We start from the raw sequence: 144,179 nt of genomic DNA, 5'->3' as shown, positions 1-144,179 counted from the left end.
AGAAATGGGACACATGGGGTTAGACTGTGGTGGAGGGACTCGATTGTGACCCAAACACTGGAGAGTCGAACACCGTCTGTTACATCACAAAACCAGGGGGTGTTCAGCATCTAAAACGGAACCGTGAGCATAAAATATCAGAAAATGTTCTTCAAACAGCTCAGCACAGTCCCTGCTCCCAGAACCACAGCCGCCGTTTTCTCACTGCAATATTTACTTTTCAGCTTCTGGCAACAAATGACCACAAACCGATCAAAGGTGAAAGTGACGGTGAACCAGACAGAGCAGTAAGTAGCTGCATAAACCAGGACGGCGTGAATATTACATACGCGGACGTAGTACACCAGGAAATAAAACTGTTCCCGATAAACAATGGGAATGTGTCTCAGTATCAGGTCGAGGATAATGACCAGAAAATCCGCCGCTGCCATGACCCCCAGGTAACGTCTGACACATGGAGACAATCCACAATCTTTATAAAGCAGGACGTAGATGGTCACTACGTTAACTGTGAGGAAGGAAAACCAACCCATTATCCATCAGCCTGGAGGGAAAGGGACCCGTTTGATTGGGGACCCAGTGAGATTTTCAAATGTGTCCCTGTACTCAGGGATTTATTAAAATAATTGGATGTGGAATAACAAATGGGAAGGTCGGAATTACTAACAAAACTGACATAATCCACAAGAAACGCTCCCTCTCCAAACACACAGAGACACATCCATAACGACAGATGGTTTCTAGAACATTCCCACACACTCGATCACTCGAGAGCAGGCACAAATCTCTCCTTCCCAGTTCCTAATACGGAGGGTGGAAACGTTGCTATCCTAAAGGATTCTCTCCCAGTTTCCTGAAGACAAACGGAGATTGAAAATTTCAGCAAATTGTGGTCGATCCTGTGTTGTGAAGAAATGTAAACGCAGGGAAAACGCATTCGCCCCTTTAACAGCCTGAGGGCCCTTCGGAACAGTTCTCCTTCTTCCTGGAACGGGATCTCTTCCGTCGGGATCTTATCGTTTGTTCAATTCACTGAGGTCCGGCCGTTCACAAACAATGTCAGGGACATAACGTTCCGGGGAATGGCAGGTACACAATGTCAGGGACAGAACGTTCCGGGGACTGTCAGTTATAGAATGTCAGGGACAGAACGTTCCGGGGACTGTCAGTTATAGAATGTCAGGGACAGAACGTTCCGGGGAATGTCAGTTATAGAAAGTTGGGGACAGAGCGTTCCGCAGAATTACAGTTATAAAAGGTCGGGGACAGAACATTCCAGGGAATGGCAGTTATACAATGTTGGGGACAGAACGTTCCGGGGAATGTCAGTTATACAATGTCGGGACAGAACGTTCCGGGGAATGTCAGTTATAGAATGTCGGGGACAGAACATTCCAGGGAATGTCAGTTCTAGAATGTCGGGAACAGAACGTTACGGGGAGTGACAGTAAGAGAATGTCAGGGACAGAACGTTCCGGGGAATGGCAGTTATAGAATGTTGGGGACAGGACGTTCCGTGGAATGTCAGTTATAGAATGTCGGACAGAACATTCCATGGATTGACAGTTATAGAATGTCGGTGACAGAACGTTCTGGGGAATGGCAGTTATTGAATGTCGGGGACAGACCTTTGACGGGAGTGTCAGTTATAGAATGTTAGGGAAAGAACGTTCCGGGGAATGACAGTTTATAGAATGTCGGGGACAGAACGTCAGAACGTTCAGGGGAATGTCAGTTATACAATGTCAGTGACAGAACGTTCTAGGGATTGGAGGTTATAGAATGTTGGAGAAGGGCGTTCCGGGAAATGGCAGTTATAGAATGTTGTGGACCGAACGTTCCGGGGAATGCTAGTTATAGAATGACGGGGACAGAACATTGCGGACAATGTCAGTTTTAGAATGTCGGGGACAAAACATTCCAGGGAATGTCAGTTCTGGAATGTCGGGGACAGAACGTTCCCTGGAGAGTCAGTTATAGAATGTCGGGGACAGAACATTCCAGGGAATGGCAATTATAGAATGTTCGGGACAGAACGTTCCGGGGGATGTCTGTTATAGAATGTCGGGGACAGTACGTTCCGGGGAATGGCAGTTATAGAATGTCGGGGACAGACCTTTCAGGGGAGTCTGGATCAGTGGTGCTGGAAGAGCAGATCAATTCAGGCAGCATCCGAAGAGCAGCAAAATCGACGTTTCGGGCAAAAGCCCTTCATCAGGAATAAAGGCAGAGAGCCTGAAGCGTGGAGAGATAAGCTAGAGGAGGGAGGGGGTGGGGAGAAAGTAGCATAGAGTACAATAGGTGAGTGGGGGAGGAGATGAAGGTGATAGGTCAGGGAGGAGAGGGTGGAGTGGATCGGTAGAAAAGGAGCTAGGCAGGTCGGAGAAGTCCGGACAGGTCAAGGGGACAGTGCGGGCTGGAAGTTTGAAACTAGAATGAGGTGGGGGAAGGGGAAATGAGGAAGTTGTTGAAGTCCACATTGATGCCCTGGGGTTGAAATGTTCCGAGGCGGAAGATGAGGCGTTCTTCCTCCAGGCGTCTGGTGGTGAGGGAGCGGCGGTGAAGGAGGCCCAGGACCTCAATGTCCTCGGCAGAGTGGGAGGGGGAGTTGAAATGTTGGGCCACAGGACGGTTTGGTTCATTGGTGCGGGTGTCCAAGAGATGTTCCCTAAAGCGCTTGGCTAGGAGGCGCCCAGTCTCCCCAATGTAGAGGAGACCGCATTGGGAGCAACGGATTCAATAAATGATATTAGTGGATGCGCAGGTAAAACTTTGATGGATGTGGAAGGCTCCTTTAGGGCCTTGGATAGAGGTGAGGGAGGAGGTGTGGGCACAGGTTTTACAGTTTCTGCGGTGGCAGGGGAAAGTGCCAGGATGGGAGGGTGGGTCGTAGGGGGGCGTGGACCTGACCAGGTAGTCACGGAGGGAACGGTCTTTGCGGAAGGCGGAAAGGGGTGGGGAGGGAAATATATCCCTGGTGGTGGGGTCTTTTTGGAGGTGGTGGAAATGTCGGCGGATGATTTGGTTTATGCGGAGGTTTGTAGGGTGGAAGGTGAGCACCAGGGGCGTTCTGTCTTTGTTATGGTTTGAGGGGTGGGGTCTGAGGGTGGAGGATCGGGATGTGGACGAGGTGCGTTGGAGGGCATCTTTAACCACGTGGGAAGGGAAATTGCGGTCTTTCAAGAAGGAGGCCATCTGGTGTGTTCTATGGTGGAACTGGTCCTCCTGGGAGAAGATACGGCGGAGGCGGAGGAATTGGGAATACGGGATGGCATTTTTACGAGAGATAGGGTGGGAAGAGGTGTAATCCAGGAAGCTGTGGGAGTCGGTGGGTTTGTAAAAAATGTCAGTGTAAAGTCGGTCGTCACTAATGGAGATGGAGAGGTCCAGGAAGGGGAGGGAGGTGTCAGAGATGGTTCAGGTAAATTTAAGGTCAGGGTGGAATGTGTTGGTGAAGTTGATGAATTGCTCAACCTCCTCACGGGAGCACGACGTGGCGCCAATGCAGTCATCAATGTAGCGGAGGAAGAGTTGGGGAGTGGTGCCAGTGTAATTACGGAAGATCAATTGTTCTACGTAGCCAACAAAGAGACAGGCATAGCTGGGGCTCATACGTGTGCCCATGGCTACCGCTTTGGTCTGGAGGAAGTGGGAGGATTCAAAGGAGAAATTGTTAAGGGTGAGGACCAGTTCGGCCAAACGAATGAGAGTGTTGGTGGAAGGGTACTGTTGGGGACGTCTGGAGAGGAAAGAACGGAGGGCTTGGAGGCTCTGGTCATGGCGGATGGAGGTGTAGAGGGATTGGATATCCATGGTGAAGATGAGGCGTTGGGGACCGGGGAAACGTAAGTCTTGGAGGAGGTGGAGTGCGTGGGTGGTGTCTCGAACGTATGTGGGGAGTTCCTGGACAAGGGGGGATAGGACAGTGTCGAGGTAGGTAGAGATGATTTCAGTGGGGCAGGAGCATGCTGAGACAATGGGTCGGCCAGGGAGGTCAGGCTTGTGGATCTTGGGAAGGAGGTAGAACCGGGCAGTGCGGGGTTCCCGGACTATGAGGTTGGAAGCTGTGGATGGGGGATCTCCTGAGGTGATGAGATTCTGTATGGTCTGGGAGATGATGGTTTGGTGATGGGGGGTGGGGTCATGGTCGAGATGGCGGTAGGAAGAGGTGTCCTCGAGTTGGCGTTTGGCTTTAGCAGTGTAGAGGTCAGTGCGCCAGACTACCACTGCGCCCCCTTTATCCGCTGGCTTAATGGTGAGGTTGGGATTAGAGCAGAGGGATTGGTTGGCTGCGCGTTGTGAGGGTCAGAGGTTGGAGTGGGGGAGGGGGGTTGACAGGTTGAGGCGGTTAATGTCCCGGCGGCAGTTGGAAATGAAGAGGTCGAGGGCAGGTAACTGGCCAGCGGGTGGTGTCCAGGTGGATGCAGTGTGTTGGAGGTGGGCGAAGGGGTCCTCGGAAGGTGGGCGGGAGCCCTGATTGTGAAAGTAAACTCGGAGGCGGAGGCGACGGAAGAAGTGTTCGATGTCACGGCGTGTATTAAATTCATTGATGCGTGGACCGAGGGGGATGAATGTGAGTCCTTTGCTGAGGACTGATCGTTCGTCCTCAGTGAGTGGGAGGTCTGGAGGGATGGTGAAAACTCGGCAGGGCTGGGAGCTGGGATCTGGTGTGGGTGTGCAGCTGGGAGTGGGGTCGGAGCCAGTACCTAGAGTGGGTGTGATGGTGGGGGGAATGGGGGTGGAGGCATGAGCAGGGGTAGTGTTCCCCTCGGGGTTCTAGGGGGTGGGGATAGTGACAGTGGGATCTTGGGGGGCGTGTCAGCAGAATGCAGGTGAGTGACGCTGGTGGGGTTGGAGTGGTGGCAGACACGGAAGTAGGGGTGGCGGAAGTCACTGAGCGTGTGGCATCGGCCATGATGTGAGGGCCGGAAGTGGCTACATTCCACCCTGACCTTATATTCCGGGGAATGACAGTTATAGAATGTCAGTGACAGAACGTTCCCCGGAATGACAGTTATAGAATGTCGGGGACAGAACATTCCAGGGAATGGCAATAATAGAATGTTGGAAATAGAACGCTCTGGGGAACGGCAGTTAAAGAATATCAGGGACAGAACATTCCGGGGAATGGCAGTTATAGAATGTCGGGGGCAGAAACTTCAGGGGAGTGTCAGTTATAGAATGTTAGTAACAGAACGTTCCGGGGAATGACAGTTATAGAATGTCAGTGACAGAACGTTCCAGGGAATGGCAGTTATAGTATGTTGGGGCCAGGACGTTCCGGGGAATGGCAGTTATAGAAGGACGGGGACAGAACATTGCGGGGAATGTCAGTTATAAATTGTCGTGGACAGAACGTTCCAGGGAATGACAGTTATAGAATGTCGGGAAAAGAACGTTCAGGGGAGTGTCAGTTATAGAATGTTGGGGACAGAACATTCTGGGGAATGTCAGTTATAGAATGTCGGGGACAGAACGTTCCAGGGAATGTCAATTATAGACTGTCAGGGACAGAACGTTCCAGGGAATGGCAGTTATAGAATGCAAGGAACAGGACGTTCCCGGGAATGGCAGGTATAGAATGTCGGGGACAGAACGTTCCGGGGTGTGTCAGTTATAGAATGTCGGGTCAAAATGTTCCGGGGAATGGCAGTTATAGAATGTTGGGAACAGAACATTCCAGGGAGTGTCAGTTATAGAATGTGGGGGACAGAACATTCTGGGGAATGTCAGTTATAGAATGTCGGGGACAGAACGTTCCAGGGAATGTCAATTATAGACTGTCAGGGACAGAACGTACCGTGGAATGGCAGTTATAGAATGCAATGAACAGGACGTTCCCAGGAATGGCAGTTACAGAATGTCGGGGACAGAACGTTCCGGGGTGTGTCAGTTATAGAATGTCGAGGATAGAACGTTCTGGGGAATGGCAGTTATAGAATGTCGGGGACAAACTTTTCCGGGGAATGGCAGTTATAGAATGTTGGCGACAGAATGCTCCGGGGAACTCCTTGAAATGTCCATCACCTTTCCCCCCTACCCACCCTACCAACATGATGTACTGTGCCTGGACACACGGTAACATTAATTGGGTGAGGGATAGAGGGTACAATCACAGGGATGGGAACTAAAGGCATTGCCAGATCAACTGAAAGTGTGAGGTATACCACATTCTCAATCCACCTCTCAGACTCAGCCCAGACACCATAAACCCAGAGGAGATATCTGTTCACCGTGGAACACTGTGCAGACCAGGCCAGTGTCCTGCTCAGTACAACCCAGCAATCTGAACAAATTCATCCATTGCAGTGTTCAATACAAACAAGCAATCTATCCAGATTCATCCATTGCACTGGTCAATACAACCCAGCAATGTGTCCAGATTCATCCATTGGACTGGAGAGGGACAGGATTTACATACATTTGGGAAGGCAAGGGCTGATCGGAATAGACAACGTGGCTTTGCATGGGATATCATGTCTCATTAATTTGGTTAACTTTTTTGAAGAGGTGACAAAGAAGATTGATGAAGGCAGTTTGGTTGACATTGTCTATGTGGACTTCACCAAGGTGTTCATTTAAAGAACAAAGAACAAAGAAAATTTACAGCCCAGGAACAGGCCCGTCGCCCTCCAAGCCTGAGCCGATCCAAATGTACTGTCTTAATCTGTCGCCCAATTCCAAAGCATCTGTATCCCTCTGCTCCCCACCTACTCATGCATCTGTCCATACGCATCTTAAATGAATCTGCCATATCTGCCTCTACCACCTCTGCTAGCAACGCGTTCCAGACGCCCACCACCCTCTGTATGAAGTACTTAACGCGTGTAGCGCCCTTAAACATTCCACCTCTCACTTTGAAAGCATGACGTCTCGTTATTCAATCCTTCACCCTGAGAAAAAGCTTGTCTCTGTCCACCCTGTCTGTACCTTTCATGATTTTGCAAACCTCAATCAGGTACCCCATCAATCTCCTTTTTTCTAGTGAAAATAAACCTAACGTACTCAACCTCTCTTCATAGCTAGTATTTCATTCTGATTGGTAGACAGATTAGTAAGTTTCAGTCACATGGGACACAGGGGAAGCTAGTCACAATTGGCTTGAAGGAATGTAGATATTATTCAGACTGGAGGCTTGTGAGCAGCAGTGTGCTGCAAGACTCACTCCTGAGTTCACTGCATTTCATCATTTATGCAAAGGATTTAGATGTGAATATCGGGGCCATAGTTAGTAAGTTTACAGATGACATCAGAAAGGTGGTGTAGGAGATTATCTCAGAGTCCAACGAGACCACAACTCGATGGGACAAAGGGGTAAGGAGTGACAGATGAATTTTAATTTAGATAAATACGAGGTTTTTCATTTTGAAAAGGCAAATCAGGGCAGAGGTTATACACTTAATGGTAAGTTTCTGGGGTGTGTTGTGAAACAAAGGGACCCAGTGCTGCAGGTGCATTGTTCCTTGAAAGTGGAGTCGCAGGTAGACAATGTGGTGCAGAACACATTTGGCACATTTGCCTTAATCAGTCAGAGCATTGAGTATAGGAGTTGTGGTGGTATGTTGTATCTGTACAGGATGTTGGTGAGGCCACTTTAAGAATACTGCGTACAAGTCGGTTTTCTGCAGAAATGACTTACACGGATGTTCTAGGACTGGAGGTTTGAGCTTTAGGGAGAGGCTGATTAGGTTGAAGTGTTGCCCCCTGGAGTGTCAGAGGTTGAGGGGTGACATTATAGAGTTTATATAATCATCAGGGGCATGGATATTCTGAACTGCTACGCTCTGCTCCCCAGGATAGGGGAGTCCAGAACAGTAGAGCATATGTTGAAGGTGAGAGGGCGAATGATTTAGAAGGGGCCTGAAGATAAGTGTTTCACACAGAGAGTGGTGTGTGTACAGAAAGTGCTGTCAGAGGAAGTGCTGAAGGCGGTTACAATCGCACATTTAAAAACGTTTCTGAAAGAGGAGGGATATTGGCCAAATGCTGGCAAATGGGAGACTGGATCAGATTTGATATCTGATCGGAGTGAACAGATTGGACTAACGGGTCTGTTTCTGTTCTGCATGACTCTCTGATTCTACAAGAGGGATGATGAAAAATTCTGAACGGACCTTTCAAGTTGGAATTCTCTTCACTGGAAGTTTATCGTACCTCTATGTTCACATTGATTGAAAACTGCATTCGTTAAATATTTGACAGAGACGTGAGTCACGCATAATGGGACGCCGACAGGAAAGTGAGGCTGAGACCACAAGCTGATCAGCCACGATCTTAGTGCCTGGTGGAGAAGACTCAAAGCATCTAATGACTCACTCTTGCTCCTCAGTCCCATGTTTCTGTGTTCCATTCAGCCCCTCAAACCTGCTAGGCAGAAACAGTTGGATGTCACTTACTCCTATAACCTGGTGCACAGAAACCTTCGGCCCTTCAAGACTGTCAAAAGTGATTTGGGAAATGCAATTGGAAAATCCAGGCACGGGTATGAAAGATGCCCCTCATCTCTCTTCATAGAGCTTCCCCTCTCTGCAATTTGTGCTTCATTTGTTGGTCATGTTGTAGACCCAGCTTCACCGTGAATACAGCCCACATACCTCACCAAGCAATGGCTCACAAAGTTATCTTGTCGCCCTGACTGCAATATACAATAACAGAACATCCATGAAAATAACACCCACTAACTTTCCAATATCAGAATGTGAGAACATCAGAAGCAGGGGCAGGTCGTTCACTCCCCAGCATGCCTTGCCCTTAACTAACATCGTGACTGATCTTCTTCCATACCCAATTCTTCATAGCCCTCAACTCTCTGACAGATCAATATCCATCTACCCCCTCTTCGAATACTTTCAGTCATCGAGCTCCCCGAACACTCTTGAGAAGAGAAATCCTGACATTTAATCCCACCTGATTGAAGAAAGCCCTTGCTGCTCCTATATCATGGTCTATTGATATGAACAAAAGGGGTTGATACAAGGGTTAGGTAAAAATGACTGGCCCTGATATCAAGGCAGTGGTTGTCTTCTGTTGACATCAAGGAGCTTAACAAAACTGGACTTAATGGGAATCAGAGTAAACCCTCCGGTGTTTGGAGTCAAACATGGCACAAAGGAAGATGTTCATCATCTCAATCCAGGGTCACCTCTGTGGGATACCCTCAGGGTAGCTTCCTCTTCACAAACATGTTCAAATGCTTCATCAATGTTTACCCGCCCCCACCCTCCCCACCATAAGATCAGAAGTGGAGATAGTCACTGGAGATTCCACAATACTTAGAACATTTTGTCCCCCCTTCAGCTCCTGAACCAGCCTGTGTCCATGTGCTGCAAAACCCAGACTCCATTGAGGCGTGTGCTGTTAAAGTGTCAGTTACATTCATGTAACAGCACTGCCTGATTCTGCACATTGCCACAGTAAAATAAGAGTTCATTCAGCACCTCACGCTAGTTTCACAGGAATATGAGGAAGTCATTCAGCTCATTGACTCGATTGCAGAAGAACAGGGACAGTCCATTCAGTGCCTCCAGCCTATTACTCAGGAAGAGAAGGAGTCTGGTGTGATGGGCTACACCAGCGACCCTCGAAAATATTTGAAGGCAGGAGCCTCGATTCTAATGTTTTCTTATTTTAAAGGAAATGTAAAGTGTCTGTTCCAGATGCAATGTGACTGGTCAAACTACTCGGTGTGAAGAAAAACATCATTTACTTAAACGCGAAAGATAAAATGAAATCAAAGAAAGAGGAATTTAGAATAACGTAATTTTATTGGCCAAGTTAATAGAATAATAGATCTAGGAACTATTAATAATGAACTGTTCCAATATAGGAAAATCCCATCAACACAGCTCTTGGCAGAAAGGAATATTCAGACACTGATTGTCACAAACATTTCTCCAATCCAGGAGTTAAAAACAGCACCAAGAGAAAATTCAGGGAGAGTAGCAGCCAGGAGATAGTCACTGAATCTTCCAACTCTGTGGAGTCCCCAATACTTTCTGATGTTGTTGAGAAACCAAAACCCAAAGATCCTAATCTGTAAGAGCTGGCCAACACCCATTTAGGCTGCATTAAAATAAACCCAAGGCCTCCCTAGCTGTTTACTCAAGTGGTTTGAAGTAGCCAGCTTGTTAACGATCTTTCAATCTCTCTCTTAAAAGAAAGTAGGACATAATAACCTCTTAAAGCTGCAGCATCATCACACTTGTCAGTACATCGACCTGTTAAACAGGAACCAGGGGTAACCCAATCAGGCCCTTGGTCCTGTCCAGTCGGACAACGAAGAAGTCATTCAGCCCCTTGAGTCACTTACACAGCAACAAGATGAGGTCATTCAGCCCCTTGATTCACTTATACAGGACAAGAAGAGGCCATTCGTCCCGTTGAGCCACTTATACAGGAAGAGTAGGAGATTATTCAGTCAGTTGAGCCACTTACACAGGAACAATAGGAGGCCATTCCCACCTCAATGCCCTTACACAGGGACAGAATGAGGTAATTGATGCTGATCCTGATGAATGGCTTATGCCCGAAACGTCGATCCTTCTGCTGTGCTTTTCAGAAAACCACTGTCTACTCTGATCTGCAGCATGGGCAATCCTTACGGTCTCCTAATTGATGCTTCAACATGATGAACAAGTGGAGCAGAGGCTATACAGATAGACTGCACCACGTTGTTCCTCCTGGCTCCGTCGCTCATGATATACACGTGGGAATTTAACGTGGTTTTCTCACAGTGAGTAGGGAATCCATATGTCTTGTGTGAAGTCTCAAGAAGGCATCTTCCATCTCTGAGAAGACAGCCTGGTGTTCTCTATGTAGGGCGGAAGCTGGTAGGAATGGCTACCTGTTTCAGATGGAAGGTATTGTGGCTGCTGTTGGGGATTGTGAACAACATAACGTTCAGTACAGGTTCACACGCTGACTTCATATCAATGTGCTGAACTTGCAGCGTTGGTTGGTACCTGGGACTTCGATGTTGTGGCTATTACGGAGACATGGCTAGAACAGGGACAGGATTGGCTGTTGCAGGTTCCGGGATTTAAATGTTTTAGTAGGGTCAGAGGTGGGGGTAAAAGAGGGGGAGGTGTGGCATTGCTTGTCAAAGATAGTATTACAGCGGTGGAAAGGACAATGGATGAGGACTTGCCATCTGAGGTAGTTTGGGCTGAGGTTAGGAATAGGAAAGGTGAGGTCACCCTGTTAGGAGTCTTTTACAGGCCTCCTAATAGTCCTAGAATCATTGAAGAAAGGGTTGGGAAGGTGATTCAGGAGATGAGTGACAGTAATAGGGTGGTTGTTATGGGGGACTTTAACTTTCCTGATATTGATTGGGAAAGCTATAGCTCAAGTTCGTTAGATGGGTCAGTGTTTGTTCAATGTGTGCAGGAGAGTTTCCTGACACAATATGTAGACAGGCCAACAAGAGGTGAGGCCATACTGGATTTGGTTCTGGGTAACGAACCAGGCCAGGTGTTAGAATTAGAGGTAGGTGAGCACTTTGGGGATAGTGACCATAATTCGGTGATTTTTACACTCGTGATGGAGAGGGATAAGTGTGTACTACAGGGCAAGAATTATAGCTGGGGTAAGGGAAATTATGATGCGGTGAGGCATGACTTAGGATGTGTGGCTTGGAAAAGTAGACTCCAAGGCAAGAGTGTAAATGATATGTGGAACTTGTTCAAGGGGCAACTATTGAGTGTCCTTGATAATTATGTACCTGTCAGGCAGGAAGGAAAGGGTCGTGCGAGGGAGCCGTGGTTTAATAAGGAATTGGAATCCCTTGTTAAATGGAAGAGGGCGGCCTATCTCAAGATGAGACGTGAAGGTTCAATTGGGGCGATTGAGAGTTATAGGGTAGCCAGGAAGGACCTGAAGAGAGAGCTAAAAGCAGCAAGGAGGAGACATGAAAGGTCCTTAGTCGATAGGATTAGGGAAAACCCTAAGGCTTTCTATAGGTATGTTAGGAATAAAAGAATGACTAGGGTAGGAATAGGTCCAGTCAAGGATAGTAGGGGGAAGTTGCGTGTGGAGGCGGAAGAGATTGGGGAGACACTGAATGAATACTTTTCTTCAGTATTTACTCAGGAACAGGGCATTGTTGTCGATGAGAATACTGAGTCACAAATAAGTAGAATGGATGGCTTTGAGGTATGTAGAGAAGAGGTGTTGGAAATCCTGGAAAAGGTGAAAATAGATAAGTCCCCTGGGCCTGATGGCATTTATCCTAGGATTCTCTGGGAAGCAAGGGAGGAGATTGCAGAGCCATTGGCCTTGATTTTTATGTCCTCTTTGTCTACAGGAGTAGTCCCAGAAGACTGGAGGATAGCAAATGTGGTTCCCTTGTTCAAAAAGGGGAGTAGGGATAGCCCTAGTAACTATAGGCCAGTGAGTCTCACTTCTGTTGTGGGCAAAGTCTTAGAGAGAATTGTAAGGGATAGGATTTATGCACATCTGGATAGGAATAATGTGATCAAGGATAGTCAGCATGGTTTTGTGAAGGGCAAGTCGTGCCTCACAAACCTTATTGAATTCTTTGAAAAGGTGACGAAGGAGGTTGATGAGGGGAAAGCGGTAGATGTGGTATATATGGATTTTAGTAAGGCGTTTGATAAGGTTCCCCATGGTAGGCTACTGCAGAAAATACGGAGATATGGCATTGAAGGTGAGTTGGAGGTTTGGATTAGGAATTGGCTGGATGGAAGAAGACAGAGGGTAGTAGTTGATGGCAAAGTTTCTTCATGGAGTGCCGTCACTAGCGGTGTTCCGCAAGGATCTGTTTTGGGACCATTGCTGTTTGTCATTTTTATAAATGACCTGGAAGAGGGGTTAGAAGGTTGGGTGAGCAAGTTTGCGGATGATACGAAAGTCGGAGGAGTTGTTGACAGTGAGGAAGCATGTGGCAGGTTACAGCAGGATATAGAGAAGCTGCAGAGCTGGGCAGAAAGGTGGCAGATGGAATTCAATGTAGCTAAGTGCGAGGTGATTCACTTTGGGAAGAATAACAAAAAGATGGGGTACTGGGCTAATGGTCGGATACTTGGTAGTGTGGATGAGCAGAGGGATCTTGGTGTCCATGTACACAGATCTCTGAAAGTTGCCACCCAGGTAAATAGTGCGGTGAGGAAGGCATATGGCGTACTGGCTTTTATTGGTAGAGGAATTGAGTTCCGGAGTCCTGAGGTCATGATGCAGTTGTATAAGACTCTGGTACGGCCGCATCTGGAATATTGTGTGCAGTTTTGGTCGCCATACTATAGGAAGGATGTGGAGGCATTGGAACGGGTGCAGAGGAGGTTTACCAGGATGTTGCCTGGTATGGAAGGAAAATCGTATGAGGAAAGACTGAGGCACTTGGGGCTGTTTTCACTAGAGAAAAGAAGGTTTAGGGGTGACTTGATTGAAGTGTACAAGATGATTAGGGGGTTAGATAGGGTCGACAGTATGAACCTTTTCCCGCGTATTGAGTCGGGTATTACAAGGGGGCATAGCTTTAAATTAAGGGGGGGTAGATATAGGACTGATGTTAGGGGTAGGTTCTTCACTCAGCGAGTCGTTAGTTCATGGAATGCCCTGCCAGTAACAGTGGTGGACTCTCCCTCTTTATGGGCATTTAAGAGGGCATTGGATAGGTATATGGAGGATAGTGGGTTAGTGTAGTTTAGGTGGGCTTGGATCGGCGCAACATCGAGGTCCCAAGGGCCTGTACTGCGCTGTATTCTTCTATGTTCTATGTTCTATGTTCTATGTAATTAATTAAGACATATAAACTATTAGGAAAGTCACGTTAGACTGATGAAGGGCCTATCTAAGTTCAAATAATGATGATATTATTTATGTTGATCTTGTCTCATGCACGTCCTGTGTATGCCTTACTCTGTCCAAGCCGATTTCCACCCTATGATCTGCCAGTCCATCCTTAATATGACCTGCCTACACTGCTCATAAATAAAATGTTTCCCTGTACTGAGGTACACGTGGCAATAAATCAAACCAATCAATCCTGGGTAATGTATGGAATTTCTCACCCTATCAATGTCTCTTTTGGACTAAGAGATCTCTGCCACTCCTCGTGTGTCAGCATTGCCATTTCTTCGTCTCTCACTACTCAACAGATTAAATACTCAGCTTCTTCACTCTATCCTAATGTTACCATCATCCCTGTCTGTAGTAAGGAGATCGTTCCTTACAAAGGAGATCAAATCTGTAGAGAGTGCCTGAAATGCTCTCTCAGCAAGGCTCTACAACAGCCGGAAGATGGCTTTACTTATGTACTCGAATCATCTTACAATGAAGGACAACATACCATTGACTGCACCCATTACTTACACAGGGTTTGATTTGGAGCAGTCAGCATAGACTTGAGAGTAAGAGATCATGCTTCCCAAATTTCTTACATCGTCTCTATGGATTTCAGTAAGGCCTTTGATAAGTTTCCACATGGCAGGCTGCTCAGGAATGTTGCATTGTGTGGATACTGCTGGAACTTGCCAATTGGATACACAATTGGCTTGATGGTAGGATGCAGAGGGTTTAGTGGAAGGATGCTTGTCAGACTGGAGGCTTAGTCCATTGCTGTTTGTTATCTATGATTTGGTGGAGAATGTACAAGGCATGATTAGTAAGTTTGCAGATGAGACGAAAGTAAGTGGGAGCGAGATCAGTGAGGATGTTTATCAGAAATTGCAGCAGAACCTTAAGCAGGTGGGGAAATTGGCCGAGAAATGGCAAATGGAATTTAATATTGAAGCGTGAGGCCTTGCATTTTGGAAACTCAAATCAAGATAGGAGTATCATGGTGAATGGGAGGGTCTTAAGGGGTGCAGTGGGCAGAGACACCTTGGAGTTCAGGTGCATGGTTCTCTAAGAGTGGAGTCACAGGCAGACAGGGCAGTAAAGAAGGCTTTTGGCACACTGGTCTTCATCAGGCAGGACATTGAGTATAGAAGTTGGGAACTTATGATGCAGTTTCACAGGACTTTGTTAAGGCCGCACTTGGAGTATTGTGTTCAGTTTTGTCACCTTGTTATAGGGAGGATGTTGTTAAATTAGAAAGAGTGCAGAAGAAATTTTCAAAGACGTTGCCAGGACCCAATGGTCTGAGTAATAGAGAGAGGTTGGACAAGCAAGGTCATTTTGTTTAGCGTGTAGGAGATTGAGGGAGACCTTATAGAACTTTATAAAATCAGGAGAGGTATGGATGGTGTGAATGCTCTCAGACTTTTTCCAAACTGTAGAGAATCGAGGATTAGATGGGATCAGTTTAAGGTTAAAGGGGAAGGAATAAAAGGGAACCTGAGGGGCCACTTCTTTACACAAAGGCTGGCACGCGGATGAGCTGCCAGCAGATGTGGTTGAGGGGGGGTACATTAACAATATTACAAACGCATTTGAATAAATATGTGGATAGGAAAGGACTGGAAGGATATGGGCCAACTGCAGGGAAATGGGGTGAGCGTGGATGGACATTTACGAGGTGGAGTCGAACCCCTCTGTGAATTAAAAGCAAATACCCAGAAAAGCTCGCTTCACCTCATAATCTGTTAAAATATGAGTGACACAGATCTCCTACCGTCCACTATTAAACAAAAAATTAACAAGTTAGTTTCTTAACTTTAATAGTGAACACTAAACAATAACTATTCACAAATACAAGCCCCTGTTTTCTTAGCTGCTTACTATCTGATTCCACCTCTGTAAAAGTATGCTGTTCCAACAACCCACATATTAAACATTACAATCTCAAGACCATACAGTCTCTATCTTCCCCGCTGTGTTCACTCTTTCAGCTGCTGATCTCCCTGGGTCATGTGTTTAATTACAAATAGGTTTACATGAACATGTGTCTTTGATAGAGAGTGTTTGAGATGGCCAGTTAGCACTCCTGCTCTACTGCAGTTGCTCTGCTGTTGCATGGCAGTAGGTCTCCCTCCAGTGTTCAAAATACTGGGTTTATATACTCCCTATGATATAATAATTCTCATAATTTGATTGTTTTCCAGGTGTCCAAACAATAATATTCAAATTATGTTGGCTTCTGGTATCCTGAGCGTTATTTAACCTCTTTGGTTGCATTTAAATGGCTGTCAAAACAGCAACCAAAATTCAGGTATCCATTTCTCAGCTATTGGTGACATGTGGAACAGTGTGACCTTTACTGCCATCTGTGGCTTTAATTTCTATTCAAAAAATCCCGTTCTGTCTTAAAGTGCCCGTACTTCATAACATCTCCCCGCTTCAGAAAATAAAATGGACCAGCAGAATGAAAAGATGGCTACATTTCTTTTCCTCTAATTATTAATCAAAATTTTATGAAATATAAAAGTATTAATCTCAGTTACATAATTCATATTAATTCTGCACACCAATACAACATTGGAATAAGTCAAATCTTATCTACACTGCTTTCATTTAAATCCGCGAAAACACATCTGCTATCACATTGTAGGAGCCACAGCATGTACATTTTGTAAGTTTAAAGTCGGTAAGGTAAGACTCTAATGAAATCGTCTCATATTCTGGTCTTTAACTATTCCAAAAAATGCGAGAGATTTGTCGTTGTCCACAACCATCTCCGACAATTTGTTTGCCATATCCACATTAAAATATTGTCAGGCCAGTACGAAACTTAATCATTCTTGTTCAATAAAGGAGATTTGGTGTTTTCTTTTGGTGGATATTGAGTTTTTTTCGACAAGTAGCCAATTAACCATTCAATTCCATCATCCTCTTTCTGTATCAATACATCTCCGACCCCTTTATCCCGAGCATCACACACAATTTTCAAATGGTTTCAAAACATTTGGTGTAGCTAAAACTGGTGCGGTGATTAATCCTGCTTTAAAATTCTCAAATGCCTCTTGGCATTGTTCTGTGCATTACAATTCTGTGCTCTCCTTTAATAAATCCATCAGTGGTGCGAATACGTTGCCGAAGTTTGGAACAAACTTCCGATAATATCCACTCAGTTCCAATAATCGAAGCACCTCTTTCTTCGAGGATGGTCGTGGAAATTCCTCAAAGCCCTTCGTTTTTATGTTCCATGGGATCAACCTTCCATGTCCAATGTAATGTCCCAAGAACGTCACCTCTGCCTTCGCGAATTCTGTTTTCTTTAAGTTTATTACCAAGTTTGCTTCTTGTAATCATTCAGCATCCTCTGCAAACTGTAACATGTGAGCTTTCAATCACTTGCTAAAGATCACTACAACATACAGATAAGCTGCACAATTTGTTCATCTGGCCATAACTCTGTTCCTGAGTCTTAAATATGGCTGGTACATTATTCATTCACATGACATATTCGATAAAGTTTTTTGTCATCTCCAGTATCTTTACTAGATAGTTTAAATGACTCCATATTTTTTATTATTTTAAAGGGGCCACTAAACCTGGCTTTGAAGAGATTTCTTACCACTGGTGGCAATACTAATACGTCATCCCTACGGGAAATCTTCAAAGTTTCAAAGTTTTTATCTGCCACCTGCTTCAGTCTATGTTGTGCTCTTCAGATACTGTTTAGCAAACTCACCTACTCCATCTACTCTCTCCTTCACCTCACACACGTAATCAAAGTGTGAGATTTCCGACTTCGGTCCTGTCAATTTATATTTAATTAATTTCAAGTGACCTCTCAACTTCATGTACGAATATTAACTCAAAGGAAGTAAAGTGAGTAGATTTATTTGGGGCATCTCCGATGGCAAACACTATAATGGGACACCTTTATCCCAATTATTCAGGAGATCCTGACATGACGCTGTTAACAAGGTCTTCAGTGTCTGATGCTAACTTTCCAACGCTCCCTGGGATTCAGGAAGGGACGCACTTGATTTGAAGTGCTGTATATCTAAGCTATCTATGACTTCCTTAAACAGCTGCGCAGAAAAATGAGACCCTTGGTCTGACTGACTATCTCTGGGCAGTCCACAGCGAGTAAAGAAAGCTACCAACCCCTCCACCTCCCTTTTTGCCTTAACATTCCGTAATGGATTGCCTCTGGAAATCTGTTGACACATCCATTATGGTCAGCAAATATTGGTTTCCACTTTTATTTTAGAAAGGGGAGCTACACAATTAATCATAACCAACGTGAAATGTTCTTCGAATGCAGGAATTGGCAACAATGGTTTTATTACCATTTGGTATTTATGTCACGTACAACAATAATTAACCATGTCCTTGTGCATTCCAGGCCACTAGAAATGCTTCTGTATCTTAGCCTAAGTCTTCCATACACCGAGGTGACCGTCTGCAGTTAGTTTGTGTGCTACGCGTAACACTGTACGTTACTGCTAACACAATCTGGATCACGTCGGCCCATTTCCCTTCTGCAATAACCTATCGGGGTCTCCATTTTAATTTTGTGGTTCTATCTTTAAGTTAATAACGTTCAAATATATTCTGATTCCTTTTCTGTGTGTGTGCATGCATGTGTATGTGCGTGTGCATGTGTGTGTGTATATAACTGTAGTAAGTCCATTAGCCTTTCTGGACTAAACACCTCTGCCTGATCCTCTGCTTGTTCAGTTTTTTCCTGCACCGTTACATCAAACAGGGTGTCAGTTCACTGAGTATCAACTCATTTGTGTTTTCGTTCGTTTTTCCTTCCTGCTGTAACTTATGAAAGTGGGATCTTGTTACTATACAGTCTGGAAAAAATCCTGGGTAATTTTCTTTTAACTCACCAATTCCCTAGTCTTCCTTTGGCTTCTCCACCACAAGGGATGCCTCTCCCACTTCGCCTCCTGCTAAATCGTTCCCAAGAACAAACTGTAATCCCGGAACTGACACTCTGTTACTCACTGTCACTGTTACTTCCCCAATCTTGATTTGGCATTCCATCCTGATGTTACACAAGGGAATGCTTAATTTCTGTCCCCATTCCACAAATTATCACACTCTTGATTAACATGCCAGAAAGAGTGAAAAAACTTTCATCTCTTATTATTAGCGGCCGAGAGAAAGTGAGGGCTGCAGATGCTGGAGTTGAGAGTTGAAAAGTGTGAAGCTGGAAAAGCACAGCACATCGGCAGCATCCAAGGGGCAGGAGCGTTGACGTTTCAGGCATAAATCCTTCATCTGGTAAGTGGGGGGTAAGGGAGAGGGAAGGTGGTTGAGAAATAAATGGGAGGGTGGGGGTGGAGCTGGGTAGAAGGGGGCTTGGAAGGCGATAGGTAGACGCAGGTGGGGTGTGATGGTGATAGCTCGGAGAGGAGGGTGATAGGACACCTATCGGTGGTAGGACAGCTGGAACTCTCAAACTGTAAAGCATCAACGTTGACTTCACCAAATTCCAAACCTCCCCTCCACCAAACTCTCCCAGATCCAACCGTTCAACCTAGCACTGCCCCCTTGAACTGCCCGAACTGGCCATCTTCCTTTCCACCTATCGACTCCACCCTCCCCTCCAACATATCACTATCACTCCCACCTACATCTTCTTATTGCCTTCCCAGTGACCCTCCCTCGAGCCCAGCTATAACCTCGTATTTGTCTTTCAGCCCCCTTGTCCCCTCACCACGTTCCTGACGATGGGTTTCTGCCTGATATTCGATTGTCCTGCTGTTCGGATGCTGCCTGATCTGTTGTGCTTTTCCGGCGCCTCACTTCTCAACTATTAGAGACTGAGCAGATCCTGTATCTCACAAATTTATAACGTCTTGTCTTTTTCCCCCTGTTCTTTCTGAGTAAAATTTATCCACAGAGGCGAATTCCTTCAGAGATCAGGCCCTGCCTCCATACCCAGCCCTTGCCTAAGCTGCGCAATTTCCTGCAGCTCCTCGGCTCCACTTGGGGTCTCCTTTACCAGTTTCATAATGCCACTGGGCTTAGCCTCTCCTGCCGCATCTTTCCCCAAAGTGTCTTCCTTTAACGCCCAGCACGGTGCGACCCAGCTTACTACAGTGAAAACAACTTTTTTCCTGTGTTCTTCTTAAACCACCAGCACTGTAATATTATGTGTTCCACTCCATTATAGTGAGAGCACCTGAGGCTTTTCACCACCTTTCAACCCCCTTGGGCTTCTTTCTTCACCTGTGGTAAACTATTGTGAGCTACTGTTCGCTTTGCAATGTGTGATCTTCCCTTCTCCCAATTTCTATCCCTCACAGGATGAAATTCCTGCCAGAAGCTAAATTTCATTACTTGCCACAATGGATAGTTACCTGCCATTTCTGCCGCGCTTCTCACTTCTTGAACTTTCTATTCATTCACATGAATTCTTACTATCTCTGGAAGTGAGTCTTTTAACTTCTCCAGCAGATTAATCTCCCTTCAAGCCTCACAGGTCTTATCCATTTCTAAGGCCAGCACCCACATATCAAAATGACTGTGGTTAATTCTTTCAAACTCAATATAAGTCTGACCTGGTTCCATCTCTATTTTTCTGAACTTCTGTCTATATGCTTCTAGTACCAATTCATAACCAATCAAAGTAGCCAATTTGACATCTTGATAATCTCTTGATCCCTCATCTGACAGCGCTGCACATACCTCACCAGCTGTGCCCACCAGCTTAGCCTGAACTAGCATTACCCACAAGTTCACTGGACACGTCATCTGCCTAGCCATTTTTCAAATGAAATAAAAAAGGTTTTGAAATTTTTCTCACCGAAATATGGCAAGTTACTAACTTAGTTGAATATATCCCTACGTACTTCCTTCATCTCCATTCTGTTAATTCAACTTTCTTGTCTAATTCCCAATTTCTGAATTTCAAATCCCCTCTTGCTTTCTTTTTCCTCTCTTTCTCTTTCATCTCTCTGTTTCTGTCCCTTTATTTATCTTCTAACTGCAGTTGCCACATTTGCAATTTAAGTTTTTTTCTAACTCTACTGCAGTTGCCTATTTCTCTGATACACCAACTCCATTACAATTTCAGCTTCTCTTTTCTCTCTGGTTAAACCCAATTCCAACCTATTTGCTAATTCTAAAGAAAGTCCTCCTTCTGTCTTTCTAAACTTCCTTGGAAAATTTGGGAACCTCCTTAGTAATGTTAAAAGCCATTTCCCTCACTTTTCATTTAATCAACTACAAGTAACAAAAGTAGACGAATTTTCCCACTGGTTTTATTTGAAGATCAAAGTCACTAATTGCAATGAGTTGGAATTTGCTGGGACCTGTTGTATCTCAAATCTGTTCAAGTCTGTCCAAATGCCATAGAGCAAGGCCCAAAACTGTTATGACATCAATGTCGAACCCCTCTGTTAATTAAAACCACACACCCAGAAAAGCTCACCTCACATCATAATCTGTCGAAACGTGAGCGACAGAGAACTCCTAAATTCCACTAATAAACAAAAAATAACAATTTATATGTATGCAAGTTAGCTCGCTGAGCTTGAAGGTATGTTTTCAGAAGTTTCGTCACCATAACTATGTGAAATCATCAGTGGGAGTCCCTGCTGAAGTGCTGGTGGTATGTCTCGCCTCTCTATTTATCGGTCTTGGTTTCTTAAAGTGGGTGATGTCATTTCCGGTTATTTTAACAAGAGAATGCAGGCAGGACCTAAATTGATGCGTTTATTGACGGACACCTGGTTAGAATACCATTCCTCTAAGAAGTGTCTTGCGTGTTTTAGTATGTGTGTGTGTTTTGTCCCAGTCAAAGTGGTGTCCTTCTTTGTCTGTATGTATGGAACACAGTGATAGTGCGTCATGTCTTTTGGTGGCTAGTTGGTGTTCATGGATGCTTGTAACACGACAACAGGATAGTTTCAATTGTGGAAAAGTCATTTTGTATACACGGTTTAATCAATGTATGTGTCGCATTTTTCACATGTGCACAACACATTGTAAATGAACAACAGAGAAACAGTTAACGAAAAATTATGCATATGATGTGTAAAATTGATAAAACATAAAAACATGATTTGATCCTCTCAACGTTCCCTCCTTTTCTGGGATTCCGATCTCTAATCTCTCATTCTTACCAGGATGTGTGCTCCAAATTCTTGATTCTGGTGTCCCAACTTATTCCAGTTAATCCCCTTTCTGCCGGGACTTCAATATGTTGGCCTGCTGGATTCTTTCCAAAGCTAGTGTCTGTCATATTATTGGAGATAAATATTCTGGCATCAGAGTCGGCATTTGAACAGATGACTCTGTTGCACATGCACTGTACAAAGGACCACAGCACACAGGCATTGCCAAACATTGGGGGATGTTCATCTACTTCTTTCGATAATGTCGTTTTCTCATTTTCCACATGTCCATATCGATATCCTCTCTCTCGTTCTCCCTTTGTATCTAGTTTAAAAATCCACCAAATATTCTTTGTATCCCATCTCTCAAAACTCCTTCTTCCATTTTATATCTAACGCTCTCTTCAAGATATAATGTGGCTATAATTACGTAATGTAACTACAAAGACATGAGAGTTACTTGGAAGGGGAGCTGAGCAGGAAATACCATGAAGCAGCAATGGGAGGAGGTTCTCGGGATAATTCGGAAGATAATACCAGAAATGCAACCCCAAGAACTTGAAACATACTCATGGGAGGACAAGGCAGCCATGCGTGATAAGGCATCAAACCCAAAGTGAAAACATACAATGTGGTGAAGATGATTGGGAATTCAGAGAATTCATTGGCTCTGAAACTACATAAGGTTGGCATCACTGACACTACAGAACTCTTAATCAGGGTCAGGGAGAGAAAGAAAGGGAACACATTCACTTTAAAAACAGCAGATGGTATTTCTCAAGGAAAAAGATTCAGGTGAATTAAACATTTGAATTAAGATCAGTTAAATGCTTTTGCGGAATGTGTCAGATTGGAAGCAAGACACAGGGAGACAGATACTCAGCAGAATGAGAGTTTGAAAATGGAAGTATTTCCACATCAGAAACCAGGTTAGGTCACTGAGTGCAGGGCTGATGGGTGAATGGGTCTCAGTGAGAATTGAGGAACAGACAGCAGAATTGCATTGCAGATATTGCAGCTCGAAACTGCGTATTCATGTAGTGCGGTAGACCACAGCAGCAGGAGAAGCAGACCTGCATTCAACTCATTAAAGCTACCAGACATGACCAACAGATCTGATCGAAGCTCTGCAGTCCTGTCACATTCAGTCATAAATGATGATGGTCGATTAAACAAATGACTGGAGGAAAGGGATCCACAAATATACCCATCCTAAATAATGGGACAGACCTGCACATCAGTGTAAAAGAGAAGGATGTTCTATCTGCACCATCTTCTGCCAGAAGTGTTAAGTCGATTATACACCTCACCCTCATCATAATGCCCACAAAATCACAGATGCCAGTATTCAACCAATTTGATTCGCTGCACGTGACATGATGAATCAGCTGAACACAGTAGATACAACAAAGTCAATGGGCCCTGACACCAGTCCTGTAATAGGACTGAAGACTTGTGCTGCACAACAAGCCGTGTTTCTGGGGAAGCTGTTTCATTCCAGCTCCAACTCTGACATCTCCCTACCAGTATGGAAAATTACTCAGCGATATCCAGTCCCCTAAAACGGGAATAATTACAATCTGACCAATTGCCACCTCTTCAGTCCCACCACGACAGCCCAATTGGTGGGAGTTCTTTTTGACAGAGTTGTCAAGCAGCACACCAATAACCTGCTCAGTGTGGTTTTTGACAGGACCCCGTGTGGAAATGTCACTGGGTTACTAATCCAGACCAGGCTAATGCTCTGGCAGCGGGTGGAAGTTAAAGACAATTAATAAAATATCGAGATCTAAAATCTGGTGTCAGTAACAGTGACCTTGAAGCCAATATCGATTGTAAACAGAATGTTCTTCTCCAATGTACTTTTAGGAAGTGAATCTCCCATGATTTCCTGGGCTGGGCTAAAAGTGACTCCAAAGATTCTGACATGTGATAAACATTTCAATGGTCTCTGAAACGACCATTCAAGGGCACTCATTTGTATCAACCTACTCCGGGGTCTGAAAGGGTGAACCCGGATAGAACACCCGGCCTCAGCATCAGTATCGGAAAAGGGAATGGGAACACAGTCCTGTCGACCCTGCAGAGACCTCCTTCCTTACACCTGAGAGCTTGTGACTACATTTACAGAGCTTTCCCACAGACTGCACAGAAACATCGGGAAAAGGAGTAGGTCATACAACACATTGAGCCTCCCTGTTCGAGTTCATGGAAAAAATCTCCTCAATGCACTTACCCCACACCATATACATATCCGTTAATGTTACTAACCTTGGGAAGCTATAAAATAGGCGGTGCAGCAGTATGTTTGGTCCATCGAGTTTGCTAACCAATTCATTGCAATGATGGTTAGCCCTTCATTTCCACACCGTACTCCTGCTCTCCCACCATCCCTTTACTGACTCTAAATCCTTATTTATGATCAGTGTCTTGGTTTCGAGGTGCGAGCGAATTCCCCAGGTTTACCAGTCAGTGAGTGCAGACAATTATTCTCATCTCAATGCAGAATGACTGCCTGTACCTAATACTGTGGCCCCTTGTTTTAGATGCCCCAGCCAGGGGAATAATCATCCCTGCTTCCAATCTGTCTCACCCTGTCAGAGTTTTGTCTATTTCGCTGAGATCTCCACTCATTTTCCTCAACCCCATGGAATACTGGACCAGTCTCCCGAACTCTGGTCCCACAACAAGCCCGTCATCCCGGAGATCAGTCTGGTCATCCTTCACTGCTCTCCCTCAATGTCAGGTTTGTCCTTTATTAGGTAAGGAGACCAAAACTGCACACAATACTACACAATTTTCGAGATGATATCTCACCAATGGCCTGTACAGCTGCAGTAAGACACCCTCGCTCCTGGACTCACATCCCCCCGAAATTCATTTGAAGGTCAACACACCATATATCTTCCTCACTGCTTTCTGTTTCTGCAATATTGCTTTCAGTGACTGGTGTACAAGGAGATGCAGATCCTTTTCGGTATTACAGCTCCCCACTTGGTTGGTCTGTGTACACTGGTCAGTGTGCCAATGCCATGCTCAGTATTGACTTCTGGTTACAGAACTCCCTGCGCTGCATAAGCCTCAGAGGTTTATGCAGGAGGAAACATCAAAAAGGAGCATACGTCCCTTTGTAAATCAACATGTTTCAACCAATCCCTTTCAATTGGTAGGCTGCCAATTTATCGTTTCCACCAAAGAGCACACTATCATCTCTATCCACATTGTTTTCCATTTGTCACGTATTACACATTCACTCCACTTGTCATAGTCTTCTCGGTGCTTTTTTACACCCTCCTCACCCACTCACAATCCAACATCCGTTAGTGCTGTCAGCAGGCTGGGATATATTGTATCTGATTCGAGCAACCAAATGTTTAAAGGGCATTGTGAACAGCTGGGCCTCAAGCACCGATCCCTGCGACACCTCAGCAAACTTGCTTTGTTAATTTCTGTTTATGTATTTCGTGAATCTAGGAGTCACTCGCTGGGCCAGCATTTATTGCCTGTCCCTATTTGCCCTTGAGAAAGTGGTGGTGAGCTGCCTTGTTGAACGCTGCAGTCCACCAGCTGTGGTTGACCTCCAATGCCATTAGGGAGGGAATTCTAGGATTCTGACCCAGTGACTGTGAAGGAGTGGTGATATATTCCCAAGTCAGAATGGTGAATGGCTTGGAGGGAACCTGAAGATGACGGTATTCCCATACATCTGCAGCTCTTGTCCTTCTAGATAGACGTGGTCGACAGTTGGGAAGATGGTCTCTAAGGATCTTTGATGAATCATTTCATTGCAGCATTTAGATAGTAAAACACTGCTGCTGCTGCTGCTGCTGAGCATTGATGATGGAGCATTGTGGATGAAGGGAGAGTCAAACTGGCTGCTTTGTCCTGCATGATATAAAGCTTCTTGAGTGTTGTTGGTGCTGCACTCATCCAGGCAAATTGGGAGTCTTCCATCGCACTTCTGACTTTTGCATTATAGATGATGGACAGACGTTTGGAAGTCAGGATGTGAGTTACTCGCCGCAGTTTTCCTAGCTTCTGACCTGCTCTTGTAGTTACTGAGTTTATGTGGAGAAACCAGTGAGTTTCTGAGCAATGATTATCCACCAGGATTTTGATACTGGGGGATTCAGTGATAGTAACACCATTGAATGCCAAGGGGCAGGTTAGATTGTATTTTAGTGGTGATGGTCACGGTCTGGCATTCGTGTGGCCTGTATATTACTTGCCACTTGTCAGCCTGGATACTGTCCAGATCTTGTTGCATTTGAACATGGACTGCTTCAGTATCTGAGGAGCCACAAATGTTGCAGAACATTATACAATCATTGACGAAAATCCCCACTTCTGACCTTAAAATAGAGCTAAGGTAATTGATGAATCAGCCCTAAAAAAGTTTTCGGCCGAGGCCACTGCCCGAGGGACTCCTACAGACCTTTCCTGCAGCTGAGTTGACTGACCTTCATCAACCATGACCATCTTCCTACGTGTCAGGTATGAATCTAGCCAGCGGGATGTTTGCCCCCGATACACATTGATTCCAGTTTTGCAAAGGCCCCTTGATACCACACAGGGTCGAAGGCAGCCTCGTTTTAAAGGGCTGTCACTCTCGCCCCAACTCTGTAATTCAGCTCTTTTGTCCATGTTTGAACCACGGTAATGAGGTCAGGAGCTGTGTGACCCTGGTGGAGCCCAAACTGGACGTCATTGACCATGGTATTGCTGAACAAGCGCTGCTTAAAAGCACTGAAACCTTCCAACACTTTCCTGATGATCGAAAGTAGACTGATCGGGTAGTAATTGGCCGGACTAGATTTGTTCTGCTCATTTATATACAGGAGATACTTGGGGTAATTTTCCACATAATCGGGATAATGTTCTGCAACATTTGTGGCTCCTCAGATACTGAAGCAGTCCATGTTCAAATGCAACAAGATCTGGACAGTATCCAGGCTGACAAGTGGCAAGTAATATACAGGCCACACAAATACAGTTACATTGTAACTGTATTGAAACAGTTTGGCTAGCGGAGTGGCAAGTTATGGAGCACAGGTTTTCAGTACTATTGCCAGAACATTGTCAGATTATGGACCTTATGGAGTATCCAGTATTTCCAACCGTTTCTGGATATCGCGTGGACTGAATTGGTTGATGACTGGTATCTGAATCACTGCAGAACACTGGAGGAGGCTGAAATGGATCACCCACTCAGCACTTCTGACTGAAGATTGTTGCGAATGAATCAGCCTTATCTTATACACTGAAGTGCTGGGCTCTTCCATCACGGAGGAAGGGGTTATTTGTGGAATCTCTTCCTCCAGTGAATTGTTTAATTGTCCCCAACGTTTCTCGACTGGGTGATCTGGTCTGATCCTTTGCTTCTGGGATCACTTAGCTCTGTATATCACTTACCGTTTATGCTATTTGGCGCACAAGTAGTCCTGTTTGGTGGCTTCAACAGGCTGACACCTCATTTTCATGTTTGCCTGGTGCTGCTCTTGCCATCCTGCACATTCCACTGAACCAATGTTGATCCTCTGGATTGATGGTAATTGTTGCGAGGGCGATATACCAGGCCATGAGGTTGTGTGGCTGTACAATTCTGCTGCTATTGATGACCCACAACACCTTATGGACACCCTGATTTGAGCTGCTAGATCTGTTCGACGTCTGTCCTATTTAGCACCATGATAATACCACCCAAAATAGTGGACGTTATTCTCAATGTGCAGGTGTGACTTTGTTTCCACAATGACTATGCAGTGGTCACTCTTACCGATACTGTCATGGACAGATACTTCTGCAGCTGGCAGATTAGTAAGGCTGTGGTCAAGTATGTATTTTCCTCTTGTTGGTTCCTTCACCACCTGCCGCAGAACCAGTCTAGCAGTTATATCCTTTAGGACCCGGCCAGCTCGATCAGTAATGCTGTAGCTGAGATAATCTTGGAGGTGGACATTGAAATCCTCCACCCAGAGTACATCTTGCGTCCGTGCTACCCTCAGTGCTTCCTCCAAGCGTTGATCAACATGATTCATCAGTTGGGAGAGGCTGGTACATGGTAATCAGCAGGAGTTTTCCTTTCCCATGTGTAAACGAACGCTATTTGACTTCATGGGATACGGAGTCACTGTTGAGGACTCCCAGAGCAATTCCCTTCCAACTGTAACCCACTGTGCCGCCACGTCTGCTGTGTCTGTCCTGCTGGTGAGACAGGAGATATCCGCGGAAGGTGATGGGCTATCTGGGATATAGTCATGCTCACAGAATCATACCTTACAGACAATGTGTTGCTTCACGAGTCTGTTTATTTCAATTCACTGTTCCCTGCCAGCTGTCCCATTGTAGAAACATGTACATATATTAGCCCAAATCCACTAAGATTTACACCATAAGACCATAGGAGTGGAAGTAAGGCCATTCGTCCCATCGAGTCCACTCCGCCATTTAATCAATGTTGATGGCCATTTCAACTCCACTTACCTGCATTCTCCCCATAGCCCTTAATTCCTTGTGACATCAAGAATTTACCAATCGCTGCCTTGAAGACATTTAGCATCCAGGCCTCCACTGCACTCTGCAGTAATGAATTCCACAGGCCCACCTCTCTCTGGCTGAAGAAATGTCTCCGCATTTCTGTTCTGAATTGACCCCCTCTACTTGTACGGCTGTGCCCACGGGTCCCAGGCTCCAGGCCTAAAGAAAACAATTTCCTAGCGTCCACCCTTTCCAAGCCATGTATTATCTTGTAAGTTTCTATTAGATCTCCCCTTAATCTTCTAAACTCCAATGAATGCAATCGCAGGGTCCTCAGTCGTTCCTCGTATGTTAGACCTACCATTCCAGTGATCATCCGTGTGAATCTCCGCTGGACACGCTCCAGTGCCAGTATGTCCTTCCTGAGGTGTGGGGAACAAAACTGGACACAGTACTCCAGATGGGGCCTAACCAGAGCTTCATAAGGTCTCAGTAGCACATCACTGCTTTTATATTCCAACCCTCTTGAAATAAATGACGACATCGCATTCACTTTCTTAATCACGGACTCAACCTGCATGTTTACCTTTAGAGAATCCTCGACGAGCACTCCCAGATCCCTTTGTACTTTGGCTTTATGAATTTTCTCACCGTTTAGAAAGTAGTCCATGCTTATTTTCTTTTTTCCAAAATGCAAGACCTCGCATTTGCTCACATTGAATTTCATCAGCCATTTCCTGGACTACTGTCTCAAACTGTCTAGATTATTCTGCAGCCTCCCCACTTCCTCAGTACTTCCTGCCTGTCCACCTAACTTCGTATCATCGGCAAACTTCGCTAGAATGCCCCCAGTCCCTTCATCCAGATCATTAATATATAACGTGAACAGCTGCGGCCCCAACACTGAACCCTGCGGGTCTCCACTTGTCACCGGCTGCCATTCTGTAAAAGAACTTTTTATCCAAACTCTCTGCATTCTGTCAGACAGCCAATCCTCACCTCGAACACCATGTTCTCTCACCTTATTCAGCAGTCTTCCGTGTGGCACCATATCAAAGGCCTTTTGGAAGTCTAGATAGATCACATCCACTGGGTTTCCCTGGTCTAATCTATTTGTCACCTCTTCAAAGAATTCTAACAGGTTTCTCAGGCACGACCACCACTTAATAAATCAATGTAGACTTGTTCTAATCCGACCCTGCTCTTCCAAGAATTTAGAAACCTCATCCTTAACGATGAATTCTAGAATTTTACCAACAACCGAGGTTAGGCTAATTGGCATTTAATTTTCCATCTTTTGTCTTGATCCTTTCTTGAACAAGGGGTTTACAACAGCGATCTTCCAATCATCCGGGACTTTCCCTGACTCCAGCGACTTTTGAAAGATCTCAACCAATGCCTCTGCTATTTCCTCAGCCACCTCCCTCAGAACTCTTGGATGGAGCCCATCGGGGCCAGGAGATTTATCAATATTAAGATCTTTTAGCTTTTCTAGCACTTTCTCTTTTGTCATGGCAACCATACTCAACTCAGCCCCCTGTCTCCCTTAAATTGTTAGGATATTACTCATGTCTTCCACTGTGAAGACTGATGCAAAGTACTTATTAAGTTCTCCAGCTATTTCCTTATCTTCCATCACTAGCGTTCCAGAATCGGTTTGAAGTGGCCCAGTGTCTACTTTTGCCTGAAGTTTGTTTCTTATGTATTGAAAGGAACGTTTATTATCATTTCTAACATTACTGGCTAGCGTACCTTCATATTTGATCCTCTCCTTCCTTTTTTCTCTCTTTATTATCCTCCGTTTGTTTTTGTAGCCTTCCCAATCTTCTGATTTCCCAGTGCTCTTGGCCAATGTATAGGATCTCTTTTTCTTTGGTACATTTCCTGACTTCCTTAGGCAGTCATGGCTGTCTCATCCCTCCCCGGATTATCTTTCTTTTTTTGGGGCTGATCCTCTGTACTGTGTCCTCAAATATACCCACAAACTCCTGCCCTTTTTGGTTTACTGTCGTCCCTGCTAGACTCTGCTTCCAGTCGATTTTCGTCAGTTCCTTTCTCATGCCCTCATAATTACATTTATTTAACTGTGACACCATTACATCCGATTTTGCCTTCTCTCTTTCAAACTGCAGACTGAACTATACCATATTATGATCACTGCTTCCTCAGTGTTCCTTAACTTTAAGATCTTTTATAAAGTCTGGTTCATTACATAGCACTAGGTCCAGAATAGCCTGATCCCTTGTGGGCTCCATGACAAGCTTTCCAAAAAGCCAACCTGTAAGCATTCCACGAATTCCCTTTCTTTGGATCCACTGGCAACATTATTTACCCAGTCCACCTGCATATTGAAGCCCCCCATGATCACTGTGACCTTGCCTTTCTGACATGCCTTCTTTATTTCCCGGTACATGCTGCGCCTCTGGTCCTGACCACTGTTAGGAGGTTTGTACATAACTCCCATTATGGTTTTTTGCCTTTGTGGTTCCTGAATTCCACTCACACAGACTCCACATCATCTGACCCTATGTCATTCAGTGCCATAGATTTAATTTTGTTCTTAACTAACAAAGCAACCCCGCCCCCTCTGCCCACCTCCCTGTCTTTTCGATAAGTTTTAAATCCTTGAATGTTTAACAGCTAGTCCTGAACCCCCTGCAACCACGTCTCTGTGATGCCTACCACATCATAATCATTCACGATGATCAGTGCCGTTAGTTCATCTACTTTGTTACGAATGCTACGAGCATTCAAGTAAAGTGCCCTAATGCTAACTTTCTTATCGTTAGAGATATTGGAAGTCATACGATGTCCGAAGTTATCCTTTTTGCTGCATTCCTAGTCTGCCTCAAGCTTAAATCCACCTGCACACATGCTATCCTGCTGTTTAACTTTCCATTTAACTCCATACTCCCTGTCGCTTTCACTTTCCCTTCCCAAATCAGAAGTTTAAAGTCCTACTGACCACCCTATTATCCTCTTCGCCAGAACATTGGTACCAGATCGGTTCAAGCGGAGACCGTCCCAACGGTCCAGATCCCTCCGATTCTAAAACTGATGCCAATGCCCCATGAAATGGAATCCCTCTTTCCCACACAAATCCCTTAGCCACGTGTTTACTTCCCTAATTTTCTTATCCCTATGCCAATTGGCATGGGCTCGGGCAGTAATCCGGAGATTATGACACTTGGGGACCAGTGCTTCAAATTCCTTCCCAGTGCTTGATCATCCCCAAACAGGTCCTCCACTTTAGCTTTGCCTATGTTGTTAGTCCCAACATTGACCACAACAACTGGTTCCACCCCCTCCCGCTCCAACATCCTTTCAAGCCGGTCGGAGATGTCCCGCACCCGCAGATGACCCGCAGTTTGATTTTGCAAACTGGGCTTGGAGCTTTCCCAAAGTTTTTTTTCTAAAAATACACATGTTTTACATCCATTGCTTCTCTTTCATTTGTCTCCCAGCCTGTTTCTCAAACATAATTCCCATTTCATAAATCTATGTTCGTGTTGTCTATGACCATTACTTTCAGCCCCAATAATTTCTCCTAAACCATTTACTTACTATGTTCTATGTTCCATGTACTCTATCGTTTTCCCACACCAGACTTGGTTTTCCTTGTATTGTTAGAAAGTTCTTTGAAGACAGAACTGAAGTCGTTGCTTCATAGTTCTGCCACTTTCCCGTTCCCCATTCATCATTCTCTGGTTTCAAACTGTCAGGAAACTGCACTTGTTTTCTCAAGTTTCTCACATTGACATGATTTAACAAGTTATTATAGTTCATTCCTGTAACCCTTGTGAATATACCCTTTAGAAACTCCTCAATTCCTGCCTTAAACTGCTCAATAATTGACCTTCCACACCATTCTCTCACAGGAGCATAGACTCTTTGCCGACAGAAGTACAGCACGATCTATATTAGTCTCACTTTCCTACAGCAGGCCCATAGCCTGGAATATTATGACACTTCCAACTGCTTATCCAAGTACTTTTTGACGATTGTGAGGTTTCCAGTGATAATTCCCCTCTCAGGATTTAATCCCAGAACCCAACACCCCCCAGGTGAAAAAAATGTTTAAATCCTCTCTGAACCTCAAACTTTTCGCTTAAAATGTGTGCTCCTTTGTTCTTGACCCTCGACTAAAAGGAACAGTTACTATCTATCCACCCTGTCCGCAGCGCTCATCATCTTATCCTTCTGAATCATGGACCCCTCAGCTTTCTGTGCTCGAAATTAAACAACCCGAGCTTATCCAGCCTCTCTCTATAGCTGATATGCTCCAAGCCAGGGAACATCCTGGTGAATCAGCTCTCCACCCCTCCAGTACAATCACATCCTTCCTGGAATGTGACTCCCAGAACTACACACAGTACTCCATTTTGGCTGAACCAAAGCCCTGTATTGCTCTTCTAACCTACACCCTGATTAGGAATCGCTACACCCAAGTTCCAATTCTTAATTAGTCCATTAACCTGTCCAGCCACATTCAAGGATGTGTGGAGAAGCACACTCAGAGGTTCCCAGTGTACTGCCATTCATTGAGTCCTCCTCTGCCTGGTTTCTTCTCCCAAAGTGCATCACCACATATTTATCAGGGTAACATTATATCTACCGTTCATCTGCCCATCTGACCATTCCATCTGCATCTTCCTGCAACTTAAGGCCTTCCTCCTCACTGCTAATCACCCAGCCAATCCGGAAACCCGGACCAACCAACCCAACCACCCTGTAGCTCAACATTTCAATTCCCCCTCCCACTCCACAAGGATATGCAAGTCTTTGGACTCCTCCATCGTCAGACCACAACAAAACGACGGTTGGAGGAAGAACGCCTCATCTTCCGGCTAGGAACCCTCCAATCACAAGGGATGAACTCGGATTCCACCAGTTTCCTCATTTCCCCTCCCCCCACCCTGTCTCAGTCAAATCCATCAAATTCAGCACCGCCTTCCTAACCTGCAATCTTCTTCCCGACCTCTCCGCCCCCACCCCAGTCTGACCTATCACCCTCACCTTGACCTCTTTCCACCTATCACATTTCCGACGCCCCTCCCCCAAGTCCCTCCTCCCTACCTTATATCTTAGCCTGCTGGACAAACTTTCCTCATTCCTGAAGAAGGGCTTATGCCCGAAACGTCAATTATCCTGTTCCCTGGATGCTGCCTAACCTGCTGCGCTTTTCCAGCAACACATTTCCAGCCAATCTTTATGTCAAACATACACTTACTTATAACACCTCCCCCAATCTCCACCTAGCCCCCTCCACATTCACATCTATATATTTTTATGAATAACGCAAACAGTAAGGGACACAGCACTGATCCCTGTGGTACACCAGGGGACATTGGTCTCCAGTCACACAAACAGCCTTCTCTCACCACCCTCTGCCTCCTGCCACTAAGACAATTTTCGTTGTAACTTGTCAAGTTTTGCTTCACATTGTGAGATTTTGCTTTATCTTTCAGTTTCCCAGCTGGAAATTTGTCAAAGGGCTTCCTAAATAAAAAAAAAGATCTCCTCAAACTAATTCAATCACACGCATTGGATGTGACTTCCTTCTGATAATGTCATGATTATTATCCCTGATCAAACCTTGCGACTCTGATTGGAGTTCGATTTTCTCTTTCCCTATTTTCTCCAGTAGTTTCCTTAACAGGATCTAATACGCGCTCGTCTATAATTACCTGGTCTATCTCTCCCACCCTTACTGTGAAGTGGAATCGTATTAGCAGTGCTCCAGTTCTCTGACACCTCCCCATGGTCAGATTCTAATTAAAATATTCATTCAGGGTCTTTCCTCCCTTGACCCCAATAGCCGCCTGTGATACAACTCATTCAGACATGAAGATTGGTCCAAATTTATACAGAACAAAACCTCAAATCCCTGCTTGTATTTTACATCCATCTGTTCAAGAGCTTACCCGTCCATCTTCTTGAATTCTGTACCTGCCTCGTCCTTCTCCCAAATAAAATAGATGTGAAGGTCTCATGTAACAATCCATCAATGTTCCCCATATTGACACACAGATTGTCCCTTTGGTTTCTAAGGGAAACTAACTGTTTGCTGATTATTCTGTTCTATTTGTCCGTGTAGAATATCGTGGGATTCTTCCTGAACTCGCCGACTTGTACTTCTCCATGTTCCTCCGTTCTTCAGTCCCCTCTATGTTTCTAAGTTTCACTGCAATTACCTCTCATGTTTTGAAACTTGAGATCGCAGGCTGAGTTTCCACATCAGACAATCTTGCCATTTTAGGGATTAATCTTGATAATACCTTTTGAAGCTCCTCTGTACACAGTATATTCTTTCTTAGATTGGGAATCCGAACGATACACAATACTCTAAATTTAGTCTCATGAACACTCGATGCAACTGGTGCACGACATCCTCTATATTCCAATTACATTCACATGAATATAAACCTAATTTTTACTTTCCCATTTGCATATATTCTTCCCAATACCTCTCGCTTTAACTTTTCTTATGAGTTTACTGTATGAGTTCTTTGAAAAAAAAAGCTCATGAATATCCAACTATACGTTATACATTGGTTCTTCATTGCCTATGTTCACAAGAATGATCTTCCCCCAACCATTCCAAAATAATGATTGCCACTTCTGGTTTCCCTTTCATCGGTACATTCTCACTCTCCCCAGTTATGTTATTACCTTCTAAATATCGAGTAGCATGTTCTTTGTAATCGAGTGCAACAGATACCCGACTGCGGATGGCAAGATAACTGGTCTGTAGTTCACCATTCTCCAAATTCATCCTTCCTTAAACTGTTGGATAATATTTATAACCTTTGCCTTATCCACATTGGCTAAATGCCTTTCGGGAATGTGTCGGAAAATAAAGTGAAAATCCGCGATGCAATCAATATGTCTATTGCTGCTTCCTCTGAAATTCTTGTATGAAGTACATCTAGTCTGTCAGACTTATAAATACTCAATCCAGCTTTTTTTTCCAAAGTTAACCTCAACACTGATAAGAATGATCTTAGACTTTACTCACACAAGTCCCATGGTCACTTGGAATATCCGGAATAATGTCTGGCCATTCTTCCATGAAGATAGACTCAAAAAAACTGTTTCTTTTCTCTGCGATTTTTCTGTTCTCTGCAATAAATTATCCTGAACGCGCACCAACTGTTCCACATTTGACCTTGATTTTAGTTTTTTTTCATACATTGATAGACGCTTTTTAGCAGTCTCCATGTTTTTCTTTCGTTTGCAGGCTTTTTCTCTTTTTGATTTTCTTCTCAGTTTCTTGATCATCCTTCCCTGGGTCCTACAATTCTCTGAATCCACTGGGTTACTGCAACACTTGGCATTTTTCTAAGCTGCCTTCGTTCACTTAAAAGTTAGATGAAGGTGGGGTTGAAAGTGATAGTCAGAGAGCAGGGTGGGCCAGCTTGATAGGAAGGAAGGTGAACACATCGGAACGTTCAAAAGGGATGTGCTGTCTTGGAAGGTTGGAGTGGGATAAGGTGGGATTAGGGGAAATGGGGGGATCCACTGTGATCCCCTGTGGTTGGAGGGTTCCAAGGCAGAAGAGGAGGCTTTCTTCCACCAGGCTTCTGGTGGCTCGAGATTGGTGATGGAGCAGGCCCAGGACCCTCATGTCCTTGGCAGAGTGGGAAGGGGAGTTAAAGTGCTCAGCCACAAGGCGATGGAATTGTTCAGTGTGGCTGTCCCAGAGCTGTTCTCTGAAATGAATTACAAGTTGACCTCCTGCCTCGCCAATTTGGGAAGACCACATTGGAGTTAATGGATGCAGAATAAGAGGCGTTCTGTCTTGGCCCATAAGCTTCATTCCTGATGAAGGGCATATGCCTGAAACATCGATTTATCTGCTCTGAGTATGCTCCCTGACTGTGCTTTTCCAGCACCACACTCTTCGACTCTGACCTCCAGCATCTGTATTCCCCACTTTCTCCTCACACCTTCATGGTTTGCATGACTCAGATTTATAACGGTTACTTCAAATAAAACAAAAATTGTCATGTACTCAAACCGCACAAAAGAAAACCAATACATTGTGGTCACTGTTCCCAAAAGGTCATTTCCAGCAAACGTTTCAATTAGCTCTTCTGATCACTCAACACCAATTCCTGATATAACCTGATCTCGAGCTCAGTGCTCGACATAATGTTCATGTAAACCATCTCACACTTGGTCTTGAGATCCATTTTTCTCAGCATTAGCATTCAATTGTGTTAACACACATGAGATATAATTTAAACAGCATATTATTACTGCAGTACCCACAAATGTTTTTATATCATTTCCTGTTTTATAACATGTCCAGCATTTGTACTGCAGCTTTCACTTTGATATATAAGTCCCATCAATGTTTGCTTCTCCTTGCTGTTTTTGCCATCCACCTTACTAGATTCTGTGCAATCTGAGCGACGTGGGCTCTGGGGAGATGAATGGTCGAGATCATCTCAACACATCATTTATGATCTACTCAAACTTTAATTTCTCCAAATCTCCCGTTATGCTGATGGAGTAGAGAAGGACAATGATCTTCCAACAATGCTCTGTATTCCCCCAGAGAGCTGAGACAGCTCTATCCTAGGTGGGAACTTTACAGTAGGCTGGTAAAGTGTTGCTGTTGCTGTACAGGGTCTTAGTGAGATCACATCTGGAGTCGTGTGTACAGATTTAATCGCTTCAATGAAGAAAGGATGTTGTTATATTGGAAGCAGCTCAGAGATGGTTCCCTCAACTGATTCCTGCAATAAAGGTGCAAGCTTATAACGAAAGGATGATCAGGTTGACCAAGTAGCCATTGGAGTTTACAAAAATAAAGGATGATCTTATTTCAACACAGATGACAGAAGGAGTCAACAAGTGAAGCGAATTACACAGATATTGGAGGAATCCATTCCGTTCTCCAGCCTGTTACACAGGAACAACAGAAGGATATTCAGGCCTTCGACACTGTTACATCAAAACAGGACGAGGCTAGTCAGCCCCTGGAGCCTGATATACATTTACAGAAGGAGGCCAATCAGCCACACGAGACTATAACAGTAGGCTATGCTGCACCAGTTTCATGTTAAACAGCAACAGGATCAGTCCATTCAGCCTCCTCAAGTCTGTAACATCGGAACTGGAAGAGGTCACACGTGACTGGAGATGATGACACTGGGATAACCGGAGGCCATTCAGACTCACCGAGCCTATTGCAAGGGAATTCGATAAGGATAAAAACCATCTGAGACTTCTTTCATGAAAACGGAAGAGGTAATTTAGACACATGTCTGTTATATGGGAACAAGAGAAGACCAATCAATCCCTCGGTCCCATCTCCGGGATACATGAGGAGACCGTTCAGTATTTCCATCTGTTATGGAGAAGTATGAGAAGACCCACCAGCCTCTCAAAATGTTAGACAGCAACAGGAAGATTCCATAATCGCCCAGTCCTCGAAAGCATCAACAGGAGGAGGTCATTCTGGCCTTGGAGATGACAACATGGGAACACCAGAAAGACGTCAGCCCATCGAATTTGTAGGTCAGCGGGATGATGAGTCCATTCAGCCACACATGGCTCTTACACAGCAATTGGAGCAGATCTCTTAAAAACGTTTGCCCATTAAATAGGAATTCAAAGAAAACGTAAAGGCTTTCGAAAGGAAATAACTGAAAATAATGGTATACATTAGGGACGAAAGTGTAACAATACACTATTGTAATTTAAGGCAAATTGTTAGATGTTCAGGATGTTTGCAAAGTTAAACCACAATCCGTCAGAATCAACATGGTTTTACGAAGGCTAAATCGTGTTTGAATTGTTTGCTTGAGTTATTTGAAGATGTCACAAACAAGGTGGGTCGTGGGAATCCTGGAGATGGAATATATCTGGTCTTCCTGAAGGCATCGGATATGTCGCTTCTCCAAAGAGTAAGTGGTAAGATCAGACAACATGGCTTGGATGAAAGATTGGTTAACCAACAAAATGAAGGCAGATTGAATAAATATGTTATTTTCTTTTGGCAAATGTACTTTGTGGGGTGCCATTGATTTCAGTACTCATGCCTCATACAGTTGCGATCGAAGGGCGTGCTGTACTCAGTTGATGGGATAGAAAATGCGATGCCACATTTTCAGATGACACTAACATTGGTAGGATACTACTTCGGAATGATTATGCAAGAGATTTAAAACTATATGGATAGGTTGGATGAATGGACCAACATTTGGCAAGGAAATTTAAAGTGAATAAATGTGGAGCTATTCAAGTTGGCCAGTATAATAGAAAGACAAACTATTATCTAAATGGAGAGAAAGTTCAAAGTGTTTAGGTGCAGAGGGATCTGGATGTCTGCTTGCATGTCACAGAAAGCCTGCCTGCGGATCATGCAAGTAATGAGAAATGCAAGCATAATTTCAGTGTTTATTTATGAAAGGATGGAGTAGAAAGGTAGGGAGTGTTGGGGTAGCTATGCAAGGCATTTGTCAGGATGCAACTGGAGTACAGTTTGGGTGTCCTGCAGAATGAGGTATTTCCATTGGAGGCAAGTCAGAAGAGCTTCATTAGATTGATTGCATATTTGAAGTGTTTGTCTTATGAAGAGAAATTGAGCAGTTTAGGCCTATACTCTCGAGTTTATAAGAATGAAAGGAGATCTCATTGAGGTCTGTAAAATGGGAAACATAATTGAAAGAGTAGATGTGGAGTGGATTTTTTTTTTCATCTGGCGCAATCTACAACAAGAGACTGGAATTTTAGGATGGAGAGATGGCAGGAAAGTGGAACAAAGGCCGCGTTGTCATCAGCCTCATCGAGGGGGTTGGATCCCTCACAGATGCTCCTTGTTATTATTCAACCCTTTCTGTGTTGCCCAGGACTGGGGGAGGACTGGGTATCATACAGGAAGCAGGCACTCAGGATAAGACAGTTAGAGAGAACGTTACAGTAGGGGCACACTACTGGGTTCTCAACTATTTACTGCCTAGATTAATGATCAGGAGGATGGAACAGATATACAGATGCTGAGTTTGGTGATGTCGTATGATAAGCAAGAGATTAAATTATCATACAGGGTGGAGAGTCTGCAAATAGATTCAGAGAGGTAACGGCAATGGATAATAGTTTGGCAGGGGGAATCTAACATGACATAACCTGTCATTCCATTTACAAGTATAATGGAAGACAGTCTGTTACTGAAATGTAGAGGCATTACAGGACTTAATGATACTGTGCACTGGGGGGTTCACTCAGATCCGTTCAGACATGGGAGGTTTTGCTCCATCCCTGATCATCTGCTCCCAGACACTCCAAGTGACCGCATTGCTCTCCGAACACATGGAATACTTTGATGTGGTTGATTGGTGGTGGGGACGGTGTTTTCAAACGTGCATCATGGGGACGGCCTTTATCCAAGATATATTCATTTCTTTCTACGTGGAGACCCGATGACGATGAGAATGGCTGACTGCTTCTGAATGAAGAGGCCGTAACCGCTGCCAGGACAGTGGATATTCACCAAAATGATGGACTGTGCACGGACACACTGTAACATTAATAGAGAGAGAACTCCTTCAGTTCCTCTACCTCTCCCCATTGACATGGGTACTCTGCAGATGCCATGGACACCATCGGGAATCCCACTATACTGGATACACCCGGCAGTTCCCTGCTGAGGGAGAAACAATATATTTACCTCATCCAGCATGTATATCCTCCATCACCGAATGGTGACATTGATGTTGAGATACTGGAAATGATGGATATGTCACCTAGTCCTGCCTGGAAAGTTCAGGATCATAGAAGCTGAATGAAACAGTGACCCTAACAGCCACTGGCAGCACCATCCTCCCCCTAGGGTGAAGCTGCAGGTCATATTGAAGGAGGTGACACTATTGTAGGATCAGCTCCTTATTCAGTCAGGGCCCCTCACACACTGCTCCTGGCTCAAGTGGAGTTTGGGAAGTTGTTCCTGGAAAACCCGGGGTGGATACAGCAGATCCCTTTCCCCACACGCACTCACTCCGTGGTTTCAGAGCTTCCCCTCTCTGCAGCCTCTGCTCAATTTGTTGTTCGTGTTGCAGGCTCAGATGCTGTAACTACAGTCCCCATGCTCCATCCAGAGTTGGGTCACCAAATCCTCAGGTCTCCCTGAATGTCTGAGGCAACTTACAGCACAAACTCCAGCAAAACATCCCCAGCCCCTCTACTAAATTTTCAATTGCAGAAGCCAGTCAGAAGCCCTTCGCTACAAGTGTTGTGGGCCAGTCCAGATCCCCCCAAAATATTTCCAGACGGCCATTTTGACCCAAAACGTTCCTTATTTTGAATATAGATGGGAATTGTGCGTTCCAGATATGTTGTGACTCGTCAAACCACTCGACATTAAGCAATATATAATCTATTCAAATGCTTTAGTTAAAATACAATCAAAGAAAAGAACATTTTGGGATAGCTTATATGTTGGAACACTTACACAAACAATAGATACCGTACCTTCTTGGTTTACACCGCTTGGCACAAAGATATATTCAAATACAGATCCTTACAGAAGTTTTCCAATCCAGGAGGAAACAACATCAACAGAGATCTCAGAGACAAAAGCAACTGGGGATCATGTATTGAAACTTCCAACTCTCTGGGATCCCCAGCAGCTTCTGAATGCTGTAGCTAAAAGCAAAATGAGGAAACCTGGTCTGGGAGAGCTGGCCACTGCCCTTCCATTGTTACCAGCGTTTTAATGAAACCTAAAATCTCAGTTATTTATTTTAACTGTTTTCAGATAGCAGTTCTGCACCTCTGCCTTTCAAACCTCTCTTCAAAAAAAACAAGAGAAAATAATCTTCTTACAGTGATAGTATCCTCACAACTCGATCTTTAAGAAAATAATCCATCAATATAAAAAGGTGGATTCATTTTAAACCTCCTAATCTTCCTCTGTTATGCTTTATATTGACTCTGAGCATACAAATGTTCACAACTATTTCGATTTCAGTCATTTTACTCCTACCACAGAATGCCTTTAAATTTCTTCATCCAAGTCTCCACAAAGTGTGAAAACTTAGGTTTTCTCGCCCTGTCACCTGTGTAGTTTAAAATTGAATGGCAGCAATAATAAGCTCCATCGAAACAGACTGGTATTTTTCTCCCTAAACTTCTCCAAACACATTAAGCGGTCACGATCAGTGAAAAGGATTTGTCTCATGTATGTTATTGGCAATGTAAATCGGAAATGTTGAAACGCCAACACCAAGCTCAAGGCCTCCTTCCCCATTGTGGAATAAATCTGTTGATGTTTCCACTGGATACTCGAAACACACGTAACATAATGGAGCAAGTCACATCTTTCCAATACTCCTTTTGAATGACATAACTCCTCATGTCTCAGCATAACAGAATTACATGATTCTACAACTCTTAATGCTCTAACCTCTTTCCCTGCTACTCCTGGCCTATGCCAGTAAACCTTAAGAAGACCTCGCACATTCTTCTCCATCTCTCACAGAAACTTATCTTTGATTTCTGAACTCAATCATCATCATCAGCTATTTCAACTTCTAATCTTGACGTTTTAACTCTCTGCTCTTCCACACGAGTTCTCACGACTGCAGGAAGTCAATTGTCGAACTTCTCCAAAATAAGAATCTCTCTAAGAGTGTCATAGGTTTGCTCTGTTTTTAGTACCCTTACCCACCTTTCAAAATTACTTTGTTTGATCCTTTCAAACTCAATGCGCATTTAACCAGAGACCATTTTTTTAGATTCCTGTAGCGCAGTCTGTCAGCTTCTGGCACAAGCTCATATGCATTTCAGATGGCTTTCTTCACCACTCCATACTGGTCAGATACCTCATCCGATAGGGATGCAAATACCTATCAGCTTTGTTAGGATCAACTAAATCCACATGGTCACTGATATCTGTATTTGCTTAGCCACTTTCTCAAACGAAATTCAAAAGGCTTCCCCATCCTTCTCACCAAATTTAGAGAATGCCTCGATGCATTTAAATAGAACCCCATTAGGTCATTGGTTACAATAGGGATGCTCAACCTCACTCTCCTCCTCATCCCGCCGACCGTCTACCTTCATCGCCACCTTCTATGCCAACTTTCCTCTCTAATTGCTAACATTTTAAGTTGAAACTCTCTGATTTTCTTCTGTCCTTTTCTCTCTTTCTTTTTCGTTTCCCTTTCTTTTATTTCTACTTTTCATCATAATACAAACTGTTTCAATTCCTTCTCATTTCAAAGAGGATCATTTGAAATTGAATTCCAGCCATTTCCAAAGAGTCTGATGGCGATTCAACCAAATGTAATTGCCGAGCTATAGCTGTAATTTTCTCTCATTTTCTCACAGACAATCGCAACCCCAACTCCAGCTTGTCTGTCAAATCCTACAACTTTGTCTTCATTACCTTTTGTAAAAACCCCAACTTCACTTTTCCACGCCCAGAGAACTCTTAGTATCTTTATACACAACATCGGGGGAAAAAAGACACTATCAACTACCATACGGGACCTTTGAACCGAATAGCCTCCTGGTGCATACTCCCCAGTGTCTGCATGACCTTAGATTAGATTACATTACATTACAGCGTGGAAACAGGCCCTTCGGCCCAACAAGTCCACACCGACCCGCCGAAGCACAACCCACCCATACCCCTACATTTATCCCTTACCTAACACTACGGGCAATTTAGCATGGCCAATTCACCTGACCTGCACATCTTTGGACTGTGGGAGGAAACCGGAGCACCCGGAGGAAAACCACGCAGACACGGGGAGAATGTGCAAACTCCACACAGTCGGTCGCCTGAGGCGGGAATTGAACCTGGGTCTCTGGCGCTGTGAGGCAACAGTGCTAACCACTATGCCACCGTGCCGCCCACTTATTCTGGATGCTTTGGTTTCCTCCCAAATCCAAATATGTGCATGTCAGGTGTATTGGCCATGATAAATTGTTCATAGTTTTCAGGGATGTGTGGGTTTGTTGCCTTAGTCGGGGTAAATGTGTAATAATAGGGTAGAGGAATGTGTCTGGGTAGGTTATTCCTCGGAGGGTCGGTGTGGACTTTTTGGGTCGAATGGCCTGTTTGCAAATTCTAAACCCAATTTGGTATTATCGATTTAGAACCAGACAAGAGTCCCCAGTTTGCTATAACGAACCAAACTGCCTCAAACTATTTTAAGAAGGTAGTTTGGATGCCAACTTTTCCTTATTTTAAAGGTAGATGTGAGTTGAGAGTTCCAGATTTGATGCTACTAGTCAAACCACTCACCATTAAGCAAAACACAATATATTTAAACACTCTAATGAAAATCCAGACAAAATGAAGATGAATTTAGAATATCTTAACTATTGGAAATCTTAACCGAATAATGGATACAGAACCTTCTACAAATGAACTGTTCCAATATACCAACATCCCATAAACACACCCCTTGGCAAAAAGGAGCATTCAGACATGCGTTCTTGCATACAGTTCTCCAATCCAGGAGGAAACAGCATCAAGTGAGGTTCCAGAGAGAATAGCAGTTAGGGATAATTTACTAAAACTTACAACCCTTCTGGGACACCAAGCATCTGGTGATTGTTAAAGCTACAATTAAAAAAAATAGAAATCCTGGTCTGTGCGAGCTGGCCATCGTTACTACTGTTTATTGAAAAAAAAACTAAAAGCCCCGTAAGTTATTTACTTGAGCCGTTTTCAGTCGGCAGTTTGGCCTTTAAGAGCTCTTACTAAAGAAAAAGAAGAAAATAACCTTTTATTTAAAAAGTGACAGCATTGTCAGGCAATTTAGATGCCTGGTCCTTTACTCAGTGAGCTTCTTCGTGTTACTGATCGCAAGGTCACCTGAGAGGGACAACCACAGGTACAGACCAAGTTACAAGGATGTGTCTCATAACGTCTGAAAGACGCCTGTCCATGGACCATCACATGGGACATACCGGGAAGTGAACAATAGCCTGACACACGCCATTTCATTATTTCTGAGCTGCACAATGCCAGCATTCGATACACTAGGGAGCCAAAACCCAAGGCCAGGGGAAGATACAGAGGGACAGAGAGATTCACACGAAAGACAGAAACAAATAGGTAATTAACTGAAAATATGTTGTGGAAATATGGGGAAAAAGACAGGGCAGTGGGACTAACTGGAGAAGTAAGATCTTAGAGAGTAATATGACAAGAATGAGACTATTGAATAAAGGCATTGTCAGATCAGCTGAAATAGTTTGTTACATCAAACATTAACTGGGACAAGATGACAGCCCAGCATGGAGAGCTGTGCAGACCATGCTAGTGTGTTGCTCAGTAAACTGCACTATCATCCAGCATGGAAAGTATTGCAAACTTTCCTATCATATGCTAACCATACTCGCATCAGATGACTGCCTACAATAGGAAGGTTTGCTGCGTGTGTGTGTGTGTGTGTGTTCATCAGAGACCGAAAGAGTCCGTGTATGTGCGCGTGATTGGCCTGGTTGAATGCAAAACTCATTGTTTGAGAAGGAACACAATGGAGAAAATTATTTTAAATACGAACAACTGGCTGGCGTTTTGTCAATCAACAGAGAGAACGAGAGAGGTTTCATGGACAGATAAGGTAAAGTATTTGAGAATGTAAAAATAAAGGCATTGCCAGACAAAACAACAATATACATCCGCGTGGATCGAGGTTTGGTGTGAGTTCGTATCAGATTTGCTTCGGCAGTTTTGAAGCCGGGAGCATCAGCAGCAGATTATTGGCTTTATCAAGACTGTACTTCATAGCTCAAGATTCAAGCAGCAGATGGAATAAACAGTGAGATAGATTCTGGAATCGTGAGTATTTCAAATTAGAAATGGTCAGGGAATGGTGTCAAGGATCAGCTCATGGTCAAAGGGATCTTCCATAGTTGTGGCCTGCCTGCTTCAGCCGCAGATATTGGCTAGGGATGGGATGCAAACAGTGGAAGGAAGTGGAGTTTGTAACCAGAACAGTAGGCAGTGACCTCTGTGCTCTTAATCTTTAAATAACAAAAGCAATGATACAATGCATTGTGGTTCTCCACTGAAACTGAGTCGGTCAACATAGAGACCCGTGAGAAACAGTGCCAGAGCAGAGGGAGACAGTAATTGAGCACCTTTATTGATGTAGTTAGTAGTGGTCTGGAGAGTGACTATCTGGATTCAGTTTCAACAGAAACAATAATAGTGGCAAGAAGTGTGGACTATATGAAAGAACAATAATACAGTCATAATTGCTTTGTAGAAAACAAAGTCTGGACAGTGACACTTACCAGGAACACTAACGATAGCAAGGAAGGAATAATAAAAGTATTGAATAATGAGAAGAGCGTAAAAGATCTGCGATGGTAATGAAAACCAATTAAGTGCAGAAAGATCCCAAACATAATCGGATAAGCGTCTGTCTATTGTTGGAATATTCCAGTCTAATATTCTCAGATTCTGATCCATTGCAGAAACATTCCAGTCTAACTTTCGCATATTCTGATCCATTGTTGGAATATTCCAGTCTACTGTTCTCAGATTCTGATCCATAGTTGGAATATTCCAGTCTACTGTTCTCAGATTCGGAACCATTGTTGGAATATTCCAGTCTACTGTTCTCAGATTCTGATCTTTCTTCCCCCTTTCTCTGGACCTGTTAGTGCTGTCGGTGATGCTCCCGCTCATGTTATGGGATAACACATTGAATGGCGCCCATTAATCATTAAAAGATGGAAACCCTCCACTGGGATAATTAGAATCCATGGAGACTGGCATTAATCGCAGTCACTGAACAAATCGACTCAGTCAACTAGTTCCATACATCACTGTTTATAACACTATACAAGGGAACAATTACTGGGTTTGAATGGAATGGATGAGGTTTGCTGATGGATGGACCATAAACTTTTCAAAGTTTTTAATCGTTTTTGCTTTGTGTATGAGAGTATTAACAGAACAGTGCAAGGGTCTATATATGTTCCACGTTGTTTATGAAAGGAGGCAGTTATAAAATAACAGATTGGCTGCATTGAAAAGTCGGGTGGGTAAGTTTCTAGATACCTTAACACAAAGTACGGTACTTATTGACCAGTGTGAGGCTACTCCTGGTTTGAATGCCCTGTTATCAAATCCTTTCATAACCTACAGACAGAGCATTGAGACTGCTGCTCAGGAACAGGCGGAAGCAATTCTGTCCCTATGGGCCTCATACAGAGGGATAAGAGAAGGCCATTCAGCCCGTATTAGCCTGTTGCTACTTGAAAAGGTGGAAAGGTGGAATATCGGCACATTTTATCAACAGTATCATTCAGAACAAAGAGATGTGTCGCTGCAGCTTTATGAAGTGTTACTGAGAGGGCACCTGGAGTACATTGTGTTGTTTGTGTTTCTGTAACTGAGAAGGAATGGGCCTCAATTAGATACAGTTTATCGGCTGCTCATAATCCACGGGTTGCTGTGTCATTTAATGTCTCGGGTCAAGAAGAGGTCATGAAGCCTCTCGAGTGTGTTATAGAAGAACAGGAGGAGGTCATTAAGCCTCTTGAGTCTATTACAGAGGGACAGGAGAAGGCCATTCAGCCTCTCAAGCCTGTTACAGAGGGGCAGGAAGTGTCTATTTAGCATTTTAACTCTGTTGCGCATACATATTAGTTCTACACTAGTTGTGGAATAGGAAGGACCTGATGTAAACATTGAAGTTCTAACTTCGAATAAGGCCAATTTTGAAAGTGTTAGGCGAGCCCTGTGAAAGGCTGATTGGAATATCCTATTCACAGGTAAAGGGATGGTTGGAAAATGCAAGGCCATCAAAACCTGGTTTCAGATAGTCCAGAGCCAACGTGTTCCCATTAGTGAGAGGGGCAAGGCTAGTGGGTGCAGGGAGTGCTGGATGGCTAGATATATTGATGCTCTGGTCAAGGTAAGGAAGGAGACATATGTCAGGTAAACAGAGCTGAGATCAAGGGTATCCCCAGAGGAGTATAAGGGCAATAAGTGCATAGTCAATGGGGAAGGCGGGCCAGAAAAATGTAGACATGAGATGGCTTTAGAAATAGGGTTAACGAGGCATTGAAGGAATTCTGCAAATCCTTTAATGGCAAAAGATTAACTAGGGAGAGAATAGGGCCCCTTAAAGATCAGTAAGGCTACCTGTGTGTGGAACCACACGAGATGTGAGAATACGAAACAAGTATTGCTCCTCAGTATTTAATTAGGAGGGGGTTAGAAGAGCGAGAGAATGAAGAAATATATAGTGATATCTTGAAACGTATCTGTATTACAAGGAGATGTAGGACATTTTAAAATATATAAAGGTGAGTAAATTCCTGGAACCTGATCAGTTGTATCCCAGAAGTATGAGGAAAGCTAGGAAAGAGATTCCTCAGCATTTTGCGGATATATTTGTATATTTGACTTCCACAAGTGATATGTCAAAAGACTAGGAGGGCTGCTAACATAATGTCATTATTTGAGAAAGTAAGGAAAATAACAGGTAACTATAGATCGGTGAGTCTGACGTCAATGGTGACTAAATTGTTGGAGGGGATTTTGAGGGAAAGGATGTATATGCATTTGGAAAGACATGGACTAAAGAGGGCTTTGTACATTGGAGATCACGTCTCACTGACTCGGAGGAATTTTTGAGGAAGTCATGAAGATGATTGATGAAGGCAGGACAGTGTATTTTGTCTTTATGGAATTCAGTATGAAAACTAAATTTTTCTACATGGTAGACTGGTTAGCAAGATTCGACTGCCTGGAATCCAGGGAGAGCTCGCCATTTAGATCCAAAATTTTCTTGAATATTGGAGACAGGGCGTGACAGTGGATATTTGTTCATTGAACTGTGACCAGTGGCGTGCCGTAAAGATCAATAGTGAGTCCACTGCCTTTTGTCACTTATACAAATCATTTGCACTTGAGTATATGAAGTATGGTCAGTACGTTTGTAGATAATTCCAAATTTGGTGGTGTAGTCGACAGTGAAGAATGATATCTCAGAATATAATGGGACGTTGATTAGGTGAGCCGAGGAGTGGCAGTTGGAGTTTATTTTAGATAAATGTGAGGTGTTCCATTTTTGCAAGAAAAATCAGGGTAAGGCATATAGGTAGGGACCTGTCGAAAGTTGCCAATTAAGGAGAACTCCATACAAACTATAGAATCCCTACAGTTAGGTTACAGGATTTCCCATCGAGGTCACACCAACCCTCTAAACAGTATCCCACTGGGCAAACCCCTACCCTACCCCTCTGAGCCTGCATTTCCCCTGGCTAATCCACCTCGTCTACACATCCCTGGGTACTGTGTGCAGTTTAGAATGACCAATCTACCCTTATCTGTATGTCTTTATACTGTCGGAGGAAAACAAAGCACCCGGAGGAAACTCACACAGACACGGGAAGAATACACAAACTCCACACAACGAGTCATTAAAGGATGGAATTAAACCCAGATCGCTGCCCTGTGAGGCAGCAAAGCTAGCCTTGTGGTGCAGGTTCTCCATTCCTTGAAAGTGCTGTCACAGATAGACAGCGTAGTGAAGAAGGCATTTGGAGATCTTTCCTTAACTGGTGTGTGCTTTGAGTAGAAGCATTTGCATGACATGTAAAATCTGTACAGGACATTGGTTTGGCCACTTTTGTAATATTGCCTTTAAGTCTGGTCTCCCTGCATTCGGAAAGATGTTGTCAAACTTGAAAAGGCGTAGAAGAGATTTAAAAGAATGTTGCAGGTGTTGGAGGGTTAGAGTTACAGGGAGAGTTTGAATAGGCTGGGACTATTTTCAAGTGTTGAGACTGAAGGGAGACCTTAAAGAGGTTTATAAAATCATGAGGGGCATAGATAAGGTAAACAGTCAATGTCTTTTCCCAGGATAGACGCGTCCAAAATTAGAAGACAAAGATTTAAGGTGAGAGGAGAAAGTCTTTAGAAAGGGTCATGAGTGGCAACATTTTCACACAGAGACTGCTATGTGTATGGATTAAACAGTCAAAAGAGGAGGTGGAGGCAGGTACATTTACACCATTTAAAAGGTATTTGGATGGATACATGCATGGCAAGTATGTAGAAGGAGATGGGCCAACTGCTGGCAAGGCGGACGAGATTAATTTAGGATATTTGGTCGGTATGGATGACAACACCGAAGGATCTTTTTCCATCTGGGAGTCTATTGATTCTTGCGTGTTTAACACGGGGACAGGAGGAGGCTATTCAGCTTCTGAATTCTGCCAGTTATCTTGTTTGGTCAATTACTGATAGTCAAATACAAAAATACATCTTTCTGATTTTGATGGTGATTTACTGAAACAGGATAAAGGCTTTTAGTCAAGAAAAGCCGTAAAGAATATGAAGAGGCCATTCAGTCCCTCAATTTCATTCCACAGGAGCAGCAGGTGAGCACAGAGCTATTGAAGCCTGTTACTCAGGAGCGGGAGGAGGAAATCTATTTTCACAAAACTTGGATTAGGAGGCAGTCACTCAGTTGCTCAAGACTGGGACACAGGTACAGGATGGAGTCACTCAACTGCTCGAGACTGGGACACAGGAACAGGAGGCAATCAGTCAACTGCTTGAAACTGGGACACAGGGAAATCTGGAGGGTTGTGAGGCCCGAGGATCCTGTTACGCAGAAACAGGAGGAGGTGACTCACTCCCCACCACTATGAGACACTGGGAGAGAAGGGGAGTTTGCTTGGAACAAACAGAAATATATGAATAAGTTGCATTAGTAGTCTATTCAACCCTGCCCCACCATTCACTAAGACCACGGCTGATCTGATTGTGATTCCCTCATTCCATTTTACGGAGATTGTCCTCTCTGCAGCCTCTGCTCCATTTGTTGGTCATGTTGCAGAACCAGATGCTGTAAAAACAGTCACCATGACTCATCCAGAGGGATAGGTCCAATCACAACACTGCAAGCACAAAATAAAGGTATTGCCAGATGTTTAGTTCTCTCACATTCCCAATCCAACTCACATAATCAGTCCATCCATTATACGTTAAGGATGGAGCAGTGTGTAAATCCGACTAGCGTACTGCTGAATGCAACCCAGCAATGTCCAGATTGGAACTCTGTGCAGCCCACACCAATGCTTGATCTATAATCCTGGGCTAAATGTCCAGCGTGGGGAGCTGTGCAGATCGCACTGGTTAATTCATATATAAACCCAGATTGTTGCATTTTTCGGTAACACTGTGTTAGATCCCTGTCCAGCGTAGCGAAACTTGCAGCCAATGCTGGAAGTGACAGGATGTGCAGCTCCCATCCATTTACAGCTCCATAACTCCACTGTACCTTGACAAGGGGCGCCGTGGATGTGAAAATCACTGCGATGGAGAGATGTAAATGGAAACAGTTTAAATACCAATAGATGTGATTAAGGCGAGTATCACGCCAGTATTTAAAGTTGAAATAACTGAGATAATATCCAATGAGATTTCGTGAATGGTGCAAAATAGTTAGAGGGGGATGGTAATGTTATAGTGGTTGCACTATGAGTCTCCAAATCAACAATGGGAATTAGAGGAAGAAACATGCAGGGAGACTGGGGAGACTTGCAGGAAGAATCGGGTTTGTTATAATAGGTAATTTTAATTTTCCGAACATAGACTGGGACTTCCAGATGGTTAAGTAATTAGATGGAACGTAATTTGATAAGTTTGTTCTGGAAAGTTTCCACAAGCAGTATACAGAGTATCCTATTGGGGAAGGGACAAATTCGACCTACTGTTGGGAAATAGGGCAGGATAGGTGAAGGAGATAAAGTGGGGGAGCATTTTGGGAAAAGTGATTAGAGTTGTATTCATTTTAAAATAGTTATGTGAGGGACAAAGTTGGTCCACAGATTCAAGTTCTAAATTGGGGCAAGGCATATTTTGTTGTAATTAGACAAGGGATTGCAGGGGATAATTGGAGCAGTTTGTTTCGAGGTAAAAGGATCCCGGGCAGGTTGGAGGGCTTCAAAAGTGAGATAGCTCGAGTTCAAGGTTTCCATTTTACTGTGAGGGTGAAGGTAAAGTGAGACTGGACGATAAAACCCTGGATGTCAACAGATATTGAGGCTCTGACCAGAAAACAAGGAGGCGTGGCTCAGGCTCAGGAAGCTCGTATCAAGGGAATCCCTGGAGCTTTACAGGGGATAGAGGAGTTTACTGACGAAGGAAATCAGCAAGGGGAAAAGGGGGCATGAGATAGCCTTGGCTGAGAAGATTAGAGTGAATCCAAATTCAGTATAGCGAAGACAAAGAACAATTAGAGAGGGAATAGGATGTCTTATATTCCAAAATAGGTATGCATGTGTAAAACCTGAAGAAATGGGTAAGGTCCTCAATTTCCCCTCTGTGTTTGCCATGAAGAAAGACGTGAAGATCTGTAGGTTAATTGTCATATCTTTGTACTGTCCATATCACAGTAGAGGTGCTGTTATACATATTAGAACGCACAAAGTCAGACAAAGCTCTTAGTCCTGACCAGATATATCGAAGAGCACTGCAAGAGGTGAAAGAAAAAGTTTAGGGGCCAAGGTCTCGGAAGACTGGGCGGTAGCAAATGTTTTGCACTTATTCAAGAATGGCTGCAAAGAAAATCCTAGGAAATATAACCCAGTTGTGCTTCACACCTGTTTTCGCTAAACCACTTGAGAAGCTTCTCAGAGATAAGATGTGCATGCATTTGGAAAGACAGAGTTTGACTTGGAGCAGTCAGCATGGCTTTGTGCGTGCCGGATCATGACCAACAAATTTTGTTGGAGATTTATGAGGATTGACCAGGAAGGTTGACGAGAGCAGGGTGGTGGACATAGTCTATATGAATTTCAGTAAGGCCTATAATAAGGTTCCACATAGTAGGCCGCTCTAAAAGGTTAATCGCATGGAATCCAAGGTGAACTGGCAAATTGGCAACACAATTGGTTTGACGTTATGAAGCAAATGACTATGGTGGAGATACGCTTGTCGAACTGGAGGCCTGTGACTAGTAGAGTGCCTCAGGGGTCGGTGCGGGGCCCATTGCTGTTTGTTATCTATATCAATGATCTGGATGAGAGTGCACAATGCAAGATTAGTAAGTTTGCAGATGACACAAAAATAGGAGGCGTCGTTTACAGCGAGGAACGTTATCAGAATTTGCAGCAGTACCTTGACCAGCTGGGGAAGTGGGCTGAGAAATAGCAAATGGAGTTTAATACAGATAAGTGTGACGTATTGCATTTTGGGAAGTCAAATCCAGGTAGGATTTTAATGATGAATAAGAGGGTCTTAAGAAGTGTAGTGGAAAAAAGGGACGTTGGAGATCAGGTGCACGGTTGTCTGAAATTTGAGTCACAGATACACAGGAGAGTGAAGAAGGCTTTTGGCACACTGGCCTTCATCAGGGCATTGAGTATAAAAGTTGGGACATTATGTTGCAATTGTACAGGATGTTGGTAAGGCTGCAGTTGGAGTATTGTGTTCGTTTTTGTTCACCTTGCTCGAGAAATGATATTATTGAACAAGAAAGAATGTAGAAGAAATTTACAAAGATGTTTCCTGGGCGAAAGGGTGTGAGTGAAAGGGAGAAGTTGGACAGGTTAGAACTTATTGCTTTAGACAATAGGCAGTCGACAATAGGTGCAGGAGTACGCTATTCTCCCCTTCGAGCCTGCACCACCATTCATTATGATCATGGCTGAACATCCTCAATCAGTATCCTGTTCCTGCCTTATTACCATAATCCTTGATTCCACTATCCTTGAGAGCTCTATCCAACTCTTTCTTAAACGAATCCAGATACTGGGACTCCATTGTCTTCTGGGGCACAGCATTCCACTCACCCACCACTCTCTGGGTGAAGAGGTTTCTCCTCATCTCTGTCCTAAATGGCCTACCCCTTATTTTTAAGCTGTGTTCTCTGGTTCGGGACTCATCCATCAGCGGAAACATTTTTCCTGCCTCCAGAGTGCCCAATCCTTTAATAATCTTATACATCTCAATCAGATCCCCTCTCAGTCTTCTAAATTCAAGGGTATACAAGCCCAGTAGCTCCAATCTTTCAACATAAGATAGTCTCGCCATTCCAGGAATTGAACTCGCGAACCTCCGCTTCACTCCCTCAATAGCCAAAATGTCTTTTCTCAAACTTGGAGTCCAGAACTGCACACAATATTCCAGGTGCGGTCTCACCAAGGCCCTGTACAGCTTCAGAAGAACCTCTTTGCTTCTATATTCAATCCCTCTTGTTATGAAGGCCAGCATGCTATTAGCCTTCTTCACTATCTGCCGTACCTGCATGCATGCCTTCATTGACTGGTATACAGGAACACCTAGATCTCGTTGTACTGTCCCTTTACCTGAATTGACTCCATTTAGGTAGTAATCTGCCTTCCTGTTCTTGCCACCAAAGTGGATAACCATACATCTATCCACATTAAACTGCAACTGCCATGCATCTGTCCACTCACCTAACTTGTCCAGGTCACCCTGTAATCTCCGAACATCCTCCTCACATTTCACCCTGCCACCCAGCTTTGTATCATCAGCAAATTTGCTAATGTTACTATTAATACCATCTTCTATATCATTAACATATATTGTAAAAAGCTGCGGTCCCAGCACAGATCCCTGCGGTACCCCACTGGTCACGGCCTGTCATTCTGAAAGGGAGCCGTTTATCACTAATCTTTGTTTCCTGTCAGCCAACCAATTTGCAATCTAAGTCAGTACTTTGCCCCAAAACAATGCACCCTAATTTTGCACACTAACCTCCTATGTGGGACTTTTATCAAAGGCGTTCTGTTAGTCCAGGTAAACTACATCCACTGGATCTCCCTTGTCCATCTTCAGAGTTACATTCTCAAAAAATTCCAGAGGATTAGTCAGGCATGATTTCCCCTTCATAAATCCATGCTGACTCTGACATATCCTGATACTACTATCTAGATGTGTCATAATTACATCCTTTATAATTTACTCCAGTATCTTTCCCACCACTGAGGTCAGACTAACCGGTCTATAATTTCCTGCTTTCTCTTCGCTCCTTTCTTAAACAGTGGTACAACTTTAGCCGCACTCCAATCCACAGGAACTGATACTGAATCTATCGAACTCTGGCAAATAATCACCAATGCATCCACGACTTCTGGAGCCACCTCCTTCAGTACCCTGGGATGTAGAGCATCAGGCCCTGGGGATTTATCAGCCTCCAGACCTAACAGTCTCTCCAACACCAATTCCTGGCAAATATAATTTCCCTTCAGTTCAGGTCCTTCAGCCACTGTTACCTCTGTGAGATTGCTTGTGTCTCCCCCAGTGAACACAAATCTGAAGTACCAATTCAACTCTTCTGCCATTTCTTTGTTCCCCGTAATATATTCCGCTGTTTCTATCTTCAAGGGTTCAATTTTAGTCGTAACCATTTTGTTCCCTTTCACATACCTAAAAAAGCTTTTACTATTCTCCTTTATATCTTTATAAAGGAGAATAGCGTACCCTCGTACCTCAGTTTTTCTCTGTGTATTTCCTTCTTAGTAATCCTCTGTTATTCGTTAAAAGTTTCCTAATCCTCCGATTTGCTATGTTATACTTTTTCTCTTTTGACTTTATATGTTTCTTAACTTCCTTCGTCAGCCACGGCCACCCTGCCTCCTCATAGGATCTTTCTTCCTTTGTTGAATGAACAGATCCTGCATCTTCTGCATTATACGCAGAAATATCTGCCATTGTTCCTCCACTGTCATCCCTGCTAAGGTAATGCACCATTGAACTTTGACCAGCTTCTCCCTCATCGCTCCATCGTTCCCTTTATTCAACTGAAATATTGTCACTACCAATTGTACACTCTCCTTTTCAAATTGCAGATTGAAGCTTATTGTATTTTGGTCACTACCTCCCAATGGCTCCTTCACTTCGAGGTCCCTGATGAATTCTGGTTTGTTGCACAATACCTGATCCAGAATTGCCTTCTTCCTGGTAGGCTCCAGCACCCGCTGTTCTAAGAATCCATCTCCGAGACGCTCCATAAAGTCTCTTTCTTGAGGTCCAATACCATCCTGATTCTCCCAGTATAACTCCATTTTGAAATCCCCCATAAGAACTGTAGTAACATCTTTGTGACAGGCCAATTTTAACTCCTCATTCAACTTACACCCTACATCCATATTACTGTTTGGGGCCCTGTAGATAACTCCCAAGAGGGTCTTTCTACCCTTAGAATTTCTCAGCTCTCTCCATACTGACTCTACAATCCTGATTCTAGGTCCCCCTGTGCAAGGACTGAATATCACCTCTTACCAACAGGGCCACTCCACCACCTCTGCCCGACAGTCTGTCCTTAGGATAGCACGTAGAGACTTGAATATTCATTTCCCAGGCCCTGTCCACTTGAAGCCACGTCTCAATTATCCCCACAATATCGTTGCTTCCAATTTCCAAAAGAGCCTCAAGCTCATCCATCTTACTACTAATACTTCGTGCATTCATATCTGTTATTTTTAATTTGTTACTGCCCTCACACTTCCTATCAACCCCTATTTCACTTGACCTTACAGCATGAACCTTTTTTGAGTTTTCTGCTTCATTGATACCGTTGTCTTTCTTGACTTCCCTTGTTCTAACTTTCCCTTCATTTTCCTTCTTAAACTTCCAAATTGATCCCCCCCGCTATTTAGTTTAAATGCAGCTGTGTTGCAGTAGCAAGCCTGCCTGCCAGAATGCTGGTCCCCAACCTATTAAGATGCAAACCGTCTGTTTTGTATAATTTATGCTGACCACAAAACATACCCCAGTGATCCAAGAATTTAAATCCTTGCTTCCTGCACCAGTCCCCCAGCCACACATTCAAGTCCATTATCTCCCTGTTCCCTGCCGCTCCAGCCCGAGGAACTGGAAGCAAACCAAAGATAACCACTCTGGACGTCCTGCTTTTCAGCCTTCATCCGAGTTCTCCGAAGTCCCGCTGTAGTATGTTCCTCCTCTTCTTCCCGACATCATTTGTGCCGACACGTACCACCACCTCTGACTCTTCACCTTCGCCCTTGAGTATTTCCTGCATTCTGTCTGCGATGTCTTTAATCCTGGCACGAGGAAGGCAACACATCATCCTTAAATCCCGCCTGATGCCACAGAAACCAAGTTCAGTTCCTCTCACTAAGGAGTCCCCGATTACCACGGCTCTGTGCGATGTCTGACTCCTCGGCTCTGCCTCCACGCCAGCTTTTGATTGACAGGCCTGACCGCCTCGCAGACTGGCAGTGTCATCTGTCTCTACTGTTTACAAAAGATTCAACTTGTTCCTGTCAGGTACTTCCCCCGGGGTCTCTTGCACCTTTCTCCTCTCTGCCTTCCTCATCGTCTTCTCTGCTCTGGTGTGGTCGGTGTAACAACTTCGCTGAAGCTAACAGAGACTTACATGGATTCATGCAGTTTTTGTGCAAAGTACAAAGTAACTCTGCAAGTACAAATTCACCCCACAAACGTTTTTATGCGTGCGTGTGTGTGTGTAAGAGGGTCTCTGTGTGTAGGTAGGGCAATGGGATCACCTGTACCCAACATGAACCCAAAGTCCCCGTTGAGGCCATCCCCATGGGTACCAAACTTAGCTATCAACCTCTGCTCTTGCACGTTTAGCTGCTGCCTGTTCCGAAGTCAGCCTTGGAGGATTGTCACCCGAAGATCCGAGGTGAAATGTCCTGAACCACTGAAGTGCTCTCCAACTGGGAAGGGACACACCTGTCTGTTGATTGATGTGCAGTGCCCATTCATCTGTTGATGTAGCCTCTGCTCGGTTTCACCAATGTACCATGCCTCAAAGCATCCTTGCCTGCAGCGTGTTGTTTTTTTTAGATTAGATTACTTACAGTGTGAAAACAGGCCCTTCGACCCAACAAGTCCACACCAACCCTCCGAAGCACAACCCACCCAGACCCATTCCCCTACACCGAAAACTACGGGTAATTTAGCATGGTCAATTCACCTAACCTGCACAGTTTTGGACTCGGAGAGGAAACCCATGCAGACACGGAGAGAATGTGCCAACTCCACACAGACAGGCGCACTGAGGTGGGAATTGAACCCGGATCTCTGCCGCTGTAAGGCAGCACTGCTAACCACTGTGCTGAGATTCGCATCAGTCTAAACATTATGGCACGCACACAGCACACAGGGACGAACACCTTCAACTTATTATCGGGGCGGATACTAATTGTTAAAGTTCACCTGAGAATGTAACTGCTAAAAGAAAGGAATGTGATTTACATCAGAAAGAAGTGATCCTAACATCGTCATTCTAACAGATGGAAGACTTAACAAACAATCAAGTTATTTTTGAATGTATAATTTCAGTTACATCACACTGAAAACTTTTGCTATAAATTTTGTATCTTACAACTGTGTACTCCACAACCACTTGATGAAGGAGCAGCTCTCCAAAAGCTAATGCTTCCAGTTAAATCTGCTGGACTATGATCTGGTGTTGTGCGATTTTTAACTTCGTATTAGAATGCGGGTCTCACAATTAAAACAGAGATGAGGAAGCATTTATTCTCTCAGACAGTTCTGGATCTGTGGAATTTATTTCAGCAGAAGGCTGTTGAGGAAAGGTCATTTGATGTAATTCGGCTGAGATCGGCAGATCTTCAAACAGCAAAGACATCAAGCGTTAAGGGAAAAGGCAAGGAAGTGCAGTCCAAGGTTATCAGATCAGACATGAAACCATTCAGTAGCGTAGCAGACTTGATGGTCTGAATGGTGTCTTTCTGTTGCAAAAATTGTTGGCCGTAACATGAAGCTGGAAAACCGACCTGAGTAAAATGTGCTAAATTAAAAATGTGTGGTCCCTCCGGAACACTGAACCGAGGTGAAACGTACAAAGAACAACACACAAAGGGCAGATAATTTGGGTAATTAATCTGGAGTGATCAGTGTACCAAGGTAAACAGCAAAACCAATATTCAGTACCGAAATTGAACCTGGCTCCACGAGGCATGTAGTTAACTCTCACAAACCTCCATTTCCCTTCCATTTTCCTGACGCACCCTCTGTTCTTGATTGCAGCTGACATTGCTGATGTGGAACTGTAACATGCAGTGAAGCGATTCTGACTGCTGAACAGCATCATTTTCCTTAGAAAGATCGGGCAGTATTTCATATTAATTTACCAAGTCATGACAGTGAAAGCATTGAATCCTCATCACAATACCACCAGGGAAGATTTCTGTTAACACCAACCTGGATACCATGAGATTCGTGATTCTATTCTCCCATCCTACTGTGCATGAACCCCTCGGCTCTATTCCAGTCTTGTTGGTTGGTTTACAATACTGAGGCTATCCAATCATCTGTTGCATTGTAGTTTCTAATGCATGAGACCTTCTCTCTGAGCTGCCAGTGTGCTGGCTCAGTAGTGATAACACTGGCCTTGTAAACTAGAAAAGTGCTTGAAATTGCTTATTCCTGTTTTTTTTTTCATTCCAAGAACTTGAGGAAAACCGTTCGGCAGGACAGGAAATAGCGGGCGTGAGCAATGATCCAGTTTGGCAGCAAGAACGAGGTGAGGTAGTATAAACTACGGAGTGATGGGGAAAGAATGGGCAAGTAACACTGGGACGGGATGGGCTGAATGCTTCCTTTCTTTGCTGTAACCAGACACTTGTGTTGAAGTCTGAAATGGGACAATATCAGCCAAGTGGGTGACATTTTACTTTCTGCTTGTTTTCTCCAGACCCCTATGTAACTCTTGGGGAAATGTGTGTGCGTGCTTCAGTCTGTGGGGAAAAATGGGGTTCAGTTACCCGACTGGGTGTGAACACATTTTTCCCATCTCAAACTTCAATCCCATTAATTGTGTCTGACGAGATTAAAACGTCAAGGGAAATTAGCATTGAGATGAACACGTGAAACGTCAGAGTTTACAAGGTTACAGACCAAGTGCAAGCAGATAATTCAATCATTTTTGAGGTGAAACATATCTGCAGTGACATAATTCCAAAAACTGTGTGATAAAGAAATGGTGCAATTGCTTCTGCTCTCATCCCTGGTGGTCTAGTGGTTAGTATTCGGCGCTTTAATTGAGTGGCCTGGGTTACATTACCTTTCAGGAAATCAGGATTTCTTGTTCCTGAGGCAGAGAGAGCAGCTCTACCAGGAATCTGTTTAATGCCTTAGATCAGTCAATATCCCAGCCCTAGAAAGAAGGGAAAAGTGCCTTCCCTCTCTCTGCACAGTTGGATAGTTCATCCTTCATTCTCATCTGATTCCACTTCCAAAGAGTTTTAAAAACTGTCAAAACTGAGTCTCAGTTATTTCTTTTCTGTGCTTTTCATACACAGGAGCTGCAGCGATTGAGTGGGTTGGTTTGTGTAAATGAAACATACCTATGAGCAATGTGTGGGGCTTTTCCAGGGTTGCCTTCTCTGACAGCGCTGGGACATGACTAATGTTCTCTATGATATGGAAGTGCCAGTGTTTCAGTTGGGTAGACAAAGTAAAAGAATTACACAATATCAGGGCATAGTCCAGCAGGTTTCTTTGGAAGCACTCGATTTCAGAGAGCCGCTCCTTCATCAGGTGGGTTTCTTTCTGTAAAAACTTGATGGGTGTGTCAATATGCGTGATCTTTTGGAAGATCATCTGGACGTTAACCTACTGTTCGTGATGTCGATGTTGCCCATGACTTGGAGGTGTTGGTGTTGGACTTGGGTGGATAAATTTAAAAATCACACAACGCCAGATTAGAGTCCCGCAGTTGCCAACCAACTGATGAAGAAGCACCGCATGGAACACTGGTGTTTCCAAATATGCCTGTTCGATACAACCTGGTGCTGTGTAATTTTTAACTCTGGTTGTTCTTGGTAATGTTTATCTGATCAAAGACAGTGAATGAATTTTCGTTCGTGGAGATGAAAATTTCAAATATAATCCACCTCAGTGTAGCAAGAAAGATTAGTTTGGATGTGTGATGAATCTCCTCAATGCGCCTGCGCGAAGTAAAAGTCGAACCTCCAACCACCTGATCAGTAGCCAGCTATAAGAATGGTTGCACGTCTGGCCAGATGCACAGCTGAGGTTTTACACGCTGCAGAGCTATGGTGCAAACAAGGACACGAGCAATAGCAGTAACAGTCACAAGGTGAACAAAGAACAAAGATAATCACTCTCATTGATTCACTTCAACTTGTCCTTAAAATAAACTACCATTCACAATCTGATCAGCCAATCAATGAGGTCACTGCTGATCGAGGAAATTACAATTTACTTTGTTGCGTTTCCACCATAATTAGAGGTAAACTCCAGCCTAATCTCAACATTGCATATTCCCATTAATTTTCAGCTTTAGATTACGTTAATGACCTGTCCGTATTTGCAGGAAACTGAATAACATGAAATGAGTGAAAATTTACTTCCGGTGATGTAATCCAGTTCAGAGTCGACCAGAAAAATAAAGTAAAAGACCTGAAACATCACTCCCATTTCTCTCTGTAGCAATGTGTTCTCCTGAGTTGAATATTTACAGGACTTGTCTTTAATATCTATAGAATTAATTATTTTCCCTGGACAGATTCTTCATAAATCAATTAACATTTGAGGTGTTGAAACCTATTTTACTTCAGATTAAAATAGTTGAATATCCTTTCCCCCAGCCTAATGCCCCAATACTCCCTCATCTTCCATGTAAATACAAGCTGCTCCAGGTGAGGTTGGAGCTCCCAACCTGACGTTCCAATACTCCTTGCTGCTCCATGTCAATAGAAGCTGCTCTAGTTGAAGTTGTCGCTCCCACTCTGATGTCCCAATGCTCCCTGCTCCATGTCAATAGAAGCTGCTCCAGGTGCGGTTGGAACTCCCAGACTGATGTCACAATGCTCCCTAGTCCATGTCAACAGACGCTCTTCCCGATGCGTTGGGAGCTCCCATCCCTGGCAGGTCACACACCTCTATACCATCATAGAAATACTGCCCACTGACCATTTCCATCACTGGAACCATTGGCGGATTATCCACATCATGACAACCTAATCTTATTTTTAATCACCACCGAATCGTTATTTCCAAAAGACTTTCTTTCTTAAACATTATTCAGCAAGTGCATACAGCAGTCAATCCGAAGTAAGATAATGGTGCCAGTTGACGTATGTTCAATAAAAATTACATCCTATTTTTCATGTTGAGTAACTGCCCCTTAGCAAATACAATGTTTGTACTGAAATCACACTCTTATTCCGGGTGAGGGAATGTGGTTTGTATTATTTAAATTGAACCTGTTCACTGTGTAAAATTATTAAATAGATCTCAATTTCAAGACAAAATTGGTAATGTGTCATCCACCTTGAAATTTAGCGTCTTCTTCTTTCAGCCACACGGGTATTAGAACGAAACGTTTGTTAATGACATGCGTATAAAGACACTTGAAATTATTTTTCATGTTTATGCTACATTAATCAGTGGTTATTAATCCACAGTTTAGGTTCAGTCCCTGCAGTTAACATGTTGACTTCTCCAGTTGTTCATAGTTCAATGTTATGCATCCAGTGTGTGCATAACGAGAGGGAGCTTGCTTCCCACATCTTGCGTTTATCTGTGTTTTAGGTCCAGCCTTCATCAATGGCGAGAGCAAGGGGGAAAAGGCGAGACCAATGTGAAAGTCTGTCCGTGCCCATGCACGGCACCCACTTTGGCAATTTTCCACTGTGCATTTACAGCCAGTTCTCGGTGCCCCTACATCAAACCCCTACCCCTTTTGAAATATCACCATTATTTTGTGCTGTCTCTCTGTGCTCTTCTCACCAAGATGAATCAATTCTATCCAACCTGCTCCAGATTTCATCTGACAGAACATTCATTAAGAATCCCATTGCATAAACATGCACTTCGCATCTCTCGTTATTTCATTTTCCTGGATCTCTTTCAAATGATAAAAATTCACAGCAACTTGACTTGGAAAAGAGAAACGCGTTCCTTTTCATTATCCCAATTCAATCCATATTTCGATGTAGTTTAAGCAACAGGTTCAAATTATTCTTTGAGATTTTATAATAGCATAATGCATAGAAACTGACCATTGGAGTTCCAATTTCAATAAGACAGTTCTGGTCATCCAAAAATAGTATTAATGAAAATCGTCGATAAAAGCAACGTGAGTGGGACTTGAACCCACGCGTACAGAGCACAATTGGCTAGCAATCCATCGCCTTAACCTCGCGGCCACCTCCTCATACAGGTGTGCAAGCATTGATCTTATGAATAAGTGAATTGCGTAAATAATGCAGAACAGCAGCGATTTCTCCCTGGTGTTGGTGAAATGATAATTAGTGCAGTACTGTTCCAAGTGTATGGTGTGACCTCTAGGTTGTGGGGCAAGCGCACTCCCATTGTGACACTCTGCTCACACGTGATCTGAACAAAAAAGGTCTGTAACAAGGTCTGATGAATTCTGTGACGATTTAAAGTCAACAGAATGAAGAGCCCGTGACAGCGGAGGTGTAAAGTTGTCTGTGAGGAATTGTTTTCCAGACTGGAGGAGAGGGCATAGTGCTCAATGTCATTATTTGGAACACCTTACTTCCGCTCAGATATTTTTGACACGCACCTGTGTACAGGGCGGACAATTTCAAAATCCCAAATATGGCTAAACTGACAGTTGAATTCAACAATGCAAAAACCTTGATCTGTACCATTTTCCTGGGCCTTGCGACACCAAGTCACTGTATGATCACAGCAACACAGTGAGCAAGTGTCAGAATGAAAATGAGTACAGTGCTAGAGCGCATGCTGGAAGCAGCAGTTGACACACGGGGAAGTGAATTTCCCACAATAGGAACACTTCCCAAACAGCGGACTGCGGTGGAAGAATTCAGAGGGGGTTTACACTTCGGAAATTGATGCCATAGACACAATGGAGATCTATCATTGAGTCTGTTCAAGATGAAGATTTTAAGATTTCTACCGATGAAAAGCAAAATAAAAGGCTCACGGGTTAGTGAAGGCAAAAGTTGAAGTTGTACATTTTAACAACTAACCATCTTTGCAATGATTAGCTCACCACTTTCCTCACACGGGGTCAGAACCACTGGTGAAGATGCTCGTACGTGCGCAGATACCAGCCATGGAATCAGGGAAACTCGGTTTCCTTACCGTGAAGATACAACCAGGAATTTTGAGGCAAGCATTAATGTGTCGCTCCAGTGCTGCAGGTGACCAGTGCATGCTATCTCTGTGCCAGAATAATGGGCTGTGCTCTGTCGAGGTTTTAGGTCTGAGCCTCACATGGAGCAGCTTCAATTTGTCATAGTCTTGAGGTGTACGGATGGCAAGTGGTATTGAGCAAAGCCAAGTTTATGGGAAAGTACCAGTTTTTGTGGATTGTGAAATGACCTTTTCTGGATAGTGACACCTTGATCAACAAACATACGACAAATATTTAAAACGTGAAGAGACATGTGTGGAGAGAGCGCCGAAGGCGATTTTTCAGCAGATGGATGACGTTTCCCATATACACGGCGTTAAAGTCCGGGTATATAGACGTTGAGCTGGTTTCATGTTATGCAGTTTGTTGCAAACTCGCAAAGATCACTCTAATAATCAAAACAATTAGATTGATAGCATAGAACCGTCTGAATATTGTATTCAATTTTGGTCTGAGTATCTTTCAGGTGAAATTGTGTGCTGCTGAAAAGTACAGAGGTTGGAAAATACAAACAAAGACAGAGTCTACTTTTTGGTGGAGATAAGAAAGCATGAAATACACCTAACATCCTGTGAATGTGGTCAAATCTTTAAAGTAGGTATTGCGTCTCCAAGTGACGATTCAATTGCTACTCATTTGGATGTAACGTCTGTCTACAGTTATTTTAGGACATCAGCTCCATTTTCAATGCTTCACCTTGAAAAATACGCTACATCTTTCAAATCCATGAACGTTTTATACTCAATCTTATCCAACTGTGTGTGTTCGCGAAATGCGTTTGTGTCTGAATAAAAGCCAAATTCGAAATTAATCCACACCCACATTTTTCCTTTCTTTCAATGGTAAATTCCCTCCTTGTATGTTAGTTCGTGCGTCTTTTAAAACACTATGAAATCAGAAATCTACGTTTTAGTTCCGGGAAGTCATTTAGGATTTCAATAACTTTATTGAGTGGAAGAAACTCTCATCCATTTTTTTCTTTATTATTCACTAGTGGTTTTGAAGCTCTAACTTAAGTTGTTGATTCACTCGAAAGAGGGACCTTCCACGATTTAGTCACTTCAAACCTCACATTATGTGAACATTTCTTTTGTTTCCGTTTAAACTTGTGTGTTTCTGGTCCAGCATTTCCACATCTCGTGAATTAACTCCTTTATTCTCTCCATCATGTCGATGGAACCATTTATATCCTTTCTGATGCTTTTATGTCTCAGTAAACCCCGTCCCTGGGATTCCTAATATCTTGCTATCCAGGAAGCAGCGTCTGTGTCCTTTCTAAATTCTTCACATGTCTTTGGTGGAGAATGAGGTCAAGGATTACACACAATGCTCCCACTGAGGGTGACCTAAACATTTCACAGTTACGCAATGAACTCTTTGCTTTTTAAATATGATTTATCTAAATCTCCATGACCTGAGTTAGTGTCAGCTATTTCTAAAGGTAACTGAAGTTCAAATACATCATAGTAGAGCTGTAGTCATTCCAGTGCAGACTGGTTCTGGACAGTAAACAACATTACCAAAGTCCACCGTGGATCTGAATTCAACACTTTCCACATAGTAATTATCGTAGCTATTGTGTATCTTATTTCCGTGTTCTTGCCCACTGTGTTCATCACTTCATGTGTCCTTGTATTGAGTTCTACTGAATGATTAATTTGTGAATGGAGACATTCCCTTCACCTCTCACTCGAAACTCCATGGAGCATTGAATAATTGTACTCATATGCTTCCAGAGGACAGTTCTGTCATTACTGTGATGAATCAGTGAACGTTGCCCACGTCTCCTCGAAGGCAAGGATTTCCTTCTCCAGTTTAGGAGAACATGACAGCACTGAACCCCATGTGTGCGTTCATTAAGACAAAAACAGTTGCAGCAAACTTTCAGATTAATATTTGTAATCTGCCTGCATTGCTTGTACCAAAAGTTACATTACACATTGTCCTATGTTTGTGAATGATAGCATTTTCTGAATCTTGAGCAATGATATTTAAATTTTGTCAGAACACTATCATTCACTGTTCTCTCTTTCCCTTCCGATTCCCCATGTAATATCCTGCATTTTCTCTGTTTATCTTACTTTTTCAACAATTCAAACAATCTCGCTCCTGATTACCAATCCAAGAAAATACCATATTTTTTTTTTTCAATTTATATGCAGAGCAGCTGTAGGGCGCGGTAACCAAGTAGAAAGGCATTGGTCACGTGAACCAAGTAGCAGTAGCGGGCTGGTGGAAACTGGCCGTTCTATCGCACTCATGTTCTAAACATTTAACATAATCTTTAGCCAAATCATATTGAAGAAAATAAAAAAAAACGAAAGAACTGCCGATGTTGAAAATCAAAATAAAACAGAGGTTGCAGGAAAAGTTCAGAAAGTCTGGCAGCACCTGTGGAGGGACGAACCCAGTGGATGTGAAACATTAACCATGATTCATTTGCACATCATTCTCCTCCACTTCTGCCATCTCCAAACAGACCCTACCGTGAGGTATATATTTGCCTCCCCACCCCATCAGCATTCCAAAAAAGACCATTCCCTCACGAACCCTTCGTCACGTCTACAATCCCAATTAGCCTACATCCCACGACTGGCATCTTTCCCTGCCACCGCAGGTAGGCTAAAACCAGCGCCCACACTACTCCACTCTTCTCCATCTATGGTCCGAAGGGATCCTTCCACATCCGTTAGAAATTCACCTGTACCGCTTCCAATGCCATCTACTGCATCCGTTGCACTCCGTGTGGACTCTGCTACATCAGGGAGACAGAACACCTTCTTGCAGATCATTTCAGAGAACATCTCTGGGATACCCGCACCCACCAACTTCACCACCCCGTGACTAAACAATTCAACTCCCCCTCCTACTCCGTCAAAGACGTACACATCCTGGGCCTCCTTCACTGCCAAACCATAACCACCCAATACCTGGACGAGGAACGCCATATATTCAGTCTTGGAACTTTGTCACCTCAAAGGATTAGTGTGGATTTGAACAGTTTCCTCATTTCCCTTCCCCAAGTCCCAAGCCTCCAAATTGGCACCGCCCTCTGGACCCATTTCATCACTGCTCCTTCTGACCTATCATCTTCTCCCTCACCTTCATCCAACTATCGCTTTCCCAGCAACCTCCCCACAATCCCACAACCCCCCCATTTATCTCTCAGACCTCGGACTGAAGATGCCCCTGGATTGCAGTGATCAGAGTGTGACTATGTTTTGCCTTTATTTTGGGTGAGGGCAGGCTGGATCTGACACGAGCGCTTAACACCTAAGCAATGGGAATGGTATCAGATAGTGAAGTTAGCACGGGCTGAAGTGAAGTGGAAACTTCTGTCAGGAGATGGGTGAGTACAACTGCATCACGTCACCCAGACTTTAAAAGACATGCAAAAGTAGCAAATCAACTTCAGTGCATGCAGAATGACAGGTAAAGTGGAAAGGAGACAATAAAACACAATGAGATGGACTGGAATTATTTATGAGAAAGGGTTCAATATTTAATATATTTTACATACAGACTGCCGTCACATTGGAAAAAGGAATTTCCTGCTGTGTAACGGCGATATTTGCCTGCGACATCACAATTCCGAGATACACTGACATACTATCTTCTATAGCAGCGTGGCCAAGTGAGAGCATGATCTGCCCATCAACCAGAATTCAATACTTCAAAGCTCTCCTCTGCGCTGTTCAACCTATTTTCTGCTCCTGTATTCAGATCTCAATTGCTTCACAGTGTATCTTTTTCTGCTTTCTACATCACGTAACCACTTGAAACTGATCCAATCATCCCCAGTGTTTCCGCTTTAACCCATCTTTTGTAACTCCTGAGCTGACACAGGTACGAATGACCAATTGGCCTTCTCGAGCGCTCTCACTCTGGTATGATCTGAATGATAAAGTGCACTGTGTCTGATCCGCAGGACACACTGCAGAATTTCCCCGCGCGGGACGGTGCTGTTTATCCCATCCCCGCGGATTGAGCTGTCTCCATTGGTAGAGTATCACACAGTAACCGTGAAGATCTTTTGATGTCATACTCGAAGGTTCATGCGACAAAAAGCTGAAGACTGCGGGAAACTGCTGTGGTCAGCGCTAACACAGAGGCACAGCGGGAGACTGGTGGGCCCATAAACCAGTAATTAATGGATAAAAAGATTATTCTTTTTAGAAGAACCCGATTCAGACCATCATCTTCACACCTCCAGAGGAGAAAATGGACGTAGGTGAGATGTCAGTCTCAACTGGTTCCAGCATTTACAATCTTGGTCCGTGTGACACCAAAAGCAGAAATCTGGAATTGTTTGTCTTACTTCTGAAAAACAGGTTAGGAAGTTATGACGAGCTTAGATTTTTCTTCCTGGTGTTCATGACATGATCAAGAGCAGAGTACGGTTCCCTGAGTATGGTCTGACTTCTGGTTTATGGACTGTGATATTCTGCTCACATGATCTGAACACACACGAAGAAATGACCCAGTGACAAGATCTGCTGAATCGGATTCCGTGAAGAAGAGAAGTCGATGAATGAAATGAGCCATAAGAGCGGGAATGTTGCAAATTGTTTTGCAGACTCGAGGAGAGTGCATAGTGCTATTTCCAGGTGCCAATACCTGTACTAGTAGACTGAATCAGCGTTGGGTGTTATTGTACTGCATCTTTTGTATAATAGTGCAAACGCACAAAACTTTTGTACAGAGGGGACAACTTCAAAAGTCTCAATGAGGCAAAACACACAACTGAGGTAAACAACAGAGTAACCAGACAAACTGGTGCTACGTCATGGGGTAAGCTTTCCTGCTCAGATTTCGCTGAAAATCGCTCTCTGTCAAATTCCTGAGTCTGAGATCGAACAGTGAATGGCGTATGTCAATAAAAACTGCTCTAATCTCACAATTTCAGCATTTCATTCGCCCCCTTATGTATATCTGGCAATTGTAATTGATCTCTCACTGTGTTACTTATGCACACGTAGAGAAAAAAAATAACTATAAGAACAACAATCATGTGACTGGGATTTGAAACGATGCTGTTTCAGCCGATCGATTCCGTTGTAACTGAAATTGCTTCCACCTTTCCTATGTCAGTAATAAGTTTGCATAGCTCAGTGGTAATCTTTCATGCATTGAATTGGACCCAGCATCCTTTCTCAGGTCGACATTTACTGCGATGTAAAGACATAATGAATGACACTGGCGGCGTTTACTGGAAGATAAAGACGTTAGGAATGACATGGGCAGAGTTCACTTGATGCCATGTCGGTAGAAGCGATGGAAATGAGGTTTACTGGGAGATAAAGCCACTAGAAAAGCAAAGAAGAGGTTTAATGGGATGGTGGGATAGATAAAGAATAATGCGGGAAATACTTAGTTATGTTCGAAGAGAGGTTATCCAGTTGATGTGAAGTTGTTAACAGTAAATACAAGTGAAAGTCCCTCGTTTAGGCGAGTGGAAACTAGAGGTTAGAGCTTCAAACCCAACAGGGCACGATAAAGAAGTTTGGAGTAGGCATTTTTTTATTTTGAGAGTTATTGAATTCGGAGATGAATTTTCAGAAATAAAAACACTTTAGGAGCTGATTCCAGAATATTTAAAAAACGCATGCAGGCACACAAGGAATGAATTTAACAGCGACAGGGCTTCTGGCCTGCCTGGATGGGGATGCAATAGGGAAACACTCTCAAATTGGTTTACAGGCATAGGAAACAAATTGCATAAATCTGCAACTGGAAAAAGTTATGTATAAGAAGAGCTAGTGGAGTTGGAAGGTGCAGCGCTCCTTCTACATGTAATATTACATAATGTAAATGCACTGAGCTGTTTGGTTTAACTCTGCATTGAATGGAGGCCGGTTAGCTCAGTCCGCTGACTAACTGTTTTATGAGAAAAGTGAGACAAACAGCGTGGATTAATTTTCTCACTGTCTTAGGTTTCCAAAAAGATCATCATCTCCCCCGCTCACCTGGTCTGTAATACTATGGTGCCTCTAGTGAGCAAGATTTGGCCTGTCGACGTAAAACATCATTATCATTGCCATCTGTTTCCTAGAACATGTGGTCACAAACAATAGAAAGGGGAGTGAGTCCATTTAATACTCTTTGATCTCCGCTTGGAAAATCCTTCGACAAGACTCAACCTTATTCCAGTTTGACACCCTGTTCCTCCCAACAGCAAAACTACTTGTGCAGATCCTTTACCAGGTTTACTGACAACATTCAAACTCCACAAGGTGATAAATCTAATACTTTTGATTTGTTTATTGAGCTGTGCAGATCGCAGAAAATGGAAAGATATGAAACGAGTTAAACAAACTTTCCCAGGATGTAATCCTTTGCTGGGACAGCGATTTGAGGAAGGTCATCAAGCTGAAACTTCACCTCTGCTTCTCTATCCGGAGATGGATATTCACCTGGGGAATATTTGCATATTTCCGTTTAATTATTGGCATGTTTCCTAAATACAAATTATTTCCCCACGTCAGAAACTGGAGTTTTCAAATAAATGCTACTTTACTCAACATTGTTTTCAACTGCGTTTCAGTGTAATGCTTCAATAATCCCGAGTCAATGTCAGTAACAGCATCTTTAGATTAGCATTGAACTTGCAACTTTGACATTTTACGCACCTTTAAGTAGGAGACGCTGACCAATTGCGCGACTGGAGCCGCAGACAGCGAATCGGTCACCTGACCTACACTTACCTGGAGAAACTTAACTCAACTGCTCTATTTCTGCTGCGATGATTAGATTCCCTACAGTATGGAAACAAGCCCTTCGGAACAACAAGTCCACAGCAACCCTCCGAAGAGTAACCCAATCAGAACCATTTTCCCTCTGAAAAATGCATTATGGGCAATTTCGAATGGCCAACTCACCTGACCTGCAAAATCTTTGGACTGGGGGAGGAAACTGGAACACCCAGAGGAAACCCACGCAGTCACAGGGAGAATATGCAAACTCTACACAGATAGTCGACCGAGGCTGGAATCGAACTTGGGACCCTGTTGAGGCAGCAGTGTTAACCATTGAACCACAACACTGTGGGATGGTTGGTGGTGATGTGCTGCCCCACTGATACCTCAGTCACTCACCCTTCTTCATTTCCCTCAATCATCTGGTTCTGTAATTAAAGCTAATGCCGACAAGGTGAAACCGACATGAAACTGTGATTATTGAAGCATCAGGTTCACGAAAACGATACAAAAGGGTTACAAAAATGTGAAAAATCGACTACATTGAAAAATGGGTTTCTGTTGGTTCCTGCGTTGTTAACAGACAATGTTACATTGCCGCTGTCGCAGGGCATTTTCTTCGATCAGCTTCAATCGGCACAGAATTCGAATCAATGAAACTTCACCAATTTGCTTCTGAAAGATTATACAGGTAACAGGAAACTTATTGCATTCATCAATAATCTTCACCATTCCTACATCCAAGAACACGTTGCACAGTTCCCATGAATATTAAATATGTACAAAAATAAACTGAATTACAGTTTATATTGTAAAGTAGGAAGAATGCAGAGAAAGACTCAGCATGTCAAAAATTCATGTGACGAGAACTGGACCCCAGCTGAGTGAAAATATGTCCGTGAATCCCAATATGCACACTTTTGCTTGCTCCATGTATCCAGTTGGAAACCTGTGTGAAGGAGCTTGCCGTCTGACAGGGCGCCTGAGAGAATCCTTCACTATCTGATCTAAAGCTGCAATAGGAGCTGTCCACTCTGGTTGTGAGAGTGGTGGTGTAAAGGGGAGGACTTTGATATTCCGTAGTGTCGATTCACATTGCCCTCATCAGGTTATTGTTGAAAACCCTCTCTAAGAAACAGCACAGAAAGAGAGGAACAGGAGGAGGCTATTCCAAACATGTGTCCTACCCGCCGTTTGATATCATCATGGCTGACAAAACATGTCAATGTCTTTCACCATCGCATCCACAACAACCTGTCACACAACGAGATAAAGACATTTAAGCAATCGAAAATTTCTGTGCAACTTTGGGAGGGAAATATGTTTACAGACAGTGGGTTTCTGAACAAAATTTGTAGGTTTTGCGGGTGAGCATCAGATTCTGGTCTGGTCATGTTTCAAACGATGTGATTCCGTAAACACTTATAACTAAGAATGTAAGGAATTTCCTCTGGTCAGTAGCAGGGACAAAACTCCAGGCGACAGGAATTGGGGATGAATCAATGATTCGGGTGAAAATTGAACTAAAGTCCAATTCTGGCGCGGTTCAAACCCACAATCATTGAACAGCAAAGTTGTAGAAATCTAATACGTTTTTCATTTCGCCACAGAGATGCGCTCGCCACAATTTTACTGCACCCGAAGTTGCGGTTGTCGTGGGCAAAATGTCCACAAACATCAGGAGATGCGGAGAGTGTTTCAAGAAGTAGATCTTTTATTTGCAAACAAAAACCGTGACATTCAGAAAGCAAATTCTTGAATGCCCCCGAACCTCAGTGTCCATGGCATAAAGTCACAGAGTCATTGAGATGCACAGCACACAAACAGACCCTTCTGTCAACTCAATCTAGTCCCACCTGCCAGCACCCGGACCATATCCCTCCATAGCCTTCCTATTCATATAACCATCCAAATGTCTCTTAAATTTTGCAATTGTACCAGCCTCCACCACATCCACTGGCAGCTCATTCCATATACGTACCATCCTCTGCGTGAAAGAGTTGCCCCTTAGGTCTCTTTTACATATTTCCCCCTCACCCTAAACCTACGCCCTCTAGTCCAGGACTCCCCGACCCCAGGGAAAAAGACTTCGTATATTTACCCTATCCATGCTCCTCATAATTTTGTAAACCCCTATAAGGTCACCCATCAGCCTTCGACGCTTCAGGGAAAACAGCCCCAGCCTGTTCAGCATCTCCCTATAGCTCAAATCTTCCAACTCTGGCAACATTCTTGTAAATCTTTTCTGAAACCTGTCAAGTTTCACAACATCTTTCCGAGAGGAATGAGACCAGAATTGCACGCAATATTCCAACAGTGGCCTAACCAATGTCCTGTACAGCCGCAACATGACCTCCTAACTCCTGTACTCAATACTCTGACCAATACAGGAAAGCATACCAAACGCCTTCTTCACTATCCTATGTACCTGCAACTCCACTTTCAAAAAGCTATGAATCTGCACTCCATGGTCTATTTGTTCAGCAACACTTCCTAGGACATTACCATTAACAGTATAAATCCTGTTAAGATTTGCTTTGTCAAAATGCAGCAGATGGCATTTATCTGAATGAAACTCCATCACTTCATACCTTTTCTTTAATCACGTTTTGTTAGCTTATCAGAATGCCCAACTGTGTCAGTCAGAATGACACCACTCCAGCTATGAAATAAATCAATGGTGTTAGTTCCCATTGCCGTTCCACTTCTGTCACTAAGTTTTCTTTCCTAATTCTACTTAATATTATTCTACTGTCACTATTAGGTATTCTACCGCCACCTGTGCTACAATGATCTTCCATCCCAGACTAACCTGTCATGATTAGATATTCAGCTACCCCATCTATCACAATGTTTTCCTGTCCCAAGCTGACTCTACTAACCACAGATTAGATATATAATGTCATAGCCTGCTACAAGCGTCTCAAGCAGGCTGACACTACTATCAATTAATTATTTAAAGTAATGTCCTTCGTCGTTATTGTCACGACTTGTCCAGCCTGCCATGATGATATTTAGCAGGCGAGTCTGACTTAACTAATTGTTATTATCTCAGCCTGCCATAGTAATCTTTCAGCACTCTCTGACTCTGCTAATTGGTGTAGGAGCATTCCACTATTCTTATCCCATCCTGCCACAGCGGCCCAATCCTGCCCCAGTAACCTTTTAACGAGTGTAGCATTCCGCAGACCCTTTGTAACAGACCACCAGTAGTTTCCATGCCTTTACCCCTCCCATGTTTTCATGCTCTGTATTTTCTGTACAGTGTTCGAATTTTTCATCAGACATCTGTTTATCTTCACCCCACTTTCCAGTACCTGGTCTTTATCCATGTGTGCTCTAACTTCTCAAGTATTCGGCTAAATAATCCTGCAATATTTTAATGACTCATAGCTTTACCACAAGTTCCAGCAGTGAATTCCAAACAAACAACACTCTTAGAGTGAAAACGTTCTTCCTATATCTAGTCTGAACATCCTCTCCCTTGTGTTTAACGGAGATCCCTGGTTGTTAACTCTTCCCATAAGAAGTTTATTCCTATCACACATACCGATCCCCTTAATGTGCACTTTAATCACTTCCTCACTCAGCCTTCTCCGCTCTCAGATAAAGAGCCTGAGCTGAGCTCGTCTATCTTCGCCATGGCGATACTGTCGTGCTGGAAAAGTACAGCAGGTCAGGCAGCATCCGAGGAGAGGGAGAATCGACGTTTCTAGCATAATTCTTTCATCAGAATTAAGTCTTGTGGGTGGGGACTGAGAGGTAAATGGGAGGGGTTTGGGGTTGGGTGTAAGGTAGCTGGGAAAGGGAATGGTGGATTGAGGCGGGGAGCAGGTGATAAGTTAGAGGGGGAGAGATGAATGATCCGGAGGGTGGTGCTGAGTTGGATGCTTCAGACTGTGATAATGTGGGGGGAGGGGAAATGAGGAAGCCGTTGAAATCAACATTTATCCCGTGTGGTTGCAGGGTCCAAAGGCTGAATATGAGGCGTTCATCTTCCAGTCGTCAGGTGAGAACGGTTTTATGGTGGCTTATGCCCGAAACGTCGATTGTCCTGCTCTGCAATTCACATGACAGGAGAGATGTGAAAACCAAGGACTGAAAAAAGGAGAAAAACGTATATATTCAGAGTTAATGGAATTCGACACAATGCGGACAGAAACCATGTGGCCAGTTGAATCTGCACTGTGCCCTGGAAGATATTCACACTCCTCCACTGTATCTTTTAAACCCGCAATTGTGATCCACCTACAAAAATAGAAATTTCTCCAAAAGCTCAGCGCGTCAGGCAGCATCAATGGAGAGAAATCAGAGTTAGCATTGCGAATTCAAAACAGTTCCGAGGAAGGGTCTGTTGACCCCAAATGGTCATTCTGTTTTCCCCGAGCTGCAATTCGGAGTTTTGTCTCTTATTTACAGCACTTACAGTCCATTCAGATTTTTTTTTTTGCCATTTACCTAAATTGCACACCTTTGCACTGTGGGAAGGAATCGGAGCAGCCAAAGGAAGCTCAGACAGGAGAGAGAGAGCGCAGGTGTGTGCAAATTCCACACACTCAGTCACACGAGACTTGAATCGAAGGCGTGTTTCTGATGCTGAATGGCGCAGTTCCACTCACTGAGCCCTCTCAATATGCAAGCGCATGTCATGGAATCGAATTGAACCCGACCTCACGCAGTGACAGGCGGTGGTACTACCCAGGAATTCCATGCAAAAAGAAGCCTGTTTGTTAATACTGGAAATTAACATTCGCTTAACTATCCGAACTCTTTTTTCAAATTACTTGGCCTAAAGCCTTGTATGTCATGGCATCACAAATTCACATCTGAATACTTCTGTAAGTTATGAGGATTTCTGCCTCTGCAACCTTTGCATGCACTGAGTTCCAGGTTTTGTTCAACGGCTGTTTCAAAACAATTGTCTGCACATTCATTCAAATCTTTCCTCTTCTATTCTTGAATCTATGCCACCCTCCCCCTCCCCCCGTGATCGATCTCACCATCAAAAAGAAGCCTTTATTCCAGTCTATGCATTCCGTATTCCTGATTATTTTGTACATCTCAATCATGTTTCCTCTCAATCTCTTCTGCTCTAAGAAAAACGCCTCCAGTCTGTCCAATTTCTCTTCATAACTGAAACTCTTCTACATAAACAATATTCTGGTAAATCTCTGCTGCTTCATTTCCAGTGCTATCATATCCGCGCTATCATGTGAATTGCAGAACTGCACACAATAGACAAGCTAGAGCTAAATGAGCACGTGAAATAAATGATATAGAAGTCCACAGAAAAATGTATTTCCCACTAAATTTTGTTTTCCTCAGTGCTTCCCTGTATCGTTTTCCAGAGCCTGATGTTCCAATAATCTCTCCTCTATGTGGTAAAGGCTGCTGCATGAGAATTGATGTCACAACCACGGTATCGAAATGGATTGACTGGTTTAAAGGTGAGCACGCGTTTCTTCTATGACGGTACAGAGGCGTAAGAAATGACAAAGCTTGGAGTGCTCCTGGTCAAAGGCGGGGAGGAAGATCATATTTGTCTCCGTTTATTAGATTATTAAGATTCAACAGCAGCATTAAACGCACTGCAGAGTAGCTCACCTGAAGCGTGCTGGACCCTTAAGCGAGAGGTCGATTAATTGAAAGCTTTCTCTGAAATTTTCCTTAACAATGAGCTGTTTTGTTACTTTGACAGTTAGACCTGTTTTTGATCACATCGTCTCCACATCAGCCTCTTGCCCCCAGTTAACACTCCAATCCAGCATACATCACTTTTATTCCGACACAACCACATGTCATGTTCTCATTCCCTCTGTGATAATTAGAATTGACAATGGCATTCTCTGAGATGCAGCAATGTAGCATGAAGTTGGCAGAGTAGTAACAAAGAAGAACAAAGAGCAGAGAAAATTTAAAGTCCAGGAACAGACACTTTGGACTTTGAAGCCTGAGCTGATCCAAATCCACTGTCTAAATCTATCACCCAATTGCTAAACATCTGTATCATTCTGCACCCCACCTACTCATGTATCTGTCCAGGCGCACCTGAAATGAATCTACTGTGATTGCCTCTACTACCCCTGCTGGCAACACAATCCAGGCACCTACCACCTTCGGTGTAAAATACTTCCAACGATTATCTCTCTTAAACTTTTCACCTTTCACCTTGAATGTGTCACCTCTCATTATTGAATGCCTCACCTTGTGAAAAAGCTTATCCCTATCCACCCTGGCTATACCCTTAATGATTTTGTCGATGTCAATCGGGTCACCCTCAATCTCGTTTTTTTCTAATGAAAACAAACGTAACCTACTCAACCTCTCTTCAGAGCTAGCATTTCCATACCGGGCAACATCCGCATAAATCTTCTCTGCACCCTTTCCTAAACGTCCACGTCGTTTTGGTAATTTGGCGACCAGAACTGTACACAGCATTCCAAATGCGGTTGAACCAAAATCTTGTACAATTTTAGCATGACCTGCCAGCTCTTATACTGAATGCCCGGTCCGGTGAAACCATGCATGCCATATGCCTTCTTGTCCACTTGATCCACCTGTGCAGCCACCTTCAGGGTACAAAGGACCTGAACTCACAGATCTCTCTGCTCATCAACATTACCCAAGGCTCTTCCGTTTACAGTATACGTGGCTCTAGAATTGGACTTCCCAAAATGCATCACCTCACATTTGCCTGGATTCAACTCCATTTGGCTCTTCTCCGCTCACCTCTCCTGTATATCTATATTCTCCTTCATTCTTTGACAGTCCCCTATGCTTTCTGCTACTCTACCAATCTTCGTGTCATTTGCAAATGTAATGGCGATATTTGGGCTAGCAACCCTTGGAGACTGGAGCATGGCAGCTGCTCGTAATTAGATTCGATGAATAAAATCTGGAATATAAACCCGCTCAGAGGAAGAATTACAAAAGTTTTACTTTCCTGAAAACCCATTCATTCATGTCCCTTCAAGAGGGAATTCTGCGGTCCTTAACGAGACCTGCCAACATATAACTCCAGACCCACAATAGTACAGTTCACCCATAAATTCCCTCTGACTCAGTTCAAGGAAAGTTAATTATGAACAACAGATGCTGTTCAGACTATGATGGCCACATTCCGGGGGAGAACAGGGAAGGATAAAAAATATACATGGATGATGGGAAAAATTGGGAATCGTCTCAGCGTGGATTCAAATTCAACTGATTATCCAAACTAAATAGACAAAATGATACCCACGCCGCCATGCAGTCAGGTCCATGGGGGCGGGATCTGTAGGAAGGGAATCAATTACCAGCTGACAGGTAATCTCACTCAGTCACAATGTGGACAAGTTATTCACCACTATCACATGTGAGAAGGAATCAGTCAGTAGACCAACCTGCAGAGTTGCCATCAGGTTTACAAATGATAGCAAGGATCCGATTCTGTTGTTATTGCAGGTGTTCATCCCATCCAGCAATAAATCATGCTTGGATGCCTGTTTCCAGTGGAGTACCACTGTTTCCTGCTGTAGATCAATAATTCAAACTTAGTTGGAGGAGTCATGTTTAGATGATTTTAGACGATGCAACAATTGGTCATGTCGTTAACTGTGATGAATAATATCAGGGACCGCAGTGATGTATCAATCAGGTGGAAGGGGAAAACGGCGAATGGAATTGAATCCAGACAAATAAGTGGTAATGAATTTGGGGAGTTGAATCAATAACAGTGAGGATTCTGAGTGTTGTACAGGGAAAAAGAGATCTTGGAGTGAACATTCAGAGATTTCTGAAGATTGTTGGACAGGGAGATCAGATGTTTGTGAGGCTTTTTGGATATTTTCTATTGTTGACCACAGGCTCAGGATGATATTCGATCTTTAGCAACCGCCAGTTGCTAAAGGAAACAACTAAACAAATGAGCACAGGTCTGGTCAATGCGATAATCAACATTTTTAATAATTGTAAAATAAAAGGTGGAGGGCTGAAGTATAACTCTTTGCCCATCAAGACCGCTTCGTCACTCAATGAATTTACCACTGATTCCTCTCCAAGTCATGCTGGTATGTGCCTGGTAGTATAATTTGTAAATGGTGATGTTTCAGTGCATCTTCAACCTTGTCGTTATAGTCGGTACAGTTTTTGAGCTTTGACGGTTCTGTCAACAAAACCTGGATGACTTACTTCAGGGAATCTTCTAAGAGGTGCTCTCTGCTGCAATTGCGCCTTAGCAGTTCAGGGAATAAATATTTCGGTGTTGAACAATGTACACTTATGTGACTGTATTTTCGTGGAGTGTATCCAGTTCCATCAGTGGTATTGAAGCGGCACCCACCTAGGCAAATGGAGAGGGTTTTGTTAAACATCTAATTTGTGCGTTGCAGACGATGTGGCCTTCACGGAGACAAGCGTCGAGTTAATAATCAAAGAAAGTCGACCGACGAACATTTTTTTTGTAGTCAACTTCTTTATATGGGCGATCAGGTTCCATTTCTCCAAAAAACAAGCTCCCAGAACGATTACACAGAGGAATTCAGTTACAATGAAGTCATTGAATGTCAATCGAATGTGATTAGATTCTCATTTGTCAGTGTTATCATTGCTGTATTTGGTCCTTCTGTGGGTCAATCCGATTCCAATCGCTTTCTGATTTCAAGTTCCAATTCCCGTCGGCGCCTGAAATTTCAACCCGTTTCATCGCCGAAATGTTTCCATCTGTCTTAATAATAAGTAAGCACGCTGCAGGGGACAACGGAGACTTACGAGGATGTTGGCAACTCTGTATAAAATGGAACTTCGTGAAATGATTGGTTAGACTGGGATTATTCTCCTCGAAACAAAGGAGGTGGAGTGGAGCTCTATAATCATAAATCACCAATTATAAACGTTCAATATTGGTGGAATCTTGACAGAGTAGATACGGGCAGGTGGTTTGCCCTATGCTGTGAGGAGAGCGCCAGAGGACATAATCTCAGAATTAGATATTGCCCATTTAATTCATAAATGTGGAGTAATTTCTTTGCTGAGGGGCCAAAAGATCTGTGGCATTTTCCAGAAACCACTGCTGAGACTCTGTTGTTGGGAATTGTGAAACTGTGCCAGATAGTTAATCAGAAAGATGATGAAACTTTGTCGAGGTAAGTGAGCAGAACATAGTTAAACATTATCAGATCAACGATGAGGTCTTTGAATGGTTGGGCAGACTCCATGGGCTGAATGGAAAACTTCCACTTGTTTAATATTTAGTCTAACGCCTTATTTTATTCATAAGTTCAGAATTGTGAGGGGATGGGATGAAGTGATAGAAAAGGTTTATTAAACAGATCAGACATATCAGGAACAAGGCTCATAAACTCAGCAAAAAGAAATGTCCTGTGACCTGGGGGCAACAAATGACACTGGTAACAGCGCAGGTGGCTGTGTACAGAAGCCGTGATTGCTGAAGAAAGTTGGTAGACTTTAGACAGTTGGCAAGTCAGTGACCACACTGGATGATGGATCGTTGTTTGATTCACACACAGCAGAAATTTGTGAAAGAATGAAAAGTTCGTTTCATTGGAGAGGTTTTCTGCGGTTCCAATTCTGAGTGACTGTTTGAAATACTAATCAGATCATTGTGTGAAGTGTTAGGTTAAAATACTCATGTGCAACCCCACTGGATAAACTTGTGCTCCCGATCTCTTGTTATTTGTTTCTCTTTCTTTCGATGAAAATTCATAGAAAAACAAGATGGAATGTGGAGCGGAAAGAAAAATGCGTTCCTTCTCATCAGACCAATTTAATGTACAATTGAATAGAATGACTGCTCTCACTCTTCATTTCGACTTTAATGTGGTGTCGATTACTTGTGAATCTCCCGTGCAGGGAAGGGCAAGAACAAGATCCTCGAACCAGTGTATACCAGAGGTGTGAAGTGCAAAGAAAAACTGCTGGAGCGGATTGTGAAGTTAGCAACCAGAGTGTGACTCGAACCCGTGAATGCGGAGCACAGCAGTATATTGACCCACCACCATAATCTCTCGGTCTCCTCAGCGCATTTTGTAGAGGTGTGACTTGTGACCTCATCAGGTTACATGCAGTGAACGTCATGGATGAGAAATTTCCAGAATCGAATCCACATCATTGTGTTTCTGCTTTCACCAGAATTATAATAACAACAAATTGCAATAAATAGAAATGTTTGCAGAATGAATAGCTGTCATTGATACATTCTGAGTCAGAACTGTCTCAGAGTGAAACAGAGAACAAGAATTTTCCGTCATATTCACACCTACATTTGACTCATAATTTCTTCAGTCAGTTTCTCTCTCACGTAAAGAAGCACCCATGGAGAGGGAAATAAAGGCGATGTTGTGGCTCAATGGCCTTTCTCATATGGCTGAACCTGAATTGGATTAAATCGCAAGAAACGCTGTTTAGTTCGTTTCATTTTACTTTTGCTGCAAACTCACAATGTTCATTGTAATAATCAGAAGTGAATTTGATTTATCTCATTGGAATGATTAAATTTGCTCCGACTTTATTTCAGCTTAAGGAAAATACCGCTAATAAAAACAGAGGGTTAAAGGGCAAAACAAAACCCAACAGTTTTGTTGCTCATTGCTTTGGCAGATTTCACCGAGTATTAAATGGACCAAACATCATTGTGTTTGTCCTCACATCTTTAACGCATGTGATTAAAGCAGGAAGTCGATTTCCAAGCAACTGGTCACTTCATTTTCATTATGTAATATCTTCCTTTCACAATAAGAAAACTTCACTCAGTTCCATTTACAATGCTTTAGGTCGAATATTATGCCAAATCTTTCACAATCCAGGGTTTTTGGAACCGAATTTTATTCAGCTGCACACGTTCACGAAACATCTTTACATTTAAAGTCAACGAACTTAGACATTATTTCCCCGCAACTTCCACCCGACTACATCCCACCCCAACACCTTTGTCTAGCCACATGCTGTCTCTCTCCTTGTCAAATTTATTCCTTGTAGGTCACTAAATGTGCCTTTCCAAATATTTTAAAAAACAGGTTTTCGGAGTGACAGCGATTCTGCTCTCATCATTTCTTTGTCCTTCAAAGGTTTTATCAAAGGTTTTGAAAGCCTGACGTGGAGATGTTTATTTACTTGAAACAGGTTAACTTTCCACCTATTTACTCTGTCCAAACATTTCATAACGTGATAAAGCCCCATTAAGTTTTCCTTGGTTCAGAGATAACTGTTCTAAATTTTCCAAGACAACAAGTGAATAAAATCTCATCGTCAGTAAACCCCGTCAGCATCGTCTCTCAGCACCCCAGTAAACACCGCCATAATCCTTTCCAATCGAATCACAGAATCCTACAGTGCAGAAAAGGCATTTAAGTCAATCGAGCCGGTGTCGACACTCTGAAGAGCATCTCACCCAGACAGACCTCTCCTCCCTATTCGCGTATATTTCACCTGAAGAAGGGGCAGCCCTCTCCCTTACGATTTCAAATAAACCTGTTGGGCTATAACCTGGTGTTCTGTGACTTCTGACCTTGTCCCTCCGTAACCCATGGCTAATTTATTCTTAACATGCTTAATTCATTCCCTGGAGCCAAGAGGGCAATTTAATTTTGCCAATCAACCTCACCGTCCGACCGAACAACAGTGCGAATTACTGAGCCAATGTTCCATCATAGTGAACAACTGCTGTATCATTTTTCATGTCTTTCTACCCTGGTAACTCAGCCTCATCAAAGCAAATCAAACCAAATTCAATGTATCGAAACACTACCCTATCGTTTACAATTTCATTCGCGCTGCGGGAAGTGTTTCTGCACTCAGATTTGAATGATTTTACGCTGTTTCTTCCTCGCCTTCGTGCTTCCAGTAAACACATCAATCCGGACCAAATCTGTCAAATGATTTTCATTTCAACACAGTCCCAAGACGCAGCTTGCAGAAGTCACGTGTTTGCACGTTCACTGACTCTCTGCATCCCTGAGAACTGCAGCCCTTCCCCACACTGATTCAGGCAGCACTGTCCTTCCTGTGATATGCCCCATCGAGAATAGAAGGACAGGTATGGATACCAGCCCTTGGGAATGGAGAGACAGTTTTAAAACATGTGCACTGTCCCCAACGGAGAGTTGAGCCCTGTAACAGACGGAGACACTACCGAGGACAAGAGTGTCAAAGGAGGCCTTTCAGCCAATTGTGGCCACACCTGTCAAAAACAACTGCGTAATGAACTGAATCCTATTTCATAATGCTTATCCCAGCCTTGTATGTTTTGGCATCACAAATTCACATCTGAATATTTATTCAGGTCATTAGGGTTTCTGCCTCTCAGAGCAATACAGTGTATTCCAAATTCCAACCGCCCACTGCTGATAAAGCTTTTCCGCACATCTTCTCAAACCATTTTGCCTTTCTTCTCAAATCTCTGGCCCCTGCTGATCGAGCCCTCCATCAATGGAAAACTCATTCAGTCAACCCTGTCCATACCCTAACTCAATCATGTATTGTCTACATCTCTTTTGCACTGCGACAAACACTCCACTCTGTCCTGTCTTTCTTCCCAACTGAAACTCTTCAGCCTAAACAATATCCCGGTAAATATCTCCTGAAATTTTCTCAGTGTGATAACATCCCTGCTATAATGTAACTCGCAAAACTGCACACAACATTCTTGATTAAGCCTAATGAGCACTTGTTTTAAAATTTCTGGATTAGTGTGAGGGCGATTCTGGCTGGGCAGAATTTATTACTCATTCCTAATTACCCAGAGAGCAGTTGAGACTCAACCATATTGCTATGAGTCTGAAGTCACATGCAGCCCAAACCAAGTAAGGATAGCAAATTCCAACCCGAAATGACATCAGTGAAACAGATCTTTTTCATTAATTGTCAATGGATCTGTAGTAGTCTTTAGATTCTTCATTGCAGATAATTATTGAATCTAAATTTGACAATTATGATATAGTGGGATTCACGCTCGAGTACCCAGACTATTACCTCGGTCGTTGGATTATCAGTCCTATGAAATTACCATAAGACCAACGCAGAAAACCACAAAAGCTGATCTTTTCCAATAAAATGTCTTTTCACCAAAACTGCCCTGGGTATTTTCCATGAGCCTGATGCTCCAATTGTCTCTGTCCTAAGTCAGTAAAATCTGCTCCATGGGGATTGATTTCATAACCGCGGTATCCAAATGGATCGACTTGTTTGGAGGTCCCGATGGTGGGGTTGGGGCACGTTAAACCAACAACAGTAACCGCAGCAGCAGCACAGACAGAACAGTACGGCACGGTGGCACAGTGGTTAGCACTGCTGCCTCACAGCGCCAGAGACCCGGGTTCAATTCCCGACTCAGGCGACTGACTGTGTGGAGTTTGCACGTTCTCCCCGTGTCTGCGTGGGTTTCCTCCGGGTGCTCCGGTTTCCTCCCACAGTCCAAAGATGTGCAGGGTCAGGTGAATTGGCCACGCTAAATTGTCCATAGTGTTAGGTTAAAGGGGTAAATGTAGGGGTATGGGTGTGTTGCGCTTCGGCGGGTCAGTGTGGACTTGTTGGGCCGAAGGGCCTGTTTCCACACTGTAAGTAATCTAATCTAAAAAAGTATGAATGTGAAAGAGAGTTATAAATTGTGCATTGCCTCAGAGAAATGGGAGGAGGTATGGAAGGATCATTAATGATCGTAGGAAGGAGAGAAATCTCCGACAAGGGGTGTGTTTGAATCCTAATATATAAAACGCAGAGTTGTGAGAAAGCGGAATTTGATGGTTAAACAATTAATTTCTTAGCAGGTGTCACAAACAGGACAACGGAGAGAACACTTAGTGCATTGATTTGGTTTGAAATCGAGGTTGCTGTGTTTACAATGCAAAATACAGACAACCACGATCACAGCAACCACAGAAGAGGATGCTTGCAAACAGTAATAAATATACTAGCAGAGGAAATGTTCAGAAGACCAGCAAATGTACAATATCAGTACTCAGTGAACAGTGACAGGCATGTGGGAACTGAGAATGAACTGAATCTTTCAGTTCGATGTCCTCAGAGGCTGTGAAGATCCCTTGAATGAGAATGTTGAAAACTGAGATTGATAGATTTCGACAAACCATCAAAGACTCGGGGGACAGTACAGGATATTGTTGAAATGTATGCTTCAATAGCATTTTGGCTTAACATCGGCGACTTCAGCAGCTTCCTCAAGGCAATAACCAGTGTTGCAGATAATCACACATAATCCCAGCTCACAGACTCGGAATCAGAGAAGCTGCGGCACAGCTGCCCAGATTCAACCGGAAATGGGGATGGGATGAGTGCGCAGAGTTACTCTCTGGCTCCAGTGATGCAACAGGTAAGCGTGCGGTCCTTCTATGATGGTTTAGAGGCGCAAGAAATTCCTAGGTTGAGTGTGCTCCTAATCAAGGGAATGGTTGTCCCCGTTTATACTATCATAGCGATCTACAGTGCATCTTGTTAAGACAGCTGAGTGGCACAACTGGAGCGTGTTGAGCCCTTAACTTTGCAATGGTGGGTTTAAAAGTTGATTTGCTATTTGGATCTGCGTTTCCGACACTGGCGGTATCAGTTTATTCCACACAGTAAGTATTTCAACCTGGAGAATGTGGTGTTGCGGTGATATTTTAAACTCGTCATCCTTGGCGACTGCAACACGGAATGGGTGATTTTTAAGTTCGACAAATAAAACCTGGAATGCAGGACCAGAAAAAACATGAGCTGACCCTTAATTCAAGAATCCCCATCGTGTGGGGAAGCAGGCTAGTCGACCTTTGCAGTCCATCGAAAGCACATCCCACCAGATTCCACAGTATTCCCTATCCCATAAGCCTGCATTTCCCATTTTTGATCCCTGTAACTGGCATATCTTTGCCTGAGGGAGAAATAAAAACGCAAACACACAGAATGTGCAGACTGCCCACAGACAGACACCCGAGACTGGGATCACACCCGGGTGTGTGGTATAGCCAGACAGCAACGAACGAGGGGCGAAGATTAAATGTTGTCCTGACCAGTGATACACACACCCTGTGGGTGAATGAGAAAGAATGGAAAGAACAGAAACAACATGGAAAACTAATTTGTATCAGTGTGGAAACAATTTGAAAGGTTCGTTCACTCTGGGAAGAAAAAAGGACGGAGATACCACAGAGAAAGCAGGGCAGTGTGGGAACTGCTGGAAGGGATTCAATTCACCACAGAAATGGAAACTCATTTAATCAGTAACACTGGGGAGAGACTATTCACCAGTCCCGTGTGTGGGAAGGGATCACTGAGCAAAACAACCTCCGGAGACTCCAGCAGGATTACATATCCCATCAGGTGTTCGATTATGCTCTCAGTGCTACTGTTAATCCCAACCAGCTATTTGTTCCATAGCGTCAATCATAAATTCATATAGCATGAAAACAGACCTGTCAGTCCAAGCAATCCATGCTGAACACACTGCCAAACTAATCTAGTCCCATCTGCCTCCTCCTGTACCCGCTGAGTGGTTATAATGCCCTTGTAGTTTTATTACTGCATTGCTAATCCAAAAACCCAGGTAATATTTTCGGGACAAAGGGTTCAGGTCCTGGCATGACAGATGGTGGAGTTTGAATTCAAAAAGCACCTGGAATTGAAGAGTCTCGTGATGACCTGAATCAGTCGTGTGGAAAATCCCATCTGATTCACTCATGCCAGTTCGGGAAGCGCACTGTCATATTCATCCACTCTGCCCCACATGAGACTCCAGACGGTAATATCGTGGTTGACTCTTAACTGTCCTCTGGGAAATAACTGATGCACTAGGCATGAATAAATTTATTTTAAAAATCCCACTTTCCCATTCATGTTTGGATCCAATTGTCCTTTGAATGTTGCAAATGTACCCTCATCCATCACTTCCTCAGCAAGTTAATTGCGCACGTAAAACACCTTCTCTAAAAAAATGCCTCACATGTCTTTTTTCTAAACTCTCTCTCTTTTCATCTTCAACATATGCCCTCTCGCCTTGAAATCCCCCTCCTGGGAAAAGGCAGCTATTGTTAACTCTAACTTACCTCTCAATAATTCATATACTTCTGTCAGGTCGCCGCTCAAATCCCTAACCGAGAGTGAAAACAGTCTCAACTAGGAGAAAGTGAGGACTGCAGATGAGAGATCACAGTCGAGGGTGTTGTGCTTGGAAAACACAGCAGGTCAGGCAGCATCTAAGAAGCAAGGGTGTCGACGTTTCAGAGAAGAGTTTGATGAACGACACTTGCGCAAAAGGTTGATTCTCCTGTTCCTCGTATGCTACCTTTCCTGTTGTGCTTTTCCAGCAACCCAATCTCGAATGTGAAAATGGACTCAGCCTATTCAGCCTTTCATGATAACTCAAACCTTCCACACATACCAACATGCATGCATACGTTTTCTGAACCTGCTCCAGCTGAATAATATCATTCCTACAACTGGGCGACCAGAACTGGACATAATATTCCAGAAGAGGCCTCATCAATGTCCTGAAAAACTTCAACAAAACGTCCCAACTCCAATTACAAAGGACTGAGGAATGAAGCGAAGTGTATAAAATGGCTTTTCACCATCCTGTCTGTGGGTGATGCAAACGACAAGGAATCATGTACCTGCACCCCTAGCTTCCGTGTTCTCCAACACCACGCAAAGCCTTATCACTAACTGTATAAGCCCTACTCTTTTTGTTGTACCAAAATGCAATACCTTCCATTTATCCAGATTGAACACCATGTTACATTTTTCAGTCCATCGACGCTTTAGATAAAGATCCTTTTGAATCTTAGATAATCCTCCTCACTGTCTGCAGTTCTGGTGTCGCCTGCAAACCTACGAAGCATGCCTGCGGTGAGTTCCACTGTGTTCTCATATAGATCAATGATGCATATTTACTTGTAGTGGCCGTGATTTAGCAGTGTGCAGATCATACAACAGTTAGTCATGCAGTTAACCATGTGGAAGAAAGCCGCAGACTGCAGGGAGATATCAAACAATTGGAAATAAAAATGGTGAAAGCAATTCACTCCAGGGAAGTGGGAAAAATCAAAATTCAAACCAGCCGCCCACGCTCCAGGTGTGGCACTCAGCTGTCTCATCAAGATGCACTGTAGATTGCTATGTCATTATAAACGGGAACAAATTTTCCCTCCTGCCCCGCCTTTGACCAGGAGCACTCCCAACCTCGGAACTCTGAAACGTCATAGAAGTATGTGCATTCACCGGTTGTCTCACTGAAGCCATCGAGTATCTCTGCGAACACATTCCCATCCCGATTTCCAGTTGGATCTTCGCGACTGTGCCATTCCGTTCCTCTGATTCTCGGGCTGGGAATTGGGACTATGTGGCAGCAGTGGTTACTGCTATCTGTGGGGAGTTGGTGAAGCAGCCGATGTTAAACTGCATTACTATTGAAGCATACATTTCAACCAAAACTGCACTGTCCCCGGAGTCTTTGATGTTTTGGAGAAATCTATTTATCTCAGCCTTCAGCATATTAATGATGGAATCACCACAGACACCGGGGGAACCGATATTAAACGGTAAGCCCCATTCTGAGTTCCCACATATCTGCCACTGTTCGCGAAGCACTGATATTGTGCATTTGGTGCTCTGCCTAGCATTTCCTCTGCTACTGTACTTATTGCGCACTGTTAGCGGGCTCCTCTCTGGGATGCCATGTTCGTATAGTGGTTAGTACTCTCCATTGTGGCCGCAGCAGCTTCGGCTCCAATCTGAGTCACGGCAGTAATTGCGCTACCTAGCCCAGTTTTTTGTGAAACACAAAGGAATCAGTTGTTTTAACATGGCAATTTTCTCCAAGGTGATGATCTTTTTCCTTCAAATTCTGCTCGCTCACATCTCTGAGTTTCATATGTCAGAATTCAAATCCACCCATTCTCAGAGATTTCTCTCCCTCCTACGATCACTAACTGAACTTTCTGTCCCACACTCCCATTTCATTAATTTTGAGATACCGGTGTTGGACGATGATGTGCAAACTTAAAAAAATCACATAACACCAGGTTAGAGTCTATCAGGTTTAACTGAGCACTAGCTTTCGGAGCGCTGCTCTTTCATCGTGTAGTTGAGGAGTCATTTCCTATTTCGTTAAGGCACTGCAGAATCTAACACTGACTCTCACATTGATAATGTTCATTCTTTGCTGTTGCGGTCACTGTTGCTGGGAGAACGTGCATCAATTCCATCATCGGGACCTGCAGACCAGTTGATCCATTTGGTTACCGCTGTTGTGAGGCCAATCCTCAGGTAGCAGCTTTTACTGATATGGACTTGCGATTATTGGGGTCAAGCTCAGGAAAATGACACGGGACAATATCGAGGAAAAGCGACTTAATTGGGAAAGATTACTTTCACGGGTTTTCTGCAATGGCCGAGCTCTATTACCACTGGACTGTTAATTCAGACACCAAGCAAATGAACCAGGGGCCCGGATTTGACTCCAACCACACCAGGTGTTAGAATTGGGATTCAATACATATCTGGAATTACGAATCTAATAACACTATAAATCCATGGTCAATTATTGAAAGAACAAAATCATCGGGTTCTCTGACGTCCTTTGAGGAAGGAACCTGCCATTCTTACCTGGTCGGGCCTCCATGTGACTCCAGAGTCACTGCAATATGGTTGAGTCTCAACTGTCCGCTGTGCAATTCGGGACAGCAATAAATACTGCCGAGCCAGCGACGCCCTCATACTGTAACAGAATAGAAAAAAATGTTTATTCGGCTCTAGCTAAATTACTGTGTGCAGTTCTGCAATTCACAGTATAGCATGGATGTGATCGCACTGGGAACGTTGCAGGAGAGATTCACTGGGATACTGTCTGGGGTGAAGAGTTTCAGTGATGAGGAAAGATCGGACAGACTGGGGTTGTTTATCGCAGAGCAGAGGAGGTTGGAGAAGACACGACAGAGATGTACAAAATAATGAGGGATATGGATAGGCTAGACTGAAAGAAGCGTTTCTTATTGATGGAGGGATCGACCACCGGGGCCACGAGATTTCGGGAAAAGGCAGAAAGGTTTAAGTAGACATGCGGAAAGGGTCAAATAGGCGGAATCCCTTTTAACCTGAAAATAATTCAGATGTGAATTTCTGATAAGGTGTATGAGACTATGGACTAAACGATGGAAAACTTGATTCAGGTTGTTAAGCAGCTGTGTTGGACAAGTGCGGCCACAACAGGCTGAAGGGTCTCCTTCGATGTTTTGTCCTCCACAGTATCGTGGTTAGTGTCCCCGCCTGTCACAGGGCTCAATTCTCCGATGGGGGCATCGTAAAGGTTTTAAACCTGCCGCTCTGTTCCCAGTGTAGGTTGTTCATGCCTGGCCTTCCATTCTCGATGGGACATGTCACAGGAAGGACACTGCTGTCTGAATCAGTTGGGGAAGGACTGCAGCTCCTGGTGAGAGAGAGTATCAGTGAAAGTGCAAACATGTAACTTCTGCAAACTTCACATTGTGTTTGTATTGGAATGAAAAGCATGATATACAGTTGTTCCTGACTGAGGTGTTTATTTAAAGCAGGAATCTGAGGAAGAAAACAGAGTGAACCCATTCAGATCTGAGTGCAGTAACATTTCCAGCAGCACTAATGAGGTTGTACAGCGCAGAAGCGCGTTTGGATGCATTGAGGTCGGGTTGATGGACGCAGCTTGCTTTCACTAGGCTGAGTTACCAGTGTATAAAGCCATTAAACATGATACAGATGGTGCTCAACGTGATGGTACATTTGCTCAGTGGTTCGCACGGCTGTTAAGTCTGTAGGTTAGGTGGATTAAGCATGTTAAATTGTGCGGATGTGTCCAGGGAATATTTGAAATCACAAGCGAGAGGACTGTGGGGATAAAGAGGGGGGCTAGGTCTGGTTGCGATGCTCTTAAGAGTATTCCTACAGACTCCACTGGCTGAACTGTACGTTCTGCATTGTAGGGAATCTGTGATTCTATCAGAGAGGACACTGCCAGCGTTTACTGGGCTGCTAAGGCATTACAGATGATGCTGACGGCGTTTAGTGGGGATGTGATTTTATTTATTTGTGTGTTGGAAAATTTGAAACTGAAGCAACGAAAACCGAATGTAAGTTTTCCAGGGTATGTGAGGTTTGGAGAGGGTAAATAGGTGGTAAATTCTCTCTTTCAAGTTAGTAAATTTCTGAACGTCAGGCTTTCAAATCCATTGATGTCGGACAAAGAAATGATCGGAGCAGAATTCCTGTCACTCAGAGAATCGGTTTCCAAAATATTTGGAAAGGCACATTTAGAGACACACAAGCAGTGCACCCATCATTTCTTTGTCCGACATCAATGGTTCTGAAAGCCTGATCTTCAGAAATGTACTAACTTGAAAGACAGAATTTACCACCTATTTACTCTCTCCAAAACTCACAAGCAGTGAGTTTCACCAGGAGAGAGACAGCCTGTGGCCAGGTAAAAGTGTAAAAGTGGGTTGTGGGGGATGGAAGGTGCGAGGAAACAATGTCTAATTTGGACGACTTTAGATGTAAAGAAATATCGGAAACGTATGCAGCTGAATAAGATTCAGCAAAAAAACCTTAGAGTTTTGAAAGACTTCAATTAATATTCCACATGAAACATCATAAATGGAACAGATCAATTTGTATATTGTCAAGGAAAGCTATTACATAATGAATCGGAAGTGACCCGTCTCTTGAAGATCGATTTCCTGCTTTAATCCAATGCCTTAAAGATGGGAGGACAATCGCCATGATGTTGGGTTCATTTGATACCCACTGAAATCTGCCAAAGTAACAGCATCAAAACTGATATTTAGTTTTGTAGTTTAACCTTCTGTTTTTCTCATCAGTATTTCCTTTAAGCTGAAATAAATTCGGAGCAAAATTGAATACAACATTAAACGTTCCAATGATATAAATCCAATTCACTACCGATCATTGCAATGAACAGAGTGAGGTTGCAGCAAAATTAATAAAATGAAACGAACAATACTGCATTTCCGGGAATTTTACCCAGTTCAGGTTCAGCCGTATTAGAAAGACCATCGAGAAGGACATCGCCTTCACTTCTCTCTCCATCTATACTTCTTCGCGTGAGAGAGAAACTATCTGAAGAAAGTATGAGTCAAGACAAAATGTGCGTGTGAATGTGACGGGAATTTTTTGTTCACTGGTTCATTCTGAGGCAGTTCCGACTCGGATTGAATCAAGGATAAGGTATTCCTTCCAAGGACGAGGTCAATTCCTTGGATTTTGCTGGTACTATTATTCTGCTGAAAGCAGAAACATAATGGTGTGGATTTGATTCCGCTCAGGGAATTTCTTATCCCCTCGATGCACCATAAGTAATCTTGATGTGGTCACATGTGACCCCCTTTGCCATGGGCTGAAGTGGCCCAGAGGTTAAGGCGACGGGTTGGTCTTTCATTGCGCATGTGTGGATTTGAATCCTACTCTGGTTGTTATTTCTATCAAACGCAGCTGTGGTTTTCCTTTGTGCCTCGCATCTTCAGTATACACTGGATGGAGAATCTTGCTCTTGCCCTTCATTGCACCGGAGATTGGTGATATTTTGATACCACATCAAGGTCGAAATAAAGCAATTTGGTGCCACAAGGATCGGTGCTGGGTCCTCTGCGTTTTGTCATTTACATAAATGATTTCGATGCGAGGATAAGAGGTACAGTTAGTATGTTTGCAGATGACACAAAATTGGAGGTGTCGTGGACAGCGAAGAGGGTTACCTCAGATTACAACAGGATCTGGACTAGTTGGGCCAATGGGCTGAGAAGTGGCAGATGGAGTTTAATTCAGATAAATGCGAGGTGCTGCATTTTGGGAAAACAAATCTTAGCAGGACTTATACACTTAATGGTAAGGTCCTAGGGAGTGTTGCTGAACAAAGAGACGTTGGAGGGCAGGTTTATAGCTCCTTGAAAGTGGAGTCGCTTGTAGATAGGATCGTGAAGAAGGCGTTTGGCATGCTTTCCTTTATTGGACAGACTATTGAGTACAGGAGTTGTGAGGTCATGTTGTGGCTGTACAGGACATTGGTTAGGCCACTATTGGAATATTGAGTGTAATTCTGGTCTCCTTCCTTCGGAAACATGTTGTGAAACTTGAAAGGGTTCAGAAAAGATTGACAAGGATGTTGCCTGAGTTGGAGGATTTGAGCTGCAGGGAGAGGCTGAACAGGCTGGGGCTGTTTTCCCTGGAGCATCGGAGGCTGCGGGGTGACGTTATAGAGGTTTACAAAATTATGTGGGGCATGGATAGGATAAACAGACAAGGTCATTTCCCTGGGGTTGGCGAATCCAGAACTATAGGGCATGGGTTTAGGGTGAGAGGGGAAAGATATAAAAGAGACCTAAGGGGCAATTGTTTCACGCAGAGGGTGGGATGTGTATGGAATGAGCTGCCAGAGGATGTGGTGGAGCCTGGTACAATTGCAACTTTTAAGAGGCATTTGAATGGGTATATGAATAGGAAGGGTTGGGAGGGATATGGGCCGGGTGCTGGCAGGTGGGATTAGATTGGTTAGGGATATCTGGTAGGCTTTCACGGGTTGGAATGAAGGTTCTGTTTCCATGCTGTACATCTCTATGACTCCAGATAAACACTTTGATAACAAAAACATGTCCGTTGATAGACAAGTTTTGATTATAAACGCAACTCATTGGTCCGTGAATCCTACATCCTTTGAAAGGTACAAATGGGATTTGGAACTGAACTCCATTTGCCTAGATGGGTGTAACTTCAATAACACTTAAGGAACTGACACTATCCACGACAATGCAGTTGCTTGATTGTACCCTATTCAATACCTGAATACTTATTCCTTTCACCGTTAAGGCACAATTGCAGAGAGTGCACCAACGACACGATGCTCTGGACTAAGTCATCCGGGCATTTTTGACAGAACCATCAATGCACAACAGCTGAACTGACTGTAAGGACAAAGTCGGAAGATGCAACGAAACGCCACCATTTGCAAGTTGCCCTCCAAGGCCCATAGAACGCTGACTTGGAAAGGAACCTGTGATAAACTCATTGAGTGGTGAAGCAGTCTTGATGGGCAAAGTTGCATACTTCAGCCCTCCATCATTTTTCTTAAAATTTAATAAATGTTGATTAATGCAGTGACCAGACTTGTGCTCAGTCCTTCAGCTGTTCACTAAACTGGTGGTTGCTAAATCTTTACTGTCGTCCACAGCCTGTGGTCAACTATAGAAAATATCCAAAAACCATCTCAAGCAAATGATACCTCTCAAGGTGAAAGTGGTGCTGGAGATGCACAGCAGATCCGGCAGTGTCTGAGGGAAAATCATTGTTTCAGGCAAAACTCTTCATCAGGAAAGAGACTGGGAGGCTATAGGATGGAGATAATGGGAGGGGTTGGTCTGGGGAGAAGGTAGTTGAGAGCGCAGTAGGTGGATGGAGGAGGGGGCGAAGGTCATATGTTAGAGAGGAGGGTGGAACAGATAAGTGGGAATGAAGATACACAGGTGGGACAGGTCAGGAGGACGGTGCTGAGCTGGAAGGTTAGAACTGGGGTAAGATGGGGGAGAGTGAATGAGGAAACTGATGAAGTCTACATTGATGCCATGGGGTTCAAGGGTCCCGAGGAAAAGATGAGGCGTTCTTCCCCCGGTCGTCGGGTGGTGAGGGAGTGGCGATGGAGGTGGCCCAGGACCTGCATGTCCTCGGGAGAGTGGGAGGGGGAGTTGAAATCTTTGACCATGCAGCAGTGGGGTTGATTCTTGCAGGTGTCTTGGAGATGTTCTCTGATGTCCTCTGTCAGAAGACACCGCTGTCCGCAATTTAGTGGAGACCGAATCTGGAGCAGTAGGTGCAACAAATGACATGTGTGGAAGTACAAGTGAACCTTTGATGGATGTGGAAGTCTCCATTGGAGCCTTGGACAGAGGTGAGGGGGAAGATGTGGGGGCAGGTTTTGCAATACCTGCGGTGGCAGCGGAAGGTGCAAGGAGGGAATGGTCATTCATTGGATGGCGTGGACATGAATATGTATTAATGGGGGAAAGGTCTTTGAGGAAAGCGGATAGGTTTGGGGAAGGGAAATATATCCCTGGTGGGAGGTCATTTTAGAGGTGGCGTAAATGTCGACGGATGATGGGATTTATGCAGAGGTTGATAGAATGGAAGTTGAGGACCTTCCTCTGTCCTTGTTCTGACCTTGCTGTGTTTGGAGGTGTTGGGTTCATGGATGGAGGTGCGGGACATGGCTGAAATGCGTTAGAGAGCATCTTCAATCATATGGGAGTGGAAGTTTCGGTCTTTAAAGAAGGAGGCCATCTGGTGTGTTCTGTGGTGGAACTGTTCCTCTGGGACCAGATGCAGTGGAGGCGGAGGAGTTGTGAACACCCGATAGCATTTGTGCAGGAGGTGGGTTGGAGGAGGGCTTATGCCCGAAACGTCGATTCTCCTGTTCCTTGGATGCTGCCTGACATGCTGCGCTTTTCCAGCAACGCATTTTCAGCTCTGATCTCCAGCATCTGCAGTCCTCACTTTTTCCTGGGGGGAGGTGTAACCCAGATAGCTGTGGGAGTCAGTGGGTTTGTAAATAACATCAGTAACACTGACCTCCAGAGATATTTTTCCCTCCTCACCCCATCAACTTTCCGCCAAGACCCTTCCCTCCAGGACTACCTCGTCAAGTCCACGCCCTCCATTGACCCACCATTCCCTCCCAGCTCCTGGCTCTGCCACCACAGGAATTGCAAAACCTGCGCCCACACACCCTCCACCTCCGCCCAATGCCGCAAAGAAGCCTTTCACATCCATCAAAATTTCACCTGCACTCCCACATGTCAATTATTGCATTCGTTGCTCCCGATGCAGCTTCCTCTACAGTGGGGCCACCAGACACCTTCTCGCAGAGCGCTTCAGAGAACATCTCCAGGACACCGGCAACAATCAACCCCAATGCCCCGTGACCGAACACTTCAACTCCCCCGCCACTCTCCCGAGGACATGCAGGTCCTGGGCCTCCTCCACCGCCACTCCCTCACCACCCAACGCCTGGAGGAAGAACTCCTCATCTTCCTCCTCATGACACTTCAACCCCATGTTACCAATGGTGATTTCACCAGATTCCTTATATTCTCCCGCCCCCACCTAACCCTAGTTCCAACCTGCCAGCTTGGCACTGTCCTACTGACCTGCCCCACCTGTCTACCTTCTTTCCCACCTATTCGCTCCACCCTCTTCTCTGACCTAACACTCTTATCTCCACCTCCGTCCACCTATTACACTCTCAGCTAAATTCTCCCAAGCCCCACCTCTCTCCAACCTCGAGGCTGCCAGCCTTTTTCCTGATGAAGGCCTTTTGTGCAAAACGTATTTTTTTCCCCAACTCGGATGCTGCCTGACCTGCTGTGCATCTTCAGCACCACTCTAATCATGACTCTGATCTCCAGCATCTACAGTCCGCACGTCCGTCCAACTGATTCCCCTGTCCATTGATCTTCAGCGATCGAGAATGTCCACTCCAAGATCTCTTTGTCTGTCTGCACCACACACAATACTCACTGTTATTGTTTCTTCTCCGCAAATCCATTAACACTCATTGATCTGGATTCGATTCCATTCAGCATTTTACCTTTCCATTTGATTGATGCATCCCTGCAGTCCCTGTCATTCTTCACCATAGTCAACTACACGACCAATTGTTGCATCATCAGCAAACTTCTGAATCATGGCTCCTACAACTAAGTTTGAATTATTGATCTACATCAGAAAACAGTGAAACTCCACTGAAAACACGCATCTAAACAGGAATCATTGCTGGTTGGGATTAACAGCTGCAATAACAGCAGAATCGAACTCCTGCTGCCATTTGTAAACTTGCTGGTGACTCCGTCATTGGTCTCCTGAGTGATCACTTCTCACATATGGGAGTGATGAATGACCTCTGTGCATTGTGACTGAGCAGGTGAGTTTACACCTCAGCGGATAATTGAATCCCTTCCTGTAGTCACCCCATGGCCCTGACTTCTTGGTGCTGCGGGTATCCTTGTGTCTACTTAGTTTGGATAATCAGATGAATTCGAGTCCACGCAGACACGTTTTCCATTTTCCCCGTTGTCCATGTATTTTTATTCTTCCTTATTCTCCCACAGAATGTTGTTATCATTGGCCTGAAGAGCATTTGTTGTTCATTCTTAATTCACCTTGAACTGAGTCAGAGGGCATTCATGGGTAAACCATACTGTTGTGGGTCTGGAGTCACATGTTGACAGGACTCATTGTAGTCGGCAGATTTCCCTTTCGAAGGGACATGAATGAATGTGTTTTCAGCAATATGAAGTTATTGTCTCTGTTCCTGAGATTGGGTTTATTTTCCAGGTTTAATTCATCGCATTTATATCAGAGCAGCTGCCACGTTCCAGTCTCTAAAGATTACTAGCCCAATAGATTGCCGCTGCACTGACAACTCCCTGCTATATTTCCCCATTCAAAGAATGACATTGTTAATTCAGATTATCCAAGATGGAGAGAGAATAGGACGCGTTTCTGTGATGGAATGAAAGCGATGTACGCTGGATTGGAGTGTTTACTGGAGCAAGAGACTGATGTGGAGGCGATGTGAGCAAAACAGTTCTTACTGTCAAAGTAACAAAATACCGCTTTGTTAAGGAAAATCTCTTAGAATCGACCTCTCACTAAAGGCTCCAGCACGTTTCCTCTGAGCCAATCCTCAGTGCTGGTTAATGCTGCTTCTGAATAAAATAATAAATTGAGACCAATATGCTTTTCCATCTCGCCTTTGACCAGAAGCACTTCCAGCCTCAGCATTTCACGAGCTTGGATAAATAGACAATGTCTTTTCCCTGGGGTCGGGGTGTCCAGAACTAGAGGACATAGACTTAGGTTGAGAAGGGAAAGATATAAAAAAAGACCTAAGGGGTAACTTTTTCAGACAGATGGTGGTGCGTGTATGGAATAAGCTGCCAGAGGAAGTGGTGGAGGCTGCTCCAATTGCAACATTTCAAAGGCATTTGGATGAGTATACGAATAGGAAAGGTTTGGAGGGATATGGGCCGGGTGCTGGCAGGTGGTACTAGATTGGACTGGGATATCTGGTCGGCATGGACGGGTTGGACCGAAGACTCTGTTTCCATGCTGTTTATCTCTATGACTCTATGACCACACCTTTGCCAATCATGTCACTGGTTCCACAGAATAGCTTCACGTACTCATTTCCACCCCCAATTCCAGTTTGATATTTGCGGTTGCGCCACGAAGTTTGTCTGATCCCGGTTCTCGGAACTGGGGTTATGTGACTGACTGCAGCAATGTGTACTTCCTTGTTTGGGGAAATTGGTGAAGCAACCGTGTTAAAACTGATTGTTATTGAAACATACATTGCACCAATATCCCGCACTATAGCCTGAAACTTTTTCTTTCTAGAAATCTATCAAACTCTGTCTTCAACATGCAGTACTCGATGGAACCACCACAGAGTCTGCGGATATCGAATTTAAAGATTCAGCTAATTCTGAATTCCCACATGTCTGCTATCGCTCGCCTAATATTCCTGTTGTGCATCTGGTATTCTTCCTAACATATCCTCTGTCACTGTAAATATTGCTGTTTTTAAACGCGTGTCTCTGCACGACTCACTGATGGTTTTATGTTACAATATTCTGCATTGTGGCCGCAGTAAGCTTATTCAAATCCGAGTCACTGCATTTTATTCCTTGTGACTCATGCTGAACAAACACAGTAATAAATTAGCTGATTTTACATGAAATCAATCTCAAAGATTATGATTTTTTCCCATCAAACCCCTCTCTCTCACATCTCTGCGAGTCAGAGATCAGGAGTCAGACTCACCCATTCTCGGAGAATTCCCTCCCTCCCGCAATCACATACCTCCTTTAAGTTCCCCCTCCCATTTTCCTTAGAATCACTTTCACATTGACCCCGATTCGTGTGTGCTGCTGTTCTCACTGTTGTTGGGTGACCATGTCCATGCCTCACCATCGGGACCTTCAAGCCAGTTTGATACATTTTGATACCGCGGTTGTGAGATCAATCCTCATGTCGAAGCTTTTACTGACATGGACCAGCGATTATTGAAATATCAGGCTCAGAAAAAAGATACAGGGCAGCATTGAGGAAAATAAACTTCAATGAAAAAACGCCAGTTTCGTTGGACTTCCGCGTCATTTATTTCACTTTTCATTCGGCTCTAGCGGGACTATTGTGTGTCGTTATGCAATTCACTTTATAGCAGGATTGTGATAGCACTGGAAACGATTCCGGGGAATTTGCCAGGATATTGTCTGGGCTGAAGAAGAGAGTTTGGACAAACTGGAGTTGTTTTTCTCAGAGCAGAGGAGATTGAGGGGGCATGAGTAAGATGTAAAATGTACTGAGGGATATGGATAGTATAGAGTGAAATACATGCTTCACTTTGATGGTGATTTCGATCACTGGAGGCCATCGATTTAAGGTCAGAGGCGGAAAGATTAGAGTGAATGCGTGGAAAAACTTTTTTAATCAGTGGGTGATTGAAATCTGGAACACAGTGTATGCAATGATCGAAGAGGCAGACATCCAGTTAACTTTCTGAAGTATTCAGATGTAAATTTCTGATGCGAAGATATACAAGGCTATGGGTCAAGTGATTTAAAAAGGAGTTCGGATAGTTAAGTGATTGTTATTGAGCAATACAGATACTCCATTCGAAGTACGGGTAATTAATAGCTGTCCTTCCATTCTCGAAGGGACATGTCACAGGAAGAACTGTACTGTGTGAATCAGCGTGGTGGAGTACTACTGCTCCCGGGGAGACAGAGTGACAGTGACAGTGCAAATATGTGACTTCTGCAAGCTGTATCTCGTGTCGGTGTTGGAATGAAAATCATTAGATATTTTTCTCCGTAGTGAGGTGTTTACTTATAGCCCGTAGCCCAGGAAGTTATACATTCAATTGCCCTTTCCCCACGTGCCCATACAACTGAATACCGGCACTATGCAGGACAATTTCTCTCTGTCCACCCACGTCCAATCATCTTTGACCCCTAGCACTTCCCCATATGGCACCATATTACGAAATCCCAGAAGGTGTAATGTTTCTCGATTACGATGTCTCCCCTCACTGTATCACTGTATAAATCCAGTGATTTATCTGCCCATCACTCAATTTAGCAAACTGCATTTCCAGCTCACAATGTGATATCATCTCGACTGAGGAGAGAAAAACAGAGTGGGAGAGAAACGTGAGTAAACCTACGTTCTGTCTGAAAGCAAAAAATGACCCTGAGCTTCCAGGTTCCTGTCAGTGAAACATCCCACTGTGTTCCCGTGCCTCCATTACAGTTTGGTGTGCTGCAGCGCTCCCGCATAGCACAGCGCGAATTGGAAGAGCGGCACATCATTTCCTACTGAGAGACCATGCAATATTCTGTACCCAATATCGAGTTAAATTATTTTAGACCCTGTCCACCTTCTTTCACGTTCCTGCCCCACCTACATATACCATTCGTTCCAAAGGCGGATCGTTTGGCTCGAAAATCTCTCCCCAGATGCACTAGACCAGTTGATTTTCTTCATATATTTCTGCTTTTCTTTGGATAATGTTGTTCCATTCTGATCGCCAGCCTTCATGAAGCGTGGTCAGAGGAGATTTACCAATGTGGTGCCTAAGCTCGACCATTCCCCCTGATAAGATAAGCGAAAGTGAGGGCTGCAGGTGCTGGAGCTCAGAGTCGAGAGTGTCGAGCTGGAAAAGCACAGCACATTAGACAGCATATGAGGAGAAGAGAATCGATGCGTCGATCACAAGCCACCGCCATTCCATTACCAGCCGGTGCCTGGAGAAAGAACGTCTCATATTCCACCTTAGGACACTGCAACCACACCAGATAAATGTGTATTTCAACAGCTTCCTCATTTCATCTGCCCCTACATTATCCCAGTCCAAAGCCTCCAACTAGGCACTGTTATCTGGACCGGGAAACAATCCCCCCTCTTACCTACCACCTACTCCCTCACCTTCATCCACCTATCACTTTCCCAGCTACCTGGCCTCTACTCCCAACACCCTCCCTCAACACCGACTCAAAATTCTTATACATGATAAAGGGCTTATGCCCGAAACATCGATTCTCTTGCTCTTCGGATGCTGCCTGACCTGCTGTGCTTTAAACGCACTACACTCTCGCCAATGCAGATAGATGAGCTCGACTGAGGCTCTTCATCGGAGATCGGAGAAAGCTGAGAGAGAAATTGATTAACGTGCACAGAAAGTGGATAGATATGTGTGACAGAAGCAAACTTCTGATGGGAAGGGTTAATAACTAGGGATATAGATAAAACGCTAGAGAGAGGATGTTCAGAGAAAATTTAGGAAGAATGTTTACATCCTGCGAGTGTTGTTTGTCTGGAACTCACTATTTGTACGTGTGGTAATGCCAAGAGTCATTAGAACGCTTCAGGAGTATTTAGGAGTATTTAACACTTGAGGAGCTAGACCATGCACGGATAAGGACCAAATATTGGAAACTGGGGCGATGATAAACAGGTGTTCGATGAAAGACTTGAACACCATAACTTTGGGAGCAGTAAAATGGAGGCTAGCGCAGCTCTGTGGCACAATGAAATACGTATTGGACTTCTACTGCATTGTTAAGATTGCGAATCAAATTTTGTGAGTTTGAGTCCCACCACAATCAGAGTTTGGTTCTGATTTTAGCTGAATGAATGATTGTTCTGCTGATTCATCATCAGTTCCCGTCGTCTGGAGTTCTCCTCCCTACTACTGACCAGAGAAGGTTTATCACTTTCTGGGTGGTGAGTTTTGAGGGAATCATATCACTTGAAAGATGGTCAGCCCAGAATCGTCTTATCATTCACAAAACCCACTGCAGAAGGCTCCTGTCTCTCAACATATTTCCCTCCCACAGTTGCAGAGTTTTTCGGTTTATTCAGTGCCTTTTTCCCTTTGGGTGACAGGTTGATGTGAATGGGCTGGGAAAAGACATTGATGTGTTCGGTCACCCATGATGGCATCAAATAGCGGGGCAGCGCTGGCGGGCGAAATGGCCCCCAACTATTCCTCTCTGTCTGTGATGTTTCTGACAGAGTTTTAAACAATAACATGATGAGGACACTTTGAATCTACACCACGGAAAATCAAGGACCTCCTGTTTATCCCACCGCTCTCACAGCTGGAATACACAGCTCCTGTTGCAGCTTTAGATTAGACAGTGGAGGATACTCCCAGGCGCTCTGTCAGACTGCGTGCTCCTTCACACAGGTTTCCAATTAGTCACATGGAGCAAACGACCGTGTGGGTATTGGGGATTCAGGGACAGATTTCCCCTTTGCCTGGCTATAGTTATGGCCACGGTAATAAACATGAATTTTGGGAAATTCAGTATCTTACTCTGGATTCTTATCACTTTATAACTTAAACTGAAATTTAATTTACTCTTGCATGACATTCTTATATCTTAAGTATTCATGAAAACTGTGCAACATGTCCTTGGATGTAGCCATGGTGAAGATTGATAATGAGTGCAGTACGTTTCATGTTGTCTGTAGGGACTTGCAGAAGAAAGTTAGTGAAGTATCGATGAATCGAATTATGTGCCAAATTGAAACAGACCGAATGAGAAGCCCTGTGACAGCGATAATATAACATTGTCTGTAAACAATGCAGCGATCGACGGAACACAGTTTTTAATCAAGTCTATTTTGCGCAATATTTTTCTGTGTCCCATTTCCTGAACCTGATGCTCGAAAAGTCACAGATCCATAACAGTTCCTCCTCCGGCAGAGAACACCGAACGGAGAATTTACCACAAAGGTACACAGGAAAGCCACACCCACAGACCAAGTCCTGAACTATGAAAGCAACCAACCCAACACATACAAACGAAGTTGCATCAAGACACTATTCAAAAGGGCCACAACACACTGCAGCACACCAGTACTGCAAAAAGAGGAAGAGGAAAACCTGTACAAGGTATTCGCCAAAAACGGATACCCACGCAATTTCATCAACAGATGCCTAAGAGAAAGACAACGGAACGAGGACATGCCGCAACCCAAAGGACTAGCCACACTACCATACATCAGGAGCATTTCAGAACTGACAGCCAGACTACTGCGACCAGAAGGACTTATAACAGCACACAAACCAACAGCCACACTCAGACAACAACTCACCAGAACGAAGGACCCGATACCCAGTATGAGCAAAACTAATGTAGTGTACAAAACCCCATGCAAGGACTGCACAAAACACTATATAGGATAAACAGGAAGACAGCTAGCAATCTGCATACATGAACATCAACTAGCCACGAAACGACACGACCAGCTATCTTTAGTAGCCACACACGCAGACGACAAACAACATGAATTCGACTGGGATAACACTACCATTATAGGGCAAGCCAAATAAAGAACAGCCAGGGAATTCCTAGAAGCATGGCACTCATCCACAAACTCCATCAACAAACACATCGACCTGGACCCAATATAACGGCCACTACAGCAGACAGCTGAAACTGACAACCAGAAGCGGCAGGGACAGGCCACTATAAATGCCGGAGGAAACACCACAGAAGCGCTTCACAGGAGGCTCCCAAGCAGTGAGGATGTCACCTAGACAGGGGACGAAACGTTTGCATCAAAAATTTCCAGCTCGGCGAACAGAACCACAACAACGAGTAAGTCACGTTATAGGCTTGCTGCCGGCGGCTCCGGTGAAGCAACTGATCAGCGCGTGGTACTTAACAGTGTGTTAAAATGCCGCAGTTGGAATTTGAATCCTTACCTAACGCTGGTTTTACTGACGTTGATCAGGAATTATTGGAGATCAGACTGAAGCGTAGTTGAAGAATAATGTCAAATAAAGCAGCATCTATTCCAAAACTGAAGTTTCTGATTTGTGGGATTGTTCTGTCTTTGGGAAAGGTATAAATTATTCACCGTAAATCTGCACATATTCCCCACGTGATTATCCATCTGTGGATCGAGAAACAGAGGTGCTATTTTAGCTTGATGACCTTTTCAAATCTCTGACACTGCACTGGATTACATTATTGAAAAGGTTGTTAAACTCGTTTCAGATAATCCTGTTTGCTGCAAACTCACACAGCTCATTAAACGTTTCGAAAGGAATTGGATTTATCTCTTTGGGAAGACTGAATGTTGTCAGTGAATCTGGTAAAGTCATGAAAAATAGTTTTGCTGCTATGCAGAACAGAGGGTTCCAACAGGAATAAGGACGAGTCTTGTCGCTGGAATTTCTGGGAGGAGATCAGTGAATATTAAATGGACTCAGTCCAGTTCCTGGTCATTGTGACCAAATGTTCAAGGCAACAGATGGCAAAGATAATTGTGCTTGACATTGACAGGTCCATTCCTACTCACTAGAGTCACAATTGCATTACAGATCACATGAGCGGTGGAGATGATGATCCTTATGGCAACCTGAGAGAGTGCAGCAATTAATCCCACGTTGTTAGTCTCACTCTATACCATAAACCAGTTAGCCAGTGGACTGAGCTAACCGGCTTCCATTTAATGCAAAACTAAAACAAACAGCTCAGTACATTAACAATTTGTAGTAGTTCACGTCGAATCAGCTGCTACACCTTTCACCACCAGCAGCTGGTCTTACACTTAACATGTTCAGTTGCAGGTATTATGCAATTTCTTTCCAATAAACGCTAAACAATTTGTGAGTGTGTCACTTTTGCCTCCCCATCCAGGCAACACAGAATCCTTGTCCCTATTAAATTCGCTCCTTGTGTGTCTGCAACCGGCCTCTCAAATATGCTGGAATCATCTTCTAAATTTTTTTTTCTGTCTGAAAAGTAATCTCCGATTTCAAAAACCCAGAATAAAAAGTACCTGCTGCAAACTTCGTTGTCGTTCGTCGCTGATTTTGAAGCTCTAACCTCTAGTTATACACTCACCTGAACGAGGTAATTTCCCTCTTATTTACCTTTACCAAGCTCACATCCGCTGGAAAACCTCAATTAGGACACAACTCAGTCATTCCTGATTTATGTCGCGTGAATCTTCATCTATTCCACCATCCCATTTAATCCCTTCTTTTCTTTTCTGGTGGCTATACCTCCCAGTCAATCTCATTTCCATCGTCTCTAACGATTTTGTATCAAGACGGAGAAATGGATTCCCTAACTTCAAATGATGCTGATCCTGTTAACGTGGATTTTGCCGAGTGCACGTCCTGTGCGGAGTAACCTGAAAACCTTAATCTGTCCAAAATTTTGTTTTACTTATGCTGTGATCTGCATTTCCTTAATAGTATGATTTGCCTTTACCAATCGCAAACAAAAGTTTTCACTATACTGAGGTTCATGTGACAATCAATCAATCAAATATAGTCAATCAATCGACCGACATAGACATTTCCTTATTGTTTGGGGGGTGCATTGCCTCACTTTGCACTGTGACATATTTTGTGATTCTGAGTGAAATCACTGTTAAGCCAACAGAATGTGGCAAGTTAGTCACAGGTTATATTGACACAGCCGGGACACATCTGCGCCACAGAGTGTCACACAATAATAGTGAAGACCTTTTCAAATCATCCTCTGAGATACATGCCACACGCCAGACGAAAAGCTGAAACTGTGTGAAACTGCTCTGGTCAGCGCTAACAGAGCAGCCCAGCGGGAGCGTAATGGGCTCATAACCATGAAATTAATGGATTGAAAACATCCTCTACTCGTTGACAATTCCATGTTTCAGTGTGTGCACTGCCCCCTCCAGTGTTTCTCTATAATAGATCTCCATTCTACGCATTGCATGTTGTTTCTCTATCTGCTTCCTTTCATTCAATGTATCTGAAATGAATATTTCATACTGATACACACGGAAATTTACACAAATGAGGAAACACACTTGTGAAGTTCTGGAAGCTCTTTTCCTGTTCTGTGTCGATGTGCTCTGATCTGATTCGCAAAATCCCTTGCCAGAGCTGGCAATAAACTGATGAAGGTGAGACACATCAGTTGTAGAGTGCTCTATGCGCATGGCGCCCTGCAGTTATTCCCCCCGCCGTTTCACACAGCAGTGTTCTCTCTGTGAAATGAAAAGCTGTGAATTACAACTGGATCAATTTGTTGGAGACAGAATTGCAATACAGGCACAGCTCCGCATTATTAGGACATACATCACCAACTATGAATAACCACAGGGATACACAAGCGTCAGAGAGTCGCTCTGGACTCGATGGGCTGAACAGCTTCTGTCGGCGCGTGAGTGACGCCACACGTTGATTCTCTCTCTCTTCCTGTCACTGGGACAGAGTGGCTGATGGTGAAGCAAAGTCTCATTGTTCACCCTATCTTCTGCGTTAAACTGTCTGCAGCCCCGCAGCTCAGGGACGTGGTGATGACTCTCAGTGAGTGAGACTTTCAATCGGATTGTCTTTATCTGGGAAAGTTGGGGCTCAGATGTTAAATGCTGCCCGATTGCAGCAAATAAGCCGATGTGACTGTTACAAAAGCCTTTCTGCAGGATTGCTCTGTGAAGATGGATTTTGAACAGCAAACAGGCTGCACAAAAATGCCCTCACATGAATTTACCTGAGGGTAGAGAATCTGGAGTCATTTTGTGTCTTACCCACCAGTTCAACTTCTTTATCGCTTCTCAGATAAATTATATTTGCAGGAAGCTACCAATCAAACTTGCTGATGTGGGCGGCACGGTGGCGCAGTGGTTAGCACTGTTGCCTCACAGCGCCAGAGACCCGGGTTCAATTCCCGCCTCAGGCGACTGACTGTGTGGAGTTTCTCCCCGTGTCTGCGTGGGTTTCCTCCGGGTGCTCTGGTTTCCTCCCACAGTCCAAAGATGTGCGGGTCAGGTGAATTGGCCATGCTAAATTGCCCATAGTGTTAGGTAAAGGGGTAAATGTTGGGGTATGGGTGGGTTGCGCTTCGGCGGGTCGGTGTGGACTTGTTGGGCCGAAGGGTCTGTTTCCACACTGTAAGTAATCTAATCTAATTCGCAGCACTTGATGGAACTGGCTGTGCAGTTGAGAGCGAGCTTTAGAGTGTAACCGCGCTTGCCTCTCCTCACACTGCTTGCTGGTGGAGGGAAATAGCTGAATACTTTGATGATGGAGACAACTTAGTCCAAGCGGAAGGGATAAACAGCACTGTCCTGTGAGCAAGGAGACAGAATGACAAGGCGATATTCTTAAAACACTTTGATGCTTAGAAATCTGAGAACAAATTGGGATGTAGTTGGACCTGACCGAATCTCAGCTGGTTTGTTGTTGGCAATGTAAGTGTGTCTAGGGCATGATCTTCGCTTAGCAGCTTGTGTTAATACTGGCATGGGAGAATGTCATACTTCAAGTTGCCATCGAGCCTAGGTTGTTTGATTTCACTTTTGCCCGATCGTCCTATCAACTGTTTGATAAAAAGAAGTAAAGTATTGAGTTGCACCCTTTGAAATACCTTTGGGTTTTGGGGTCAGAAGTGTCATTGTAGTGGGCATGGCACAGTACCACATGTGGTGAAAGTGAAGCAAGTGTTAGAGGATGTTCACCCACAGAATTCCACACTGAGTAAATCCACCATCTGGATATTCGCACAGTTCTAGGCGTGTAACTTTAGGAAGTGGGGACGTCAAATGATTGAAAACCGCGCTGAACAGGTTGATGAGAATGGTGTGGTATATGAGGAATGTCAACAGTAAAGGTGATTTGGAAAGTTGGGACAGGTCTCCTTGGAGAGCAGGAGACCAAAAGCTGACCTTGTGGAACCTTTCCAAGACATGAGTGGGTTAGACAGAGGGAATAACGATGGGGGAATGCTCCCTACGCCTGAAAGGATCAAGAACGATTCGGCAGAGTTTTACATACATTAGTAAAAGAAGAAAAATGTACATGAGGAGAAATGTTTTCACATAGGGAATGGTTAGAGTCTGACATTGACAAAGACGCAATTTCAATCTAGTTGTTGAAAAACTAATTCAATGTTCATGTTGAAAGTAAAAATGTGTAGAGTTTCAGGGAGAAGGCAAGAGAATGATACGAAAAGAGAAGCACATTTATCTGTGTAGAGAGCCAGCACAGTTAAGATGGTTTGTTACACGTTTGTGATTCTGACTGGAATCACAGTTCGATCAACAGAATGTAGGGAGTTAAACAACGGTGATATTGGTTAAGCCGGGACACATGACACAACAGAATGTTATCCAGCACGTACATGTTACAGGGAGGATGGCGCTGTCTGAAAATCATGCAGGGTGTCCTGCGGATTAGACACAGGAAATTTCAGTATTCGAACCAAATCAGCACTATGAAGGGTAGCCAAGGTGCCGGAGGCGCCTGCTTCAGAACTCAATTACTAAAGAAGCTTAGGCTCGAGTCCCCCACTGCAATTTCTGTGGCTGTGGCGTGTTCAAATAATAAGCAGGACTGGGAGTTTGCTTTATGGAGACGGGGGTCAGTGTCCATCTTGTCATGATCGTGTTTGCCTCCCACACGGCAAATCGCGGGCTCAAGTTGCTTTAGGTTCCAGGCAAGTTGAGGTTTTGACAAATTGAGTACGATTACTGGAGAGTTTACTGTGGTGTGGGAGAGTGCAGATTTTCTCAAAGTGTCTATGGTAGTGCTCGCCTCCCGCGCGGAAAATCGCAAACAGCTCTACTGCTGCTTTATGTTCCAGGCAAGTTGAGTTTTTAATGGAACGGAATGGAGATTGTTATTTCATCGCTGTTGTGAAACAACGTCCTGCGGTGACTCGACTCGTCGTTATTTGGTTTTCTGGCGAATGGGAAAATCGTTCCAATGAATTTCGATGTCATATGTTATTGAATTTCTTCCATTCCCTTAATTTCCGTCCTGGAGTAATCGGAAGGGAAAGGTAATCTAATCGAGACTGTGATTGGTGAAATTCACTTTTTATGGCCCATTCTTATTATGTTCTTTCTTTCTCTCTTTTCAGCATTGTCTGGGAAGTGGTGGTGCACTAAGGCTGCAGTATGTTTGAAAGAGTAGTTTGGAATTGCCCTGTTGTTAGTTGTGAGATTACTTTACAACTCATGCCCTTGGACTGTCTCACATTTAGCATTCATGCTTCGGTGTGTCTGAAAAAGCATTAGGTCTGCCAGTTTTGTTTGCGATCTGTCCTTCTCAGGGACCCTGCCATCCTTCCCAATGTGTGGGGGATCGGTCCAGAATACTACCTGGATATTTGCATAAACAGTCTAGCAATAATACCACTTGGCCATCGGCTCCCTACCGATTTTCAGTATCGGTTGTTTTCAGTTCTCAAGAAATATGTTATTCATTAATTTAGTACTCTGTTACCAGCATCCACAGTGAACACAAAAAACCCACCGCCAGTCATGATGTTTGAGTCTGGATGACTTAGTCAGACTGGCAAATGAAGTAGAATTACACATTTTAATATCTGTCAGTTTCTCCGCAGGTCCAGCTGGCGTTGGGCAGCTCTCATTCCTTCTGCGATGAAGCAAACAAAGAAAAGACGGTCGAAACTCCCCACTAAGTCTCTAAATTCCATTGCACTGCAGACATTGTAATTTATTTTAATTAAAACATTTTTCAGTGAAAGACATTTCAGCAAGCTCACCACCTCCTGTCTCAGCTCAATGTGAAATGGGATCAATTCTGCAGCGCCTACTGTCCCAGTGGAAAAGGCCTTGAACAGGTTATCAGCTAATCTGAGTTTTCAATCTTGTTCTTTGACAGTTTGCAACAGGTTTTGGACAAAGGGGCATGCAGACAAGACAAACCTTAATTATATTCAACACAAGAAAAGGCAATTCAGTTTAAATGAGGAAGATTAATTGAGATCAGACCTCAGGTGAGGTTCCAAAACAGTCAAGTTTGGAATTTTCATAGACCATCAAGACTGTTCATTCAGTGACTGAAGTTTGTCTCATATTTCTTTCCTAATCAACCTATTTTGATGCATTATGACAACTCTGAAGCAGTTGGGACTGATCCAGGGCTTCTGGCTCAAAGTTGGAGACACTACCACAGCATCACAAGAGCACTTTGTTTTAGGCTGAGTAACTGGTGGGTTAATTTGCCCAATTATCTTACTAATCCGGAAGATACTGTTACCATCCTAAAGCTGGGAAATAAGCAAGGTATTAATGGGAGCAAAGATGTTGGAACAAGGTCTCTGACAAGGGACAAAATATCTTCCATCTGTTTTTTTCATCATCCTTCGGTTTTTTGAAATTTTTAAACTTCTGGTCTCCCATCATCTTTGCAGTTTTGTACACCTTTTCTTTCAATTTGATGTCACTCATAATTCCCTCACCTATGCACCGCTATTCTAATGTAATATCAGCAAAAGCAGGACGCATTGCGCATGCTCTAGCCAACAAAGGGGCCCCGCGTGATTGGTCAGCACCGGACCAATGAAAGGACGGTCGGCGGAGCTGGAGGACCTGGCAGGGCGGTTGGTCCTCCAACCAATCAAAGTGAATGAGGGGCGGAACTAGGCTAAACCACGTGATCACCCTCGCGCACGGCGCAAAGTCGCTGGAATTAATGCTTGAGAAGCTCTGGAGAGAAAGGATACGGTAAGGAAAGAAATAAACAGAGGGAAAGGGGATAAAAACTGTGTCACTATGAGCGGAGAGGTTTTACAAACATGTTGTGCACGTCGGAAAACACAAATTTCAACGTCCCGGTCCCGTGCCTGCAGTAAACGGAGAATTGCCTCAGTGTGGCTGCAGGTCTGAGTGAGCGCCGTCATCTTTATTCGGGGCAACTATTCACTGGGCACGTGCGCCGCCGCCATCTTTGTAGGGGGCATGGTGCAGACAGGCGCACATGCAGCCTTTCACTGGCAGAGAGTCATTGGGATCATAACAGCTAATACTGCTCTGATTCACCTCTGGGCTCCCTCATAACCACTTTGTCAATATCTAGCTTCCTCAGGCTCGAACCATGGGTGTATTTTTGGTCTGTATAGTACTGTGCCACCATGCCACCCACTGTACTATAACTTTTATCGACCCTTTGTAAATGAGATTTTCATTGCGGCCCAGCCCCTGACCATGTGCTGCTCTGTTATCAGATTTTTTAATAGAATATCTTTGACAGTCAAGAATTCTTTTTCCCAATAAGCAAGTGTATTTTCCTTCCAATTCTGACTATCAAATTCTGTACCATTTTCATTCCCGGTAATCCATTTTGCACTCCCTGAAACATCAACTGTGTTTCTCATTCCACAGATACCAGTGATTCATGCCAAAGCCCTGTTGCCTGTGGAGAGGGTGATGCTTGACTTTCTTGTACAACTGCAGTTTTTGTGGTGAAGGTGCTCCCACAATGTGGTTGGGTAAGAGACATAACAGATTATTCATTACAGCAACAGTGATGATTTGAAGATGATGTTCAAATCAAAAACAGTTAATAGTTTTATTATGATGTTTACAATTTCACAAAAATATGATTGAAATCTTTAGACATAAGGCCAGAGATGGAGATGTTAGGTCAGGTGACCAAAGCATTGCCAAAAAGCAGGTTTTGAGTAATGTCTTAATGGGGGAAAACAGACTTGTGAGGTTTTGTCTGCAAATTCCAGACCATGTTGCTTTTGTAACTGTAGAATCAGCCACACAGTTGAAGTAATGAATTAACAAATCATTGTGAGTCTCGAAGAAAATGGATTGTTGATGTCTCAAAGGATGTGTGGCGCAGGGAGCTCGGGATGATCACAGCCAGGAATTAAATCAAGAATGAGTTTTTAAAATTGTTGTTGCTTATGAATATGAGCGTTTTGGCGGATGAACATCTTTGGGGAGAAGTGAGCATGTGGGCGACAGAGTTTTCGACATTTCTTGAGATTACAGGGAGGTTGAGTTTGGGAAGCTCGCTAGGAGTGTGTTTGGATAATTAAGTCTGGTTATAGGCGGCACGGTGGCTCAGTGGTTAGCACTGCTGCCTCACTGCGCCAGAGACCCAGGTTCAATTCCCGCCTCGGGCAACTGTCTGTGTGGAGTTTGCACATTCTCCCCGTGTCTGCGTGGATTAACCTCTGGGAGCATTGGTTTGCTCCCTCAGTCCAAAGATTTGCAGGTTCAGTGAACAGGCCATGCTAAGTTGTCCTTACTGTCAGGTGAAGGGGTAAATGTAGGGGAATGTGTCTGGGTGGGTTGCTCTTCGGAGGGTCGATATGGACTTGTTGGGCCGAAGGGTTTGTTTCCACACTGTCAGTAATCTAAAAATCATAACACATGATGGATGAGGGTTTCACTATATGAGCTGAGGTGAGGCTGGAATCAGTTAGAAATAGTCGTCTTGGAGTGGGACTGGGCAATCAACCTCACCTCACCTCTGGGATTCAGCTGGTTGTCAGGTTGTGAATCAGGGCGGTACCACAATCGGGAGCTGAGTGGCCCTGGTGGAGCCGAAAATGAGTGTCACTCAGCTGGCTGTTGCTGAGCAGCTGCTGCTTGATAGCCCTGTTAATGACATCTTCCATCACTTTACTGCTCATCGAGAGTGGACCGATAGATCAAAATTGCCTGGGTTGCATTTGCCATGTGTTTTTTGTGTTGAACATCGCTGGGCAACGTTCCACATTGTCGGTAGATGCCAGTGCTGTAGCGGTACGTGACTTGGTGGGTGGCAAGGTCTGGAGCACAAGCTATCAATATTATTGCCAGAATGTTAGCAGGACCTATAGCCTTTACACTACTTAACCATTTCTTGATATTGTTCGAACTAAATCGAACTGGATTCAAACTCACAGCTATGAGGTTATAAACCGTTGGAGAATGATGAGATTGATCATCCCACTTTGCATCTGCCTGAAAATTATTGCAAATGTTATCATCTACTTTGCATGGATATGTGAGACCCCTCCATCAGTAAGGGTCTGGATATCTGTGATATTTCCTCAAGTGAGTTGTTTAATTGTCCATTACCATTCACAACTGGGTGTGGCAGAACTGCAGAGGTCTGCTCTGATTTGAGTTGAGGGGTAAGTAGGTTAAGTTACTTTGTTTTACATTAGGATTAAATCTCGTCACAACATCATGGGACAAAGGGTATGTTCTGTGCTGTACTTTTCTATGTTCTATGATTAGGGATAGTCGGCATGGCTTTGTGCGTGGGAAATCATGTGTCACGTACTTAATTGAGCTGTTTTTTGAAGATGAAACAAAGAGAATTGATGAGGGCAGAGCGGTAGATGTGATCTATATGGATTTCAGTTAGGCATTCGACAAGGTTCCCCATGGGAGACTGATTAGCAAGGTCAGATCTCACGGAATACAGGGAGAACTAGCCATTTGGTTATAGAACTGACTCAAAGTTAGAAGACAGAGGGCGGTGGTAGAGGATTGTGATCAGTGGAGTGCCAAAAGGATCGGTGCTGGGTCCTCTGCTTTTTGTCATTTATATAAATTATTTGGATGTGCACATATGAGGTATAGTTAGTAAGTTGGCAGATGACACCAAAATTGAAGGTGTAGCGGACAGTGAAGAAGGTTACCTCCGAATATAATGGGATCTTGATCAGATGGGCAAATGGGCTGAGCAGTGGCAGATGGAGTTTAATTTAGATAAAATGCAAGGTGCTGCATTTTGGAAAAGCAAAGCTTAGCAAGACTGATACACATAATGGTCAGGTCTTGGGGAGTGTTGCTGAACAAAGCGACCTTGCAGTGCAGGTTCATAATTCCTCGAAAGTAGAGGCGAAGGTAGATAGGATAGTGAAGGTGTTTGATATGATTTCCTTTATTGGTCAGAGCATTGACTACAAGAGTTGGGATGTCATGTTGCAGCAGTTCAGGACATTGGTTTGGCCATCTTGCAATATTGTGTGCAATTCTGTTCTCCACCAATCAGAAGAATGTTGTGTAACTTGAATGGTTCAGAGAAAATTTACAAGGATGTTGCCAGGGTCGGAGGGTTTGAGCTGCTGGGAGAGACTGTATAGGCTGGGGCTGTTTTTCCTCCAGTGTCGGAGGCTGACTGGTGACTACAGAGGTTTATAAAATCATGAGCATGGATCAGAGAGATAGACAAGGTATTTTCACTGGGGAGGGGGAATCTAGAACTAGAGGGCATAGGTTTAGCGTGAGAGTGGAAAAATATGAAAGGGACCTAAGGGGAGACTTTTTCAGGCAACGGTGGTGCGTTTATGGAATGTGCTGTCAGAGGAAGCTATGAAGGCTGGTACAATTGCAACATTTATTAGGCATCTGGATGGGTATATGAATAGGAAGGGTTTAGAGGGATATCGCACACAAGTGCTGGCAAATGGGACGAGATTAGGTTGGTGCATTTGGTCGGCATGGGCGAGTTTGACCGAAGGGTGTTTCCGTGCTGTATGGCTGTGACTCACAGCCGGGGATCAGCTCAGTGGGTTTCAGTCTCTTAAAAGGTAAATATTGGTCTGTTTATTTCTAAAAATCCATAACATTCAGTAGGGTGATGGTTTATTAGTTTAAATACCTGTCTTATGATCTATTGGTTGAATGATTTAAATAAAAAATACAGGTACTAATGTATTCCAGAGTAGTCTTTTGTAAAGCTGTAAGACTCTGCCTTTTTCTGGGTCTACAGATTAAGGTGCAGAGATGGCCGTTCGTACAGTGAAGTGCTCTTCCTGGAGGATGTCGGAGATTAGGAAGAGTTTCGATCATTCTGACAATAGTCTGCAGGAAGTTAGGATGCAAATCCTCTTGGATCTCATGGATCAGATGGAGCGGTGCTTAATGGTAATGAAGAATTTACACGAGTCAGGGTGTGTGATAAATGGCAGTTTCAACTGGAAAACTGCAGGTACAGTCAGGTAGGTGAGTTACACCTCGGAAAGGTAGGAGAGGTAGGTAGGTAGAGAAGTATTCTCCTGTGGCTCTTCCCATCTCAAACAAGTATAGTGTTCTGGAAAATGTAGGTGGTCATAGACTTTCAGGGGAATATACCACTGACAGCCAAGGTACTGGAACTGAGACTGTCTCTAACATAAGGAGAGGTATATCAGGTTCCAGGTGATCAATGATGATTAGTGACTCTCTGGTATAGGGCACAGACTGCCGTTTCTGCAGCTGACAGTGAGACATCAGAATGGAGTGGTCCCTCCCTGGTGCCAGGTTCAAGGATGTCTCAGAGAGGGAGCAGACTATTCTCAAAGAGGAGAATGACCACTGGGAGGTCGTTGTACATTGATACAAATGACATAGGAAGGGGATAGTATGGGGTCCTGCAGAGAGAATATAGCAAATTCGCCTGGAAAAGTAGGTCCTCGTTGGTCCTAATCTCTGGATTACTCCCGGTGCTACATGCTAGTGAGGATAGCGGGATGGAGGGGATGAATGAGTGGCTAAGAATCTGGTGTAGGATTCACATTTTTGGATCATTGTAATCTCTTCGAGTAGAGTTGACATGCATAAGAAGGATGGATTGTACCTGAATTGGAAGGTTTCTAATATCCAAATATTGTGGGCGGCACGGTGGCACAGTGGTCAGCACTGCTGCCTCACAGCGCTAGAGACCGGGGTTTAATTCCCGCCTCAGGCGACTGACTGTGTGGAGTTTGCACATTCTCCCCGTGTCTGCGTGGGTTTCCTCCGGGTGCTCCGGTTTCCTCCCACAGTCCAAAGATGTGCAGGTCAGGTGAATTGGCCATGCTAAATTGCCCGTAGTGTTAGGTAAGGGGCAAATGTTGGGATATGGGTGGGTTGCGCTTCGGCGGGTCGGTGTGGACTTGTTGGGCCGAAGGGCCTGTTTCCACACTGTAATGTAATGTAATGTAAAGTAATGTAATCCAGATAGGGATGATGGTAGTGCTAGTCGGGAGGCATTACACCAGTGAGAGATAATGAGAAAAGACGTAAGTCTGAGGCTGGTACAGTTCAGAAGTCATACAGTCAAGGCAGGCAAGGGCAAGGTACAGAACCAGGTATGACTGGCCAGTTAAACGGCACTTATGTCAATGCAGGAGGCCTGACAGGGAAGGCAGATGGTCTCAGGGTATGATTTTGAACGTGGCACTGGGATATCATGAGTATTATGTAAACGAGGTTCGGATGGATAGGACTGACATCTTAATGCTCCAAGGTATCGATGCATGAGGAAGGATAGAAAGGGGGACATGAGAGGAGTTGGAGTGGTGTTTTTGATCAGGGATAGTATTTTAAATGTGCTAAGGCAGGATATTCATGGGAGTGCATCCAGTGAAGTTATTTGGGTGGAACTGGGAAATAAGAAAGAGATGATCACCTGGTTGTTATTATCTGCGTGGGTTTCGTTTGGTTGCTCTGGTTTCCTCCCACTATCTAAAGATATGCAGGTTGGATGGATTATCCAGGCTAAATTGCCCATAGTGTTCAGGGAAGTGCAGGCTCGGTGGATTATCCATGGGAAATGCAGCATTACATAGCTAGGGTGGGAGTCTGAGGGTCAGTGTGGATGTGATGGGCTGAATGGCCTGCTGGAATTCTCTGATCTTTCTACTAGTTTTAAAAGATCTAAAAGTTCATGTTCTAAATTGGACAAAGGTCAATTTTGATGGTACGAGGCACGAACTTTCAATATTTCTTTGCTATTCCCAGGTAAATGGACGGCTGGAAAGTGGGAACATAAGAATATAAGGAATAGCAGCAGGAGTAGGCCATCTGGCCCCTCAAGCCTGCTCTGCCATTCAATAAGATCAGGGCTGATCTTTTCATGTCCTCACTCCAATTTCTTGCTCTCTCACCATCACCATTAATCCTTTTCCTATGCGTAAATCTACCTTTTGACCAAAAGACATTCAAGATGAAAGCCTCAAATGCTGCGTTCAGCAGGGAATTCCACAGATTCACAACCGTTTAGCTGAAGAAGTTCCTCATCAACTCAGTCCTAAGTCTGATAAAACCTTATTTTGATGCTATGTTCTCTAGTTTGCCCCGTCCCCAATGGAAATAACCTCCCTGCTTCTATGTTATCGACTCCCTTCATAATTTTATGTTTTTCCTATACAACCTCCCATTATTCGAAATTCCAATGTATATTGTACCAGTCTACTCAATCTCTCCACATACGGCAACCCTCTCAACTCCAGTCTCCAACTAGTGAACCTCCTCTGCACCCCCGCCAGTGTCAGTCCATCCTTCCTGAAGTAAGGAGACGAAACCTGTACACAGTACTCGAGGTGTGGCCCCACCAACACGCTGTACAGCTGCAGCATAACCATCCCTCTAGCAATGAAGGACAATATTCCCTTCACTGCCTTAATTACTTGCTGCACCTGCAAACCAACTTTCTGTGATTCATGCACAAGGAAACCCAGCTCCTTCTGCACAGCATCATGCTGCAAGTTTTCACCATTACATAATCTATTTTACTGTTAATCCAACCAAAACGAATGACCTCACATTTCCCAATATTTTCCTCCATTTGCCAGATCCTTACCCACTCACGTCACCTATCCTTATCCCTCTGTAGACTTACAGTGGTCTCTGCACACATTGCTCTACCTCATCTTAATGTCAAGTGTGAACTCTGACACCTGGTCCTCAACTCCAAAACATCTGTGCAAATTGTTAACAATTGTAGTCCCAACACTAGTCCAAACACCCATTTATCCCCACTCTTTACTTTTTGTTAGTTAATCAAACCTGCATCCATGCTAACACATTAGCCAGAATGCCGTGCATCTTATACAGCAGCCTTTTGTGTGGCATCATGTTGAATGCCTTCTGGAAATCCAGATACACCATATCCACTGGGTCTCCGTTGTCCAACGTGCACGTAGTGTCCTCAAATACTTTGAGTAAATTAATTAAACATATCCTACCTTTCATGAATCCATGCTGTGTCTGCTCGATGAGACAATTTCTATCCAGATAGCTCACTATTTCTTCCTTGAGAGATTCAGGCATTTTCCCCATTACAGAAGTTAAGCTAACAGGTCCACTATAAAATATTGGCATCACATTTTCAGCTTCCCAGTCTGTCAGAACCGTCCCAGAGTCCAGCAACATTTCGTGAACTGTCGCGAGTGCAGTTGCTATTTACCCTCTGTCATCTCTTATAGTTCCCTGGATGCATTCCATCAGGGCCAGGAGACCCAAATACGTTTAGTCTGTTAGCTTTCCCAACACAACCTCTTTACTGACCTCTGTCCTCATCTGCCATTGCCTACATAGGTCTGTAGTATGCAGAGAGTATGTTCCTGTTAAGGCCAAGGCTGATAGATGTAGAGAATGCTGCCTGTCAAGAGAAATTGCGGATCTGGTCAAGAATATGAAGGAGGGATATCAATCCCATCAAACTTTCTGTTGATCTTTGAAGTTTTTCTAATCTCCTAATTTTTTCTTGGTGTCTTTGCCACTTTGCCTTCTATTTCACTTTGATAGACTCCCTTATTTCGTTAGACACCCATGGCAGATTACTCCTTTTCCGACAGTCCTTCCTTTTCACTAATATGTGCTTTTGCTGAGCACTTCGAAAAATTCGTTGATATTCCTCCACTGTCTGTCAACTGTCCCACTGTAAAGTCTTTGCTTCCAGTCTACATTAACCAACTCCTGTCTCATCCTATTGTAGTCTCTTTTGTTTAAGCACAGGATCCTGGGATTGGATTTAATCTTCCCGCTTTCCATCTGTGTTCTAAATTCAACCAGACTTATCACAAGTCTTTTATCAGATTACAAGGTGAGGCGATGTTTCCTGGGTGTTTTGGTTTTCATTGTCAGAGACCTTGGCTTTGTAATAAAGTACAGGATAGATATTCACAACAGAGTATTCTGGACGCTGTGCATGCCCTACACAATCTAAAATCATAAATCACTGTCTCCCTTCAGTTTAAAATTGCAAAATCATTATCTCCTACATGCTTCCTCACTATCTAAGTTTGGAACGCTAATTCACCTGACTATCCTGCTGTTTCCGAAAATCTCCTTTGGTGAAGGTGGTGAGTTTTGGATTCAGCTTTCCAGTTATTACCGTAAGAAGATAAGCCCTGGGCACAGGAGAGGCAATGCAGCCCTTCGAAACAGCTTCACCATTTAATACGGTGATGATTGAGCTCAACTCGGTCTCAGCTGGATTTTCCCGCCTGCTTTCTCTCACCCTACAACTCATTGCAATTAAAAATCTGTATCTCTTCGTTAAATTTGCTCATGCCCTGACATCTACCGCATTTTGAATAGCGAATTCCACAGATTCAAACACATCGAGATAGGTACATTCTTCATGCGAATAGAATAGTCCCTATAGTATAGAAACAGGGTATTCATCTATCGAGTCCACACCCTATGATGAGCATCCCATTTAGACCCATCCATTCCCTGTAACCCTGCATTTCCCATTGTTAATTGCCTAACCGGCTCATGCATGGACCCAGTGGGCAATTTGGCATAACTAATCCACCTCACCTGCACATCTTTGGACTGTGGGAGGAAACTGGAGCACCGAACAAAACCATGCAGATATGGGGAGAATGTGTAAACTCCACACAGTTGCCTAAGGCTGGAATCAAACCCGGGTCCCTGACGCTGTGAGGCAGCAGGGCTAGCCACTGAGCCACCTCTGCTTAAAATCTGCTGCCCCTTATTAATCTCCCCACCACGCAATTGGCTGAATGTGTATTTCGTACGTCAGAAATCGGGTTGTCTAAGCGGATGTCTCATGTCCTGTGTGTCTGAATGGATATCCTATACACAACACGCTCCAGCCCACACTTGCTTTCACTTTTCAGAGACAGGTCTCCAGAGGCTTCATGGGGACTACAATTCCCAAAATCCTTGAGGCAGGGACCACACGTGTGCAGGGAAAACCAACACTGTACATGTACAGAATGTGGGCGGTTTTTGGAGCATGTGCTTTGGGGTAACTAGCGGAAAGCATTTCACACTTTGATTGGCTGTAGAAGGGACGCATCTGCTTGTAGTATTGATCTGTTGGCGGGTCAAAGTGTCACTACACCCACATGGGACCAAGTTCCATTCCCAACTTGTCATAACACTGGGAATCGACCAATGAGAAATTAGGAAGGATCTGACCCATTCTCCCAGACTTAACGTTCCTCTTCTCTCCAGGATCTGCCACCTCCCTTTCTGTTTCCTTTTGTTTCATTCTGGTGTTGCATTATTGACTTGTGGAGAAAGTGAGGTCTGCAGATGCTGGAGATCAAAGTTGAAACTTTATTGCTGGAACAGCACAGCAGGTCAGGCAGCATCCAGGGAACAGGAGATTCGACGTTTCGGGCACAGGCCCTTCTTCAGGACTTGTAGCAACTGAAGGGAAAGGAAGTGAACCCAGAAAGGGTGCAGAGTCTAACCAGGACGGGAAGTGGTGGTATGAATCTGTTTATCAGTAACTCCATGAGAATGGGGAGAGTGTACATTAAAGGGCAGCAGAGTCAAAATGATGGGAGAGAGTAAGTGGGCTGCAGGGTTACAGCTTTGGGGGAACAAAAGGGAAAAATATTCCAGAGAAACTAGAATTGTCTGTTCTGAATTTCTAATCTGTACCTATTCATTTATAAAGGGTGCGAGATGGTGAAGATTTGCAGACTGAAATCTCAAAGTCATGTGCTAATCGTGATTGAGTTATCCAGAATTTGACAAACCAAAGATGGGGAATTACTCGGCCAAAATCCTGCAACACTCTCCCTCCCAGCATTGTCGGTCTATCTGCGCCAAATGGACTGCGATTGGTTCAAGACGGCAGCTCACTACCATCTTCTTAAGGGTACCGAGATATGGGGAATAAATACTGGCTGAGCCAGTGATGCCCATATCCTGGAAATGGTTTCTATCTCTAGTTGCTGAAATCCGGTTGATGTTACTGCAGGAAGGTGAGGGACACTGACTGTCTCGTCCAGGAGGCAGCACCATCACATTACCCCTGCCTACACCTACACAGTAACACAGCAACATCACTGGAACAAAAGGCAGTGAAGCCAAACGAGGACTTTGATATAGTTCTTCGAGGTAAAGTCATCAAAAGGGGTTGGAACACAGCAGGAACAGGAGACTGAGCTGGATGGTCAGCTGTTTCCCATTGAATAGTGTAGCACAATCGAAAGGCCGAATGGCCGCCTCCTGCTGCTATCTTCTAAGTACGTATATAGCCATGGAACCTGGGTAGGAAGAAGTAGGCAGGGCAGCGATTCTTCCGGAGATTGCTCGTCCACATCAGTTTTTAGTGACGGTTGGATTGATGGATTTTATTTAACATTTGTCTTTTACATAAAAAAAAACAAATTTGCTAACCTTGTGTTAAAGTTTATTCCACAATAAATAAAAGTAAAAGAACTGAAAATATCTGAATATAACAGATTAAAATTTCAAATGCCCTTTAGAACAAAATCCTGTCTCTTCCCGGACACCATCACTTTCCAGTTACTCCAACTCCAGGAAAATATTCCCTCCCTATCTGAACTTTTGGTTTGATTTAACTGCTTTTCAGTTCTCATTCTGTGAGCTGTGAAGCATTCTTTCCCCCATTTCTCCTACCCAGACATGTTATCACACACAGCTGGGCAACCTTCCCACCATCAAAATCATCATTACATCATTTTTCTTTTTGTTATTTGTGTAACCAATTGAATATTTATAAACAAAGCCCATTATGGGCAATGCAAACCATTACAAGTGACAGAGTGTGAAGGGACTAAATCAAAGTAGATTTGGGGGGAGGAGGGGGAAGCGGTGGAGATAAAGTACTGTTTCCCCTGTGGTGCCCACCTCTTTCTAAAGGCATTGAAAACATTGATACACAGCACATGTTCCTTCTCCAAGGACACCCTGCTGTGTAGCCTTTATCCTCAATCATAGAATAGAATCCCAACAGTGTGGACGGAGAACATTGGTCCATCAAATCCCACCAACCACCTGCAGAACATGTCAACCAGTGCACTCCATCCCTGTAATACTGCATTTCCCATGGCTGATCTACCTCGTCTGCACATTCCTGGACACGGTGGGCAATTTAGCCCGACGGATACATCTAACCTGCACATGTTTGGACGGTGGGAGGAAGCCGGAGCACCTGGAGGGGACCCACACTATCATGGGGAGAATGTGAGAACTCCACACAGGCCGTTGACCAAGGCTGGACTCCAACCTTGTGCCTGATGCTGCGAAGCAGCAGTGCTACAATCACAATTTAAATCAAAACAGACGATCCCTGCTTTTTGTGGAGCCTTGTGCCCAGAGAGACACCCTGAGGTTCAGAAAGTGGCAATATAGATTCAGTCAACACCAGCCCAGTTAATGTGATTAATAACAACAATATCAATACTCCAAGAGTGTCATCATGAACAAGTTCCAGTCCTGACTCTGATGAACAGTAACTCTAGAATCAGAGTCCTGCAGTGATGTGTGAACTCTACCCCACACGGAGCAGGTGGATGACTACTTCCCTGTGTGCACTCACTGGGCTCTCAGTCATGTTGATGACTCAGCATATCCCTTGTCACACAGAGAGGGAAACAGCTCCTACCCAGTGTGAACCCGCTGGTGCATCAGCAGGCGGGATAAATCACTGAATCCCTTCTGACATAAAGCATTTGAATGTCCTCTACCCGGTGTGGGCTCGCTGGGTTCTCAGCAGATCAGAAGACTGAGTGAATCCTTTCCAGCACATGGAGCAGCTGAATGGCCTCTCCCCCATGGGAATGCACTGGTATCTCTGCAGGAGAAAAAATTGAATGAATCCTTTCTCTCATACAGAGCAGATCTAAGTCCTGTACGCACTCTCTGGTGCCTCAGCAGATTTCAAGAGCGAGTAAATCCCTTCCCATACATGGGGCAGGTGACCAGCCTCTCCACAGTGTGATTGTGTCAGTGAGTGTCCCACTGGGAGGGGTAAGTGAATTCCTTCTCACAGTCCCCACATTCACACAGCCTTGCCCTTGTCCCGCCACATTGGTGTCTTCTCAGATCACATGACCAGTTAATCCTTAACCGCATGCACAACACAAATGATTTCTCTGGGCTGGGAATAATGCTTTCCCCTTCCATATTACGTATAATGTTCAGGACCTGCGGAATTGGGTGTGTTCAATGTGGTGTTAAAGCTGAGTGTCCCATCTGTGAACTCTCCCTCTGTAAAACAAGTTTATCTCCTTCATTAGTACAGCTCCCAACACCAGCTCTCCCTTCACTTCTCCTGAAATTTAAATTTGGACTAATGCAATAATGTGGCTTTCTCTCACTTGTTTCTGAAAGTAAATTCGGATGATTTTGAATAACTGGACTTTACTAGCCAAACTTGTTCCTACGCTATCATTGACGACTTTTAACCCATGGGAAATGTGTAACCAGCTTCGATGACCGTTCTAATGCTCTGACCACGTCTATGGAGTCAGTATAAGTCAATTCTAACAATTATCAATAGATTGCATCTAAACAGGATGCCCCCACAACAGTAAGTGCTCTGACACTCAATGCTGTAAGTTAAGTTCTTTTTCTTAAAGCCCCGCATGTGTCCAGCAATCTGGCAATACAATTGAACATATTTTATTCAGTAATCTTACAGTCTCAATTGCCAGTTCCAATCCATGAAGCAGTCAGTAACACGCCCCTGTGAATTGAATTCTAACAGCAGCTTTGTCCTGTCAGGAGAGATTGAGGAGCATGAAGCTGTCTTCTCTGGAGGACGGAAATATGAAACATTTGAAATGAACAAAATTCTTCAAGGGCTCAATAGGATAGATATAGGACGATGTGCTCCCTGGCTAGTGTATCTGGAATGAAATAAGCACTAACTGCGGTATCTTTACACAGCATCCCCTTTAGCTGCATAAATGTTCAAGATTTATTTGGTGCTCTAATTCCACTCTCGTGTTGACTCCCATTTGTAACTGCTGTAATGTTGGTGGCCGTGCAAATTGGTAACATTTGAATCAATCTATTCTAAAACCTCTCTGTATCCGTGTCTCGCTTTTGTTCACTGATACCCGCATTCAATCTGACATCTTTACAAACCCTGCCCTGATATTTCCCTCGAGGGCTCAGAATGAAATGTTCACAGAAATGTTACGGTTCAAAAGGAGGCTGATTGGCTCAACTCTCCAAAGGATCACCTCACTGAATGCTATTCTTCTGCCTTTACCCCATAAACCTTCCCATTCGTCCCCTTCCAATAACTGGTTAAGTCGATTGTCTTCATTGTACCTGCCTCCACCACACACTTTGGCAGTGCATTCCTGGCCATAAACTTTCTCTGCTTGAAAACGTTTTGTCTCATGTCACATGTGCTTCTTTTGTCAATCCCTTTACATCGGTGCCTTCTCATTATTATTTCTTACATGCATGTGAACAGTTTCTCACAATCAACTCTCACTGGATCCCTCTTGGAGGTACCTGTACCCACCTGGACCCCCGGAGTGCTGAATATCATATCTCCCTGTCACAGAAGACCAGTGAAAGACCATTCAGGTGTTCTCATTGTGGGACTGGTTTCAGGACACCATCCAGCCTCACTGTACTCCAGCGAATACACACTGGGGAGAGACCATTCATCTGCTCTGTGTGTGGGAAGTAATTCACTCAGATATCCAGCTTGGTGAAACACCGGTGAGTTCACAAGTAACAGGAGTGATTGGATTTGTTTTGTTTGTTCATGGGATCACGGCATCACTTGCTGGGGCAGCATTTATCATCCATTCTGACTGCCCAGGAGATAGTTCAGAGTCAACCACATTATTCAGGGTCTGGATTCATATGTCTGCTGGACCAGGTTAGAATTAACACAGTTTCCCAGACCAAATGACATGAAGAGTTGATTTCTGGCCTATTATTTCAGAAATAATAATGAATAATCTTTGCAGTTGAATTAAAAGTGAAAGACCAAAATGGGTTTTATTCTGATTGAGCATATCCTCCTGTTCTCTCAGTTGTTATTGACAATCTCATTCCCCTCGCACCAGAACCTGATCCATTGAGTGTTGCAGAAAAGGCAGAATGGTCAGCTGCAGCTGGTCCCCTGACCGGTCACTGGACCCTAAAGTTTCACTCTCCACAGATGCTGCCAGATCTGCTGAATATTTCCAGTAATTTCTGTTTTTGATTCTGATTTTCCAGCATTTGCAGATGGTTAATTTTTCGATATTCGTCTTGTCTATGGCAGAGGAGTTTCTTGATGAGTTTGGAGAGTTTTGAAAATTGCAAGTTAGTCCACAAATCATCTATGATCATATTGAATGGCAGAGCAGGGTTGAGGGGCTGAATAGCCGCCTCCTGCTCCAATGGAAGTTATCAATCTGCAGCTTGTGGCAACATTTCCCCTCACTGCTCACTTCACATCCATGTCGAACACACTGTTACTGACTGAGCAAACCTCCTGTGTTTGAACTAAACCTGCTCATGTCAGTGGCTCCCCCTCCTGCCACCCGGGTTTAACTCTCATCATGGAATGCTGTCTTGTATGACTGCGGGGATGTCCACAAAAGTCTCAGCCTGTAGTGTGTATCCCCTAGGATCCACAAACCCGGTTTATTTCCTCCTTCCTCTTTCATTCTGGCTATTGAACTCTTCGTTTCAATCCAATCTCCTGTCATGCTCTTCAACATGCCCATGTGGGTGGACGAGAGGCAGCTGGGATTTAATTAAGGGAAGTGGGGATTAGACAGAAGCACGAGGAGGAACGACAGCAAAGGAAGATCTCATTGTAACGGCAGAGTTTCTCTGTGACCCAGTGAGTGGTGAGGCACCTGAGAATCAGGGATTTGGGAAAACACTCAGGCACTGACCTGTCCATCTGATTGTTAACTCAGACAGATAGACATAAATAAATATGCAAATTTAGATAGCACCTTTGATATACTGGGGCAATGAAACATGCTTCCAACCCAATGATATCAACCTCAACTCTCTGAAAACATGGGCACAAAGCTTCCTGCTTGTACCAGGTTGGCACTCAGTCTCCCTCTTTTATTGAGAAAAGAGATTTAAGCAGTTTAGCCATTCCTGGTGATTGTGACCTCTGTGTATGTCTGAACCTTATTTTCCTGTTCCCTGTGAGCAACATCAGCAGCAGAAACAGTTCCTGACCTGTGAGCGGTTTCGGTTGGAGTATTTCTATTTACAAATCCATTCCCACCCTCGCATACAGTGTAAAATTGCTGTAAAACTGAAAGAAAGGAGTGAGTGAGCACGCACAGAAACATCAAGGCAGCATGTGTACCTGAGCTGAATGAACCTGGCATGAGGAAAACGTGACGACAATCACAACTAGTTTGAATCACAGAATCCCATAGGTGCAGAAAGAGGCTATTTGGCCCATCGAGTCTGCAATTACCTGCTCTTCCACGCTACCCCCATAACCCCACATTTATCATAGCTAACCCAATCCGCCGAACCTGCAAACTCATGAGAGAATTCAAAACTCATGCCACTGACCCAAGGGGCGCAGTGCAGTCACAGAGGTCTGGGAACCATCAGAAATATAACAGTTTGTGAGAAAGGTTGGGTGAGACAAGGACGAAAAGACAGTCTGACACACGGGGGTAGGCAGGAGAGCTTAAATAGCAGAAATGGTAGTCCTTCAAGGCCACGGGGAATGGAGTTAGGGCTGGGAAAGTTACCAGTAAACAAGGTGTGCAGCTGTCAAAGATATACATTGAAAAAACAGATAATAACAGTACACAGTCTGAAATTGTTGCTCTCATCAGTGAGTACAGAACGTTGTAAAGCCTGGGTAGTTCTATTACAAGCAACACATACAGGATGAGCCAAGTGGCCGCGATCTGTGCTATAAGTTTCTGATATATTTTTCTGACATTAGGAGTTCAAGTCTGATGATGTTAATAAATTTTCAAATTGGACTGGAGTTTAATATTCTGGAGAAATGTCAAATAAATCACATTGATCCCATTTCGCAGACCTTAGTCCATAGCCCTGCATGTTCCAGCATTTCAGTTACATCCATGTCCTGCTGGTGGGACAGGACATACAGGGATGGTGATGGTGCTGTCTGGGACATTGTAGGGTATGATTCTGCGTATATGACTGAGTCAGGCCGTTGGTTGACGTGTCTGCGTTCAAGCTAACCCAATACGATGCTGGCAGGTTGAGAAACTACATTTGGAGCTCCTCTGCTCACCAGTTCCTTTTCTTTCTGCTGTTGTTTTTTATTTCTTTCTCTCTCACTCACCCCCTTGCAGTCTCTGACACAAATGTCTCAACATTGAATCATGATATCCAGATAAACCTGTATCCCATGCCTCATTACTTTCTAAATAAGCCTACCATGGGAACCTTATCAAACATCTTGCTGACATCCATATACACCACATCCACTGCTCTGTCCTCACCAATGTGTTTATCACATCCTCAAATAATTCAATAAGTTTTATGAGGCATAATCTGCCGCTCACAATGCCATGCTGACCATCTCTAATCAATCTATGCTTTTCCAAATAATCATAAATCCTGTGTCTCAGAATCCTCTCCAATAATTTGCTCACAACTGATGTAAAACTGACTCATCGATTATTCCCAGGATTATGTCAATTGCCTTTCTTGAATAAGGGAATAATGTTTGCCACCCACCAATCATCTGGTATGACTCCAGTGGACAGCGAGGATGCAAAGATCATCGCCAAAACACAGTAATCCCTTGCCTCACTTCCCATAATAATCTTAGTTATATCCTTTCTGGCTCAGGGGACTTATCTATCCCCATGATTTTCAATATGATCAGCACATTCTCCGCCTCAGGCGACTGACTGTGTGGAGTTTGCACGTTCTCCCCGTGTCTGTGTGGGTTTCCTCCGGGTGCTCCGGTTTCCTCCCACCATCCAAAGATGTGCAGGGTCAGGTGAATTGGCCATACTAAATTGCCTGTAGTGTTAGGTAAGGGGTAAATGTAGGGGTAGGCGTGGTTTTCGCTTCGGCGGGTCGGTGTGGACTTGTTGGGCCGAAGGGCCTGTTTCCACACTGTAATCTAATCTAATCTAATCTAATTTTAACATTGACCTGTTCGGGCATATCAGCCTATTTCACGCTGTCCTCACAAAGGAAGGTCTCACTCGTGAATACTGAAGCAAAGTAATCATTAAGTAACTCCCCTACCTCCTCTGGCTCCTGGCACAAGTTTGCTTTACTATAAGGGGTATAAATATGGAATTATGTCTCGGCACTGAATTAATATAAAGATATTGCAGTGTACAATCACTCGATTACTTTGAATATTCAACTGTATTTTAACTGAGAAAACACAGTTGAATTGAATTGATTTTATTATATTTCACTTCATGCTTACATATCCTGTCTTTGGAACCACAATAAAAGTTTCCTTTATATATATATATATATATATATATACATAAAAACTTAAAATTCATCGCACGTTTATGTACAGAAAATATAATTAACATCTGCTTGTTCCTTCCTTTACAACAACTGTTCATTTTGAATTTATGGAAGCTGGACATTGTTGAAAGGAAGGGAAATTGTCTTCAGCTGGATATTCACGTTGAATGACTGATGCATCTTTAAAATCAAAGTACAATGATCACGCAGTTTTGTCAATGTGTTTTTCAAAGAATTGTCATGAGATTCCTGTTTATTTAAGACCAAAATTCTATTGTTATTGTAAAATATTGTTTATTTTCCAGTCCATTACACACAGAAAGGACCTAATTAATTCTCATTCAAATTACTACAATAAACAACTGATTAGTTTTCTTTTGAGTAACCACGTTAAACGTAATATTACAGTCCTGCCCGTCGAGAGTGGGGAAATTATGAAAGGAGCTTATGTAGTTGTGGTAGTGTCTCCATTCCTAGACCCGAGGGAAGGTTTCAAATCACAGCTTCAACAGAAATATATCAAGAGCTGCACTGAATGTTGATGAGAGAGTATCGAAGCACGGATTGAATTGCCTTTCAATCCAACATTAGATCTGCTTTTATCTATTATATCAATAATCACAAAATCTGATACTTATTTGTGTCAGGTTATCGAGAATGATGTGTACAGGTATCCCCCACTTTTGGAAAGTTCGGTTTTGCCGCTTTGCTTTTACAAAAGTCTTATATTTGTCCCTGTTTTCTCTAACTGAAAGAAATCTGAAGAGGATTTTCAGTTTTACGAAAAAAGGAGAGATGTTTCCCATATAAATTAATGCTTCTTCGATTTACGCATTTTCAGCTTATGAAAGGTTTCATAGTAATGCTTTACTTTCGGATAGCGGGGATACCTGCAACTAATTTTGTTGTTTATAAGTTCCTGGAGAATATTTGAAAATGTTGCAGAATTAAAGATTACGATGTCTAAGTAATGAGATTGATCTCTTTTTTGTTGCAAAGGGGCAAGTTCAAACAATTGAAACACATTAACATTGTTCCCTCGTGCTATAAATTTGAAATAAAGTTGATATCTTCTTCAGTAAATTAACAAATGCTACCACCTATTACTTGTCAGTCAGCTGGTTACCGACTTTGGAACTAAATGTTGTGATTAATATAAATATTACTCTGTCGTTTGATCAAAGTGAATTTGCAATTATTGTTCAATTTATGAATTGTCAGAAAATTATTTTTATTTTCCATTCACCTGTTCATTTTGACAGTAAGGTTGAAATGCTTTGACAATATTGGAGTTTGTTCATTTAAAAATAAGTTTTGCACATCTTTCACATATCTCATTTTTTGTATTATGATTCAAGAATGTTTCCTAGTGGAATTCTAGTAAATACCAAACATTTGTTGACTTCATATAAGATCTTTAACACGCAATTATCAATCTGTTGTTAATTTTTCAGCTGTTTACATTGACATTGGTTAGGTACTCATTCAGAGAGATGAACTGACAATTATAAACTATTTGCAGGATTATTGAATTGAAAGAAAGATACAGACGTGCAAACATTTTTTGGAAGGAATTGCTTTTTCATTCAAATGTGTAGGCCGTTCAAGAATTCTATATCGCCTTCCATTGGTTTTCTTGTCGAGAATGCAAATTTATAATTCATGTGAATTTTATTGTGTTCTGTATTTTGAGATTTGTATCAGATGTAAGAAGAAAAAGAGGATCAATTAACATGAGAACATCAGTGAATAGAAAGCCCAGAAAATTAAAATGACAGAGGCAACGTTTAGTATTATATCTGAGTATTCACTCAAATATTCCTAATGTCAATAGCGTGGTGCGGAAAAACACAGCAGGTCAGGCAGCATTCAAGGAGAAGCAGAATTGACGTTTTGGGCATAACACTTTCAACAGGAATCTTTTCTGATGACGGCCTAATGCCAAAAGGTCGGTACTCATGCTGGTTGGATGTGCCTCGCCTTTTCCAACGCCACACTCTTGGCTCTGATTTCAGCTTCAGCTTTCCTCACTTTCTCCAAATATGTTTAAGGAACATGAACTGAAAATGTTAGCATCAGCAGCTGAACAAGACCAAATAAACACTTTTTTTGCAATATTTATAGTGAAAACCGGTTTGAGAACATGCAACAAATCAGATTGAACAACACCTCTTGCCATTAGAACCCTTGGCCATTCATAATAAAGAGTAGTTATCCTTTGAACAACCAGTATGGTGTATTATTACTGAACTAAAATACCAGAGGGACAACGATATCATTTATTGGAGGAAATGATAACCAGATCCTTACTGCGATAATGGTGTTTGATCTCAGGAACAAAAAGATATTTACTGTGATTATTCCACTGAACAGTAATTAGATGGTCATGAAGATCTTTGTGTGGCTTTATATGCAGTGTTTTGTTTGAGCATTGATTTCAGTAACATTGAGATATTTTACAAGATTAACAATTGTGAGAAACGAAGCTTACTCACTTCAATAATTTCAGTCCGAGACAAGATCTGAATCTGTAATATAGTTTATAACGCTCTTGCAAGAGGGGTATTGTGTCCACTCTCCACAAGGCAGACACACACACACTGAATTCAACGAGTACCCAATATTTATGTAATTTGTTCCTACTCAATCCTCCCATTGCTCCTCCCTTTGTTTACATGTCCCACTTCTCTAAGACAGGCCCCCATTACTCTTGTTCATCTCTTGCCTTATCCGGCCTTGTCTGTGACAAAATGCTTTTTTCTGGCCTCACAAGGCCGTTTGACCACATCCTTCTGTGATCCATTTTTAGGTATATCCTCCTTCACTACCATCTGTTTCCCTTACTTGTTATGACCTTATAACCTCATGACTTCTTCATTGTGGTTTGTTCTTGTTTTGCAGAAGCGGGAAATAAATGCTTATAACTTCTGTATGTACAGTCATATCTAGCTTAACCCCCTCCCTTCACAACATCTTATCTATTTGTCTGGAACATCTACCATTGCCTGCAGGCACATTTCATTCATGCACATTTTAGCTCATAAAAAAAACAATTATGTGTTTGCTTCACATAGTTTCATTCTTGTTGGCTCAGCTCTTGGCTGAAACAGTTGTACACTGGTGTGAGTTCATTTACCTTGCATAAGTAATTATGCTTGCAGAGGCAACACTACTTTACCTATATCCCGCAACAATTGACTGTTAAAGATAAGTTTTAAATGCAACATTTAATAGCAATTGTCCGTTATGTTTAGCGAAACACAATTCCAAGTTTACAGAATCCCTACTGTGTGGAAACAGGCCATTTGGCCCAACAAATCTATGCTGACCTTCCAAAGAATTATCCACTCAGAACCATTGTGCTCTCAAATTACTGGGCATTTACCCATGACTAATGCACCGAACCTACACGTCCCTGAACAGAACATGCAGGTTAGCAGGGCCCATTTACCGAACCTGCGCATCTTTGGTTTGTGGGAGAAAACCAGAATATGCAAACTCCACACAGACATGTGACCGAGGATGGGATTGAACCCCGGTGCAAAACACTGTAAGACAGGAGTGCTGACCACTGATCCAGACCCCATGCAAGAAGTGAGATAAGTGAGAGACATGCAAAGTCAAATTTCAAATGAATACTCTCTGATATTGCCGAAGCATATCAATCTTACATTCAATATGAATAGGTGAATGGAAAACAAAAAATAAAACTCCCTGACAAATCAAGAATGAACAATAATTAGAAAATTAATATGATCAAAGGACACAACAATATTCAGGTGAATTTCATTGTTTAACAGCAAATTTGGGAGTTAGCTAACTAATGAGTAACGGGAAGTGGCATTTGTTTATTTTACTGATGAAGAAATTGACTTGCTTTTCATCTTTGTAACACTACAAAATAGCGGTTTACGTGCCTGAAATGTTTCAATTATGCTCTTTCCAATATAAAACAATCAGTACGATCACTTATTTTCCTTCATCTTTAAGACTGCAACATTCTCAAATACTTTCCAGGAACTTAGAACCAGCAGAATTAGTTAATTTGGTTTCTTTTGAACTCAAAGAGAATAAACAATAGATTTTGTTAATTAGTCATTCAATGCGAATATTCAGCTGAAGACAACATCCCTTCTTTGCAAAAATGCTCAACTTCGAAAAATTCAAAATGCATTGTCATTGTTTAATGAGACGATACAGAAATTTTAATTCTTTTTCATTTGACTTAACAAAACTCAGGAATTTTAGATGATTTTGTTGCATGAAAAATACATAATTCTTACTGTAATTATAAATAAAATAAGTGTTCGCATCGAAGTGAAATATATTGAAATGAATTCAACTACGATTCCGCGGGTAAAATAAGAATTAATATTAACAATGATGGAGAGATTGTACATTACAATATATTTAATTATGCATGTAAAAAGCCGTAATTCCACATTTTCGGCATGTAATGGATTGAATAATTATTAGGAATGAGCAACAACTGAATTATAAAATTCGATCAATGAATCTAGAATAATGAGAAATCTCATTTTGCTCTGTTACTGAGGAATATGTGCAAACAAACAGGAATTATTGCAGTGAAAAGTAATTGCAGGTCTGTGAATTTAAAGTCTGTGATTATTGAGATCATTCAAATAAGCAAACATTTGACATTTACAATTAATGTTGGATGGGAAGTCCTTGGATCCATTGTGGGATAATTGACCTGAAAAAAACAGTTTCATACTGCAGGGATGGTACTCAGAAACAACTGGTTAAATTAAAATGTGAATCTCATTTTAGTTGCTCAAAAGAATTTCTTAAATAATTGCACAATAATTATCATGACAATGGCTTTATAATTAATGTTGTAAATATGAGCAATTAAAATGATTCAACATTTCAAAAACAATTTGCTGTGATGCTGTTTGGATATTTATTAAAATTGGAAAATTGTGGAATAAAATATAGGAACTAGCTTTATGAATTGAAGAAAAAGTGAGCCATTCAGTGATTATAAAACAAATCTTCCTTTCTTTACTAAAAAAAATACAGGTAACACAATAAATATGAATTTCCATCAAATGGTTTCTTCATAGAGACATGTTATTTTAATTTAGATGATTAATATTATGATCAGAGTTCAGACATTTGTGTCAGAATTTGGAAGAAAATTAATAGATAATGAAAGTGAGCATGAAAGTGAACACATGATGCAGTCAATGACATGTAGTATATAAATAAATTATAATAATTGTGTCATTATTGTACAATGATGAATAATGTTGGAATAGAAAAGACAAAAAAATCAACATGTTCAAAGCAGTTCTTTTCTTACAATGAAATGAAACCAATAATCATTTTGTAGAGCGCATGATTTGAAAATATAAACAGTCATTTAATGTGTTATATAAACTGAAGATTACTTCCGTTTTGCAAAAATGGAGACATCCACAAATTCAAAATTTAGGTTTGCTGAATTATACAACAAAAATGGTTGCAATTTTAAATATCTCTTGCACACAAATTTAAAATAAGTCAACTTACAGATTTTTAGAATGACAACATGTTTGTTGTTTGCATGATTGTATTAGAGTCAATATCCGTGATAGATTAGAAGCATTGTTGTAAGCAACATAAATCATCTTTAACTACTGAACTGAAATAGAAGATATCAATTGAACTTGTTTGCATGGAATAGTAAACAAATGCTTCCTGTTGTCATTGGTTTCAGGAGCAGAAGGGTACTTATTCAGGTATTCGACTGAACAATAATCAGATGGTCATGAAGGTCTTTGTGTACCTCTATGTGTACTGTTTAGTGTGAACATTGGTTTCGATAAAAATGAGATATTTACATGAATTAGGAACAGATTGATAATTGGATGCGAATGATCTGATTTAAAATCAGACAGTTTTTGATATTTACGAGGATTGCTGAGTGAAACGTTCTTAAAACATCATGCAATCTCTAGGATAAGTGAGAGTTTGCAAATCCAACTTTCAAATGAACACAACCTGATATTTTCACACCATTTCAATGTCACATTCAGTATAAATAGATGACTGGAAAGCTAAAATCAAATCTCACACAATTCATAAACTGACCAGTAATTAAAAATTGATAAATAATATCAAGTAGCATTTGTTTATTTTACTGAAGACGTAATTGATCTTTTATCATATTTATAGCACTGGAACATAAAATTCAATGTATTGTTTTAACTAAGATCTACATAACAAGAGAAAATTAATGACTATCATGATTTTATATATTTCAGCTTTATGACTGCAACATTCTCAAATACTTTCCAAGGAATATTGATTGAGTGGAATTAGATACATCTTGCTGTTAGTGACCAGAAGAAAGTATATAGCAGATGCTGTGATTATTGGAATGAACGATGATACCTCCATATAATCTATTGATATTCTGATTGGATACACATTAAGTGTCAGCATCGAAGTAAATTATAATCAAATCAATTCAAAAATGTTTCCAAGTTTAAAATAAATACAATATTCACAATGATTGAGAGATTGTACATTGCTATGTCCTTGCAGTATTTATTGTACAGAAGCATAATTCCACATTTGTAGCCCTTACTGGATTGCACAATTATTAGATATATGATATATTCGCCACAAAGGGGTTTTAAAAATCATATTCATGAATTTGAGAATAATGAGATATCTCATCTTGATATTAGACTGAGTAATATGTAGAAATGAAGAGTAATATTGCAGGGAAAAAGAATTGGAGGTCTCTGAATTATCATTAAAATGAGCAAAAATCAGATATTTACAAAGACTTTTGCAAGGGATATTATTGGTCGTTTTGTATTTGGATTGGCAGAAACAAATACGTATTAATATAGTAGCATTGACAATAAGAAATAATGAATGAAATTTAAAAAAACACTTCATTTTTACAAAGTATAAGGTCAATTGCTGTCTAATTATTGTAACTGATAAATGCCTTTATAATCCGGATAGATAAATTGACTTAATATTTTTAAAGCACTTTGCTCTGATGTTGATTGGATATTCATTATGATTAAGAAACTGAAAGTTAAAGCATAAAACTTAGCTGGATGGTGTGAAAAAATCATTCAGCAACAATTGAAAAAAAAATTCTTCAAAAATGCAAGAAATGCAAGTGTTATATGCTTCCAATAGCTTTCTTGAAGAGTCATGTCGATTTTTTTAAATGTAATTTTTAGCACAATAAATTTTTCGATATTTATTTCAGAATTCGGACGAAAAGAATTAGGCCATAAAAATGACTATTATTGTGAACAAAATATAGTGTCAATGACATTTGGTACCGAATGGAATTCTCATAATTGTGTGATTATTATTCACTGACAATTAACATGGAAGGAAAAGGAAAATTGTCAACATTTCCAAGCAATTTTTTCTTATAATGAAATGAAAATAAAAATTATTTTGGAGGGCACATGGTTTGAAAAAAAGAAACAATCACATCATGTGACATTTGAGCTGAAGACTAGTTCCCGTTTCCTCCATTGTAGTCTTCACAATAATTTAAAACTTATTGTTGGTTGAGCTAAAGAACAAATGGATATAATCAAATTGTTTTCTTGTACACCAAAAAAAAAACAAATGTAAAGCAATTTTATCATGAAAATTATTTCACACAAAATAAATGTATGTCTTGAATGGAAATGTCATCATAGCTGTAGAAGTGTTTTCATCTGACAGGGAATGAAGACTCTGGAAGTAGGGTGAGTTCAGGCATGTGGAAGATGTCTACTCATGCAGCAACCAGTTAATGAAGGGATCATCCCCCGAGGCCAATCTCGGAAGGGAGATCCATCACACACTGTAACATGTACAATAAAAATCAGCATTTTTATGATTTGGAGATGCCGGTGTTGGGAGTGGGGTATACAAAGTTAAAAATCACACAACACCAGGTTATAGTCCAACAGGTTTAATTGGAAGCACACTAGCTTTCGGAGCGACGCTCCTTCATCAAGTGATTGTGGAGGGCTCGATCGTAACACAGAATTTATAGCAATTATACAGAATTATATAGAATTATCCAGAATTTTTGCTATAAATTCTATGTTACGATCAAGCCCTCCATAATCACCTGATGAAAAAGCGTCTCTCCGAAAGCTGGTGTGCTTCCAATTAAACCTGTTCGACTATAACCTGGTGTTGTGTGATTTTTAGCATTTTTATAGACTTTCGGCATCACAATAGCCACATGCATTGTGGTTGTAACCTCTCCTCCTCATCCAGACACCCAATTTAAACACATAATCGCAGATGGACATTCTAATGGACATTCTTAAATTCCTTTCATCTCGTGTTGTTTAACAGCTACTATAATCTCCAGACATTGGGATCTTTCCACACATCTTATTAATTCAGATTCCAAAGTTATTCCTGCACTCCCTCGGGCCTCTCAGGATGCCTTATCATTTGGGACATTTTGAGTTCTGCTATTCATTATATTTTATTTTATCAAAGTTAATTACTCCTCATATTGTTCACTTTCCTAATTATATATGTACAAAGAAATACAAAAGACAGTTAGTTTTGACTTACTTGCTATAAGATTAGTAATATGACTTGTGTTATAAAGTTCGTTACATTGTGTAAAATTATACAGCTACTCTTAGTGTCAGGACTTTATAATTAATGGGCAGTCAACATCATGCCTTGAAGTTCATTTTTAAAACTAACTAACTGCACAACTAAGTCTAAATGCTTTTCTATAATGTTTTTGATAGGCATTGGTTACATGTATCTAATTATGTTCCAAATTACCCCTATGATTCTCAGAATCTGTAATTAGAACCTTTGTTTAATATTCTGAGTAACTTTGAAATAATAACTACTTCTGACAAACGAACTTTTCTGTTGGCGCGATAGCTGATTAGAAATCTCATATAGCTGCCTGTTATATGTAAAAATGAACAGCATTTGTTGGAGTGTAATGGGTGGCACGGTGGTTAGCCTTGCTGCCTCACAGCGCCAGAGACCCGCCTTCAACTCCCGCCTGACTGTGTGGAATTTGCACATTCTCCCCGTGTCTGCGTGGATTTCCTTCCACAGTCCAAAAATGTGCAGGCTCGGTGAAATGATCATGCTAAATTGTCCGTAGTGTTAGGGGCAGGGATAAATGTAGGGGAATGGGTCTGGGTGGGTTGTGCTTCGGCGGATCGGTGTGGACTTGTTGGGCCAAAGGTAAGTAAGTAATCTAATCTAAAAAAAAACAGACGTTCCTTAACATGTAAGGCCGAATATTAATCCAATGATTTCTGTGAACATTCAACTTAGAAAGGAACAGATATTATCTGTGAGTGTTGGATGGGGAGTCATTAGTTCGTTGTGTTTGTATTGACCTGGAATGAGAGAACTATTATTCCTTTTTAATATTGACACTAAGAAATAAATTAAATTAAATTAAATTAAAATGTGAATTTGACGATGGTTTGTTACAAAACCTAAACTGAATTACTGTGTGATTTTTGGAATGACAATGAATTGATAATTGATGTTATAACTTTGGCAAAGTAAATGATTCAATATTTCCAAACGGGTTTGCTCTAATGTTGATTAGATATTTCTTAATCTGTCAGCTAAGAATACAAATTCTGGCATGATGATGTGGAAAGACATTAGACGTTCAGTGAACGTTGATCAGAAATGGTTAGTCATTCAAAATCCTCAGATCTTCAAGATTTATATACTTGGTTTCCTAGTTTTTCTTCTGGAGAAATATAATATATAATAAGAACAAATTCTGCATTGTATTTAATTCTTGCAATTTTTCATATCATCATTTGATTCATTTGAGTCAGAATTATAAAGAAAATAAGTCAATAAGGAAGATTTATTTTGACACAAACATACAGTCAATAGCATTTATCAAGGCATTTGTTTCAATATTGTCTCTGAATAAACAGATAAATACGTTTAATGGGGATCTGTTGACAATGTAATGAGCCACAATTACAATTTTATCATAATTTTTGGATTGGAAACCTATCAGAAAAAGATTCCTATATTCAGGACGTGCTTCATCTCGATACATGTTAGGCGTAGTATCCTCAGTCAGAAGTAATAAGGTATCATCATTATTTCTGGGAAAGATGTAGTGTGTAAATTATAATAAGGTGTCTCTTACATATCTTTGGATCCGGTGAGACTGTGATGTTTGCTGTGATTATTCATCCTGAGAACAATAAGGCACGTACAAAATGTTTTTCACCGAACAGTAATTAGGTGGTCTTGAAGACCATTACAAGTACTTTGATTTCAATAATATTGAGCTGATTTCCATGATCTGGGAAATGTTTCACAACATTTTTCCAAAATTCTGGATTCGAAGCATTCAATGGGTTTCGTGCAAACACCCTTCACTTGCCGTCATTCTCAAGCGAGGTGTATAACGCTCAGGCACTGGCTGCAAGTCAAGGTGCCAGGAAGTTTGCTTCAACCTCTCCAAAACACAGCTCTCGAGCTTGTTGTAACTGGATCTCCCGAACCTTTGTGACCTCTTTGACCTGGCTTTCTACTGTTTTCTGGAGCTGGTTATTTTATCTACTGTTTCCTTTAGTTTGACATTTTTAGCTCTGATTTTTCCAGCTGTAGGAATATTTAGAATGTTCAATTATGGGCGACAGGTCACTTAACCTTAGCGGACAGATAATGTATGGTTCACTTATCGTTGTAATAACGAATTTTAGAATTGATCTTTGCATTTTAACAAATAAAATGTTTCAATATTTTTCAGCGGTTTACAATGACATTGATTAGATAGTCATTAAAAGAGGTCAACTGACAATTATAATCTATTTGTAGGATTATTGAATTGAAAAAGGATATAGACGTACAGAGATTTTTTTGGAAGGCATTACTTTTTCATCCAAATATCTTTGCTGTTCAAGAGGTCTATGCAGCTGTTCATTGGTTCTCTTGTACAGATACTAATTTATAATTCAGATCGCTTTTAATGTGCACGGAGTTTTGAGATTTGTATCAGATTAAGAAGAAAACGAGGAGCTATTAAAATGAGGACTTGAGTGAATAGAATGCACAGTAAATTTAAATTACAGAGGCAACAGAGAGGATTTGCTCCAAATAAGCAGACATTTTTTTTATATGTCGAAAGTGTGGTGGTGGAAAAGCACAGCATACCGGGCAGCATCCATGGAGCCGGAGATTTCCGATGAAGGCTTATGCCTGAAACGTGGCTTCTGCTGCTCCTCAGATGCTGCCTCACATACTTTGCTATTCTTGACTCTGATCTCCAGCAGTGCTTTCCTCACTTTCTCCAAATATTTGTAATGGACAAGAACATTAGCCTCGGCAGTTGAACAAAACTTTGAGAAACAAAATTCACTTATAAATCAGCCAGACACAAAGACATGGAAACCAGGACAATTTATTATAAACTTGCAAGTCTGGGCACCCTGCTAGCCTGGCAAAAAGTGCAAATATATCAGTTATGCAATCATTTTTATACAGTTTGCGTGTTGCAGGCTCACATCCCCTTTCCCTATTCTTACCCTATCATAATTATTTATGTCATTTCATTCCCTTATTTGGCCTTTACTTGTGACTAACCTTAAGATAATTGCTTCACGTGTTTTTCTCTTTCCTTATTTATGTACCAGGTTGTCCGTGTCCTTGGATGTCTGACTCTAAGTTTTATTGTGAAAATGTACTTACTTCTTCTTTTGTGGTCAGCTAAAACACTCCATAGTTGTTTCCTAGCTTACAACTATTTTCTTTACAACAACTTCTTTAAAAGACTCCCTATATTCATTAAAGTCTTAGCCTTAAGTATACTACATGCTACAAGAATTCCATGACCGTTTGTATAATGTCTCACCCCTCCCCCATCTACAGAAATTACACTCCACTAGCACTTACAACAATCACATTCCTATATCACCTGCAGAAAACTACATTTCCTATTTCCCACAAAACCAAATTTAAAACATTTTTTTGCAATATTTGGACTGAAAATTGTTTGTGATTCTGCAACACATCAGGACATATGAACATCTCTTCCATTAAAATCCTTGGCCATTCATAATAAAGAATAACCGCGGCTTTGGTCAACCAGTATCGTGTGTAATTACTGAACTGAAATACCAGAGGACAACTGCTGCATTTATTGGAGGGAATGATAACAGATCCTTACTGTGGCAGTGGGGATTGATCTCAGGAACAATCAGATAGTTACTCTGATTATTCCACTGAACATAAATTAGCTGGTCACGGGGACCTTTTTGTGATCTCATGTTTTGTGTTTTGTGTGTGCATGGATTTCAAAAAAAACATTAAGACATTTTACAAGCTGTGGTTCTGTTCGCCGAGCTGGAAGTTTTTGTTGCAAACGTTTCGTCCCCTGGCTAGGCGACATCATCAGTGCTTGGGAGCCTCCTGCGAAGCGCTTCTTTGATGTTTCCTCCGGTGTTTATAGTGGTCTGTCCCTGCCGGTTCCGGTTGTCCAGAAGCGGCAGGGACAGACCACTATAAACACCGGAGGAAACATCAAAGAAGCGCTTCGCAGGAGGCTCCCAAGCACTGATGATGTCGCCTTGCCAGGGGACGAAACGTTTGCAACAAAAACTTCCAGCTCGGCGAACAGAACCACAGCAATGAGCACCCGAGCTACAAATCTTCGCACAAACTTTGAACATTTTACAAGATTTAGGAACACATTGATAATCAAGTATTAAACATATCAACTGAAGTCAACAATAAAAAAAAGTTAGAATTGTATAGAGAAACGCAATTAAACGATTGTAGAATCCCTGTTAGCACAGTGTGGTGACAGGCAATTTGGTCGAAAAAAAATGACCCTCCATAGAGTAACCCACCCAAACACATTTCCCGACCATATTCCTCTACACTGCCTGCTGACTAATACACACATCCCTGAACACAATGTGCAATTTAGCATGGCCATCTCACCTAACCTGCACATCTTTGGATTGTGGGAGTAAACCACAGCAAAGTGATATTGCAACAACTTGACAGAATTGTGTGATTACTCCATATTGATTAATAAAAAATGAAAACAATAATTTTATATGTTCAAAATAGTTTCTCAATTTATGAAATGCAAATTAAAATGCTTTTGTTCTATACTTAAATTGGAACAAAATGATGAACTGGTCAGTCAATGAAGGCACCTTCATTCTTTCTGAAAATGTATGATTTTTAAGACGTCACCATTTCTTTTGATTGTTTAATGAAACAAGGGTGATGTCAATCCTTTTTTGTGTAATTCAAAAAGATTCAAGTGAATTTAAATAATTTTGCACATGAAAAATATTTAACTGTTATCGTCATTAGAAACATTGTTAACATTGAAGTGAATTACAATCAAATCAATTGAAAAGTGTTTCCAAGTTTAAAATGAAAAGCAATATTCACGATGATTGAGAGATTATACATCGCAATGTCCTTGCATTAGTTATTATACGCAACCATTATTCCATGTTTATTCCCCTGCGGAATTCTATAATTATTCGATATTAGGTATGAGCAACAAATCAATTTTAAAACTTATATTACTGAATTTAAGAATAATGAGGTATCTCATCTTCCTATTCCACTGAGTAATGTGCAGAAATGAAGAGAAATATTTCAGCGTAAAGTAATTGGTGTTCTCTGAAATTCAATGGCTGAGATGACTGTGATCTTTTACATGAGCAAAAGTCAGATATTTACAAAGGATATTGCAAGGGAAATTACTGGTATTTATGTGGGTGTAATGGCCTGTCCAAACAGATTTTTATCTTATAGCATTCACAATAAGAAATATGGAAGATTTTAAAACACATTGTGCTTGTTACGGGGTCTAAGTTAAAGTGTTGTGTAATTACTGGAATTGATAATTGTTTCTAGATTCCTGATAGATAAACAACTTCATATTTTAATGCAATTTTCTCTGATGTCGATTGCATAGTCATTAATATTAATTAACAGAAAATTAAAATCTAAAAAGTTGCTTTAATAATTAAAAAAACACTTAGCATCAATTGAACACAGTTCAACTTTGTTTTTGTTTTGTCGAGTCATGTCTATTTTAATGTTACATTTACCGTGATAAATATCTGGAAATTTATGTCAGAATTAGGAAGAAATTAATTAGGCCGGGAAAGTGAGTATGATTATGAACAAAAGGTCGACTTAATGACATTTTGTACAGGAAGTCATTTTATACCAAATGAGTGATAATTGTATGATAATTGTACATTAACAACTAATGTTGGAAGAAAAATAAACTATATCAACATTTCCAAAGCAGTTTTTTTTCCTTATCATGACATTGAAATACCAGTCATATGATTTGAAAAAAGGAAACAACCGTTTAATGTGACATTTGAGCTGAAGAATCGTTCTTTTTTCCCCCAGTGTAGTATTTTCAATAACTTAGTGTTAGGTGAACTAAAGAACAAATGGATGTGCCTACATTGTTTTCTTGCACACAAAAAAGTAAAACAATTTTAACATGAAAATGATGTCCCTCTGAAAGTAATAATTTCACACATAATAAATATTGGTATTGAATTGAAATGTCATCATAGCTGTGGGAGTGTTTTCCGCTGAGGACTCAGGAGGCATGGTGAACTCAGGCACATGGAAGATGCTTACTCATGCAGCAACCAGTAAATGCAGGGATCATCCCCCAGGCCATTCTCGGAAGGGAGGTCCATGACACACTGTAATGTGTACAGTAAAAAACAGTATTTTTCCACACTTCCTGTATTACAATGGCCACATGGTTATGGTATTTGCCTCCTTATACAGACACCCAATCCTGTAGAACACCTAATCTCAGATGGACATCGTTATGGATAGCCCCAGCTTTCTATTGTCTCATGGTGTTTAACCGGTGTTATAATCTCCAGGCATTGGGATCTCTCTATGTATCTTATTTCTTCAGATTACAATGGTAATTGCTGCACTCCTTCTGGCCTCTCACTCTGCCTTATCTACGATTCTCAAGAATATGTAATTAGACGCTTTTAAAAAAATGTTCTGAGCAACATTAAAATAGTAACTATATCTGACAAATGAATGCTATCTGTTGCACTGACAGCTGCTTAGGGGGTTAACTGGGCTGTGTCCGGCAGCTGGTGTGTACTCATTCACTGGGACAATTATACTTTCATAAATTAAGGTCAGGGTTGGTCGTTTTTCTGTATCTGGCATGTTCTTATCGTTGTTTGGAATATAACTGTCTGGAACGGCATACTTATGGACTTGGAGTAGGATTTTACAAAATGTTCTTTTTAAATGAAGACTGGATCAGTCAGTTCGTCTTGTTTATCTCTCCTCCAACATCTTGTGTTTTAATTCTAAGGCAGGTTGTGTCTTTTTGATTGTTGGACAAGAGCCAACATGGACCCTTCTGTTCGAGATGTGTCAGGGCATCCCCACAACAGCAAATCAACCAGGATTTCTGTATTAAAATAAAAAATCAATATTCGCAACTGTTAGGAAACTGAACCATGCAATATGCTTCCATAACTGAGACATAATGCCACACTTAAAGCTGAATAAAGTGCATTTCATCATTAATTAAATGTTAGATATAAGGAACAATTACTCTTATCACAGGTCACTGCAAACTTAAAATAATTAGAAATCTCATATTGTAATATGTAAAAATGAATATTAATTATTGGAGTCTAAAACAATCAGACGTATCTTCATTTGTAAGGCTGAATATTGAAGCAATGAATTCTGTGAACATTCAAATGAGAAGATATCAGATATTTCCTGTGAGTGCTGGATGAGGAATCATTGCTTTGTTCGTGGTTGTGTTGACCTGTATTAGAAGATCCATTTTTCCTTATGATATAGGAAGTAAGAAATAATGGTTTAATTTGAAATGTGAATCTCACGTTATTTGTTACAAATCCTAAACTTAATTATTGTGTGATTGTTGGAATAACCATCAATTGGTAATCTATTTTCGAACGCTGACGCATTAAGTGATTCAATATTTGCAAACGAGTTTGCTCTGGTATTGATTACATAACAATTAGTATCGATGAACCGAGCATGAGATCGCTGGCATGATGGTTTGGAAAATGGATTCGATATGCAGTGATTATTGATCAGAACTGTTTTCTCATTCAGCATTCTCAGATCGTCCTGAATTCGGCACTTGCTGTCTCAGCTTTCCTTCTGTAGAAATACAATATGTAATCCATGCAACTTTTAATGTCATCAATGTTCAGACATTTGTGTCAGCATTAGAAAGAAAGAAAGTTGATGAGGAACATGGTATCATTGCAAAATACAGTCAACAGCATTTATATAGGAAATTTTTAAACATTGTCTCTGAGTAAACACATGAAAAAGTTTAATGGAGATGTGTTCACAATGTACTCAGCCTTAATTACATTTTTATCATGATGACTGGGGCGAACCTATCAGAAAACTCGCCTATATTTAGGAATTCCGTCATCTCAATACATGTTAGTATCAGCATATTCCGGAGTATAGTAATGAAATGATCATGAAGAACATTTGTGAGAAGATTTGTAGCTCGGGTGCTCGTTCTTGTGGTTCTGTTCGCCGAGCTGGGAATTTATGTTGCAGACGTTTTGTCCCCTGTCTAGGTGACATCCTCAGTGCTTGGGAGCCTCTTGTGAAGCGCTTCTGTGATCTTTCCTCTGGCATTTATAGTG

Source organism: Chiloscyllium plagiosum, unplaced genomic scaffold (genome assembly GCF_037043375.1).
Source record: "Chiloscyllium plagiosum isolate Xiang-an unplaced genomic scaffold, Cpla_swu_hap1 HiC_scaffold_33, whole genome shotgun sequence".
NCBI classification, from domain to species: domain Eukaryota; kingdom Metazoa; phylum Chordata; class Chondrichthyes; order Orectolobiformes; family Hemiscylliidae; genus Chiloscyllium; species Chiloscyllium plagiosum.
This window is presented reverse-complemented; position numbering follows the sequence as displayed.